The sequence below is a fragment of the Acinonyx jubatus genome, chromosome C1 (assembly GCF_027475565.1).
Source record: "Acinonyx jubatus isolate Ajub_Pintada_27869175 chromosome C1, VMU_Ajub_asm_v1.0, whole genome shotgun sequence".
Lineage (NCBI taxonomy): Eukaryota > Metazoa > Chordata > Mammalia > Carnivora > Felidae > Acinonyx > Acinonyx jubatus.
Window position 1 is genome coordinate 89,645,492 of NC_069381.1, and position 121,896 is coordinate 89,767,387.

The 121,896-nt window shown below is 37.9% G+C and overlaps 1 protein-coding gene and 1 long non-coding RNA gene across 4 annotated transcripts; one reads left to right on the plus strand and one right to left on the minus strand.

The window, feature by feature from the left end:
* Positions 1-25,807: 25,807 nt before the first annotated feature.
* LOC113599221 (uncharacterized) lies at positions 25,808-110,359 on the minus strand. 2 transcript variants are annotated; one of them, XR_008295105.1, is made up of 7 exons: positions 109,196-110,359; positions 101,439-108,317; positions 37,011-37,148; positions 35,227-35,306; positions 33,058-33,153; positions 31,785-32,047; positions 25,808-26,005 (listed from the first exon to the last, which is right to left on the minus strand). It is a non-coding gene; the product is annotated as an uncharacterized LOC113599221 (long non-coding RNA). The 2 variants fall into 2 exon arrangements; XR_008295104.1 differs by lacking the exons at positions 101,439-108,317; positions 109,196-110,359 and adding an exon at positions 92,619-93,146.
* Positions 110,360-115,344: 4,985 nt separating this feature from the next.
* On the plus strand, positions 115,345-121,421 carry PRMT6 (protein arginine methyltransferase 6). Of its 2 annotated transcripts, XR_008295103.1 has the most exons (2): positions 115,345-116,618; positions 118,902-121,421. XR_008295103.1 is itself a non-coding variant. In XM_053214549.1 (1 exon), the coding sequence occupies exon 1, from the start codon at positions 115,395-115,397 to the stop codon at positions 116,520-116,522; it is 1,128 nt and encodes a 375-aa protein (XP_053070524.1). In that variant the 5' UTR covers positions 115,345-115,394; the 3' UTR covers positions 116,523-117,734. The 2 variants fall into 2 exon arrangements, 1 of the variants encoding a protein (XP_053070524.1); XM_053214549.1 differs by lacking the exon at positions 118,902-121,421 and having other exon boundaries at positions 115,345-117,734.
* The last annotated feature ends 475 nt before the right edge of the window (positions 121,422-121,896 follow it).

Genomic DNA, 121,896 nt, shown 5'->3' on the forward strand with positions numbered 1-121,896 from the left:
AAGCACTTTTACCTATATTATCCTGTGGAAACCAGGAGCTGACTTTTATAAATGGAAAGGACATACATTAAGCGATCCTAGGGTGCTTCTAGAAGTTCCAAGTCAAAAAAAAACTATCAGGTTTAATGAAAGGAAAAGTGCCCAGAGGAGAATCAAACCAGTGTTAATCAAGCAGCATGCAGGTTATCAACAGAAGACAAAGGCTGTCTATTTAAATGGCTGAGAATTCAACAGTTTAAGTAATGTAATAGCAATTCTAAGCAGGACTAAATGTACAGGGATCAGCTGGAACCACTTTTAGCCAAGATTGATTGATTCAGTTTTCACAACAGCAGCCAGCCAAACAAGTAAACAAAGGTTTTTCAACTCCAACTGGTTATATTGACTTTAAAGTCATTGTCTGTATCTTACCAGATTTTGAAAGTTATGAGCCCAGGAGATAGACAATCTGGGACCACATTGGGTGTGGGGGATTTTAAAACACACACACAAAAAAATAGGCTACATACACAGCATAAAATAGTTAAGTAGAAAATAAAATTAGTACAGATAGTGAGCAAACCACCTATTATATTAGGTTCATTTTTTTAAGAATTGCAAGCGTATGATTTAGAAAAGAAATAGCTTAAGTCATTGGACAAGGTTTTTCTATAAGATCCCTTGCAGCATTAATAGATTATGATTCAGTAAAGAACACCTTGAAAACATGGTTTATCGGCATGTTTATCACCATCTAGAGTAGCATGTAGTTTACTTTGTCAATTATTAACAGAAAATAGAATGACCAGTGAAAGAAAGAAAGAAAAGAAAAGAAAAGAAAAGAAAAGAAAAGAAAAGAAAAGAAAAGAAAAGAAATGAGGGAGGGAGGAAGGAAGGAAAGGAGGAAGGAAGAAAAGAAAGAAAGAAAGAAAGAAAGAAAGAAAGAAAGAAAGAAAGAAAGAAAGAAAGAAAGAAAGAAAGAAAGAAAGAGAAAGAAAGAAAGAAAGAAAGAAAGAAAGAAAGAAAGAAAGAAAGAAAGAAAGAAAGAAAGAAAGAAAGAAACTTCCGAGGGGCCATCAAATCCACTTCTATACTTTGTTTGGATATAAACTCTCAGAATTTTCCATGAGCTTACAGACACAGTCCCAATACACTCTGGTGGCTAGCCCTTGTTAGCTGCCAACTTAATCCATCAACTGCTTTAACTGGAAGCCCTGGAGAGCTGAGGCAGCCAAAGGTATTGGACTCTCCCAGCACGGCTGAGGAGACATCCCCTCAATAGCTATGGAGACATGGCCCAGGATTGCTTTTTCACTAAAAGGATGTAATTGCTAATGTAGTTATTGACTTGATGGATCTCTCCCAGCTTAGCTTATTTCATTAGGGCTGTTTCCTCAGCCATTTTAGGATGAAATTTCCTACGTATCTTACTACAAAGAAGATGTCTGTCTTCCTTTTCTCCATTTTTTCAACATGTCATTACAATTGATTCATGTTTTTTAATGGCTCACGATGTACCATGCGATGTAATACAACCATGCGATGTAATACATGGTTGTAATCCCTTAGCAGTTTATATTCTAAATGTGCCTTCCTGGTGAATTAAAAACAACCAACCAAACAAACAGAAAACAAACAAACAAACAAACAAACAAACACCCAGCCTCCATATTCGAGATCTGTAAGATGCCTGCAAAAAGCTTTACTGCTTTCATGAGTCAGTTATTTCAGGCCACTTGTGGTTCATTGATCCTCTTAAACAGTTGCTTGGTCATTTCCTTCTTCATCAAAATATAGACATCACCAAAGAAACAATTGTGGTCAAAAGCTTTGGATTTTCCTTGTGTAGGGCATGAGTTTTTGAAGTCATTTCTCAGTTGCAGATTAGAAGACCGAACTCCTTATTCCTCATTTGTTAGCCAAAGAAAGACCCCAGTGATAAGAGTCCAAAAGCAGCTCATAAATCGAAGTCTGATATTTGCTACCACAGCCTAGGAAGGTTGGTTAACTCAGAGATGGCAGATTTCTTTGATCCAAATCTGAGGAATGAAACTATTCATTATAACTCTAAAGATAGTATTTCTTGGTAGAGGCAAAGAAACTGAAATAAAACGGAACAAACTCAATGTACAAACTCAATGACTTCGAAAGACACGTTTTCACGATTGAATCACGTAGCCCACGTACATCTGAAGGCGAGTGTGAGTGGCATTAATGCCAGACTTCTCGCCCTGGCCCTTGCCACGTTGTAATTAAAGTGGTGTCAGCCTTCCACTATAAACCAGTGGCATTATTTTCAGGGGTTTATGACTCAGCTGTAAAAATTCACTCTAGGCTGAAAACTAGCACAAGGCAATGAAACTTGAGAACACAATTTTTGTAGAGAAAATTATTTCAGCTCTTAAGGTTATAGAAACTGTTTTGTTTTTTTTTTTTAGTCTTCGTTCTCATATAATGAAAATAAATCTGCTTTATATATACACATTTTCTATGGGTTTATTGAATTTCAATAATCTATGATGTTTAAGGCTCTAAAATATTTATTTTTATGCTCTTCTTACCCCTGAATAAAAGCTTCTGATGCAAGCAAGTCTCAGTCGGTTAAGCGCCTGACTTCAGCTCAGGTCATGATCTCAGTTTATCGGTTTGAGCCCTGAGTCGGGCTCTGTGCTGACAGCTCAGATCCTGGAGCCTACTTCAGATTCTGTGTCTCCCGCTGTCTCCCCTTCTCCCACTCGCACTCTGTCTCTGTCTCTCTCTCAAAAATAAATAAACATTAAAAAACTTTAAAAAACACACACACACACAGTTACTTTGGCTGTTCTGGATGGTAAAAAAAAGTTTTCCTTTGGAAGGAAAGAGTCCATCCTAAAACAATGGAATCAGAAGGATGGATGTATTTTTCAGATAGAAGAGTTACAAACTATTGTTAACAGCAGTTTCTTCAGATAAAGCCCTTATAAAGTCTCCAATCATTAGATGGCATTTGCTTTACATGAGCTCTCACTTGAAGAAGATTTTAAAATGTATGAAGATCCATTTATGAATTAAAAAACTTCTCCCTTGAAATTGCAAACAAATATGATTAACAACAAAAAAGAGAAATTCTTTAAATATGTTGGTTTCTCTATTTCTGTAAACACTGTAAACAAGGAAATCCAGTCCTAAATCTTTTCTCTGATGAACTGTACATCTTTCCCTATTAAGCATGCTATTTTATTTCCATTAATTTAAAACAATTTGAAAGGTAAAGGATGTATTATGGAAATCCTTCAGAGAAAAAGAGAAAAGTTATTATTTTAGTTATTTTAAAAGATGAGCAAACTGGAAGAAATGAAATAACGTTACCATTTAATCAGCATCTATTATGTGTCAGGCAGTTTGGCATTTTACATTTACATATTACACTTGTTTACATAACAAAGGCAAAAGAGTTCCAGTTGAAGCAGATGCTTTCTCTAAGGGGTTAAGATCTGGTGAAAGCTCCAGATCAGAGTAAAATTCAACATTGCCATTGAAGAATGCTTTTATATACTTTTGTATAACATAATGTATGCACCAACTCCACAGGCAGAAGGCATAGACTGTCCTTGGAAAGTACATGGGAAAAATTAACCCCTGTTCCAAATCCATCAAGCCATAGGCTTGCGGTGACTTACACTCTCCAGATAGTGTGAGGGCAATGAAGGAAAGCGCTCTGACATTCTGGCTCCCTTTGCAAAAGCCTTGTCTCCAAATGGCGGAGTTCCATCCTGACTCATTCTTTTAAAGTTGAACTTCCTCTCCCAGGAAAAGGATGGAATACTCCAAGGGATCAGAAGAATAACTAGAGGAATCTGAAGGAGTTTTCGCTGGTGTGCAGCAGGCAAGAAAAATGTTTCCAATGACCCAATTTAAAAGACTATAACCTTGGAGGGCACAGAGAAGACACAACAGCCTGCAGGACAAGTGAAAGTTCCTTGATCAGAGGTGAAACAATTCAGTTTGACATCACTCTGACTTTGAGGCCAAGACCACCAACAGAGCGCTCTTGGCAAGCTGCACTTAGAATCCTTGCTCAAAGGACAGGGTGGACTGGAATCTGGAGTGTGCAAACATTGCTGATTGGCCACTGGGATTTTCAGCCACATCAGCACACGCAGGAAAGAACACTGTCAACCTGTCCTTCTCTAAATGTAATGGACAGAGATGGAAAATGAACATAGCTTTTAAAAACAGGGGCAGATCCTCTGAGTAGTGTTTGAATACCAAAACTATTTTTCTCCCAGGTGGGACTCGGGCTTTTCTGTGTTTGTTGCTGTTGCTCTTTGTTTTCTGTTTGTTTGTTTGTTTGTTTGTTTTTTAATGTATTCCCATCAATTTGCCAAATGAAAGCATGGACTTTACACTTTTGTTCTAATAGTATTTTTCTGAAGGTTTGTTCAATACAAAAAGGCATTTGTTCAAAGGCTGTATTTTAAGCACTTTCTGCCTTCATTTCAATCTAAAAATTTCGACAAAACAGGATTGAGCTTATATAGACATGGCCTCCTTACATTCTGAATTTTCTCATCATCCCTGAACTTCTATAAGGTTTTCAAGTAAACTATTTGTGAGATCATTATGCACAAATAGATCAAAAATAGTTTGATATCTTTTAAGGTCTTTTTATTCACAAATCAATTTAGATTTTGGCTCATGATTTATATTTTGATATTTGATAATTAGGGCAGTTGTCGATTTGTAGATGAGTTCTGAACAGATCTTTCACTTTTAATGGATACCAGCAAGGAGAAATTATCATTTCATTGTTTGTTCCTGAATCTGTTCAGTTCTCCTTGACTGCAGAAGCTGCCCAAACTCCTAAACTGTCGACTCACCCAACTTTCCTCAGTCTAATTCCTCCTCACCATTTATGTCCACAACATCTTGGAAGCAGGAAAGGAAAAGTGTGAAGTTTTAAGCATGATACTTCCCTCTGCCCTCTGTGACACTGACAATGTCCATGATCGGTGCTGAGCATCAAACTTGCATGCTTCCTCTTTCCCATCATGGATCACATACCCCCACAACTCATCACTCTGGATCCCTGGCATTGGATTTCTCCTCTCCGTTTCCATTTCTTGGTTTCTCCTTCTGATCCTTATAAAAAAAAATTATTTTCTGTAAGCTGTCACCTTGGCAAAGACGAGATCAAGTAAATCATCAACAGGCTAGCACTCAACCTTCAGGTCTCTAATTAAATTCCATTCCAGGAAACTTTCCTAAAATTTCAGATTATATGAGCTCTTACTATCACGTGCTCTGAAGACCTTGTCCTTTGCAGGACTCACCCCAAGTATGACCATGTAAATATTTATGTAATTATTTGTGTAATGTCTGTCTTTCCTACTGTCCTATAAACTGACTGATAAAGGGAACTTGGTTTGTCTTGTTTCCTGCTGTGCATGCCTTCAGCACCTAGCACAGTGCCTGGAATAGTAGCCCCTCACAAAATTCGCATCACTGCTGTCAAGTCATTAGTCACTGGTGATTCATATATTATTCTTCACATGGAGTATTTTTCCCTTAAAGAAAGAGAAGGGAAGCATGTGTATTGGCTTCTTCATGTGTCAACACTATGATAGGATCAAGCCTTACCTCATTGGTCCTCTCCATAAACCTCTGACGAATAGATTTTTCTCATGTGAGTTCCTTATTTGAAGTCATATAGCTAGGCTAGGGCTTAAACCCAAATCTGGCTGATTCCTAAGTATTTTTGCTACATCTTACTTCTTTTGTTCCCAAAGAAAATAATCACCATGGGGCTCCTGGGTGGCTCAGTTGGTTAAGTGCTGGACTTCAGCTCTGGTCATGATCTCTCAGTTCGTGGGTTCAAGCCCCACATTGGGCTCTGTGCTGACAGCTCAGAGCCTAGAGCCTACTTCAGGTTCTGTGTGTGTGTGTCTCTCTCTCTGCCCCTTCTCGGCTCCCTCTCTCTCTCTCCCTCTCTCTCAAAAATAAATAAATGTTAAAAATTTTTTAATTATATTAAAGAAAAGAAAATAATCACCATGACAGACTACAAGACATTCCTTTTTGACTTTTCTTTCACATTACAGAGATCATTTATGTTATTTATGAGCTTTTAATTGGTGTCTCTTTGCATACCCTCCCACCTCCTAAAATCCTTTGTCTATACTACAGCCAGAGTAATCTTCTTAAAATATAAATCAAGCCTGTCACTCTCCTGCCTGGTATCACCCAGGTTTTTTTAATGTCTAGAATGAAGTTCAAATTCCAATGGCCAAAAAGGCCTTCTGTGATCTGGCCTCCACCTACTTCTCAGACCTCAACTCCTACCACAATCCCTTTTGATCACTATGCCTCAGGCATGCTCATCCTCTTAATTCTCCTAGGCTATGCCAAGCTCCTTCTCTTTGGAAACTCTGCTGTCCTTGCTTTCATATACGTGGCTGCATCCTTCTTGCTGGTCAGGTCTCAACTCAACTTCTACTTCTTCTGACCCCCGGTCAGAAACAGCCCTCCTACCTAGATCCCTGTCATTCCCACTGTACTATCCTCACATGTTTTCTCAGCTAACCAAATCAGATCTTCACTTAGCTAATTCTTTGCACCCAGGTCTTAGCCTAATTGTCACTTCCTTAGGGAAGCCATCCCTAAAACTACAGAGAAGGGAGGTCCTCCAAGTGTAGACTGTAGAGAATCATTCTTTTTCATGGAATTTTGAGTGTAGGAAATAAGTTTGAAATAGCTATTTAGAGTAATTATTATTTTAAGTAATTATTTATTATTATTTATTATATATAAAATATATAATTTATGCTTATATGAGTATAATTATTTCAAGTATTTCATACTTAAAATAATTGTTTTAAATAGTTATTAAAAAACTTTCAGTAATTTAAAGTATGATGAGTATTACAAAAGAGAAATCACAAAATTGAGAAATTACAAAAGAAAACTCTAGGGACATGAGAATAGGAAGGCACCTATTCTAGTCTGGATAGAGGAGAGGTCACAAAAAGCCTTCCAATCAAGTGATAACTAAGTTAAGACCCAAAATATGAGTACAAGTTAGTCAGGCATGGGGTAGAAAGTGGGATGGGATAGTGAGGGAAGAATGTGAGAATATTCCAGGCATCTATAAACGCGTGTATATCCTACCCTCTACCCCAGACATCCACTCACTCTCTGTCCCATTGTCCCATTCTCTTCATATAACTGACAACCATCTGAAAATACATAATTTTCTTTGTTTATGATCGGTCTCTCTAAACCATTAAAAGAAAAATTTCATGAGAGCAGGACTTGGTCTGTCTTGCTTACTACTATACTTGAGAGCTTAGAAGAGTGGCTATTATTTAGGAAGTGATTGATTACTGACTTCTAAATGAATGTGTGAAGGTCTTGAAGCAAAAAATACAAAAGCAGGACACTACAAGAAAGGCACTATGTCTGTGACATAAGATGGAAAGAGATAATGGCATAAGGTAATTTGGGGTTAGGGGCAAATGAGTAAGCAAGAGAGCAGAACCGGTTAAGGAAATTGGGCTTTACCCAAAAGTAATGAAAAGACGTAAATTTTAAGCAGCTGTGTTATAGGATCAAATATGTGATTTTGAAACATTGCTCTAGCTAAAGTATAGAGAATGGATAGAAGAAGAGCAAAACTCAAAGAAGAGTAGCGAGTATTAGAAAAAGTTACAGTTGTCCACATGAGAAATGACAGTCTCTTGGACCAGGGTGGAGGCCATGGCAATAGAGAAAAGCAATTGGATTTAGAAAGTATTTGAGTAATAGAATTGAATTGATGTAATAGATAATTGGGTGTAGCAAGTGAAGAGAGAGAAGGCCGCATTGATTCTTAGCCTTGAGCCGTAGATGAATGATGGAGCCATTGCCTAAGGAGGAAAATCACTGGAGACTGAGCACATTTGGTGCACAGGGTGAGAGTTCAGTGACTCTGGGAGTTGGGGTGGGGGGAGCACTCTGAGACTTTCTAGTAGATAAGTCTAATAGGAAGATGGACATACAGGCCTAGATCTCAAGGTAAAGGTAAACACATTTAGGAGTGATCTGTATTATTGTTGGTTAGTTGGCTGGATTTGTTTTCACTGTGTATTGATAAGGGTCTGGAGTCAAATGGTCTGAATTGGAATCTTAGGTCAGCACCACTGTTGCTGAATGGTCTCAGCCAAGTTACTTATTACCTGCAAATATCAGTTTTCTCATCTGAAAAATAAATTTAAAAAAGGATCCACCTCACTGGATTGTTTTAAAAGTGAAATGAGATAAAATGAGTCATGAGCATAAAAGATAGCCTCATATAGAGTGAACTCAATAATGTTAACAATTCTTAGCCATTATTAGCCCTTTGGCATTCAGAGATTTTTGTTAAATGTTACTGAGATAATGCAAAGCCAACAGAATCTCACAGGTTAAGTTTTTATAGACTTCATCCAAATATAAATCACATAGTTCAAATCTTCAACAATAGTGATACCTAAATTCTTCTTTACAGGCTGATGTCTTTAATTGTAACAGCATGTACTGATTCCATTTTTGATATATCCTATTTTATATTTATTCTGTTCATCAGATTATGCTCTTGTCATCTTTAGTAATTAGTTACTGGAATATGAATATGCATTTCTTTAGTAAGAAATTAAATCTACATATCCTAAATTCCTGTCATAATTATTTTCCTGACCAATCAATAAAAAAAGCATTCAAAATGTAATATTATGCTTCCCAGAGGTATACACTGAAATCTGCCACTGAATAAGTGATTCCCTTTTTAACTATAATAGATAATATGTATCTAAAAGGATAAGTAGCTTTATCAACTGTCATTATCTTGCTCCTTTCCTTCATCAAAAAGACACTATGGAATAGAGCAAAATGCTAAGTGTAAGTAAAGATATGGATAGAAGTGTGTGTATGGATGTGTACATACACACACATACATATTCTCATACACATACCCATATACATATGGATAGAGTAAATTAAAATGGAATGTGAATGATAAAAACAAAATAGTTTTTAAAAGGTAATGAATCTCTGCCCTGGAAGGGACCCTAAAAGTCACACAGTCCAGGGACCCCATCATGCAGATGTAGTATCTGAAGTCCAAAAGAGGGGATACATTGCTTGAGATCATGCAATAATACATGTCAGGGTCACAATAGGATATTGGTCTCCCAGCCCAGGGTTTCTGCACTATACTATGATTGACATATTTACTATTAGATTTTACTTAAAATTGATTCTGATGGAGTCATAAATATGTTTTTTGTGTTCAACCTTCCATGTCTCTACTATAGTAGCTAAACAGACTCAAACTAAAGTGAAACTCATTATCTATATCTTCTTTGTTTAACCATATATTACAGTGCTAAAAAAATAAATAACCCAAGATACACAATTAAAGGATTCATACAGCAAGTCATTGTCTACAAAAGATTTGAAAATAAGGTTGACATCTGTTACAAAAAAAGGATTAATTAGGTATTACTTTAAATGATGAGTTCTGGCTCCATTTCCCATGAGAACAGTTGGTAAATGTACTGTTCTAATTAGGGATTTGGATCAAAATATCATTTTATTCTAATCATGAAGCCTATTAAGATTTTTATTAATACTATCAGTTTTACTAACTATGTACATCACACATGTTTATAGGACAAGCACAAATACTTTTCCCCTGGTAAAAAAAAAAAAAAAAAACAACATATAAATGATGTAACATTTACAGTTGAGGGTTATTAACTTAGGGCTAAACTGCTACATTATAATACTCTTTCATCATAACATGCTCTCTTCATGATATGTTAGTAAAGATATTATGCTCCTAAAATCTTGTAAGATACTGTAAAATGAGTGACAGACAAAGCAAGGCTATACCAAGAGGTTTAAATCATACGTGTATTTGCTGTGTTTACTTCCTCCAAAAGTATTTTCAAAACAAAGCACGTGCACAGGCCACAACTCTCATCTACTATATTCCCACTGCAACCAAATCTTGTCACATGACTTGTCCCGGCTCCTACAATACAGCATTCAGAAGGGGAGTGCAGATAATAAAAAGAACAAAGAAATTTGAATGTGGAGTTCTGGGCTTCACTCCTGCCTTTACTACTTAGCACCTCTGTCACTTGAGGTTTGTGACTCAAGCCCCTAAACTCTTCCTATCTTCATTTGATGATAACACACCCATTTCTCAGGGATTATTGTGAAAACTACATAAGAAAATTTATGGGTATGCCATACAGTGTTATTCATTTATTCAATCATTATCAAGTACTTCTCCCAGAATTTGTGAACAGCTCTTATACATATTCCAAAATTGAACTAAGCCACCAATAGGTGAGGGGAAGAATGGGAGAAGCTAAAATACAGACATATGTATGTGTATAAATAAATATTAAACTGCTTGCTTATTTCCACTGATAACATGCTTATTTTTTAATGAATATATGATTATTTATTTATGGAAAAGAATTATCTTAATCTTACTTAGAGCAACCACAGAAAATTACCTCTCTTTTAAATTTTTCATTGTAATGGGAAGGAGGGTAAAACACCAAATCACACCATTAAATAATAGACATCTGGAAATGCTAGTTACATGAGGAGACCCGCTCTGTTGTACGTACATCCTCACTATCTCCACTGCATGCTGTCACCTCAAAGGAGGTAATGGTGGCTGAGATAGAGGTCAGTCAGGGCTGGATGGGAGAGGGATATTTGCTGGATGGATTTTCACAGACAGAATGGAGGGAGACTTGCAGGAGGGACGTGTATGTAAGAGGGAAATTAGTGTATCTTACAAAAAAAAAAAATCTATCAAATGTACTTCTTAAGGGAGAGTAGGTTGTGAGCAGGAAAATATCCAAAAACGTTAAAAATCCATTCCTTTATGTGTGCCCTCTAACTGATATTCATATTTAGACTTATATTTTTAAATTTCTTGAAGCTGATTTGTAACATTTGTCACGTAGTAGGCAAAATAAGCATTTGTGATATCCAGTGACAAGAAGTTTCTGGAAGCAGCCCTTTCAGAAATGTGTTCTAAGTGAAAGTGGATTCCCCAAAGTCATTGCCCACTTGTCCTCTGAGCCTGTGGTTGTCTTTAACAGCGACCATGCCCTCAGTCTCAGTAGTAAGTTAAATTTTTGCATGAAGACCAATTCAGAATAATGTTTACACCTATTCATTTAAAGAGAGAGAGAGAGAGAGCAAGCACCTGTGTGCACAAGTGGGGGAGGAGCAGAGAAAGAGAGAACCCTGAGCAGGCCCCATGTTGACAGCATGGAGCTATCACTGTCGGGGGGCTCAATCCCATGAACCCATTGAGATCAAGACCTGGTCTGAAATCAAGAGCTGGACACTTAACCAACTGAGCCACCCAGGGACCCCTCAGAATAAAAATTTTAAAGGATTTTTACAAGACCCACTTTTAGAATTCAAAGTGAAAATAATGTTTATATAGATCCATAAAAACACGTATTCTTACAACTTAAAGTACTTACTTTGCTGAAGAGAAGAATGGCAAGGAGAAAACGTGGCACAACTTTTTACCTACTAAAATGTTCATATCTAGGTGTTTCTCAGAAATAGCAATAAAGAAACAGGTATTAGCCTTCAAATTGAATACACATCACAGGGCACATCTCAAAAGTAGTTAGGCCACATGCTGCTTACTGCTACAGACACAAAGTCTGTAGCAGTCTATTATCGAAAGTCCCAAGTTCAACCAGCCATAAGAACTCCCTTGTAAATTGCCATTGTTGGTCCCTCTCCATCTCTTGAACCTGCTCTGGCAAAACTCTACATTGGAGTTCGTTACCTGCCTCTAAGCTGTCCTTGAGGCTGGGCATCAATGAAGAGATTTATACAGCTGGGTAAATTTATATCCCCATATTTTTATGATTATTAACCTCTTCGGCTAACAGAGTCCTCTGCTTCTATTCTGAATCCTAGGCTTTCTTGCCTTCTTAAAGAATTTACTTCTTTGGTTATTCTTTCCCCTTCATCTCAAACTTCTCTCAATTGGATTATTTCTATAAACATATAAGTAAGTGTCTTCTATTATTTTTGGATCGTTAAAAAAAATTTCAAGCATCTCATCTCCCCATAATTACTGCTCTAAATTTCTCTGTTTGTATCCAAATCTTTAAAAAACTTTCTTCTTGCCTTGGCTTTACTTCTGCACCTTCTGTTTACCTTTCAACTCACTTGAATCTGTCATCTGCCTGCAACACTCCAACTCACTCTGCTAAAGTTGACACTGACCTCCATAATGGATTTTTAAGATCTAACCGAAATGGCCACTATTTCTCAAAAACATGGGTTTCGTCGACTCCTTGATACCACAGTTCCTCCTACATCTCTGTCAATGCTCAGTCTCCTTTGCTAGTTACTCTTTTTTTCAACATCTCAATGTTGAAGTTCCCTGGGTTCTTTTCTTAGACTCTCTACCTAGGCGGTCTCATTCATTCTCATGATTTTAAAAATGCTATCTGTGCTAATGATGCCCAAATTGATATGCCAGTCCTAACCCCCCAGAATGATAGACTCATACCCAATTAACTACTTGACTCAGCCATTTAAATGCCTCAGGGTCATTGCAAAACAACTTGTCCAATATGAACAAGTTCCCCTCCTCTATCCCTTTCAATGGGATTTCCATTTCAGTTAGAATAAAATCCAGTCTCTTTAACATGGCCCTCAAAGATATTCAGGATTTGGCCTCTGTCCAGATCTTAAAACTCCATGTCATGTCTTCCTCTGGCAATTTCACTGAGCCAATTTTAGAAAGGTTTCTGGAAAACACCAAACTTTCTGCCTGCCTCAGGTTTTGCATATGTTATTTCCTCCATTCAGGCAGCTCCTTCACTTCTTCTCACCCACCCATTAACAGTCTTCACTTGGCTAACATCAATTCATCTATTGAGATTCAGTTAAAATATTATACACATTAACTCTCCAATCCAACTTAGCTCCCACTCCCCAGCTGTTACTCTGTCTCTTGGAAACCAGTTAATTTGCTTCATAGAAGTTATCACAAGGTTTAATTATATAATTATGTGTTTGTTTATGTCCAACTTTTCTAGTAGATGGCAAATACCATAAAGCAGGGACATTTTCTGTTTATTTACCAAAGTAACATAATTGTCTGGTTCAATATATGTGAGTTCCTGAACCCAATGAATAAAAGTTCATTATTAGCTACTTAGATTAAGCCGTTTCATCTTTGTAATGATTGTACATAATGATGTACATAATGGTGGTCATGTATTAGAAATATAAAACATTTAGTATTTGTATCTCATATAATATCCAAATTTACACAAGGTGTGTGACATGGCATAACTACCTCACTACATTCTCCAGCCTAGAGAGAGTCTCCATTTGAATTATTGCATTTGAACTCCCAAACATCATTTCTGTTAGCCGATAATGCAGCTGGGGCTTAGAAAACTGAGATGAGGAGGGGGAGGAGCAAAGATGGTGGAACAGCATGGAAGTTTTTTTGGGTCTCACGTCCATGAAATACAGCCAGATCAACACTAAACCATCCTGCATACCCAGAAAACTGATTTGAGGATTAACACAACAATCTGCACAACCTGAACCACAGAACTCATCAGGTACACGGCGCAGAAAGGTGAACTGGGGAAGAGAGAAGCCGCAGAGGACAGGGAGCTATTTTTGTGAGCATAGAGAGAACAGAGTCGGGCAGCGGTTGGGGGGGGAAGTTTGGGAAAAGCACCCCTCCCCCTTAAAGTAGCTGGAGAGAAAGTGGAAACAGCTACAGGACTGAAATAAAAAGGGAGAAAGGAGAAAGTAGAGGATTTAAATTCCACTAAGACTCTATACATAGGGAGCACAGAGTTTGAAACTCTGCAGCTTGATACCTGGCGATGCTCTGGTGAGAAGGGTGAATCCTCAGGAGCAGAGTGAGTCCATGGGGGTCCTCAGGCCACACGGGAGAGGCAGTTCCCCTGATGGGAGGACATCTGGTAGAGGCTGTGTGACACTGCCCCAGGCAAAGGCCCCAGTGGACCCTGGAGAACAACCACATTTGCTGGTGTTGGAACAAGGTCCTTAAGGATGAATCCTGGTGCCAGATGTGTGTTGTGATTTTCCATAATCGCTGAAACGCTGCTACTACACCCTTGTGTGAACTTTTTCTGGGGCAGGATAGCACCCAGCAACAGCCTCTGGGCGTGAACGTTCCTGGGTGCAGTCGGCACCCGGCAGTGCTCGGTGAGACCCTCCTGCAGAGGAGCAGAACCGGTCAAAGCCACAGTCCCTCAGAAATAAGGGGTCGGGAAAAACAGCCACATCTGAGATGAAACTCAGGAGGGAGGTACTGCCTAGGGCCTGGTCACGGACAGGGTAAAAATGGGGGCGTGGACAGAAGCCAGAGACAAAAGACTGGTGTGCCAATGTAGATCCGAGAGAACAGAGTTCTGAGACCTGGTATCTGGGTGACGGCATTTTCACCCCTCCCACGCATGCGCATACACACCTACAAGCACCACAACAATCTACCCCAGTGGGCTAAGCAGCGCCATCTAGTGGAAAACGGAGCCGTTACACTAAGCCCTGCCCAACTGGCCCAACCTCAATCTGATCTTCAGGAACAGAAGTCTCCCCACCTGCTCAGTTTACAGACTGTGCTGTAAGTGCTACGTAGTTTGACTTCCTGGGGAAAACGAAATAATTTCAATCATGTTTCAGGCTGTTCGCTGGTCCCTCTAGTCAAGGTTCATTTTTGTTTGTTTGTTTCTTTTCTTTTTCTTCAATACAGAAGGAGAAAACATTTTATTTTTATTTCCAATTTTTATTAAAAATATTTTCTTTAATTTTTTCTACTATATTTTTTCCTTTTTTTGTAATTTTTTTCAAATTCTATTTCACTTCCATCACTTCATTTTATCCTATTTCAGTGTATTCATTTTTTCAAATTTTCAAATGATTTCCTTCCCCCCTTTTTTTATCTAATATGTCAAGCCATTTCAACACCCAGACCAAAACACACCTAGGATCTAGCATCATTTATTTGATTTGTGTGTGTGTGTGTGTGTGTGTGTTCTTTATAATTTTTTTATTTTAATTTTTTTGACCTCATTAATTCCTTTTCTCCCTTCAAAATGATGAAACAAAGAAATTCACCCCAAAAGAAAGAGCAGGAAGAAACAACAGCCAGGGAATTAACCAACACAGATACAAGTGAGATGTCTGAACCAGAATTTGGAATCACAATAATAATAATACTTGCTGTGGTTGAAAATGGATTAGAATCCCTTTATGCAGAGATAAAAGAAGTAAAAGCTAGTCAGGATGAAATAAAAAATGCTATGACTGAGCTACAATCTCGAATGGATTGCATTCGAAGGATGAGGCAAAACAGCAAATTAGCATATATAGAGGATTATAGCATATATATAAACTTATGGAGAATAATGATGCAGAAAAAAAAAGAGGGAGATTAAGGCAAAAGAGCATGATTTAAGAATTAGAGAAATCAGTGACTCATTATAAAGGAACATCAGAATCATACGGGTCCCAGAAGATAAAGAGAGTTTTAAAGGGGTAGAAGGGTTATGTGAGCAAATCATAGTGGAAAACTTTCCTAACCTAGGGAAAGACACAGACATCAAAATACAGGGAGCACAGAGGACTCCCATTAGATTCAACAAAAACTGACCATCAACAAGGCATGTCATAGTTAAATTCACAAAATACTCAGGCAAGGATAGAATCATGAAAGCAGAAAGGGGAAAAGAAAAGTCCTTAACCTACAAGGGAAGAGAGATCAGATTCGCAGCAGACCTATCCACAGAAACTTAGCAGGCCAGGAAGGAGTGGCAGGATACATGCAATGTGCTAAATCAGAAAAATATGCAGCCAAGAATTCTTTATCCAGCAAGGCTGTCATTCAAAATAAAAGGAGAGATTAAAAGTTTCCCAGACAAACAAAAAGTAAAGGAGTTGGTGACCACTAAACCAGGCCTGTAAGAAATTTTAAGGGGGACTCTCTGAAGGGAGAAAAGATGGAAAAAAAAAAAAAACAAACAAATAAAGACCTAAAGCAAAAAGACCAGAAAGGACCAGAGAACACCACCAGAAACTCCAACTCTACAAGCAACATAATGGCAATAAATTCATATCTTTCAGTACTCACTCTAAGTGTCAACGGACTAAATTCTCCAATCAAAAGACATAGGGTAACAGATGGATAGGAAAACAAGATCCACCTAGATGCTGTTTACAAGAGACACACTTTAGACCTAAAGACACCTTCAGATTGAAAGTAAGGGGATGGAGAAGCATCTATCATGCTAATGGTCAAAAAAAGAAAGAAGGAGTAGCCTTCTTTGGAATCACAATAATACTTATATCAGACAATCTAGACTTTAAAATGAAGACTGTATCAAGAGATGAAGAAGGGCATTATATCATAATCAAGGGGTCTATCCACCAAGAAGACCTAACAATTGTAAACATTTATGTGCCAAATGTGGGAGAACCCAAATACGTAAATCGATTAAACACAAATATAAAGAAACTCATTGATAGTAATACCCTAATAGTAGGAAACATCAACATCCCACTTACAACAATGGACAGATCATCTAATCAAAATATCAACAAGGAAACCATGGCTTTGAATGACACACTGGACCAGATGGACCTAACAGATATATTCAGAACATTTCATCCTAAAGCAGCAGAATATACATTCTTCTCCAGTGCACATGGAACATTCTCCAGAATAGATCACATACTGGGACACAAATCAGCCCTCAGCAAGTACAAAAAATGGAGATCATACCATGCATATTTTCAGACCACAATGCTATGAAACTCCAAATGAACCAAAGGAAAAATTTGGAAAGATAACACTTGGAGACTAAAGAACATCCTACTAAAGAATGAATGGGCTAACCAAGAAGTCAAAGAGGAAATTAAAAAGCACATGGAAGGCAATGAAAATGATAACACCACAGCCCAAAACCTCTGGGATGCAGCAGAGGCGGTCATGAAAGGGAAGTATATAGCAATCCAAGCCTTCCTAAAGAAGGAAGATCTCAGATACACAACCTAACCTTACACCTTAAAGAGCTGGAAAAAGACCAGCAAATAAAACCCAAAACCAGCAGAGACAGGAAATCATAAAGATTAGAGCAGAAATTAGTGCTATCGAAACCAAAAAAACAGTAGAACAGATCAATGAAATCAGAAGCTGGTTCTTTGAAGAATTAACAAAATTGATAAACCACTAGCCAGTTTGATCAAAAAGAAAAAGGAAAGGCCCAAATAAATACAATCAAGAATTAAAGAGGAGAGATCACAACCAACACAGCAGAAATAAAAACAATAATAAGAGAATATTATGAGCAATTATGCACCAATAAAATGGGCAATCTGAAGAAATGGACAAATTCCTAGAAACATATAAACTACCAAAACTGAAGCAGGAAGAAATAGAAAATTTGAACAGACCCATAACCAGTAAATAAATTGAATTAGTAATCAAAAATCTCCCCAAAAACAAGAGTCCAGGGTCAGATGGCTTTCCAGGGGAATTATACCAAACATTTAAGGAAGAGTTAACACCTATTCTCTTGAAGCTGTTCCAAAAAATAGAAATGAAAGGAAAACTTCCAAACTCTTTCTATGAAGCCAACATTACCTTGATTCCAAAACCCGACAGAGACCCTACTAAAAAGGAGAACTATAGACCAATTTCCCTGATGAACATGGCTGTAAAAATCCTCAACAAGATATTAGCCAACTGGATCCAACAATACATTAAAAAAATTATTCACCACGACCAAGTAGGATTTATACCTGGGATGTGAGGCTGGTTCAATATCTGCAAAACAATCAATATGATCCATCACATCAATAAAAGAAAGGACAAGAACCACATGATCCTCTCAATAAATGCAGAGAAAGCATTTAACAAAACACAGCATCCTTTCTTGATAAAAACCCTCAACAAAGTAGGGATAGAAGGATCATACCTCAAGATCATAAAAGCCATATGTGAAAGACCCACCGCTAATATCATCCTCAATGGGGAAAATCTAAGAGCTTTCTCCCTAAGGTCAGGTACATGACAGGGAGGTCCACTCTCACCACTGTTATTCAGCATAGTATTGGAAGTCTTAGTCAGCAATCAGACAACACAAAGGAATAAAAGTCCTCCAAGTCAGCCAGGATGAAGTCAAACTTAAACTCTTTGCAGATGACATGATACTCTACATGGAAAACCCAAAAGATTCTGACAAAAAACTGCTAGAACTGATCCATGAATTCAGCAAAGTTACATGATTTAAATCAATGCACAGAAATTGGTTGCATCCCTATACACCAATAATGAAGCAACAGAAAGAGAAATCAAGGAATTGGTCCCATTTTCAATTGCACCAAAACCCATAAAATACCTAAGAATAAATCTAACCAAAGAGGTGAAAAATCTATACACTGTAAACTATTGAAAGCTAATGAAAGAAATTGAAGATACAAAAAAAAAATGGAAAAAGATTCCATGTTCCTGGATAGAAAGAAAAAATTTTGTTAAAATATCAATACTACCGAAAGCAATCTACATATTCATTGCAATACCTATCAAAATAATGCCAGCATTCTTCACAGAACTAGAACAAACAATCCTGAAACTTGTATGGAACCAGCAAAGACCCCGAATAGCCAGAGCAATCTTGAAAAAGGAAACCAAAGTAGGAGACATCACAATCCCAGACTTCAAGCTGTTGTCACAAAGCTGTAGTCATCAAGACAGTATAGTACTCACACAAAAACAGACACTCAGATCAATGGAACAGAATAGAGAATCCAGAAATGGACCCACGAATGTATGGCCAACTAATCTTGGACAAAGCAGGAAAGAATATCCAATGGAATAAAGATAGTCTCTTCAGCAAGTGGTGCTGGGAAAACTGGACAGCGACATGCAGAAAAATGTACTTGGACCACTTTCTGACACCATCCACACAAATAAACTCAAAATGGATGAAAGACCTCAATGTAAGACAGGAAGCCATCAAAATCCTAGAGGAGAAACCAGGCAGAAACCTGTTTGACCTCAGCTGCAGCAACTTCTTACTCAACATGTCTCCGGAGGCAAAGGAAACTTAAGCAAAAGTGACCATTGGGACCTCATCAAAATAAAAAGCTTCTGCACAGCAAAGGGAACAATCAGCAAAACTAAAAGGCAACTGACAGAATGGGAGAAGATATTTACAAACGACATATCAGATAAAGGGTTAGTATCCAAAATCTATAAAGAACTGATCAAACTCAACATCCAAAAAACAAAGAATCCGATGAAGAAATGGGCAAAAGACATGAATAGACACTTCTCCAAAGAAGACATACAGATGGCCAACCAACACATGAAAAAATGCTCAACATCACTGATCATCAGGGAAACACAAATCAAAGCCACACTGAGATACCACTTTACACCGGTCAGAGTGGCTAAAATGAACAAATCAGAAAACAACAAATGTTGGCAAGGATGCAGAGAAAGAGAATCTCTTTTGCATTGCTGATGGGAATGCAAACTGGTGCAGCACTCTGAAAAACAGTATGGAGGTTCCTCAAAAAATTAAAAATAGAATACCCTATGACCCAGCAATTGCTCTTCTAGGTATTTATCCAAGGGATACAGGTATGCTGTTTTGAAGGGACCCATGCACTCCCATGTTTATAGCAGCACTATCAACAATAGCCAAAGTTGGGAAAGAGCCCAAATGTTCATCGATGGATAAATGGATATTGAAGAAATACAATGGAGTATTACTCGGCAATCAAAAAGAATGAAATCTTGTCATTTGCAACTACGTGGATGGAACTAGAGGGTATTATGCTAAGGGAATTTAGTCAGTCAGAGAAAGACAAAAATCATATGACTTAACTCATATGAGGACTTTAGGACACAAAACAGGTGAACATAAGGGAAGGGAAACAAAAATAATATAAAAACAGGGAGGGGGAGAAAACATAAGAGACTCTTAAATATGGAGAACAAACAGAGGGTTACTGGAGGGGTTGTGGGGGGGGGGGGGATGGGCTAAATGGCTAAGGGGCATTAAGGAATCTACTCCTGAAACCATTGTTGCACTATATGCTAACTAACTTGGATGTAAATCAAAAAACAAATAAAAATTAAAATTAAAAAATAAAAAAAGAAACCTAAGAAATGAATAAAATTCGTATTTCTAATAAGATACAGATACTCAGATTCTCATGCCTAGTGTTCCTTGCATTGTATTACATTGCTTCAAGAATAAATTTTTGGGGTGCCTGGGTGGCTTAGTTGCTTAAGCATCTGACTTCAGCTCAGGTCACGATCTCATGGTTCATGAGTTCAAGCCTCACATTGGGTTCTGTGCTGATAGCTAGGAGCCTGGAGCCTGCTTCAGATTCTGTGTCTACCTCTCTCTCTACCCCTCTCCTGTTTGTGCTCTGTCTCTCTCTGTCTCAAAAATAAATAAACAAAAAAAGATTTTAATATTAAAAAAATAAACTTTAAACCTTTAGAGAAATAGAGCAGAAGCACAACTTTGCCATTTATTCCCTTGAAAGACAATCACAAGAAACATTAACTTTCATACCAGTAATAAGATCACATTTTCAAATTTGCCCCCAAGCCCCCCTCCCACCACCAAATAACTTGGCATCAGAATAAAAACATTTAAAACTATTCTATCTAGGGACAAAGTATACCATCTTGATTCTCTGCTTCCATTCACTCATTAAAATAGGATAATCTGCTATAGGAGGAATCCCCTTAATTTTTAGGGGGAAGTATGATAAGCATTGTAGCTGGTTTGGCCTATCTATTAAAACACCGTCTTCTACATACTTCTCCACTCTTCAGGTAAACCACATATTTATTTTGATAGTTATTTTCCAAGTGTACACATACAGGCAGCAAAGTCTTATTTATACAGTGATGCAGACAGGTTTTGTGGTATTAGCAAATGGGTTCACATGGAGTAATCTCTCAAAGAATTACTGCTTTACCTTATTGTTAATGTGAACAATAATAGTAATAGATAACATTTACTGAATACTTACAATGGTCGAAGCACTATTCTAGATTTCTTAAAGTGCTACCTTATTTTATTCTCTAAACCCTGTTTTATTTTATTCTCAAATGACTCTTTAAGATAGACATTATTTTTGCCATTTTGTTTATAAAGAGACTGAAAGTCATGGATCATGAAAATGGGTTTCAAAATTGCTCAGCTGGTATGTTGTAGAGCTGAAATGTTAACTCATGTTTATCTACTTAAGACTCATTTTCTTTACATGCTGGCAACACAGAAGTCTGTCCTTAGCCATGGGGATATGTTCCAAGGCCCTCAGTGGGTGCCTGAAACTGCATACAGTATCAAACCCAATGTACACTGGTTTTTTTCCCATATAGACATACCTATGATAAAGCTTAATTTATTAATTAAACTTACTGTGCCTAATTAGCAGAGCAAGAGATGATAATAAAATACAATAATTATAACAATATTCTGTAAATAAAAGTTATGTGACCTTGGTCTCTCTCTCAAAATAACTTTATACTATACTCACCCTTCTTCTTGTGATGATGTGAGATGATAAAATACCTACGAGATGAGATGAAGTGAGATGAATGCAATAGACATTGTGACGTAGCATTAGGGGACTACTGACTTTCTGACCATTCAAGGGGAGGATCATCTGCTTCTGGACACCACTGTTGGTGCTGAATGTGAGTAACTGTAGCCACAAAGTGTGAAACAGAGATAAGGAGGGGGAGGGTTACTATGTTGGCCACCCTTTGTCCTTTTTGATTAGCTAACCTTAGTTTCTTTACTTTTAAGGTAATGATTTTGTTTGTTTGTTTATCATTTATTATTATTGTTCTTTTCCTGTGCATCTCATGTTTTCTTAAGAATCTTTTAAAACTTCCATTAAGAATGAGTGTAGTCCAGTATCATTCTTCTGCATGTTGCCTTCCAACACCATTTGTTGAAGAGACTTTTTCCACTGATATTCTTTCTTGCTTTGTCAAAGATTAGTTTACCATATAGTTGGGAATGGGGAACAAAAGAGAATAGAGGGAAACAAACTGCAAGAGACTCTTAATGATAGAGAACAAACTTAGGGTTGATGGAGGGAGGTGGGTGAGAGATGGGCTAGACAGTTGATGGGCACGAAGGAGGGCACTTGTTGTGATGAGCACTAGGTGTTGTATGTAAGTGATGACTCACCGAATTCTACTCCTGAAACCAATATTGCCCTGTATGTTTAACTAACAACAGCAACAACAAGATGGTAATTATATGAGGTAAATGATGTGCTAACTAACTTTATTGTGGTAAACACCTTGCATTACATGCATATATCATATCATCACACTGTACAACTTAAAATTCCATAATGTTATATGTCAATTATATCTCAATAAAGCTTGGGAAGAAAAAAAAAAAAGGAAATGAGTGAGTTATGAGCATGTGGTCAGATAGAAGCATGAAATCCAATTTCTTCACTTACCAGCTGTTGATCTCAGGCACATTATCTTACTTCAATAAGCCTCAATTTCCTTGTCCATAAAACAAGAATAACAATAATTATAAGCCACTTTATGGCTTCCTTTGAGAAATAAGTAGTGCATATCATGTACCAAATATGGTCCCCAGTCCATAGGAGATGCCCAATAGAGGCAATAGTTGTTATTACACTTAAAAAAAAATTTTTTACTATCACTTTGGCACTTGTTAGCTGTAGAATTTGAGGTTACTTAACCTCTCCAGGCTCCATTTCCATTTATCTAAAATAGCAATTATAATATTATTATCTGCCTAATCATTTTGTCCAAATTAATTTTTGTTCAAATTGGGATAGTTTTGAGAATGAAAAAAGGCATCAAAATAACTCACATAATAAGAGTTATGAAATATTCACTAAAATTGGTTTCATTTATAATGGTAGACCTAGAAAATAGTTCAGTACAAAAATAGTATAAAAATAAATTATTTCTAAAACCAAATAATATATATTTGTGTTTTTAAACCAAAGTAAAATGTTTTTTTCATAGTATCTCCTAGAAGCATCCTCAAAATTACATTTTTTGGCCAATAAATTTGAAATTGTTGATACCTCTAATTGATTGTTCTATGTAGAACATAATATTTGAGAAAATATTCTGTCTATAAGCACTAAGAGATATGGTCTGTTTAGAGCAAATTCTGCTAAATGTGGATGGTCTGAATTTTATTTTTTCATATTCAAGTGTGGAAATATTTCATCCCAAATATCTCTTGCCTCCATTCAAAGTAACAAGTTCAGGGGCACTGGGGTGACTCAGCTGGTTAAGCATCTGACTTCAGCTCAGGTCATGATCTCATGGTTTGTGAGTTTGAACTCCACATTGGGCTCTGTGCTGACAGCTCAGAGCCTGGAGCCTGTCTTCGGATTCTGTGTCTCCCTCTCTCTCTGCCCCTTCCCTGCTCATGCTCTGTCTCGCTCTCTCTAAAAAATAAATAAACATTAAAAAAAGTTTTTTTTTTAAACAACAAAATAAACAAAGTAACAAGTTCAACAAATAGTTGAAAATAGTCAATAAGTTGACTCTTTTTATTATTCATTTGAATGTTTCACCAAACTTGGATTCTCTAAAATCACTGATCCTCTCAATCTCATTTTATTGTGATACAGAATATAAATTTAAACAAACTAGAAGCTCCGTCAAAAGATTCTTCCCACCAGATGAGATATTCTAAAATACAATTATAGGATTTTAAAACAAAATCATGTACAACATTTACATTCTCATCACTTAATCTTTCCAATTGTTTCCTTTGTAGGAATAAAATGCAATTACTACCTGTTTTCATGTTTTGTCTTCAAAAATTGCAGTTCCCTTCAAAGCTTCAAAAGTTGCAATCCCACTCTAATGCTGTAATTAACTACTTCTAATTGTTTTTTAACAACATGAAATATTAGGAAAATTGGTTACAAGAAAAGCAATATAACTAAAGGACAATTAGAATGATTTACAAAATTATTCCATTTAAGCTCAAACATACCTGAAATTGAATTTGTGATGTGTCATAGGAAGAGAAAATATAGACTGTCATGATGATGATGTGTGTGTTCAGTATCAAGTCTTTCAAAAAATTTTTGTGTTTTTTTTTTATTTAATGTTTATTTATTTTTGAGAAAGAGAGAGAGAGCATGAGCAGGGGAGGGGCAGAGAGAGGGAGGCACAGAATCCTAAGCAGGTTCCAAACTCTGAGCTGTAGCACAGAGTCCAACGCAGGGCTCAAACTCACAAACCATGAGATCATGACCTGAGCCGAAGTCAGATGCCTAACCGACTGAGCCACCCAGGAGCCCCATTCAAAAAATTTTTGTAATTCAGTTCCCTGTGTATGTATAGAATATTTGTAAATTTGGATAATTATTGCTTTATTTCAAAGAATAGAATGCTATATAGCTTATTTGAATTATAAATTATGAATGTACCATAACAAATTTCCTGTATATAGCTCCTCCATAAATTTCTTAATTAATTGGGAAACATTTTTTTACCATATAATTATACTACACAAAATTTGTAATCGTATTATCTCCATGAAAAAATACCTCTTCAGTGTTCACCTTTACAAATAAATTAACAAAGATATGGGCTGCCTGGGTGGCTCAGTCGGTTAAGCATCTGACTTCCACTCAGGTCATGAACTCTGTGAGTTCAAGCCCTTGTCAGGACCCATGCTGACAGCTGAGAGCCTGGAGCCTGCTTTGGATTCTGTGTCTTACTCTCTCTGCCCCTCCCCTGCTCGCTCTCTCTCTTTCCCTCACTCTCTCTCTCTCTCTCTCTCTCTCTCTCAAAAATAAATGGACATCAAAACAATTTTTGTTAAATAAATTAACAAAGATGTTCGAAATAATGCTATTTCACTTTCAATATAATGAACTTCCAGAAGTTTTACTTAAATTCTGTGAATTGGATTGAAAAAGAATCAATCCATTCCCGGAATATAGCTGATTTCTAAATTTGAAATTTCATGACTGATATAAATGTATATGAGCTTATTCTACTATAGAAATGACATCTGTGTCTGTTTAAATGGGAATGAAATTCTACTATGAAAGCAACATGGGAACAGCTATCACTGCACATTTCATAGGCATACAGGAAATCTTAGAATTTCCACAGCAAAGTTTTTTTTTAAGTTTATTTATTCATTTTTGAGAGCAAGAGAGAGGGGGGCAGAGAGAGAGGGAGACAGAGAATCCCAAGCAGGCTCTGCACCATCAGCACAGAGCCCAACATGGGGCTCGAACTTATGAACCATGAGATCATGACCTGAGGTTAAACCAAGAAACAAACGCTTAATGGACTGAGCCACCCAGAGTCCCCAACAGCAAACTTAATTTACAAGAATCATGTGATCTAGATGAAAACTCATGTGTCTCAAAGTGACACATAAGTGTACCTTCTATAGCTATATGTGTTAAATCATATTTTGGCCCAGCATTTGTAAACTAATAATATGGGAGGTTATTCTTATTGTGGCATAATGTACACAACATAGGATTTACCATTTAACTATTTTTAACCATCAATTTAGTGACATTAAGTACATTCACAATGTTCTGCAACCATAACTATTATCCAATACTTTTTCATCATTCCAAACAGAAATTCTGTGCCCATTAAACAATAACTACCATTTTCCCTCTTCTGGACCCTTAATACCCTCTATTCTGCTCTTTGTCCTTATGGCTAGGTCCTTATGGCCATAGGTATGGCTATATATCTCATATAACAGAGATAATTTTACTTCTTCCTTTCCAGTTTGGATGTTGTTTATTTCTTTGTCTTGTCTGACTGTTCTCGCCAGGACTTCCAGTGATGGGTTGAATGGAGATGGTGATAGCGGGCACCCTTGTCTTAGTCTTGATCTTAGAAGGAACACTTTCAACTACTCACTGTTGAGTCTGATGTTAGCTGTGGGTTTATAATACAGGGCCCTTACTGTGTTGAAGTATGTTCCATCTGTACTCAATTTGTTGGGAATTTTTATCATCAAAGCGTGTTCAATTTTGTCAAAAGCTTGTCAGTTGTAACAATATGGACAAAACTTCAGGGCATTATGCTAACTGAAATAAGTCAGAGAAAAGCAAATACTGTATGACCTCACATATGGTCATTTAAAAAATAAAATTCATAGAAACATTGTAGATTGGTGGTTGCTGGGGCAAAAGTGTGTGGGAAACAGGTGAAGGTGGTCAAAGTACGATGTTCTGTTATATGACCAGTAAGTTCTGGGAGTCTAATATACAGTATGGTGACTATATTTAACAATAGTGTATTGTATTTTGGAAGTTGCTAAGAGAATAAATTTTAAAATTTCTCATCACACATACAAAAATATAACTGAGATATGACCTTGTTGTAGTAATCATTTCACAAAATATATGCATGTCAAATAATTTTCTGGTACATGTTAAACTTAATGTTATATGTCAATTATATCTAAATAAAATTGGAAAAAATAATAAATTTTAATTTTAAATATTTCTGGCACTATGTTTCAACATCTAAATAATTTATTTTTTTAAATTTTTTAATGTTTACTCATTTTTTGATAGACAGAGACAGAGTGTGAGTAGGGGAGGGGCAGAGAGAGAGAGGGAGACACAGAATCTGAAACAGGCTCCAGGCTCTGAGCTGTCAGCACAGAGCCCAACGCGGGGCTCGAACTCACAGACCGTGAAATCATGACCTGAGCCAAAGTCAGACGCCTAACTGACTGAGCCACCCAGGCACCCTTCTAAATAACTGTTTAAATTAATATTGCTTTAATTTAAGGTTTTCTGTTCTCAAATGTCTATATGGTAGAGACCATTTTTACATGGGATTGAATTATATAAACTTATCATAACTTATTGCTTTATAATAATAATAAACATGTATTTATTATAACAGTTTCTTACCACAGAAAATCTATGAAAATTTTAGTATAATCCTATCACAGAAAACTGATTTACCATTATGGTCACTTATTATTACTTAAAAACACAAAATAACGTGTTATGAAAAATACAGAATAATTTAGGATTTTTGTTAAAATTACCATGAATTATTATTTCTAGTTCCTTAATCCCAAAGATTAATATCACTTTGGGACTTGGAAACATTATTAGAGAGTGGTCTTTTGTGTATCTACTACAGGTTTTTCTTCTGTGGTTACCATGAGGTTTATATTAAATATCTTATAGTTATAACAACCCATTTCAACCTGATAACAACTTAACTTCTATAGCATATGAAAACTAGATACTTTTACTTCTTTCCCTTTCATCACATTTTAGGCTATTAATGTTACAGTTTACATCCTTTGTATACAATAATGAATTATTGCAGTTGTAGCTATTTTTAGTGTTTATTTTTCTTTAACTTTTAAACTAGAGTTGTGATTTACACACCACCATTACCATGTTAGGGAATCTGATTTAACTATATTTACCTTTACTGATGATTTGTATACATTTGTTTTTCCAATGTTAATTAACATCACTTCAATTTAACTAGCAGAACACTGCTCAGTATTTCTTATATGGCAAGTCTAATGGTGATAAACTCCCTCAGTTTTATTTGTCTGGGAAAGTATTTTTCTCTCTTTCATTTCTGAAGGATAACTTTGCTGGACATAGCATTCTTGGTTGATAGGATTTCTTTTCTTTCAATATTTTGAATAAATCATCTCACCCACCCTGGCCTGCAAAGTTTATGCTGATAAATCCTCTCATGGCCTATTGGGTGTGCCCACATAGGTGATGAGTTGTTTTCCTGTGGCTGCTTTCAAATTTTCCTTTTTATCTGACTTTTGACAATTTAATTATAATGTGTCTCAGTTTAGCCCTTTTAGGATTGAAACTTTTGGGGGTGTTTTGAGCCTCATGAATCTGGATGTACATTTATTTTCCTAAGTTTCAGAGTGTTTCAATAGAAAGCCCAGTTTTCAATAGTTGAAATACATTCACTTCCTCTTTTTCTCTCTCTTCTCTTTCCAGGATTCCTATAATGCATAAATTTTATTTTATTTTGCTGATGTCCCATAAATTCTATAAATTCTCTTCACAGTGTGTCATTCTTTTTTCCTTTTGCTCCCCTGACTGGATAATTGCCAATAGAAATTGGAAATTGAACTTCCTTCTGCTTTTTGAAGTCTGCTGTCAAAGCTCTCTGTTGAATTCTTTAGTTTAGTCATTGTATTCTTCAGCTTTGGTATTTCCACTTAGTTTGCCTGATGATTTCTATTTCTTTGTTAAAATTCTCATTTTGTTCATAAATCCTTTCCCTAATTTCATTTAGTTGTCTGTTTCTATATTCTTGTAGTTCACTGAATTTCTTTAAGAGGATTATTCTAATGTTTTTGATAGTTCAATGATCTCCACTTTTCAGGGTCATTTAGGGGAGCTTTATTAGTTCTCATTGGTGGCGTCATATTTACTTGACTCTTACCTCATATCCTTGTGTTGGCATCTGTGTTGCATCCACGCGACTCGTGAAACAGAATGCTACAGGCACCAGTGACAGTTGCAACAAAGTTTATTACAATAAGAGGCAAGGCCGACCGATCGGGACCAACACTCTTGATAAGAGTGTGGCCCCAAACAGCCGGGGTACAGAGTTTTTAAAGTCGATCACATCGTTTTATCATTATCTGGGAACAGAACAGGGCAACAGTTCCCAGATGAGTTAGAAACAGTTGCCAGATGAGTCAGAAACAGTTATCGAATGAGGTGATTATTTTAGATTTTCTGCCGCTAAATTGCAACCAGTGGATCTCCTTGACCTTGTCTCTGATGCTCTTTTTTGAGGTTTTGTTTCCTTCATTGGTAAAGCCTGATTCACAAGAGTATGAAGTATGATTTACAAGAGTAAAAGCAAGGTTGTTATCTTTTGACCTTCAGTGTCAGAACAAAGTTGTTATCTTTCAAGCTAAGCGTTAGCCCTACAGTACAATTTAACCCTTACAATCTGCATATTAGTAAACAGTCTCCTCATCCAGATTTTGTAGGTTTTGTTTCATCCAGGAAAGGCCTTCACCAACCAGCTCAGCTTAGGGTACTGAATCAGCTCGTAGCATCTGTGAGCAAATGGAGCTTGCCACGTCTAGTTGAGTGAGGCCACTGCCCTTGCCCTTGCCCTTGGCGGGATAGAGTTTGTCGCTGGTTGAGTTGGCCTTCAGGCTGGACTCTGTATTCAAGTAGTGCTGCTATGTGTACTACCTGGTTGGGCAAGACTTCTGGGTTGTTTTCCATGTTTAGATGATGCCATTCTCTGGGGTCTGCAGTCACCTCTGGTTGGATATGGTTGTAGGCTGTGTTCCCCACAGGACAGTGCCACTGGTGAGATTTTGCAATGGGATAGGGTTTTGGGCTACACTCTGCAATCCTCCCTGTTCAGGTAATGCACCTCAGGCTGTCCTCACCAACCTGGATGTTATAGCTGCCTAGACTCTGCATTTAGGCACAGCCACAGGTCTGGACTTCATGGTCAGATGGGCCTCAGTTTGTGTTCTGCAATTAGGGCAGCAGACTGTGTCTCTAATACTGAGTAGGCTTGTAGGTTGGGCCTGGCAGCTGGGTGGTTACCATAAGCTGGGCTCCAAAGCTCCTCAGGGAATTTCAGGCTCCCTGCCTGTGTGGGGTTAGAGGCTATGTTCAACAGTTGGGCAGGGCTGTTGGCATGGCTCCCTGCCAGGCAGAGCCCTAAGATATCTTCTGCTGATTTAGGGTGTTGTGGCCACTATCCCCAGAGCAGTGGGTCTGGATGCTATGCTCAGCAGTTGAACAGAACTTTGAATTTATTCTTCTGTTCAGGCAAGGCCATAAAATGTGCTTCACAGCCAATGTGGCCCTGTGGCTGGAAAACCAAATTAGGCTGAAATGCCAACCAACCTTCCTGGCCTGACAGGGTCACTGGCTTGAGTCTGCTGATCCACAGAGCTGCTGGCTAGGATCTCTGTTCACGTGCTGCTGCAAGCAGGAATGAAACCTGCCAAGATGTAAATGCTGGATGCTTTATGCCACATTCTGCTTATCTGCCTCTACCTTAACCCCAGTAGCTGAGCTTCACAGATTTCTCCTCATGATCCCTGTGAGGAAGGACCCAAGTGGGCCTCCTAGGAAGCATCCCACAATGCTGGGGAAGTTGGATGTCCACCTTAGTTCCTCTTTTTCCCACTGGAGATACTGTAGGGCCAAGGAGGCCCTCCCAGTATGGCACTGTGCCCTTCCGGGGAGGGGCAATGTGATTAAAGTGAAACCATTTCTCTTACCTTTCAAATGCAGTCCGGCTCAGGCTCTATTGTACAGGGGTACAGGCGAGTGCTACAGCCCCATCCCTGGATGCTGCAGTTTCACAATGGTGCCCTTTCTATGCATACTGGCTAGTTGGTCTTCATATTAAAAGGACTGAAGTTAGGAACTAGTATAATGACCTATATTACATCTTGATGATGTCATCCTTTAAGCTCCTTTAAGCTATTATTCTTAAAATGAAATTTTAAAATACACAAAGCAGGGGCATCTGGGTGACTCAGTCGGTGAAGCATTCAACTCTTGATTTCAGCTCAGGTCATGAGCTCATGGTTTTGTGAGTTCCAGCCCCGTGTCAAACTCTGTGCTGACAGCATGGAGTCTTCTTGGGATTCTCTCTCTCTCTCTCTCTCTCTCTCTCTCTCTCTCTCTGTCTCTGTCTCTCTCTGTCTCTCTGTCTCTCTCTCTCTCTCTCTCTCTCTCTCTCTGCCCCTCCCCCACTCATGTTCCCTCTCCCTCTCTCTCTGTCTCTCAAAATAAACTTTAAAAAAATAAGATAGAATAAAATAAAATACACAAAGCAGTAATTCCTTGATAATCTTGACCTTTGTTTTATTAAAAATATTCCAGACATAAAACATGTTTCATTTTGCATTTTTCTTGATTGGATTTTTAAGAGTGGCTCTAAAAGTATCTTCAAGTTAGACATTGTAGTATATATTCTTTCATAGAAGTTTATTTCCTTTTGTAAAAGTGAAAATCTCTTTTCTCCTTGCTCTGATTTTGGTTTTGTCATTGAAGTTAATACTGCTTTTGCTAATTCAGAGTTTAAATCAATTTCTGATTTCATTTAGAGAATTCCACACAATGTTCGCAACTTTTTCTCTTCACCTGTCCTCCTTTAAAGTATTTAAGGTGCACCTGGGTGGCTCAGTCGGTTGGGCATCCAACTTTGGCTCAGGTCATGATCTCGTGGTTTGTGGGTTCAAGCCCCACATCGGGCTCTGTGCTGACAGCTCAGAGCCTGGAGCCTGCTTCGGATTCTGTCTCTCCCTCTCTCTCTGCCTCTCTCTCTCTCTCTCTCTCTCTCTCTCTCTCTCTCTCTCTCTCTCAAAAATAAGTAAACATTTAAAAAAAGGGTTTTTTTTAATAATAAAGTATTTAAAAGAACTGTGGCCTACAGAGAACATTCAAACCCTGTAAACAGTCTGTATTCAAGTACCAGAAGATTATTGAGCTGTATTCAAGTACCAGATTATTCAGATGGCCTAGCAAGGCGACAGCACTACACAGAATATCACACGTCAAAATTGCTAATTTAATAACTTATTTTGTTTTCAGAATTTGCTGTTTCTTGGAATGCCACTTAACTGTCTTGGAACTCCACACATAAGTTTTGTGTATTGTGTGTTGTTAAGTATAAACTTATGCCTTTTTTTTTTGCAAGAATGACTCACCATTAGTGGCAGACAGGGTCAAGACCATACACTTATGAAATGGCAGTAACTCCAAGCATGACTGACTGATGAGATCATGACCACCTTTCTCCATCACGTTCCTGTCCCTCCTCCCTCAGGTTAGATGACTGCTGTTCAAGTGTCCAGAATAGTTGCTCTCTACCTTCCCTGGTTCTCAGACTCCACGATTCTCCGGTGACCCATGCCAGTTAACACATTACACAAATGCACAAAAGTGGGCATGAGCCGACTTGTCAGCCTTCCTGAAACAGAGGACAAAATTATACATTTAATTATATATTTATTCCACTTTCAGAGTAGTTGAACCCCAGAAAAAAATTGCCCAGGGAGACACATTACACTGGAGGTTTGAAATATTGGATTGGGGAACTATGTGAATGCTTGTATATCACGTCAGGAAAGGAAATCAAATGACCTTGAAGCCACTTAGAGCCTTAAAATACTGCTAAGGTTTTGATGCCAGGGATTAGCCTGTTAAGCCACTGCCACTGGCTGTAAGCATTATGATATTCTGAGGCTGATATGAGCCTCTGTACTGTTCAGAGCTTAGTTACTATGGAAAAAAGAAAAGTCAGATTAAGCTGTCAGACCCACAAAATTAACATGTGCACCTAATTGGCTTAGTTTATTATTATTATTATTCATACAATTACAATTTGTGTCTATAGAAAATATGGCCATTATTTTTAAATTGCTATTTTGGAAAGGCAAGTTATCAATATTAGCATTGTGACAGAAGTAAAGAAAATTCATAAAATGTACAGAAATACAGCTAAATCCAAAATGGGCATATCAGTACATAAGTAGGAACACATTTTCAAGTTTCTTGATATGCTTGGCCTCTATCCCATACCACTAATTACTTCTTAGCTCAAATGGGCAAAATCGTTAGCAATTTGCTTGGCAATAGGTGAAAAGATATGTTTCTTTTTTTCTTTCCCTGTGGAAAATTGTCTGCATTGTACTGCAATGCTGAGCAAGTTATTCTTAGCAGCACGTCTCCTCAGACATTTTATGGCAGCTTGGGGAATATTAAATGTATGATTAATAAATAATTACAACTATGTGTCCAATCTTTAGCTCCATATTCAAAAGGAGCTTTGACTGTGTGAGGCATTTGAGAGGGTTTCTGAAAACAATATATTTATACATTTTAATTTAGATTTATTCCAGCGTTAAAGTACAAATATTTACATATTCTGAGCATATTTTACATATAGAATTATTTTAACCATTATCAGTATACAACTACCTCCAGGGAGAAATGCAGTAAGGAATTTAGCAGCAGGAAAACATAGTAAACAACAATTTAGGACAGAAGGTAAAGAGCATCGTAAACATGGAGAATCTGAAATTAGAGAAAGAATTTTTAATTAGGTGGAATGTAATCACTCAGCTGGAATTTGTCTATGTTACCAAAACAGGAGCATTTCGTTATTGTTGCGGAAAGTGCTTTCAAGATATTTCATTAACAAACCAAGCAGAAAATCTTATTTCAGTCTTTCAGTCTTATTCACTGCCCCTCTCTCTCTCTCTCTCTCTCTCTCTCTCTCTCTCTCTCTCTCTCTCTCTCTCTCTCCACCTAAGAATACAGTGCAATATGAGCTTAGCTTATCTGTTATTGTGCAGTGATATGATATTGGAATGATTATATCATTTGCAGCATGCTATAATCATGGTGAGCTTAGTTCCTGCATTTTCTGGAAAACTCCCAAATTCCTACTTGATCAATTCTATATGTTATCTTTAGGTTCCAAAGTTAAGGTCACTACTTGACTATAAAACAAAAAGCTGTCCCTGGATAAGACAACACTTCTAGTTCCAGCTATCCCACTCAGTTTGTGCTCAAAAATGTTTCTTAAGCACTTTGGGTTGCAGTCCCTACCCCCCTTTTTATGCAAAGGCATGAATGCTAGAATACCAAACAGCCTCATTCCATGGCTTAACTAGTATTAAGCAGCATGGCATAGCAGTTAAAAACAGACTGGCATTTGTGTGCTTGAACATGAATCCCAGCTCTGCTAATCCCAGCTCTGTGTGACCCTGGGCAAAGGATTTAACCACTCTGTGCTTCACCTTCCTCTGTAAAACAGGCTTGATGATAATGGTAATTTCTCATGGAGTTATTATACGAGGCTTTGATCAGTGGATACAAATGAAGCAGAAGAGTAAAGGTGATACATGTACTGGTGAAATAAACACATGTGAGAAAGGACAACATATGAACTCAAATTCTCTATTAATTCAGTTATTCAGCTGATGTGCTCTCTTTGTACTCCAGCTCATACACCCCTAACAAATGGGTTTGTTCTGTATAACTATGAGGAAAAGAAGTAGTGAAGTTAAGAAACTTGCCCACAGTCTCAGCTAATCAGTAACACTCACTATTTAAATCCTTATGTGTCCGATTTCAAATCTGTGCTATCTCAACTCTGCTTCCCCAAGGTACCTAGAGATTTTGCAAGCTGATTATTAACCCTATTATAATATGTCTTGGCTCTAAATTCATTGTAACAAGCATAATTTTTGCGCATGAGGTAACTGAAAAGCAAATGTTTGCCTTCTCACAATAAAGAATATGGACGGCAGAACCAGATTCTAGAGCAAGACTGCCTATGTTCACAATATCAGCACTACCACTGTCTGCATGACCGTGGGGAAGGTTATTTAAATATTAAATTAATTAATAAAAATAAAGCATTAGAGGAGTGCCTGGGTGGTTCAATCAGTTAAGCATCCAACTCTTGATTTCAGCTCAGATCAGGATCTCATGGTTTATGGGATGGAGCCCCCCACTGGGCTATGTGCTGACAGCATGGATCCTGCTCAGGATTCTCTCTCTCCCCCTCTTTCCCTGTCCCTCCCCAATTTGTGTGCATGCACATGCTCTCTCTCTCTCTCTCTCTCAAAATAAACTAAATAAATAAATAAATAAATAAATAAATAAATAAATAAAGCATTAGAATAGTGCCTGGCACATAGGAAGCACTGTAGAAATGTTTCTTGTTAACACACTTATCATAACTACTACTATTCAGGAGGCCTGGGATGGCCATGTTAGAGAAGAGATGTTTAATGGTACTTCATTAATATAATTATGGTCCCACAGAAATAAGTAAATGTGTTTCCAGCTTTCATTCAAATAGAAAGTCATTCTTCTTGTCAAAGGGATTTAATCTTCCTTCTTTACAAACACTTGCTCTAGTGTTAAGGACATTGATGCCTGAAGAAAGACACTTACAATGTTCAGCTTAGAGATACACACAGCTGGAGATTATACAGGCCCAACTAAAAATAAAAATGTTAAAAGGAGGCAACGCTTTCCACAGAAACTAGCTGTTAAAGAGTCATTATCTAATAACTAGTCTTGATCAAGTACATAAACAAAAAACTAAAACTGAATGGCAGAGGTCTGACTGACCTGGATGGATGAGAAAAATGTCATGTGCAGGAGGTGAAGACTGGAACAGAGGCATCCCCTTGGCCACACCTGGTCAAAGCCTATGGAAAGCAATGAGCAAAGAAGAAGAGAAACCTGATTTCAGAAATCTTATATAGTCTTAAAAGTTTGTCATCTGGGACCGCCTGGGTGGCTCAGTCAGTAAAGCTTCCGACTTCCACTCAGGTCATGATCTCTCAAGCCCCTCATCGGGCTCTGTGCTGACAGCTCAGAGGCTGGAGCCTGCTTCGGATTCTGTGTCTCCCTCTCTCTCTGCCCCTCCCCTGCTCACACTCTGTCTCTCTCTCAAAAATAAGCATTAAAAAAATTTTTGGGGGGGTGCCTGGGTGGCTTAGTCAGTTAAGCATCCGACTTCAGCTCAGGTCATGATCTCACAGTTCGTGAGTTCAAGCCTCATGTCGGGCTCTATGTTGACAGCGTGGAGCCTGGAACCTGCTTCAGATTCTGTGTCTCCCTCTCTCTCCGCCCCTCTCCCACTTGCTCTCTCTCTCTCAAAAATATAAATGTAAAAAAACCTTTTTTAAGTTTATCATCTGTTTATAAACAGTATATAGCTCTTAGTACAGAATGTAGCCTTAGTTATTGTCCATATTCACAGAATCCTAAATCTAAAAGTCCTTTCAGCTGTTGTAAAAGAAAGTGGCCCAAATAGGTTGGACCTCACTCAGCTGTTAAATTGAGATTCTGGTGTTCATACTGTACAAAAAGCTAGCACTTGCAATATTGTCTCTTAATAAGGCTTATTTCTGAGTGGGCTTTTCTTAGATTTGTCTTGGTCGAGTTTTAGTTTCCCATTTGCTTTTTCTTTTGTTTTCAGAAGAGGAAAAAACTTGAACAGATTTGTTGAGAGACTCAGTGAATGGGTCACTAAGAGGATTGTATATTTTAATAGACTCTTCTCTTGCCTTCCCACGCAGCTAGCTATTTCCTAAAACCCTAAGTTTGAAGGATTTGAAATAGAACTTTAAATATTATAGAGCTGAATCATCAAAGAGTTTTAAACCTGCCACTGGATGAAGGACAGAAAAAGGACCATCTGATCTAATGCCATGAATTCTTAGCACTGAGGATGGTTCCCTGGAGCAGAACAGTGAAAAACAGGAAAGGAAATGCTTAATTGAACCAAAATAGGCTACTATGATACACATGGAAAGCAAAGCTTTAAAATGACAAATTAAAATAAAGGGCAAAGAAAGTAAAGGTGACGTTAACTTTCTTTCCTGGAGGCTGCTAATTTATCTAGGGCAATGGCTCTCTGATGCTAGAATAAGCACTGGTACATAATGATGTTTTCGATGGTTCCCCACAAAGTGAGGACAAAGTGGTGAGTTTCTTCATTATGTGTATTTTTTTTTAATTTAAAGAATTATTCCTTATTCTGGGAGTGTGTTCTATTAGCTTTGTTTTGTATTAAAATATCCTTTAATTGGAAGAGATGGTGATATCATATGAGAGTTTATTTTTTCATTCCAAAGCCCTTACTGCTCAAAATTAAGGCTCCACAACACCATGTTCTCCCCCAATATATATATATATATATATATATACACACACACACACACACACACACACACACACACACACATACAGCAACTAAATCAGTCCTTTTCCAGAGGTGAATCAGAATTCCCTTAGAAGTAGTTTCAAAATAGACACTGCTACTCCCCTTCTGTTGTGAGCTCTCAAAAGGAAAGTGGAAGGAAGAGGAAGGGAGATACGTATTTTTATATGATTCTGATACAGACCCTAATTGACATCCACAGTTCTCAGGAGAGTATGATCAACTATCATCCTTGGAAGACCCATATCTTCTTTGCTTTTGTCTTTTTCTTGAATGCATTCACCTCTGTGGACAGGAGACAAATATTTTGCAATGCAGTTTCCTAAATAAGAGGAATAATATTTCAGGAAACAAGTTTCTATGCTGCACATAAAAAAGATCTTTGAAGGGGAAGCTTCAAGCAAACGACAGTTCTTTTCATAAAGAAATCATAATATGAAAACTCTAGGGATATAACAAATACATTCTCAACTGTGGTGGCAAGCTAAATAAAGTCCTTGAGCTAATTTTAATGGAAAAAGTTTCCACGTACACAGTGAGTAAGTAGACATACTCTATAAATATATATTTCTTGAGCTCTAAAAAAGCTACATGGGGGAATGCTAGAACAAATATTCAAATTGTGTGAGATGGGTGAAAGTGTAAAAGTAAACCCAGATTTCTTTAACACTGTGAAGCAAAATAATATGTTTAGGAGACTGAGTTCCTATCTGTCCTTGAATAGATCAGTCTAACATCATTTTTTGCTCTAATCTAGCTGATTTCTTCACTGGTCTATATACAACTTTTTTCCTTATTTATTAATTGATTTGCATGATAGGCTTTGCTTCCTTATACATATTATTGCAACTAAAGCTGTATACCCTGTCCCACCCTTCCCCCAACTCCAATGCTACCATAAACTGTGTCTTAACTCATCCAGTGCAAATCCTGATCATTCTCTAATGCCTATCTTGTTTACACAAACACTGAACACTTAGTATGTGCCAGGCACTTGCTAGGTTCCATAGGGCAATGAACGGCAAATATAACCTTTAAGCGAATTGTATTACAGGTGTGAAATATAGCCTGAAATAAGTCTTGAATAGAAACATGGAGCTTCATTAGAGGTTGTTGCAATAATCTAGGACAATGATTGTCAAAGTGTGGTCTCCAAATCAGCAAAATCAGAATCACCTAGCAACTTGTTAGAAATGCAAATTTCCTGCCCCATTTCAGACCTACCACATCACAAAACACAGGCCCCATCCCAGAAGTCTACACTGTAGCAAGCCTTCCAGGAGATGGTGGTGCAATTGATGCACACTAAAGTTTGTGACCCACTGACTTAGCAGAAGAATAGTAGGAGACAAGATTAGTGGCTGTGGATTTGGAGAGCAGAAAACACATTTTCCAGATGTTACTGACCTGAAGATGACAAGGAAAAAGTGAAATAACATTTGAGGTTTATGATTTGTGTGATTAATGCCTAGTGGAGCCTTTCACAGACATAGAAATATAAGAAAATATCAGGTTTGGGGTGGTCAGTATATAAAATTGATGGTTGCTTTATGTTGAGATGTGTCAAATCTGACATATTGGACATTTAAGTGGAGATGTCCAGAATAGCAGAACAATGGAGAGATCTGAGCAGAAGTAAAGGGATTAAGAGAAAGGTGATCTTAGGAGTGATTAAAGTTGAAGAGCTAATAAAAAAAGGGAGGAAGAAAGATATGATTTCACTTATACGTGGAATATTAGTAAGCTAAACAAGTGGAAAAACAATAAACACAAACCATAATGAGGTACCACCTTACACCTGGCAGAATGGCTAAAATCAAAAACACAAGAAATAACAACTGTTGGCGAGGATGTAGACAAAAGGAAACCTTATGTTCATGGGAATGAAAATTGGTGTAGCTACTGTGGAAACCAGTATAGAGGTTCCTCAAAAAATTAAAAATAGAAATACTATATGATCCAATAATTCCACTACTGGATATTTACCCAAAGAAAACAGAAACACTAATTCAAAAAGATATATACACTCCGATGTTTGTTGCAGCATTATTTATAATAGCCAAGATATGGAAGCAACCTAAGTGCCCATTGGTGGATAAATAAAGAACACATGGTATAGATATACAATGGAATATTATGCATCCATAAAAAAGGGATGAGATCTTGTCACTTGGGACAGCATGGATGGACCTAGAGGGTATTATGCAAAGTGAAATAAATCAGACTGAGAAAGACAAATATCATGTGATTTCACTCATATGTGGAATCTTAAAAGCAAAACAAGTGAATACACAAACAACATGCAGAATCAAATCTATAAATGTAGAGAACAAACTATTGCCAGTGGGAAGAGGGGTAGAGGGATGGACAAAATGGGAGAAGGGGAGTGGGAGATAAGGCTTCCATTTATGGAATGAATATGTCATGGGAATAAAAGGTGGACATTTACATGGAAATGTTTAGAATAGCAGGACAATAGAGAGATCTGAGCAGAAGTAAAGGTCTGTCTGATAGGGAATACAGTCAATGATATTGTAATAGCATTGTGCGGTGATAGATGGTAGCGAGACTTGTGGTGAGCATAGCATAACACATAGAGATGTTGGATCACTATGTTGTACACCTGAAATTAATGTAACAATGTATGTCATCTATACTCAAATAAACATTAAAAAAAAAAACAGACTCATAAATACAGAGAGCAAACTGGTGATTGCTAGAGAGAAAGTAGGCAGGGTGGGGGGAGGGGGGGGAATGAGAAAAATAAAGGGGATTAAGAAGTAAAAACTTCCAGTTATAAAATAAATAAGTCACAGGCATGAAAAGTACAACATAGAGAATATAGTCAATAATATTATAATAATATTATATGGTGACAAATGGTGACTACACCTGTCACTGGGGCAGTTTGTAATATATAGAACTGTCAAATCACTATGTCATACACTCAAAACTAACATTCTATATTAATTATACTTCAGTAAAAAAAGAAAAACGGGTGGATGTCACCCAAGGAGAATATGAGAAGTAACAGAAACTGAAGATGGAATCTGGAAAACACTCAACATTTAAAGAACAGATAATGGCAGAACCTGGAAGAGGAAAAACATAATCATGGTATTTTAAAAATTCAGCCAGGCAATCATTACAAGAAGGAAGAATTAATCAACAATTATGTCACAAAGATGGGCACCTGGCTGGCTTAGTCAGAAGACTCTTCATCTAAAGGTCATGGGTTCAAGCCCCACATTGGAGGTAGAGATTACTTAAATAAACAAAAAACTTAAAAGAAATAATAAATGTCACAAAGAGATTAATATAAGGAGAGAAATATGCCCATTACATTTAAAAATGAAGATAGTTATATAATTTTGCTAAGAGAAATTTCATTGGCAAACAAATGAGATTATAGTAGGAGAAAAAAATGAATGGATTAGGACTTCTGGTTTCAGCTCCAACATGTAAAAGCTTACAATTCATCACTCTTATTCTTACAACCAAAAAATTGGACAAACTAAAAATAAATAACTTTTGTTGAACTTACCAGAGAACTGAGGTTTCAGGGAAAATCATTACCTCAAAATTGGGAGAGAAGGATCATTTAGGAAGAGAGATACCAGATATATTTATCTGAAGTAGAAGCCACTGGAGACATAAACTGATAGGAACACTTAAAAAGTAATTTTGGAAAATTGCTGGAAGATGACAATGGACTAGCATGAGTGTGAGAAACCCCTGGGAACGTCCATAATGAGAGGGCGGGCCTACGCCGGCTGACTCCATCTTGTTCTGTGTCCTTCACCTTGACCACGCCTCCTCCCCTTGAGTAACCTCCGGCTCACCTGCCTAACAGGACTCGGACCCTTCCCAGCCAATCAGCTGAGACCACAGCCATTACCTCACCAACTGCCCCTGGGCCCCAGTAAAACCTTTGTCCTTTTGAAACTTGTTCTCTCTCCCCAGCATCTCACCGCTGCGTAGGTGCAGGTAGGGGATTGAGCTCCAGCTAGCTCCAATAAAGGCTCTTTTGCTTTTGCATCGGACTCGGCTCCCTGGTGGTCTTTGGGGATCACGAATTCTGGGCATAACACATAATATCGTGGGCACTCCTTCCAGGTGATGGTCCAGTAAAGATTTCTACCTGAGGAGTGGCTACATGGCTCAGTCGGTTGAGCGCCCGACTTCAGCTCAGGTCGTGATCTCACGATTTGTGAGTTCGAGCCCCATGTAGGGTTCTGTGCTGACAGCTCAGAGCCTGGAGCCTGCTTTGGATTCTGTGTCTCCCTTTCTCTCTGTCCCTGTCCCGCTTGCGCTCTGTCTCTCTCTCAAAAATAAATAAATGTTAAAAAAAAGATTTCTCCCTGAACCAGTCATGGTGAGGGAGAGATTCCACTCTAGGATTATGGGGATAGCCAAACACGCAACAGCTGACACTTGACATATGAATTTTACTGCAATTTATTAGTCACATATTCTCACAATCCAAGAGTAGAGAACACCACATGCAATGTAGGAATTCATGGGAGTTTCACTTGGGAAAAGAGTGAAAAATCAAGGGCTGTAGGAGGCAGCTTTGTAGGAGTAAAAGGGTGCAGTGACCCTGAGTTTCTACATAAGGATGTAATTGGCTTGTTTCATTAAGTCTGTGAGCTGTCAGGGAACTGAAACCCACTACTCCAGATAAACAGGAACAGCATGTGATCCGTTTGATAGGGAGGGTTGTTGGGTAGGGGATTTTATCCAAGGGAGCAGAGTGAGGAGGATATAATCAGGTTTTCTAGTTTCTGTACTGGATGCTTTGACACCTGGGCCCTGCTGATCCTGGAGACACTGTCCCTCCTAGGGCTAGCCAATTCCTACAGATAGTAAAGGACTTGCCTGGGAGTGTACCTTTTATATGCAAACCAACACATTCAAAGCCCACAGCTCTCTGAATTTGTTAAATGCTTATACTTCAGGCCATTATTCCCTAGCTCTAGTCACCCCAGGATCAGGTGCCAGACAACTAAGGATAGGCTCGATACCCCCAAGCCTATTGTAATTATTCCAACTAGTCAAATCTAAGCCTGTTTACCCTGCCCTGCCTGTTTCTCCCTTGTCTACATTCCTCCCCTTGCTCCCTCTGTCTGCTGATCAACCCTAGTGCTTCCACATGAGTGCAGAGTTGTGTGCAGTGCCTCCTGTTTCTAGGGATCTGTGAGTATACAGGCTTCTTCCTGAAGGACACTCATGTTGGTGACAGCATGTCTCACCATGTCTGATTAAAACAAATCCCAGCTACCTTTAAAGAGAGGGCAAATTGGGTTAGGCCATTCAAGGCCCTCCTGGTTTTGCCAGTTGCCAAGAAAGGACATAAATTAGTTTTTGATCTTATACCTCAGGCAGGGGTACTAATAATCTTCATGAACTATGTCCAGAACCTCATCAGAACAAACTCCTCTCCAGAGGAAAATATTTGGCCAAAGCCTATCCCAGTTGGAGGAAGGATACTTTTCTACCCCAGGCCTATTCTAGCCTTTCTCAGAAAAAAAAGAGAAAAAGGTACTCAACAGGAGTCAAGATTTCAAGAGAGTAGATAGCAACAAAAGGAAAAATAAATTAAAAAATACTATACCACTGGAGAAATACTTGGAAACGTCATAAACCTAAGACACAAATCCATTACAACCCTGAGCTTTAATTGGAAGATTATGGAATGCCTCTCTCCCCACACTCCAACATCATACCAGCAGGGATCCAGTATAATGACAGTGAATTACAGCTGGAAGAACTACAAGACACAAACTCTCTAAGGAGGAGATATTAGGAAATCCCAAAGTCAAGAAGGGAGACAAAAGCAGGACACTAGAGAAGGTGAAGCCTATGACATCTATAGTTACAGGAAACATTAACACACCCGCTTCTAGCTAGCCAGACTTCTAGCCAGATGTCTTCATATGAAAGACCTAGTTGCTTCAATTCCTGTTACCTAATACAAGATGGACAGCTTTTAACAAAAATGTACAAGGCATGGCAAATGCAATAAAAACTACAGAATGAAGAGACAAAGCAGTCATCAGAACCAGGCTTGATATGACACAGATATTGGAATCATCACAAGGAGAACTTAATGAGTAATATGTTAATCTAGTGGTAAAAGAAAACAAACGTCTGGCCAATGTAAGAGATGAAAACTCTTAGGAAAGAACCAAAATAGGGGTGCCTGGGTGGTTCGTTCAGTTAAGTGTTTGACTTCAGCTCAGGTCATGATGTCACAGTTTGTGGGTTGGAGCCCTGCATTGGGCTCTGTGCTGATAGCTCAGAGCCTGGAGCCTGCTTCAGATTCTGTGTCCCCTTCTCTCTCTGCTCCTCCTCCGCTTGTGTTCTGTCTTTCTCTCTCTCAAAAACAAATAAATTAACATTTTTTAAAATTTTTGTTAAAAAATTAGGAAAGGGGCGCCTGGGTGGCGCAGTCGGTGAAGCGTCCGACTTCAGCCAGGTCACGATCTCGCGGTCTGGGAGTTTGAGCCCCGCGTCGGGCTCTGGGCTGATGGCTCAGAGCCTGGAGCCTGTTTCAGATTCTTTGTCTCCTTCTCTCTCTGCCCCTCCCCCGTTCATGCTCTGTCTCTCTCTGTCCCAACAAAAAATAAATAAACGTTGAAAAAAAAATTTTTTTAAATAAATAAATAAAAATTAGGAAAAAAACAAAAGAAAATGTGAGAAATCAGTAACATTTAACAAAAAAGAAGGATGATTTTGATTGTCTCATCAGCAGATGCAACACAAATGAGGAAAGAATCAGTGACTGTGATAAGTCATCAGAAATTTTCCAAACTGAAATGAAAAGAAAATAAAAGAACTTAAAAAAATAGAACAGGCATCTAGGAAATACAAGACAATTTCCAAAAGTGTAACTTGTCCATAATTGGCATATTAAAAGAAGGAAATAAAACAGTAATGGATTGTAACCCAGGGTATAAAATAAATATTCATGAGTCTATAGTGATATAAATGAATGATTAAATAAATTAGTAATGGGGGAAACAGATAAAATGTTCATGCAGAAAAATTCCAAATAATTTTATAGATATTTTACCCTAAAGAAGAGGGAACATAATTTCTCCTTAAGAATTAGCTGTGCACTGAAACTTCCTTTCAAAGTACAGGTGTCAGGGGAAAAAATACAGATTTCTATAAATTGTTTCAAATTAGATATTCTATACAGTAAAATAAATTTTGGTCCATTCCTTACACCATATACAAAAAATAATTCAAAATGGATCATATACTTGAATGTAAAACCTAAAACTAGAAAACTTTTAGAACAAAACAAAGGATAAAATCTTGGTGACATTGGGTTAGGCAAAATTTCATAAACATGACAACAAAAATCACAATCTTTAAAATAAACATTTTATAATTTTTATAAATCCAAATTAAGAACTTATGTTCTTCTAAATATAATGTTGAAAAAATTGAAAAGCAAGCCATAGATTTGGAGAAAGTATTTGCAAATCATAGAAATGTTAAAGCTGTGTTGTGTTCGTGATCCAACAACTTGGTTTGTGAGCATAATTCATTCCAGAAATATGCTTGTAATCCAAAGCACTTGTACATCAAAGCAAATTTCAAGGACCATTGGCTCAGTTGTGATCATGTGATGTTCAGCATCACGTACTAATCATATTGCAAGACATTGCTCATTTATCAAGTTAAAACTTATTAGAAATGTTTGCTTGTCTTGCAGAACAAGTTACTTGCAATCCAAGATTTTACTGTATATAAAAACTTACAACTCAATAGAAAGAAGACAACCCAATAGCAAAAACTGACAAAAGATTTGAATAATTACTTCTCCAAATTAGATATACAAATGACAGATATACACATGAAATAATTCTCAACATTATTAGTAATTAGGAAAATGCAAATTAAAACCACACACTCAAAAAAAATACCTAAACACCCACTAGAATGGATATAATCAAAAGGGCTTTCTAAATGTCAGAAAGAATATGGAGACACTGAAATTCTCATACCCGCTGGTAGGAATGTAAAAATTTTACAAGCACTTTGGAAAAAGTTTGTTAGTTTCTTTAAAAAGTTAGCATACACTTAGCATACAATGCAGCAATTCCTCTCCTAGGTATCTTCCAAAGTAAATGAAAGCATATGACCAGATAAAGACTTGTACATGAATGATTATAGAAGTATTATTTGTCATAGCCAAAACCTGGAAACAATCTAATGTCTATCAATAAATAAACAAACAAACTGTGGTGTATCTGTATAATAAAACACCACCCAGAAATAAAAAGGAACACAAAAGTGATACATGTAAAAACACAAAAGAACCTAACAACACTATGCTATCCAAGGTAACCTAGATACCAAAACTACTTATTATACAAATCCAATTATTTTAAATTTCTAGAAAATACAAAACTATGAAGACAGAATCAGATCAGTGGTGTCTAGGGTTGGGAGTGAGAATGGGGTTAACTCTAAAGGGCATGAGAGAAATTTGTGGGGGTGGGGGATGATGGAAGTGTTCTAAAACTAGAATGTGATAATGGTTGCACATCTCAATATACTTATTAAAACTCACAGAACCATACACTTAAAATAGGTAAATTTTCTGGCATGTAAATTATATCTTAATAAAGTTATTTTAAAACACAGTGACTATTTGCTAAGGATGCAGAGTTTGTAACTTGAAAATTGACTATGGAAGGAAAGAGCTCAGCATTAGATAGAAAGCAAACAGGCTTGATGGAGATTTATTTTCCCTTATAAAACTGAGAAAGCATTGAGCAAATGTAGTACAAAGAAGCCAGTAAAGAATAAGAAATTAAAAACATAGGAAAGAGAGAAAATAATTAATGGGTCTGGATCCTTGAAGCAGCTTTCAAAAGCAAGTAGATGGATTCACTTTAGACAAAAAGGATTACTTCATCCTCTGCAATGAGAGAGGAGGTGTAAGAGACAGATGAAGTTAAAGAAAACAAATGGTAGTGATGGGGCAAAAAGGCAGCAAGTGAAGAGTTCTGTCCTGGCGGTGTCACCTACTTGGGATTAAATGAAAGGAATATATTCCTTCTTAGTCCTTCAGATTCTTCCTAATGCTTATGAACGCTTCAATTAGCTAGTGTGAATACAGTGTTGTTCTTTCTAGCTGAAGTGCATTTACACCTGTAGTTATAACAATCCAAACCGCAAAACTAACCTTCAGCATCAATCAACTGTGAGAGGTGTGTAAAATTGGGGGTCTGAGTGTAGAAAAGTTTGGAAAAGCACTCGATTGCACCTGCAGAAAAAAGTTGATTGGAATCTAAGAGATTGCTGGGAACTTGATCTACAGCTGAGCTTAGAGTCAAAGAGTAAATAATTACCTCATTTCTCCTATTTGGTGTTTTCCTCCAGCTCTATTCCATAGCACCAGGAGGATAAGAAAAAGGCTGGTGGTTAGATGCATCCATTAATATTCAAACTTTTTCCCAAAGGTTTCTCTAACAACTGCTTTAATTTAAGTTGATTGCTCTATCATCCTCACCTTTCTCTACAACTAATCCTCACTTCAACCTACCACATCCCAGTTCCATCTGCCACTATATTTTACCTCAAAGTCCTTCTTAATTATTTTACTTGTACATCTCTCTTCCCTGTTAAGAGTATTATGTGTAGGGAAACAATTTCTTAGGCTTTCTTGGAGTACCCCTTTAAGGCTGAGGAATTAGTAGTACTTAAGATTCATTAACTTGAAAATAATTTAAAATTATTATGGAATAGCTACAAACAAGCTATTTGAAAACAAAATCTTCTCTAAAATATTAGTGATAACTGTATGTGTCAAATCTAATTTCTGATTTATGTTCTGCTTCCAAAGAGCTGGATGGCATTGGACAAGTGATGTAACTCCTGTGAGCCTCCATTTTTTTCATCTGTAAAATGAATGGATTGGCTTAGATAATTTAAAAAATTTGCAATGATTTTTTTCCAACTCCAAGTGAACAAAGAGACTAATACTAATTGTTTAAAAACCAAAATAGGTAGATGCTATAAGAAATAAGAGAATCAAATTGGTTTATTCCTAGATCTACTATTATAATTTCATGGCACCGAGTATAAGACATATAACATTATCTGTATCTAAATATTCTAAAATTGACTTTTTGTAGATATTCACAGAAACTTTATTTATAAGAGTCAAAAACTGGAAGCAATCCAAACATGTAGTTACTGGTTAACGGATAAACAAATTGTGATATATACAATGGAATGCCTTTCAGCACTAATTCCTAACAAGGAATTAGTCACTGACACATGCAGCAATATGAATGAATCTCAAACGTTTGTGCTAAGTAAATGAAGCCATACACAAAGGTTACATTCCACTTATATGGAATTATAAGGAATTTTATGTAGAAAAAGGAAAATATAGTATCTCACAGGACAGAAAGAAGATTTTTAAGCGCCAAGCATAGATGATGGAGACTGACCAGAAAGGAGCACAATGGAACATTGTAGGTACTGGTATTATCTTGTATCTGCATTGTAGTGGTAGATTTTTGCATGTAAATAATGTCAAATATATGACTGGCAATTGGCATACCCTTTCAATGTCATGTCCCACTCCTCCTGGGTAGGAGATAAAGCATATGAAAAAAATGATATGTCCTTCATCTCATTGCTGAGATTGAGAGTAAAAATATAAGTACATATTACACTCAAAAAAACAAAAACAAAAACAAAAACAAAAACCTCTCAACATTCATTGTCTGACCAAATGGGATTAGGGATAAAGAAAATGAATGTGGGGTTTATTACTTAATAGGAAAGTCCTGAAGGTAGATGGTTGAGGAGGTTAGAATACATTTACTATGGCTGATTATGGAATTCAGATGGTACAGAGCAAAATATGAACAGAGATATAGTAGATGCAATGAAAACCAAAAAAAAAAAAAAAAGGTCTAATGGAAAAGAGGAAATAGGTGAGCCATAGGTGTAGGTTAAAGAAAGGTGCAGAAATGTAAGTGATGACAAGGTTCCAAGTTTGTAGAAATGAAATTGAGATGTTCAGAGTAAGTATGTTGAGTCCATAAAAAGTAGAAGTTGAAGAGGCTAACATTTATTATAAAAGATGTGTGGGAAAAGAACCTTGAAGTCAAGTAATTAAATATTTGAAAAAAGATTAAAGAATAGGAGGGAAGTGAGTCTCTTGTAGGCAGCCTATAGCTGGGTCTTTCTTCTATATCCATTCAGTCACCCTCTGTCTTTTGATTAGAGCATTTAGTCCATTTACATTTAAAGTAATTATTGATAGGTATGTAATTATTACTATCTTGTTACTTGTTTTATGGTTGTTTTTGTGGGTTTTTTTCTCTGTTCTGTTCTTCGCTTGCTCTCTTCTCTTGTGGTTTGATGGCTTTCTTTAGTGTTATGCTTGGATTCATTTCTCTTTATTTTTTGTGTATCTATAATAGGTTTTTGATTTGTGGATACCATTAGGTTCATATATAACATCTTGTGTGTGTAGCAAGAATTTGATTTTTAAAGAAATTTTTTGTTCCAGTATTTTATGTTGTTGAAAGAAAAAACAATTTCCAAGAAACAAAATTCAGTTTTTAAAATAGATTTAGTGATAAAATATATCACTATGGAATTGAAAATGACTATTCAAAAATACAAATGCATGAATATTAACTAATTATACCCATGATAAGTCTCTATTTCACTTACATGAAGAATATATAATTTTAATAGAATGTCTCTTTAATAGATCAATTTTAAGCCTTCTGTAGCTAAATTTAAGTTTTCTGTCATTTTTACTTGATGATGAAGCTAAAAACTATCTATGGAGTTAGGTTGCTTTTCTCAGGGAAAAGTTGATCCAGATGGTGGTAATAGATAAGGAAATCTTATCCATATTAGAAAAGGATTAAGTAAATCTAACGAATTGCTTGGAGAGTGTAAACTAAGCTATAGTGTAGATAAAAGTTGAGGTTATTGATTTGCTCAAAGTGGAACCTAAAGGCCAAAGTAGAGATTAGGGATATATAGCATGAACAACATTTTGTTCTAATCTACACGGCCCCACAATGAAGCATACCATCAAGAAGGAACTCAGCTTTCATTCTCAGATGAGAGTGGTGAGATCAGCTGTCAGAGATACTTTAAAAGGGATTCTCACTGTAGACAGGAAATTACAATTTCCCATATAGAAGTCTTTGATTCATAATAAAGTCTATGACAAGGAGACTAAGTAAAATCTAAGGATTTTATAAGATTATAATATATACTCTCTTTTTTATAGTACTAGAAAATAATCAGTTGCTTCATCCATATAGATTTCACAATTATTTACTAAAGAAAAGTGAATTATTTATAAAAGTATTACAAAGGATGGATACTAATAATATCTACTAAATCTTAAGTCTTCACTACTTGCCAAGCAGTGTTCTGAGTGCTATACATTTAGAACATCTAATTGACAAAAAAAAAAGTAAAATCCTAAAAACCATTTGAGGTACTACACTACCCCCATTTTACAGAAACAAAAACTGAGACCCAAAAAGATTAATAAGTTGGCATAACTAATAAATGAAAAGGCCAGAATTTGAATACCGATGGTGTGATCATAAATCATAACTCCATTCATTATAGACACACAAGTCTTTTAATATGTATTTTTTGCTGAAGTCATCTCTTTTCCACTGATGTACTTATTCTAATATGGTGAAAGTAGAAAAGGAAGCAGGACAAATTATCTCAGCATCTGGATCACTGTCTGCTAGCTGCTTTGACAACCTTCATTAATCTTTCAGAATCTTCCTCCTGGTTATAGGATTTTTCAATTAACTAGCATGAATACGGAGAAGTGTCTTGACTAAATGAAGTTTATTTATACCTATAGTGTTACAATGCAGTATGGCAAAATGATCTTTAGCATCAATCAACTCCAACCCCACAAGATAAAATATTCCATCTACTAAGGTGAGGCAGAAGTAACTTTTACAAACAAAAGTTATCAGTTTCCTTTCTTTCTAACAAAAACTGAATTGGTAATTATCTATCTAAAAATAATTTTTAAAGAAATAATCAGAATTATGAACAAAAATGTATGTAAAATATGTTATTTATAATAACAAAATTTCAAAATTCTCCAAATAACCCCACAAAAGTATAATGGTTACATAAAGAATTGTGGATCTATAAATAGATTTTCATCAACCCATTGAAAATCATGTTTTGAAAAATAGTTCATATCACCAAAAGAAATATCATTACATAATTATGGGGAGAAGGATCCCGATATATACAAAATATACATTAGAAGCATACATTGCAAAATATCACCAGTGATTATACCTTGGGTGGTATGATTATAGGTGATTTTAATATTTCTTTTTGTGCTTCTATTTTCCAAATAATCTACAATATGTATATTGTGGGTTTTATAATAAAAAACTATATTAAAATAGAATTTCATACTTGCTTTTTGAGTAATAACATGATATTTACACTTTATACATTGTTCTATATATAATGAGTATATGTAGAGAATTTTATATTCAAACATATTTTAACATGCTATTTCATTTAGTTATTAAAAGAACCTATGAAGCTTCTGCTTCCAGCCAAGTTCAAATAACATATTGGATTTATCCTACTGCCTGAAGCAATAAGACAACTGAATAAAATACATAAAATAATGGTTTTGAAGACAATGGGCATCAGACAATGAAGGATATAAATTCCTGAAGAATAGAACTTAAATGAGATGATCCTGAAGATTGTCCCAGCTTACTGTCTTGAGAAGTTTCCAAGGCATGACAAGGGGTGGTGGGGAGGAGCCCAGGCAGAAGACAATGTTTCCCTAAGGTAAAATCATGGATTTGTGAGTCCAGGGCACCAAAAAAGCTAAAATTCACGGGACGGAACACTGTAAAAAGAGCCACAGAGAGCAGAAACTCCAGAGATCCACAATGTGTGAGGAAACTGAGGCCCTAACGCCTAAGAAAGAGCTAGCCTAGAAGGGACAGTACCAAAGCTCACAGAAGGCTGGGAATAGTGCCTGTTCCCACCAGTCAAGCTGGGCAGCATCACATTTAACAGAGTGCTCATAAAGATTTTTTCTCAGTAGTGAAGCAAAATTAGTCCTGTTCTAAATGCTGCTCTGTTTCCATACAACAAATCTTAAAGACAAGACCAAAAGATGAAACTGTTTCAAGTGATTTTACCGCATTCCAGAACACACCTCAAGAATATTTAGAGCAGTACAAAAATATCCAGTGCACAGCAAGGAAAGATCTACAACGTCCGGAGTCTAATTTTTTAAAAAGTAATAATAAGCTTGCAAAGAAGTCAGGGAAAATAACTCACAATGAAGAGAAAAATTGATAAATCAAAACTGATCCAGAACAGACACAAATGTTAGAATTAATGGACAAGGACACTAAAATCGTTATAATAACTGTATTCTATTTGTTCCAAAAATTAAGTACAAAAATAGGAAATATTTAAATGACTCAAAGTAAACATCTAGAGATGAAAATACAGTGTTGAGAAGAAAATACTGGAAGGGATAATTAGCAGATCAGAACATGGAGATAGAGCAATAAAACTATCCAAAATGAAAAACACAGAGGAACGAAAGAAATAAAAAGAATAAGCACAGTGTTAGTAAACTGTGGGGAAAATTCACATGATGTGATATACATATAACAGGAGTCCAAAAGCAGAGGACAGAGACAGAGAGTTATTAAAAAATCCCCTGCAACAAGTCCAAAATTTCGAATTATTTTAAAACTATAAACCCACACATGCATCTGAAACACCAGAAATATGGAAAAAACTACACAAGGTACAAATTCTAAACACAATTTTAGCAAATCAAATATAATAATACATAAAAGGATAATAAATCATAATGGAGTAGAGTAGTCCCAGGAATACAAGGTTAATTTCACTTTTGAGAGCAATCAGTGTAATTCATCACGGTAACTGATTAAAAATAAAATCATCCATATGACCATCTGTGATGAGCAGATTCTAGGATGGTTCCCAATATCCTGACCAGAAGACATTTCACACCTGTGTGTAATTCCCTACCTTTGAGTGTGAACAGAATCTGTGGCTTCATTCTAATGTATAGAATGTCGCACAGATGAAAGGATGTATGTGATTATGTGTATATGATTACATCACATAAAATTGTGATATCAGTTAACAGACACTCTTCGCTGCTGGCTTCAAAGAAGAAACTGTCGTCTTGTTTGTTGCCATTGGGAGAGGGCCACTCAGAGAGATGCTTATGGCAGCTTTCAGCTAACAGCCAGCAAGAAAGTGGGGGCTTCTGTCCTCCAACCTGCAAGCAACTGAATACTTCCAGCAAACATTTGACTTTGGATTTGAATTTGAATACAATCCTTTCTGATTGTAGCCTCACATCAGAGTAGCCCAGGCCGATACTTTGACTGCAGTCTTGTGAGCCTCTGAAGCAAAAGACTAAACTAAGTCAGCAGGGTCCATACTCCTGATTCACCCAAATTGTGAGATAATAAATATGTGTTGTTCTAAGCTGCTAAGTTTGTGATGTTATTGTTAGACAGCAATAGATAAATAAAACATCATCTCAATAGATGCAGAAAAAGCATTTGACAAAAATCCATCTATTTCTGATTTTTAAAATGACAGCAAATTGAGAATAGAAGGAAACTTCCTCAGCCTGATAAAGAACACCTACAAAACACCTACAGATAACATCACAGTTAATGGTGAAACACTGAAAGGCAAGAATGTCCACTCTCATCCCTTTTATTCAAGATTGTATCAGAAGTTCTATCCACTGCATTAAGATAAGAAAAAGAAATAAATGTCATCTAGATAAGAAAGGAAGAAGTAAAACTGTTTATTAGCAATCAACATGATCATCAACATAGACACAATACTATTTACATTAACATCCCAAAATGAAACAGATTTCAAAGTAAATCTAACAAACTATGCACAAAATCTATATGAGGAAAACTATAAAACTCTGATTAAATAAATCAAAGAAGAACTAAGTAGATGGAGAGATATTCCACTTTCGTAGGTAAGAAGACAATACTGTCAAGATGTCTTCCCACAGAATCTACAAATTAAATGTAATCTCAGAATCACAGCAAGTTATTTTGTGGACATCAACAAACTGATTCCAAAGTTTATATGGAGAGACAAAAGAGCCAGAATACTCAACACAATTTTGAAAGAGAAGAACAAAGTTGGAAGACTGACACTACCCAACTTCAATATTTACTATAAAACCCCAGTAACCAAGATAAGACTGTTAGCAAAAGAATTAGCAAAAGAATTGCCAACATAGATCAATGGAACAGAATAGAGAGCACAGAAATTGACCCACACAAATAGAGTCTTAATATCTGTCAGCTTTGACAAAGGAACAAAGGCAATATATTGGAGCAAAGACAGTCTTTTCAATAAATGGTGCTGAAACAACAGGACCTCCATATGCAAAACAAAACAAACAAACAAATAAAAAAAGCTTAGGCACAGAACTTCTATTCTTTGTTAAAATTAAGTCAAAATGGATCTTATACCTAAATGTGAAATATAAAACTATAAAACTTCAAAATGATAAGAAAACCTGGGTATGGCGATGACTTTTTTGAAAAATGAAGGAAAAATGTTAGATGCATGAAAGAAAAAATAAATAAGCTGGACTTCATTAATATCAAAAACTTCTGCTATGCAAAACACACTGTCAGAAGAATGAGAAGGCAAGCTACATATTGGTAGAAAATATTTGTTCAAGACACATCCGATAAAGGACTATTATCCAAAATATACCAAGAACTCTTAAAACTTAACAATAAGAAAATAAACAACCCAACTAAAAAAATGGGCCAAAGTTCCAAGCAGTGCCTCACCAAGGAAGAGCATACAAAAATATGCTCAACATAATATGTCCTTAGGGAATTGAAAATTAAGACAATAATGATATACCACAGTCCACCTATTAGAATGGCCAAAATCAAAAACACTGACAACACCAATGCTGGTGAGGATGTGGAGGAACAGGATCTCTCACTCATTGCTGGTGGGAATACAAAATGGTATAGCCACTTTGAAAGACAGCTTGACAATTTCTTACAAAATTAAACATACTCTTAACATACTGTGCAACAAGTGTGATTCTTGGTATTTATCTACAGGAGTTAAAAACTTATCCATAAAAATTTGCAATGGAGGTTTATAGCAGCTTTATTCATAATTGCCAAAACTTGGAAGCCATCAAGATGTCCTTCAGTAGGTGAGAAGGTAAATAAATTGTGGTAGATCCAAACAACAGAATATTACTTAGTGATAAAAATGAACTATTAAGCCATGAAAAGACATAGAGAAATCTTAAGTGCATATTATTAAGTGAAAGAAGCCAGTCTGATAAGGCTGACATGCTGTATGATTCCAACTATAAGACCTTCTGGAAAAGGCAAAAATATGGAAACGTTTTAAAGGTTAGTGGTTGCCAGGAGTTGGGTGGTGAGTAGGAAAGGACTGACAGAGCACAGATAATTTTTAGGGTAGTAAAACTAGTCTGTATGATACTATAATAGCAGTACATGTCATTAGACATTTGCCAAAGCCCATAGAATATACAACATTAAACATAAACTACGGACTTTGAATGATAAAGATGTATCAATATAGGTTCATCATTTAACATATGCACCACTCTGGTAGGGGATATTGATAATGGGGGAGGCTATGCATGTGTTGGGGGAGGAGAAGTAGGAAATCTTGTGGCTTATGTTTAATTCTGCTTTAAAAAATAAAGCTTAAGGGGTGCCTGGGTGGCTCAGTCAGTTAAGCCTTGGACTTCAGCTAAGATGATGATCTCATGGTTTGTGAGTTGGAGCCCTGCATTGGGCTCTGTGCTGACAGCTCAGAGCCTGGAGCCTGCTTCAGATTCTGTGTCTCTGTCTCTCTCTGCCCCTCCCCTGCTCATGCCCTGTCTCTCTTTCTCTCAAACATAAATAAATGTTAAAAAATTTTAAAATAAAGTTTATATAGGGGCTCCTGGGTGGTTCAGTGAGTTAAGCGTCCATCTCTTGATTTTGGCTCAAGTCATGATCTCACAGTCATAAGATCAAGCCTCATGTTGGGCTCCACAGTAAGTATGGAGCTTACTTAATACTCTCTCTGTCTCTCCCTCTGCCCCTCTCCCCCACTTGCATGCATTCTCTCTCTCTCTCTCTCTCTCTCTCTCTCTCTCTCTCTCTCTCTCTCCCATCTCTCAAATAAATAGATAAAGTTCATTTTTAAAAAATCCTCCTCCTCCCAATATAAAAGCATGTTGATTGGCTTTTGTGTCTTCATAGCATAGGTTCTGGGTTAATTGTAACATATGATGAAATTTACAAGTTGACAAATCTTCATACCTTAATTTATACTGGGATTCAAATTATAGTTACACCTGAGAACCCAATAAGTTTCAATAATGTATACTGTATACAGTCAGGGTAGTCACCATACATAGAATACAGGACAAACAGGTAAGATTCACCTTGGCCATCAGAAGTATTGCATGCCTAAATTCTCTATAGCCATAGCACCCATTGTCCTAAAATATTTCAGGATGGGCATGGGCACTCAGATCCAGCAAGTGATAAATTTAAATAAAATTAATCTTTAGAACTTACAATCAGCTTGATAAAATTGGATTCTATGTACCCCCTGGTCAAAAATAATTAATGTGGTCCAATGTAAATTAAAACAGAGCCTTCAAGGATTGAAATGTATTATACAAGACCTATTTAGAAAAGAAGTAAAGACACTCATTTCACTTCTCAGAATATACAATATTGGGTTCTTGAATAAGGCATTCAGTAGAAATTTCACCTCCCTTAGCAGTCTCAGGTTTCAGACCTCATAAATGCCAGACCTGGCTGGAATAAGTTCAAATGTAATTAAATAAAACATGATATATTTCAATTGTCAGTCAAATATCAAAGGTGAATGGTAGTAAAGAGTCTGATTCTATTCTTTTAGTTTTGATTATTCACAGTTTTCAAATCCTACTCTTCCCCCCACACATGCCTTCTTCTTTTGTCCCGCTTCTGAGCAAGCCCAGGTGTCCCTTCCTGCAACGCTTACACCAGGCAAGCCCCAGCCTCTTTACTCACTCTTTACCTCACTTCAGCCCCACTCCCAAACCGCAACAGAACTCAAAGCCAGTCACGCCCTCCTTGCTCTCCCTAAAGCTATTTTCAGACCTGCTTGAGAGCTTGCTCTGCTCTCCTCAGAAAGACTGAATAACAAACTCTTCATACCCTCTTGACACATTTGTGGCATTATCAGTCTCAACATTAAATCAAATTATGAGTAGGGAGTTGAGCCCATTTCCCATGGGATGACCATGATATGCACCAAGCCAATATTCTTAAAATCAGTAAATGAAGAGAAAGAATCAAACATTCATGCTCATTTCCCTATATCAGTTATATTCCAGAATAACAAAAATGCAGAAAAAATGAAAGAATGAGAAGCAACATCATACTGCAGCTCTCATGGCATACTGGGTTTAGACAATAATCATCAATGACTGTGAAAACCATTGGATGAAAGGTTGGTGGGAAACTTTGTAAAAGATATATGGGGCTGGAGCCATCTGAACTGCATTGATAACCTTAATAGCCCTGAAAGAGAGACAACCAATTAATACATGGATCCTGATGAACTCAAAAGGAAATGCACAGCACAATCTGTTCAATATTCTTACCAACATCATAATGGGAATCTAATCAAGCTTTTAGATTTAACTACTAGCTAATAGAAAATGTGGTGGGTAGAGAAACTTGTTAAATGTCACCCTGAGACAAATTAGTGAAATATAGTATATGAAAATTCCATCAGAAAAATCAACGGGTTTCTTCCAAAAAAAAAATGGCATTAAAATGAGAAAGGGAACTATTATAGTTAAGATATACTAGCCTATTATAACATGTAGACTTTGTTTCATCCTAATTCAAGCAAATCAGCTATACACTATCTTGAGTTAATCAGGGAAATTTGTACACAGACTGGACATTAGATGATATTGAGAAATAATTGTTAAATACAGTAGATGTGATAATGGTGATGATTTTTTAAAGGGCTTATCTATTATAATACAGACTGTGGAAAAGGGAATGTAATGTGAGGAAGGAGGAGAATGTCAGGGATACATGCTACTGAAAATTATTAATGTCTTACCTGAGACCTACTAACTGGGTAGGAAGGGAAAGGAAGCATTCTCCACATGAAAGAAATAGCACATGGGAAGCTGTGAATATCAGAAAGACCACAGTGTAGCCAAGAAACCAAAAGATACAGTATAACTGTATTGCAGAGCTTGAAAGGCAAGAAGTAAGTGGGAACACTGAGAAGTAATTGGAAACTGTGTCATAAAGGGCCTTAAATATTATGATTAGGAGTGATTTTAACCAGGGAGAGGACATAATGGAGGATTTTAACCTCCATTTCACCACTAATATCAGTAACCACTGGAGGATTTTAACCAGGGGGAGGACATAATGATGTTTCTGCTTTAGAAATGACACTTAAACTGTGTTGTGTGGAATGGATAGGTAGGGTAAGATTTAAAACAAGGGGACAATGAGTTAAAAGGCTTTTCAAGAGTACATATGTGAAGAAAATGACAGTACAGTTGACGAGGAAAACTTTAACAATATGAAATAGAAGGAACTGGCAAGATTTAGTGATTGTATGTGAGGGTCTTTGGGGTTCAGGAAAAAATGTAGACAAGGATAATCCCAAAGTTTCTAGTTTATGGTAATAAAGAGTAGCATTTTTCTTAAACTGAGATAAGGAATGGAGAATAAAGAGCTGATCTTGGAACAAAGATCATTTGCAGCCACACTGAATTTGAAATGTCTTCAACACACATAAGTGGAGAGCTACCCAGTAGTCAGCTGGACATACGAGGTGGAAACTCAGGGATATATCTTTGACAATCATCAACACATACAATGTACTTAAAACCATACGAGTGAATGAGAAGGCCTGGAAGAGTGTGCATGGAAAGAAGAAAGTTGATTAAAAAACAAAAAAACAAAAAAAAAAAAACCCTCAAGAATATGTAACTAAGAACTAAGGAGGAGAAAACTCATTTTAAATCATCTGATTCCAAAGTCTTGCACTTAAAAATGGCCACTATCTTGTTAAGTTAACCAAGAACAGATATTATGTCTTGTGTGTTTATGTTTCATTATTATTTTTAGTTTATTATAAAATATGCAAGGGGTTGCATGATTATACTACTTTTTTATCTATTTTCTTGTCAAGTATATTTTGCTTTTATAAACCATGCCACTATGAATATTCTTCCATCATGTCTCCTTGGGCACATACACAACATTTTCCTTATCGAGAAGTTGGGTACATATGCAAAAGTTTCCTTAGGGTATGTATCTAAATGTGGAATTCGTAGGTTGAAGCTATATTGGTCAGTGTTCCATTGTAGGAAACAGAAACAACTCCAATTATTTAAGGAGAGCAGTATGGGATATAGAGTATTAAGTGATTGCAAAATCATTGAAGGAGCAGAAAGACTAGCCCCCAGACCTCTGGGAATGACTCAGAACCATGCCATCAAATGAACCCATCCAAAGAATTTCACCATGGCTACAACCAAGAAGATAGGAAATCAATAGGCCACTACTGGAACCATTAAATTGGAAAACAAACCACTGTCACTGTCCCAGGATCAGGAAACCATAATCTCTGAACTACAGCTATCTCTTAATTCTGATGAACCTAGTGACTTGACATTTGCTGCTGCAACAAAATAAAAAACGAAAACTGAACCAATGTTCTGCATGATTTTGCCTGCCATCTGAAACAGTACTTCAGGAACTGCCCCCCTATCATTTCTACTCTGTATAGATTGTCCAACTATATCAGTTGACAAAACCTAATGTGCTTTTAGATCTCTAACTTCATGAGAGTCTGAGAAATGTTGATTTCAGCTCTCAAACTTTGACAGAACAGAATGGCACAGTGCACCAACGTGGAAATGAATGTTGCGGCCCCTTCATTATTTCCACCACATAGTATCTGTGCATCTTAAACTTGACCACACATTGTGAAACAGATCTCCGTCTTAATCAATGTGAGCTATCATAACAAAATACAATAGCTTGGGTGATTTTAACTACAGAAATTTATTTCTCACCGCTCTGGAGGCTGCCAAGTCAAAGATGAAGGTGCCGGCCTTTTGGTTCTTGGTAAGAACTGTCTTCCTATCTTATAGATGGACACCTTCTTACTGTGATCCCACATGGCAGAGTCCTTGTATCTCTTCCTCTTCTTACAAGGACTCTAATCCCATGGTGTGGGGGTGGGGAGGGCATTGTCAACATCTCATCTAAACCCGAGTACTTCCCAAAGGGCTCACCTCCAAATGCCATCACATTGGGGGTTACAGCTGCAGCATATGAATTGGGAGGAAAACATTCAGTCCATAACAATCCCCTATGTGGTTTATCAATATGTATTTCAACTACTAGTTATGACTGCTCCTGTGGTTCAGCATCCTCTCCAACACATGGTATCTTCGAGGGTTTTTTATCTATCTAATAGGTGCAAAATTACATCTCATTCTGGTTTTAATTTGCATTTTGCAATTACTTGTTAGGCTGAACATATTTTTACATGTTTGGGCATTTTAATTTCTTCTTAAGTTGAGATATCTTATCATGTTTTTCTATTGGGTTGTTAATCTTTATTATAATGATTTATAGGCAGTCTTTGTAAATCCTGCTTCCTAATTCTCTTCTGGTTATATGCATTGAAATTATCTTCTAGTATATGGCTTACACTTTTCCTTTTCTGTTATTATTATTATGATATACTTTTTAACATTTTAATTTGTACATAATAAAACTTAATTTTTTCTTTATAGTGTATTCTTTTGCCTATTTATTATATACCACTCCTAGAATTATTAGAAGAGACTTTTCTAACAGAGTAGTTCTTGATAACATCTAAAAGATCTAAAGACTTAATTTGTACAGTAGGTTTTATTAATCTACTCGTATTAACTCTTGGGTATGATGGCAGGTAGGAATCCAATATATATTTTATTCCTTATGGGTGAATCATTGTTTGAGTACCATTTTTTCTAACCTTTTCTTACTGATAGGAAATGCCACCTTTGTCATAAATCAGGTTTCTGAGTCTGATTCTGAGGTCTCTATTCTATTTGTCTATTCCAGCACCACACATAAATGTCTTAATAGCTTGATAATATTTTACCTTGAAGTCTACTTTGTCTGATTTTAATATAGCAGCCTCATTTTTTTAATATTTGTCTATTGTACATTTTTATTATTTCACCTCCAATATTTGTCTTTCTGTTTAAGTATGTTGTTTTTCTCAATAACATATAACATATAGTTGTTTTTTTTTTCAAATTCAAGTTTGGCTACTTTTTTAACTGGCAGGTTAATCTAGTCACATTTATTGTGATCATAGTTATATTTGGACATTGTCTCATTTTGTTACTTCTATTAGCCTTATTTCTATTCTTTGGTATTTGTCATTTCCTACCTTCTTTTGGATTCATCAATTTTATTTTTTACTACAATTATAGCTATTATTATTCCATTTCCTTCCCCACCTGGTTTGAGAGTTGTTCCCTCCATTTTTATTATTTTCATGTTTATAATCTCCTTTAAGCAGTTTGACATGTGTAACCAATGATTAAATTGGGAGTCTTTCTCTCTTTAGAATTTCAGCTTAGAAAACCCCAAGACCACAGCCAATAGACACAAGTACTTCCATAATAGATTCTGTACATTTCTCAGTGCTTATCAAAATAAGAGTACTCTTAAACTCCTTTATCTATTTCAACTATTCCCCCATCCACCTCCTCACTGACAACCATCAATTTGCTCTCTATAGTTAACAGTCTGTTTTTTGCCTCTTCCTCTGTTCATTTGTTTTGTTTATTAAATTCCACATATGAGTGAAATCATATGGTATTTGTCTCTGACTTATTTCACTTAGTGTTATATCTTCTAGGTCCATTCATATTGTTGCAAATGGTAAGATTTCATTTTTTATGGCTGAGTAATATCCATATATATATGTGTATATATATATGCATATACACATATACATATACACACAGATATGCCACATCTTCTTTATCCATTTATCTATTGATGGACAGTTGGGTTTCTTCCATATTTTGGCTCTTGTAAATAATGCTGCAATAGACATAACGATGCATACATCTTTTTGAATTAGTGTTTTCATTTTCCTTGGGTAAACAGCCAGTAGTGGAATTACTGAATCATATGGTAATTCTATTTTTAATTTTTTGAGGAACCTCCATACTATTTTCCACAGTTGCGGCACCAATTTGCATTCCCACCAATCTGTGCAAGTGCAATAGATGCAAGTACCTCCATATTTAAAAACAGATATGTTATATCATCTATGAAGAATCTGTAAACCTGTTCTGCTACCACATAGGCTACCTCCAGGCCATATGAGAGAAGGCCAGGGATTCATTAGCAGTAGATCAGAATTGGAAAGTTCATTGGAAGATGTTGTCTTTGCAGTGCTGTTCACTTTCCCTTTGCCCCATCTTTACCAAGCCAAGTGAGTTGGAATTAGGGGCCAATTACACAAACACTTGGAAAACTAACTCGTTACACTTGGAGTTTGCAGATCACGAAGCTGCTGGAACCTGACTCTCTCTTGAGAAGTGTGAAGGCGGATGCTACATGGAGCCATCCTGATGTCAGGGCACATAGATTGGGCTTTGGTGCAGCAAGTTGTCACTTGGCCTCATGGATCTGTGGAAAGCCAAACTCGAGTGGTTTTTTAAGCAAAGCCCCCTTACCCTAGAGGCTCAAGAGGGGCAAAGTAACCCAACAGGAAAATCTGTGAAGGATGAACTACCAGAAGACAGAGCCTGAAGAGAGAGAGATAACATCTCTCTGGTGGTAGAAAGAGCATTTCCCATGTTAGGGCATGAGGAGGAAGAGTTCCCTCATGAAGAAGAGTCTCTGAAACCCCACAAAACAGCCACATAAGAGAAGGGACCAATATTTATGTGTCTGCTAAACAGAAGGTCCATCACATTGGAACCTAAAAAACACTGGAATTAAAACCTAAAATGTGATATTAAATGTTTATTACACTGAAGAATAGCAATTTGCTCTAATCAACAGAAAAAAAATGTGGAACATCCATTGGAATCTAATACTCCAACTATTTCTTACTTTTTTTCCTCTGTCCCGGTCACTTTCTTAAAGATGTACCTCATAGGCTACAACCAGCAAATATTTTACAGGTGATAAACAGGAAGTTGTCTGTTTGACAGTGTATTTTTAAGTTTGTTTATTTATTTTGAGAGAGAGCACAAGCTGGGGAGGAGCAGAGAGAGAAAGACAGAGAGGAGAGAGAATCCCAAGCAGGTTCCATGTTGCCAATGCAGAGCCCAACTCAGGGTTCTATCTCGTGAACTGTGAGATCATGACCTGAGCCAAAATCAAGAGTCAGATGCTTAACTGACTGAGCCACCCAGGCACCCCTGCCAGTGTATTTTTAACGGTTCTGCCAAGACACGGGAGTTAAATCTAAAAGCTTTGCTTCTCTCTTTAAAACTTTGGTCCCTCTCTCAGTAGAGGATGTGCTTACTCGCCTGCACTTGACATTTCCCTGCCTATCCCTACTCTTACACACCCAAATTCTTGAATTTAAGACACCTGCTTATTGCCCAGAAAAATTCTTCAAATGGCCAATTTACCTTATGACAATACAGCTGCTGTAGGGAAAGATTTTTATAGCTGATGGCCAAGAGCTGACTGAATCTTTAATTGTTTGTTTGATTGTGGATGGCAAGATATTTTTTTATAAAATAAATGGATAACTAAATAGATGCTTTCTAAAAAGCCTTCAATTTCCTCTATATTTCTTCAATCATTAATGGAGTCTTTGCTTTTTAATATGAAGACCATCCAAAGAGCTAAGAACACATGATGTTCTCTAGTGCTACACACTTTCACAAATTAAACACGGACCCCTGCGCCACTGGACTGACTCAGTGATGAAGGAAGGGTAATGCAATTTTTGTGGCCACCACTTATCTGCAGCCATTACCAGCCAGTCACCATCATTGCCAATGTTCTGTTTTTTCTTTTAGGCTCTTTTCTGAAATCTGAAACTCAATTGACATTTTCTAAAGTATAAGGCTTCCAATAATCCTTGGCTCATTTTGGTGTGAAATTAAACTCTTCAAACTGTGTGTGGATCTAGGCTAGATTCCAGCTTCTTATATTCCCTATCCCTATCCATCCTCAAGAATCCTCCTCACTACCACAGTCTCCTTATGGGGAAATCCCTTTGGCTTGACTTATTCCTTCTTGCCTAATGTACAAATGCCAGGTGGCCTTCTTCCCAGGCTTAATCCATTTGCCAACTCTTTCTGTCAACTTTTGAGAAGGACAAAGTAGGGGAATCCTTCCTTCTTGTAACTTTGGAAATGTTGTAAGATTGTTTTTAAAGAAGATCAAAGTGAAAATATCTGGGATCTCTAAATTATCTGTCAATCTTCTGACTGTCTCTGTAATTAGTTGAAATCAAGTGCTACAATACCAGTAAATCCCTGACAAAACTGTAAAATAACAATGGAGCTAGTCTTGGAGGTTTCACTTATGTGTAAGATATAACAAAGTTGAAAAGAAAGAGCCCAACCAAGTATAAACTAAAAAAAAATTTAAGCTATTTTTTTCTAACTTGTGTGATTTGTAATAAGAGTGAGGATTGATTTGAATTTTGAAAGTAAATCATTGCTTTAAGTTCCCAGCACACAGAAACAGAATCATAACAAAATAGACACAAAAGGTCATCATTGATTATGAGATTGTGATTCTGTTTGAGGACTCTTTCACATAGATATGCTAAACAAAACAAAAAAAATTGTTTAAAATTTAAACAGAAGCATTAAATACCAACACAGTGAAGTTCTTCTCCCAGAAATTTTCTGGGAAATTTTATTTCCATCCACAAACCATAGATTGAGACAAAATCAGTATTTCTGCTTCCAAGGAAAACAATTGTTGCCTAAAACGTTTCTGTAGTTCTCAAACTGAGTCATTGCTGCTCTGCTTTACATCACTTATTTGGCTGTGTCTGAATCATATGTCCTCCTTCTCATTTTCTAATCCTTTAAGGTTGACTGATATCTTATGCTAGGAGAGGCCAGACCGCAATTACAAATAATTTCTTATTCCAGTATTAGGTCAGGATTGGCAGAGTTTTCTTCCATGTGGTAACTCAAAGATCTAGGTTGCTTCCGTCTTTTTTTTAAATTATTTTTTGATGTTTATTTATATTTTGAGAGAGAGAGAGCACAAGCAGGGGAGGGACAGAGAGAGAGTGAGAGAGAATCCAAAGCAGACTCCAGGCTCTGAGCTGTCAGCACAGAGCCCGAGGCAAGGCTCAAACTCACAAGCCATTGAGATCATGACCTGAGCCAAAGTCGGATAATCAACCGACTGAGTCACCCAGGCGCCCCATAGGTTGCTTCCATCTTATAGCCATGTAATCCAGAATATGCAGGCTCTAAGGTTACCACAGCAGGAAATCATAAGGATGAGGTAGCTCACTGGCTCTTTTTCATCCTGCAAGGGGTACACTCACCTCTCACTGGCTAGGATTGTACATGCCAAAGAGGCTGGGAAGGATAGAAGAGTGCATGAGTAGTAGTGGAGAGCTCATCATTTCTTTTTTTTTAAGCTTATTTATTTTGAGAGAGAGAGAGAGAGAGAGAGAGAGAGAGAGAGAGAGAGAGAGAGAGAGAGTTGGGCGGGGAGGGGCAGAGAGAGAGGAAGAGATAGAGAATTCTGAGCAGGCTCTCCACTATCAGTGAGGAACCAGATGTGGGGCTCGAACTTCCAAACTGTGAGATCATGACCTGAGCTGACGTCAAACACTTAACTAACTGAGCCACCCAGGTGCCCCTAAAACTCCTCATATCTGATACAAGAGTGAACTTCTGAAGATATGTTCACACTTTCTCTCTTAACCTGAGATTTCCTAATGTTACAGTTTTGTTCACTGTGAAAGAGCATCGTGTGTGTGTGTGGGGGGGGGGGGGGCTGCATTACAATCTTAGAATCTCTTACTCTTAGAGTATGTTGAATTTCCCAGTAACCTGGTAACACAGTTTTTAGTAAAGTTTACTTTTGTCAAGATAATTTGAGTTAGGCTGAAGACAGGGTGGAGGTGAGTAGCTTGTCAGTTGAAGCCTGGCTGCCTCCTTTTTCATGGACAAAGGAAATGAAATGTGGGGCTCAGGCAGGAGGGGTTCTTTTAATTTATCTAAAGAGTTTGTCATGTAAGTCTAGCTCTACGGACGCAAAAGAGTTAAAAAAGACAAAGTCCTGATGCACATTGTTAGAATGCACCACTGTAAATCTACCACATGTTATTACTTGCCAACATATATTTTTCATGTTTTAATAAACCACAAAACAGCATTCACAGGCTGAGTCTCTTGGAAAAAGTAGAAAATAGTTATCATGCTCTCTCAGAGAATGAATTCTCATCAACCAGCCTAGCGACCAGCTTAAGCAAAACTGAATATGAAATTGCCAATACAGTACAGGAGGAAATGTGTGCTGTTATATTAAAAACATCTTCAATTTCATGTGGGTAGCACCCAGAACCACCAATGGATGATATTCAGCCTGAGTTAAAATGGACGCCAGCCTAGAATGGAGAGAATATGCAGAGAAAAGGAAAAACAATAGCAGTTCAACTAAATTACTCTAGTGTGACACGATGTTCCTTGAGGTTAGTTCAGCTGGCTCACCTATGCAGATCATCATCCTTGCCGACTTAGTTCACATCTAAAATGTGAGGAAACTGATAAAGAATAAACCGTAGGAAGGCCCTCCTGTCACATATGTAAAAGAATGCATGTAATTCACTGGGCCACAGGGGTCCCATTAAGTAAGTCACAGCCCTGAAAAATGTTTCAAAATATACTATGGCATCTAGCTAGTTTGTTTAGTTTGGTTAAATATTGGAATTCTGGTTAAATATTGGAATTCTTGATGCCATTCACACACACACACGGATGAAAGATTATACATTTAACTAGCAGTTCTCAACTTGCGGTGATTTTCTCCCCCAGGGCACATTTGGCAATTTCTTGAGAAATATTTGGTTGCCAAAACTGTATGCGTGCTCCTGGAATCTAGTAAGTAGAGGCCAGGAGTGCTGCTAACCACCCTACAATGCACAGAACAACCTCCATAACAAATAATTATCCAGTTCAAAATTTAAATAGTGCTAATGTTGAGAAACCTTCATCTCTATTGTTAATAATAATGTTTCTGAGTAATAAAATTAATAGTCATTGCTGTCCCTTCTTTGTGATTTTCTGTATTCTGGATTATTTATAGAAACTAGGTGCTTGTTTTGTTTTTTATTAATCAGAGTAAAGGAAATTCCATTTGAAAGAAATAATTATTTAATCTATTTGAATAAATCTAAATCAAAGATATTCAGAAAACCTTGGGAATAGGTAGATAGATGATATTGTTCTATTATGTGACCTTTCAATTCTAGTAAATTTGTGCTGCTCTCTGCTATAACAGCTATTCCCCAACTTCTCAGAATTGCATTGTTGTAATTTTATAACTAAATTTCCTGTTTTCCCAACATCATTTATTGAAGGCTGTCTTTTCCACATTGTACATTCTTACCTCCCTTGTTATAGATTAATTGACCTTATAGGTGTGGGTTTATTTCTGAGCTTTCTATCCTGTTCCATTGATTTATGTGTCTATTTTTGTGCCAGTACCATACTGTTTTGATTACTATGGCTTTGCAATATATCTTGAAACCTGGGATTATGATATTTCCAGCTTTGTTCTTCTTTCTCAAGATGGCTTTGGCTATTTGATGATACATTTATCATGGTAAGCATTGAGTAATGTACAGAACTGTCAAATCAGTACATTGTACACCTGAAAATAATAGAATATCCTGTGTCAATTATGCTTCAACAATATTTTTTTAAAACCTGAATTTCCTATTTATCATTCTTTTTTTAATGTTTATTTTTGAGAGAGAGAAACAGAGAGACAGAGCACGAGCAGGGGAGGGGCAGAGAGAGAGGGAGACACAGAATCTGAAGCAGGCTCTAGGCTCTGAGCTGTCAGCACAGGGCCTGATGCTGAGCTTGAACTCAGGAGCATGAGATCATGACCTGAGCCAAAGTCGGTCGCTTAACCAACTGAGCCACCCAGGTGCCCTTCCTATTTATCATTCTTAAAGTGAGCCCATGATGTAGAAAGAATTCAAGCATCAGGTGGTAACTGGTCTGATCAGAAATTGGAAAGACAATTCCTCATTATCCTGAATTATCCCAAACATTGTGAGATTTCTATCATCTCTGAATCCCTACCTACTAACTGCCTATTGGGCCCCTTCCATTCAGTCATATTAACAATGAAAAATGCCCAAATACATTTCAAATAACCCTGGCTTTGAATCAGTTGACTAAGTGGTTTTAATGGTTTGTTCTAATCTTATGATTCTTTCATCTCCCACATACCAAATGAAAAAACAAACAACAGAACAAAACAAAAACAAAACAAAACAAACAAAAAAATAAAATAAAATAAAAATCCTGTCCTGATTCTTCCATTTCAATAAGACATGCTCCTGAAATAGAATCATCAATATTCTCAGACTTCTCATGTTGAAAAAAAATGTCATTTTATAAATATACTTGGGCTTTGATCAATTAAACCAAACTAAATTGGAGAGACAAAACAATAGATCATAACTAACGTTCTAAGTGCAGCCAGTGGAACTGAATGTTTGTTAATAAATGTTGACATAGTGTGATTGGTAAGAGCATTTTCATAAATTTGACATTTCTTTCTACTGTTATTATCTTGAATTTCTGCCTGATTGCCTCTAATTTCCAAGTCTTAAAGCAACTGCTATAAATAGCCAAAATTTCCTAATCTCCATGACATATTTTAGTCAGGTGCATTATTGTCTAAAGAGTTACTTTTAGCAATACTACTACAGAATATCATAACTACATTTTGGTACTATTCTGAGTAGAATACTAAAACTTCCATATTTTAAAAAATCAAATTTTATAAAATATTAAAGTAAAATTGTATTCCATGATGAGGATTTTTTTTCCTAGACAAATTGTAATTCCACAGATTTTTTTTAAAGTGACATTGAATTTATTTTATTACAGTACAATCAAACCCTTTCCAAGCTCATTTTTTGCATATGTCAGTTGGCATGGAAGGCAAGCAGTGAATGGCAAAAAAATTGATCACCTAAATTGGACTACTAGAAATATATTGGACTGAGTTGAAAAGGAGACTGACTATCTTAAGTTAGAGTTACAAGCAGAAGAGAAGAAAAAGAAATAGTAGTTCTTAAAAAGATGGACTGGTAAGCAATTAACTGTCTACTTAAGCCAATAACAGTGGCACACTAGACTATTAGGAAGTTCATTTATTTCAAAAAGACTGGTGATGTTTTGATTGAAGTCTACAGCCTTCCTAGGGCACATAATTTATTTTTTTTTCAATATATGAAATTTGTTGTCAGATTGGTTTCCATACAACACCCAGTGCTCATCCCAAAAGCCTAGGGCACATAATTTAAATTCTTTTGAATACATAACATATATGACAGGTAAAATTTAGAGAAAAAAAACTACTTGATTCTTGGATTTAGAAACACTTTTACTGAGGACTGTACAATAACCTTTTTTTAACCTTTTATTATGGGAAATTTCAAATAGATACAAGAGTAAAGAGTATGTACAATGAACCCACATATATGTATTACCCAATTTCAACCATTATCATCACAAAGACCATCTTGCTTTTTGAATATGTTTTAATTTTGAGTAATGGCTATCTGACTGGATGTATTTATGAACAGCTCCCTCAGAAAGCCTGAACATGGCCTGGATAATCTCTGGATTTCTAACTTCAGTCTCTAAAGAATAACTCCAGAAAGAGTAAGATCCCAGACAAAAAAAAATATCAAATTGCACACACCTATCTAATTTTTTTTCCTCCAAAACCCACCAAGGCAGCAGTAACTAGATTTTTTTTCCCAAGTATTTTCCCATAGTAACCAGGAGTATGGGAGAGAGGACAATAGCTGTAAGGTTTGGAGGCCAGAAACAGATGGAAGAGTGGCATACAACTGAATCCTAAATGGGAACTGGGCAAAGCTGAAAGCCCACCCCATTTATATCTCTGAATCTCCAGAGAGTTTAGGAATGGAAAACTCCAAATCTCAGAATGCTAACAGCCATCCTTCATCTCCACACAGATGACTAGAGGATCATTTTCTGCAGAATCTGAACAACCTAAGGTAAAAGCCTTAAAGATGGATATATCAGGGTCTTCATAACTAAACTGTCCAGTCAGGTCATCTTACAGCAAAGCTCACAAATGGTAAACTCCCTTCATAGTCTCAAAGCTCCCAATCAGAGTTTCAAGTCACTACTTTTGAATAAGAAACAACAGAGAGCAGGTACCTAAGGAAAATGTCTTACATAAGAAGTTGAGATCAAAATAATCAAACAGGAAAAGCCATTTGAAGGAAAATGGACTACAGAGTGGAAAGAGGATAAAAAAAAAAAAAACACTCTATCATCAATATCCTCAGAGAGATAAAAGAAGGTATTACAACCATGAAACAAGAATAGAATATCATTTTTGGGGAAAAAAAAGGGGGGGGGGAATCACTCACAGAGCAAAAAGAGAATCCTTAGGGATAAAAAAATATATATGATAGGTGATGTACAAAACTTAATAGCTAACACTGAGTACCTATGCCACAAATGGAAGGAAGGAAAAGGAAGGAAGAAGGAAGGAAGGAAGGAAGGGAGGGAGGAAGAAAGAGAAGTGAAAAGAAGGAAGGAAGGAAGGAAGGAAGGAAGGAAGGAAGGAAGGAAGGCAGGCAGAAGGGAGGAAGGAAGGAAGACGAAGGAAGGAAACAGGATAAAAAAGATAAGAAAAATGAGATCAATCTAGATGATCCAAACTTCAAATGATAGAAAAAAAAAACATAGAGAAAAATCATCCAGGAAAGAATAAAAGAAAAATTTTCAGAACTTATTGAGAAGGCCACCAAGTCCCAGAAAAATGGTAAAAATATAGACACACTACAGAACATGACCATGAAATTTCTAAACACCAAGGACTAAGACAAAATCCTAAAAGCTTCCAGAGAGGGGATAAAAAGAAAGAGTTCTTATTCAAAGGAACGGGAATCAGAATAGCCTTGGATTCTCAACAGTAGTGTTCCAGTAACTCACAGTTTACATTACAGTCCAGCTCTGGATAAAATTCCCTAGTCTTAATAATATCTATCTTCTAGACATAAGATGTGAAAGTGACATTTCTGAAAAGGGGAAAATGGACAAGAGAAAGAGGAGGAAGACTAATGCTTTCTATGTCAAATCTAATTTATTGAATTAGTTTGATTCTTAAAGTGATTTAATTATTTGATGAACATTTGAAACATTTCAACATTTGAAATTTGTCTTAAAATTTTAAAACTGCAACATTGACAAAAAAAGGAAGGAAGGAAAGAAGGAAAGAAGTTTCCAAAAAAAGGGAGGAAGGAAGGAAGGGAAGGAGGGAGGGAGGAAGGAAGCCTTGTTCTACCTTTGTGTTACTTGGAAATCGATACTTGGGTTAATTTCATTTGGAGAGACTCCTCCTGTAATCCAACCCCCCATTTTCTCACACTGCTGAGAAAGCTGCTACCAGGCTGATCTGAGATTGAGCTTTGACAAAGGTTATGAAAAGTGAAACAGAAAACAACTGACCCACATAATGTTTAATATGTCCACAGGGCAAATAACACTTAATTAGCTGAAATGTGTTGACAAAGTAAGACCTTCCTGTTGGCTCAACAATTTTACCTCTGAAGAAGATCCTACAAAACACTGACTTGAGATAGTAAATTGTTGGACTGCTTAACCAGTTTCTATCTACATATACTCTGTCTTGGGAGGAGCTTAAAGAGGAATATGGAGCTCTAAAAACCACTAGCAGGCAATCATGAGATGATGATTTTCAGCCACTAGAGACTTAACATTAAAGGAGAATACCAACTTGGCTGCAGCCCCACTCTGAGTTATGTGCTGACGAGAAGCAGATCTCTGAACCCTTTGTGGCTAAATTATTAATTTCCTCTACCTAATTTTTTAAATTACTGACATATTACTGATAGCTCTAACTGCCGCCATGTGCACCAGCACCCATGCCTCATTCTTTCCTATCTCCACCACCACCAGGAAATACTAAAAATACAGACATTTAAAAACTAAAATATAGACATTTAGAGATGAGTAAACTGTGATGGAAGTCATAGGGAAAACAATGTAGCAATGAGAAGCATAGCTGTTTGTACTCCTTCGATCCCCTCTTTTGGAATATGTCTGACAAGATGTGAGAACAGTGTGTTCTTTTAAGTAGATTAATATTTAATATGTATAGAGGGCTCATACGAAATCATAAATATGCACACAGAAACTTCCTTCCACACAGTTCAAAAGAAATGCAAAGATGTCTAAACTAAATGAGTTTAAAACTCAGGGCACAAAAGTAACAGTAGAATACCATTATTTATGATTTCTGTCACCAGACATTCCAGTCACTAATGTTATGTTGGAAAATATTAATCATCATTCTAAGTTGCATCATTATACTAATATTTAAGATAATACAATGAGAATCACTTCAAATAGTTTATTTTATAATTAATGTAGTTCTTTCATTGCTGGGTTAATTTATTTCCTTTGTTCTTTTAGGGTATAACTCTGAGCAATCAACAGGGGAAAAAATGAAATGAAATGAAGTTTCAAAGTGCACTCCTTTTAATTCTTTTGAAGCTTGTTTTGTTTTGTTTTGTTTTAAGTAAGTGACTTATGTCCATCTACTTCAGACCCTTTATACTGCCATTTTTCTGTTAGGTAAAGGTCAGGTCTGTGGTTTAATATATACTTCTAATTTTCTCATCATTTAAAAACTGTAATGGGCTGATAATTGGTGTTACCAAATTTTTGACACTGGATAGGGAGAGTTCTGGTTCTCTTTACTTTCTATAAATCCAGGTAAAATAGAAATTGTCAAATAATCCACATAAATTCCAAAAGATTATAGGTTTATTTGACAAACACTCACAAACCATTCTTTTAATAATTCATTTTAGAATCCTGCTCAGATGCATTAGGGGAAATATAGTTGATCAATAAAATATCTTTACCCTTATGAAAATATACATTATATCTATTTGTACATATTTTTCATGATTCTTGTAAGATATCTGACAGAGATTCAACAATATCGTTTTCAAATTCCTATTTCCTGCAAAATAATTTCTCTGAATTTAGACTGCTAACTCACTCAGAGATTGCACAGAGGGCATTTCAGAGGTGCAAGAAAGCTGGGCCATTATGCACAAACTCTTGTCAATCATTAGTTGAAGGTTTTCCCCAAATAGATTAACTCAAATTTGTCTGGAATGCCCCATTCAGACTGAGAAGTCTACACCTCTCCAAGGAATTTGGGTTTCAATTCCTTTCATTGATATTTGTCCTACATTTGTTTTAATTTTTTTTTTTAGTGCTTATTTATTTTTGAGACAGAGACAGAGCATGAGCGGAGGAGGATAGAGAGAGAGAGGGAGACACAGAATTCCGAGCAGGATCCAGGCTCTGAGCTGTCAGCACAGAGCCTGACACGGGGCTCTAACTCACGAGCTGTGAGATCATGACCTGAGCTAAAGTCGGACACCCAACCAACTGAGCCACCCAGGTGCCCCTGTCCTACATTTTTTATTAAAAATAAAGCTATTTTTTTTTCTTAGAAGTAACATTAGTTGTTTCTTTGACATTGGAACTTATATTTCTCAAATCTTTATCATTCTTCCTTTAGTTCCTAAGACAGCCATTTCAGCTGTCTACAGCAATTTTCATAAGACTTAATTTATTCTAGATTTTACAGTTCTTTGGTTTATTCATATTCATCCTTACATGGCTGTCCCTCACTTTTTGTTTTGTCATGTTCTTCCAAAATCTGACCCAATCTGACAATACCCATCTTAGGCTGGGTTCTGCCAGAAGACCTAAAGAAAGGTTGTGAGGACAAGGTCATCCTGGGAAGCAGCCATGGAAGAGAGTAAATGAGGCAGGGAAAGGATGTAATTCAACGTAAGATGTGTTTAAAAAAAAAAAAAAAAAAAAAAAGCAGGATACCACTGTGGGTGGACAGCAGAGGCTCGATTTTGCTGAGGAGCTTAGGAAACTGCATAGAGGCCACCTCAGAGGGCCAAGGAAGCAGACGTGTGATGCACACTCTTGTCAGCTACCAGTGAAGGCTCTGCCAAAGAAACTGATTGTGAAAACATGTCTAGGCTGCATCTTGTAGGCTAAGAACTCTCCACTTTCCCGAGAAAAGTCCCAAGCAAAGAGTTTCAGGGGTTTATAGTAGAGAGCTCTTGGGTCAGGTCTGCAAGCACAGGACCTATATGTGTCCCATGGACAGGAACAAGGATACTGAATCCATCTACTACAACATGCTAAGATGGATTGATACGTCTCTTTAGAAAACAGCCATTCTTTATTTGGATGAGATCATTTTCTAAATCATTGTTAGAATGTGTTTTCAGAGATTCCAAATCCTTCCAAGACATCCCCTGTTACAGCCTCAGATCACAGAATCCCACTATCTTTCCTTCCATTTTTTGAAACTGATATCTCTAGTGTCCATGGTAAACACTCAGGTGATTCAATCGTCCTTTTCTCCCACTGTTCTAATATGGTAATGTTGCCACTTGCAGCTTCAGGTAGTGGTCAAGGGTTCAGGATCCTCTTCCATTAAATGAGGATAATAGGAATACATATTTACTAGGTTGCAAAGATTAAAGAGGTTACTATGAGTAACATGTATATCATAGTTCCTGTAAAATGGTAAACACACTAGTGTTAGCTATTATAAGTTATTACTATTAATTACTACTTTCTCTAAAGACTTTTTAAACTTCTACTTTTTTCCTTATTAATCAAAATTATGCCTGAAAAACTGGTTCCCTTTATCTCTAAAATATTCTAGGACAGGACTTCTCAACTTCAGCACTATTAACACTTGGGGTTGGATCAATTTTTGTGGGGGGGGCACTGTCCTGTACATTGTAAGGACATTTAACACCGTCCTTGCCTTTTACTCACTATATTCCTGGGGCACTCTTGCTCCAAGTAACAACAGCTAAAAATGTCTTCAGATATAGTCAGATGTCCACTAGGTTCAGGGCTTGAAATTGTTAGGGCAAAAATAATACATGACACATAAATAAGAAGTCAATAAATAGTTTTTGAAAGGATGGAAATTAATTTTTAAAAAGTGAAGGATGAAGGAAGGGAGGGAAGGAGAGAGAAGAGGGAAAATGGGAGAAAAGGATGAAAGAGAGAGGCAGAGACGTAGAAAGATTCCTGTGAATAGCAAGAATTTATCCTATTTACTGCATTTAGCTAAATGATAGTATCAGCAGATGATCTGATAGCTAAAGTCCCCCAATCTGCATGCCAGATTTATAATCAGATTCAAGGATATACAATCCATGTACTTGACCTAGCATCTCAGTCCTCTGTTACTTATATTCTATTTCCCTTTTACTCAGAGCCTCAATACTGTCCATGAGTTTTTATGGTAGGTAAATGTTGTCTTAACATATGACAGTACTTGATATCACTGGCTTAAAGCTCTGTGATTTTTGAATTATCTATAACTTCCCGGTCCAACATGGTAAGCCGGTAGCCAATACACTTAGCTAGTACACTATAGTATATATATGCCAATTAATAATTTTTACTTGATTACCTGTTGAAATGATAATATTTTTGGCATATTGACAAATAAAATATATTGGTGATATTAATTCACCTCTATCTTTTTTACTTTATTAATGTGTACCCAGAATTAGCAAAACTATCAAGTTGAAGGCACAATCCTCCAGACTGACAAATGTGCCCAAGACTTCTGACACCAACTGCAAGGAGTTACAGTCCAACTAAATGTTAGAGGGGAAACAGCCTTCACTTCAGGCATCAACTACAATCTGTAGGGTTTCCAAAACCCAATCCCAGCTTTGGTAATTCACTAAAAGAGTTTGCAGATTCACTGAAAGCTATCATGTTCACAGTTATGGTTTATTATATGGAAAAGATATAAAGTGAAATTAGCAATGGGGATGAGACTCATAGGGCAGAATCTAGGAAGTTCCAAAGATGAAGTTTCCATTCATGTCAGGATGTACTACCACCTCCTGGCATCAGTGTATGACAATACACACCGAGTTTTGCCAACCAGGGGAGCTCACCCATGCTTTGGTGTCCAGAATTTTTTATGGAGGCTTCATTACAAAGGCAAGATTTATTAACTGATGTCCTACATGGTTGAACTCAGGCTTCAGGTAAACAAATACCATGTGACCCAAAGTCCCCACCCTAAATTACCTGGTTGGTCTTTCTGGCAGGGCCAGCCCCCACTCTCAGACTACTGGGTATGGCTGGTCTCACCTTATATCTGTGGTGGCTGACCCCCACCCTAAACAAAGATACTCCTATCAGGTATAACATAGATTAGTCCTAGAAGAAAGGACAAATCTTCTCCTGGAGCCATGCCAAATTCTTTACTATACAATGTGGCTACTAGCAAATGTTAAATTTGATATGTGGCTCATATTATAGTTCTATTAAATAATACTTATCTTTCTATAGCCAGAATTCTAGCAGTCAATCCTATCATACTAAATCTCAGTAATATCTTTAGATTCATATAATCATATTATGCCATTTTCTGTCATCTTAAATATTTCTCTCTCTTCTTCTTTTTTTTCGTTTTCTTCCTTTCCAATATGACCTGTTGGGAAGATTCTCCATATTATTCCTCCTTCTAGGTCAATTTAGGGTAACAATATATTCACATGTTTTAAAATCCCTCATCTAGGCATCACAATCCCAGACTTTAGCCTCTACTACAAAGCTGTCATCATCAAGACAGCATGGTATTGGCACAAAAACAGACACATAGACCAATGGAATCGAATAGAAACCCCAGAACTAGACACACAAACGTATGGCCAACTAATCTTTGACAAAGCAGGAAAGAATATCCAATGGAAAAAAGACAGTCTCTTTAACAAATGGTGCTGGGACAACTGGACAGCAACATGCAGAAGATTGAAACTAGACCACTTTCTCACACCATTCACAAAAATAAACTCAAAATGGATAAAGGACCTGAATGTGAGACAGGAAACCATCAAAACCCTAGAGGAGAAAGCAGGAAAAGACCTCTCTGACCTCAGCCGTAGCAATTTCTTACTTGACACATCCCCAAAGGCAAGGGAATTAAAAGCAAAAATGAACTACTGGGACCTTATGAAGATCAAAAGCTTCTGCACAGCGAAGGAAACAACCAACAAAACTAAAAGGCAACCAACAGAATGGGAAAAGATATTTGCAAATGACATATCGGACAAAGGGCTAGTATCCAAAATCTATAAAGAGCTCACCAAACTCCACACCCGAAAAACAAATAACCCAGTGAAGAAATGGGCAGAAAACATGAATAGACACTTCTCTAAAGAAGACATCCGGATGGCCAACAGGCACATGAAAAGATGCTCAACGTCGCTCCTCATCAGGGAAATACAAATCAAAACCACACTCAGATATCACCTCACGCCAGTCAGAGTGGCCAAAATGAACAAATCAGGAGACTATAGATGCTGGAGACGATGTGGAGAAACGGGAACCCTCTTGCACTGTTGGTCGGAATGCAAATTGGTGCAGCAACTCTGGAAAACAGTGTGAAGGTTCCTCAAAAAATTAGAAATAAACCTACCCTATGACCCAGCAATAGCACTGCTAGGAATTTACCCAAGGGATACAGGAGTACTGATGCATAGGGGCACTTGTACCCCAATGTTTATAGCAGCACTCTCAACAATAGCCAAATTGTGGAAAGAGCCTAAACGTCCATCAACTGATGAATGGATAAAGAAATTGTGGTTTATATACACAATGGAGTACTACGTGGCAATGAGAAAGAATGAAATATGGCCCTTTGTAGCAACATGGATGGAACTGGAGAGTGTGATGCTAAGTGAAATAAGCCATACAGAGAAAGACAGATACCATATGGTTTCACTCTTATGTGGATCCTGAGAAACTTAACAGAAACCCATGGGGGAGGGGAAGAAAAAAAAAAAAAGAGGTTAGAGTGGGAGAGAGCCAAAGCATAAGAGACTCTTAAAAACTGAGAACAAACTGAGGGTTGATGGGGGGTGGAAGGGAGGGGAGGGTGGGTGATGGGTATTGAGGAGGGCACCTGTTGGGATGAGCACTGGGTGTTGTATGGAAACCAATTTGACAATAAACTTCATATATTGAAAAAAAAATAAAATAAATAAAATAATTTCCAACCAGAAAAAAAAAATCCCTCATCTATTTTCAACTGATCCAGCTGGCACATCTCTTAGTAAATGAATTATCTTGGGCATCTGGGTGGGTCAGTCAGTTAGGTATCCAGCTCTTGATTTCACCTCAGGTCATGATCTCATGGTTTGTGAGTTTGAGCCCCATGTCGGACTCTGGGCTGACAGTGCAGGCCCTGCTTGTATTTCTCTCTTTCTCCCTCTCTCTCTGCCCCTCCCCCTGCTCCCTCAAACACATGCTCACTCGCTCTCTCTCTCTCTCCCCCCCGGCCCCAATCTCTCAAAATAAATAAATAAGTGGATTTTCTCAATCTTTGGAGCTCCACCTTTCCATTATGAGCACATAATTTTGATAATCTTAAACCATTCCCTAGCAATAACGTCATCTAGCAATCAAGCTGGATTTATTATTATTATTATTGTTATTATCATTATTTATTCATTTTGAGAGAGAGAGAAAGAGAAAGCACAAGTGAGGGAGGGGTAGAGAGAGAATCCCAAGCAGGCTTCGCAATGTCAGTGCAGGGGTCAATGCAGGGCTCAAATCCATGACCTGAGCTAAAGTCAGCTGCTTAACCAATTGAGCAACCCAGGCGCCCTCGCAATCAAGTTCTTAAATGAACATATCCTCCTTTCTCTTTCATAGCCTATACCTTATATGGAGAAATAAGAACCCAAAGCTTCATAGACTCTAGACAGTCTCCCTAGGTCTTTTTCAGCAGTTTTACTCATCCTTTAAAAATAGTAAAATTAAGGGCACCTGGGTGGCTCAGTTAAGTATCCAACTTCAGCTCAGGTCATGTTCTTGCAGTCTGTGAGTTCTAGCCCAGTGTCAGACTCTGTGCTGACAGCTCAGAGCCTGGAGCCTGCTTCAGATTCTGTGCCTCCCTCTCTCTCTTCCCCTTCCTAGCTCGCACTCTGTCTCTGTCTCTCTCAAAAATAAATAAACATTAAAAAAAAATAGTAAAATCAGAATAATCTTCTACAACTTTCACCATGTCTCCTGTGTAATTGCTCCAAAGACATAGCCCTCTTTCTAGTTAGCCATTTCAGAACTGCATTTAGCACTCTCTTGTTCAATATTTTGACTGTTAATCAATCTGATATAAAGTTGTTTGGTTCATGCACCATTTATTCAATACCTGCGGTGTGATACTAAGCAAGAGTGTTAAAAAGAGGAAATAGAAAGTTTCCGCTTTCAGTGGATTCTCAGCCTAAGTTTCAGTGGAAACTTAGCAAAAATCCTTATATGGCCAGTACATTTTAAGATTATGAACTCTGTGGGACAGGCAATTTGAAGATAGACCAAGAACTGAACTGTTCAGTCCATAGGCTGAGGAATTCATTTTATGATGTTATTAATCTGCATCTTGTTGGAAGAATAAAACAAAGTTGTTAGGTTTCATAAGACCTCAGTTAAGAAATATCCACTCAAGGAATGTGTGCTGCAGCAACTGGGGAAAAGCAATTCAATTAGCTATGTTTTTGCAACGGGGATTCTTAAGTCCTGGATCTTACGAGGTTAAAACAGTCCATTAATTATGTTCAGTTTGGGTTCATCTTCCTATACCACTTTATTCTGTCATGGGGCATATACCAATTAAAATGCATACACATTGTTTTTATGAACACATTAAAAGGAAATGACAATCACTAATGCAAAACCAAAACAACTAAGTTGCTCTGCTGTGATTGGCTGTGGAGGGGGGCATTGTATGAGATTTTGCAGCCTCAAGCAGATCTGCTGATGGACTCCATCCCCTGGCAAAAACACTGAGGAGGACTCTAATAGATATTACATCTGCACATACGCTGTTGGCCGTCCTTCCTTCACGCTTATTCGGCCCTAGCTGACTTTGCACATCTGTTGTAATTTGGTGAATAATAATAAATACACTTCTGCAATGTGTGATGCTTCAAGGCACACTCAACTAAAAAATCATTTAGGCAACTGAGATTGGGGAAACAATCACCTGGTATCAGGGACCACCTCACTGCAGCCATCTTGTGCCAGACTAGGTGTTTGGAAGGCCAGGTCCTGATCTAATATTTCTCTTCCCTTACTGAAAGCTCCTAGGGAACGCTATCTCTTAATTTCTCTGCCTCAATTGTTCATCTGAAGAGTTAAATCCCCTGTGTGAGTTGCTTCAGAGTGCTTATACACATTAACTGAGGTTCTCCTTTTTTTTTTTTAAGTACTCAAAAAGTCTCTCACAAGTCTATAGGGATAAAATTTCCTCTAGAGTTTTATTGACCACAACCTCATTTTTATATTCCTTAAATGAAGTGGTTTTCCATTGCACCACACAAATTATCAGTGCCATCCAAGGAACAGATTTAAAATTCCTATTACTAGTTCATCAGCCTGAAGTTGTCTTCTGAAACAGAGATCATAATGTTTTGATCACCCATCAAAAGATATTAAGGTAGCATTTAACAATCTTCTCAAATGTGCATGCTAGTCAAGGAAACCTCAGAGATTTGGTTGCAACTAAAAACCACAGTTTCAGGAAAATTTTTATATTTCTTCTTTCTTGTCAATAGGTGGTTTTACTTTTCCCTTCATTACTAAAGCATTCTCTGACAAATAGCTGTTTGTTTACCATCAAGTGATAAAAACAAACCATCTTCTACCATTATTCTATGCCCATGGAAATGTCTTCTGCTGTTGACTCATTGCAAATTAACTCAATGGTGCTGAAATTAATCACACTCTTTATCTCTAGAAAAAATAGGAACGCCTTGCCTTTTTGTCATTGGTACCATGAGGAGCCCAACATAACTCTTGCATCATTTATAGTGCTCTGTAGTTGCCATAATAGGTCTAATTAGTATACTGGATTTTGTTTTCCAAGAGCTTCCATACTTTTAATGGATTTGCTCTCTTGTTAAATGCTCTAAATGACTTTGCACAAAGACCAACTCCCAACAGAGACAGACTACCTATCAGTAAAAAAGACTACTAACCTCAGAATGTTTTCCCCCATGATTTTAAGTTCAAATATTTAGAATATATCACCAAAACAAGCAAATAACCTACACAGTGAAATTTCAAATCTCTTAAGAACATACTTTGTATGATTTTAAGTTTAAATATTTAGAAGTGAGCTTTTAGCAGTATAAAGTGTTCTGTTAAAAACAGACATAAAATGCTAATATTGGCTCAAGAGGCATTTTCTAAATTACTACAGCCAAAATGTTAAATAACAATAATATCTTATAACTAAAAAGAACTTCAACTGCTTTCATAAGCATTACTCATCCTAATGAATCTCAAATGTTTCAATAAATAGTGGAATATAGATGCTTTAAAGATTCTTATGCAGAGATAAATATTCTCTTTATTTCTTTTCAATGACATGTTTACAATTCTTTACAAGTTGGGTAGAACATAAGGATTGGTAGAAATTCTGACAATTTGTTTCAGGAAATCATTTGATTCCATATGTCACTGCAGAAGAACCACTGAAGGAAGATACAATATATGAGTACTTTGTTTTAAGGAAAGAAAAAAGAAATCAAAAGCTGCTCTCCATGGATCATATATTTTGGAAATGGAAACAAAAGGAAGAGAACCCACAAGTGCTTGTACATTTCAAAAAGAACACAATTAACTCGTGTTTTGGGAGTGTCCACTGGGTGTCAGACACTGTTTTAGGTCCTATAGACACATTGGTGTACAAACAATAACCTGTGAGAGAAGGTAATTTATATTCTAGTGGAAAAGACATCAACACACAAATAAATACACTAAATAAAGCTGTTCACAAAGAAGAGCAAGATTCGGGGCTGCAGAGTAAGGAGACACTCTTAGAAAGTCCAGTCAAAAAAGACTCTAGGAAGTTAAAAGATTAAAGAAATCCTGACTGAAGTAAGGGAAAGAGAGATGTGGGTATCTGGGGTAGATGGATTCTTGGACCAGGAAACGAATACAAATTCCCTAAAGCCAGAGAGTGATTAACATATTCAAGGAACAGAACTGAGGCACTTGTAACTAGAACACAATGGGGAATCCATCTTCTATTAGAATTCATGTCACCATGACTGTTACATTGCCCCACACTGGGCAAAAATGCCTATTGCCCAACACAATGCAAAAAGAGAAAAGCCTTTGAACAAAATGCATAAGCATACTGAGTAAAAATCAATAATCTGAACAATATGCAGAACACATTCATGTCAAGGAAAAAACAGTACTGTGATTTATAAAACAAAAACAAAGGCACTGCTTTTTTTTTTCTGATGCCTTAGAAAATTAACACATTTTCTCTGTAAAATTAAAATCCCAGTTATATTTAATGTGAAATGAAAAAAAAAATTCTTACAAATCCTCTCATTACTTGTGAGAAATCAGAATACAGACCTCACAATCTGATAAAACTAGACTCATTCTTAAGCTCCCTTAAGCATTAATACAGCTGCTGTCTCTTGAGTGTGTGTTTTATAATAACCAGGTAAAAGACACTCGATTATATATTTTGACATTGGGGTTTCCATCATCTTGGTTTTTACAAGGTCCAAACAAAACACTTTTAAAAACAATTTTTTAGAATACTTTACTTTAGGGTTGCCTGTGTGGCTCAGTCAGTTGAGCATCTGACTCGATTTCAGTTCAGGTCATGATCCTAGGGTCATGGCATCGAGCCCCACGTCAGGCTCCACGCTGAGTATGGAAACTGCTTGGGATTTTCTCTCTCTCTCCCTCTGCCCTTCCCTGCTGCTTGTGTACTCTTTCTCTCTCAAACATTAAAATATAAAAAAATAAAAGAATAATATATTTTACTTCATGTGTTTGCTATCTTTATAATCATTTATACAAATTTATTCTATCATAGGTGATGGATGGACAGATGGATAGACAGATGGACAGGTGATAGATAAATAGATGACAGATGAATTAAAGTATATGTACATTGATTTTATGAACATTAAATGGCAATCATAATTATTTTTGCAAAACTAAAATAAGGTGTGTTTATGTTAATTGCTTTGAAAGTCTTTTATGAGATTTTCTCTATCATTTATCTCATCTAAAGAATATTTAGGGGTTGCCTGAGTGGCTCAGTTCGTTGAGCATCCTACTGTTAATTTTAGCTCAGGTCATGATCTCACAGTTCATGAGATTGAGCCCCGTCTATGTCTCTGTGCTGATGGTGCAGAGCCTGCTTAAGATTCTCTCTCTCCCTCTCTCTGTCCCTCCCCTTCTCTCTCCCTCTCTCTCAAAATAAGTAAATAAACATTTTAAAAAATAAATTAATTAACAATATTTGGTAGTAAAGTGAGAAGAGACAAAAAAAATTCTGCTTCAGAGTAGACTACAGACATTATGTAGTTCTGGCTTGCCACTTACCAGCTACGTGACTTCCACAAGGTACCGAACTTATCAGAGCCTTAGTACTCTTTGGTAAAACCAAAATAACAAGTCCTTATTGTTTTAAACATACGCCATCAACAGCCATGGCACATTAACAAACATCTAATAAGGCACTCAAAAAATGATGCCTATTTAAGTAGTAGTAGTAGTGGTAGTAATTTTTTACTATAGTGAGTTTTTACTACCCTTGTCACTATTACTAATCACTTGTAAGTCTCACTTTGTTGATAGCAGCACAAAAATACCATGCCCCAGGTGAAACTGTAATACTGGCCCCTGCCAGGGTCTACTGGATACTTTAGAGAAAGACCTGCTCAACCTTGCATTATTAACTGACCTTATGGCAGATGGCAATTTGTGATAAGATTAATCCTGGGAATTATGCTGTGTTGCTGTATCATTATTTGATGGTGAAGGCCATGCTAGCACAGAACAAACAGTGACCAACCATCTGCAGATTTATAAACTCAGTGAAGGAAAATAATGAAGAAGGTTATTCTCATAACATTTTGGTATAAGAGTTCTTTTATAACAAAGAAATGTTAATGACTTAACATGTCCCTCCGATAAATAACAGTTGTACCTTTTTATGACTTCCATTTTGAGAAAATCACATTAAGAAAAGGGTTCTATAACTTATGTAAACACTTCTTAAAGGACATTTATTTTATCAATCATAATAACTGTAAATACATTAATACATTGATGCACAAAATCCAGAATACATACAGGAATTTGTATGTTAAAATGCCATCTCAAATCCATGGGGGAATATAGATTATCCAAAAAAGGGTTTTGAGCCAACTTGGTAATTGTCTAGAACAAAATGAAGTTGGTTCCACACTTCACACATTAAAACAGGATTAATTTCCTAATAATCAGAAGTGAAGCAGCCAATATATTGTGTAACACTCTGCTTCCCCAGAAGCCCTCAAGACTATCCACGTGGAGTCAAGACATAGCACATTCTGAATATAAGACCACCTTCAGTCCAATCAAGGTCAAGAGTCTAAAAATATACCTCCTAGGGCCTCTATCCCCTTGATCAGAAACTCACCCACCCCCCTGCTCTCCAGTTTAAACTCTTAAGTCCTGAAGGGGCTCCCTGCCTTAAACATTCTCAACTTACTTCATGAAGCATCTCTATTTATGACTACCACCACACTCAGAATACCCACACTCCAGTCACAGAATCCCTACATTCCCTTCTCTGTCTCATTCTCCCAGGCCATCCAGTGGCCAAAATTCTTCTACTCCACCCTTTGAAATTCCTTGCTCTGTTAACAGCAAAATCCTCTTCCTTCACCTTCTTCACTTAACTGAAACCTGGCTCTGCCCAGTGGACCCTGCATTCTCTACAGCTCTCTCAAGTGATGGCTGGTTTTGACCCATAACTCTAGTGCCACCAGGCTATCAGTGAGCTGAGTGATAGAAGTAACCCTCAGTCCTTATTGCTGCTTTCAGACTGTTCCTTCCTTAAACACCCCAGTTTTCAACCTATTGTCATCAGACTACATCACTAATTACTCCTCATTTTTGCTGACCTATTGTATGAACTGGATTATTTCCCCTAATTTCTCAATAATTACATCCCCTGATGTTATCCTTTTAAAATATGCCCTATTTATCATTCTGCTCAAACCTCTTCAGTGATTCCTCATTTCACTCAAGTAAAAGCTAAAGCCTTTACAAGGGTCTAGAAAGCTCTGATTTCCTCTTCAACTATTCTCTTTCCCATTCATTTCACTCTAGTCCCACTGGCTTCTTGCTCTTTCTCAGGAATGTTCCTGACCTAGAGCCTCAACCTAGCACTGTCATCTCCCTGAGGTCTGCATGAAAGTCACTCCCTTCCTTCCTTTGCTCAGATGTTACCTTCTCAATGAGGTCTGTACCAGTTACCTTATTTGAAATTGCAACTTATACCCACCACTTGGTATTCTGGTTCCTCTCAATGGATTATTCCTATTTTAATTTTAACAGCATTCATCACTTTCTGACATGTTATGTAATTTACTCATTTTGTTGTTGTTGTTGTTGTTGTTGTTGTTGTTTCTAATCTATCTCCTTCCACTAGAAGGTGAACTCTTTATAGGCAAAGATATTTGTCTGTCTTGATCACTGATACATTCCAAGTACTTAAAATAGTTCCTAGTACATGAGAGACACTCAATAAACATCTGTTTAATGAATGAATCAACCAATCAAACACAAATTTAAATGTTAAAAAAATTAAATTATAAAATGGTGGAAGAAAATTGTGCTTTAGGCTGGGGGCAGGAGACAGGGCTTTTGTAGGAAAGGGCTTTCGATTGTATCTCAAAACCCCAAATCCATACAAAGATAAATAAATGTGAATGAATACTAAAAAAAAAAAGCATAGAAAAACACCATAAGCCAAGAAAAATCTCAAATCACCAAAAAGCAATTTTATTTTTATAGTACAGATAAATGTTTATTCTTGTCAAACAAATCTAACAACCCAGTGAAAAAATAGGTAAGGGCTATCAACATATAGTTCATACATAAATGGAAATAATCATGGCTTTAACCATAGGGAAAGATGTCCAACTACTTTCATAATGCAAATTAAATCTGTCCTGAGATACTACATTTACACGTCAGACTGACAAAATCCAAAAGCTTGATAAATTGAGAATTCTAATAGCACTCTCACACATTACTGCTGAAAGTATAAACTGGTAAAACTTCTGTGGAAGGCAATTTACCAAAATCTGACAAAATCACAAATGCATAGACCTTTGGACCTCATTATTATCACTTCTGGGGATTTATAATACACAAATCTGTTTGGATACATATGACATAAGGTCTGTTAGAGGTTTTTTGTTGGGAGGTAGCATGTCCTAGTAAAACACTGGACACAAACCAGATGTTCATCAGTAAGACCTTAGTTACATAAAGGATGGCATCTCCATCAACTGAAATACCGGTCAACTGTACAAAACAATATGGAACTCTGTATTTTGATATGGCAAAAGCTCTAAGATGTAATGTTAAGTGTAAAGTAAAAGAAGTAGAACAATGGTAACTTGTGTTTAAGAAAAGGAGAAATAAGAATATTTATATTTGTATTTACTTACATGTATATAAACATGGCAGGATACATAAAAAAAATAATAAAAGTAGTTACCTGTAGACTTTGGAGGTAGGGATTGGGGAAACAGGAAGAAAAGGTGGGAATAAAGCTTTTCACTGTGTATCTTTTTGCATTTTTATATAATTTTGAACTATGAAAACATATTATGTATCCTAAAAATCAAATGATGGAAAACAGTTGCAGAAAAATAGATCATAAGAAAATCATATCAGCACTACATCATGGAAATGCCAACTAACTTCATTTTATAAACACCCTGATTGAACACTTTGTAGATAACAAATATGAAACCAGAGAGGAAAAAACATTTCTCCATTTTGACTCCAGGAAGATTGTGGTGAGGGAGGAACAGGAACTGGTAAAGAATTCATTATTGTTATTTATTAGCTACTGTAGACCTGCAGACATGTCAGGACTCCAAATAAAACAAGGCAAGAAGCAGTATTAGCATCAAAAACAACCAGTAACAGTGAGCAATACCACTTTCAGAATGAATAAACAGGTGTATAGCCACTTAAAGCTTAATTTCTACATAATAGGAACAAATAGATAAATAAAAGAGAAGCCTTCCCACTGAGAGCGAGAGAAATTGGACCACGGAGCAGTAGCACAGCACTATTGTTGAAATATCAATCAAGATAGTGGGTGATGAAAACAGAAAGAAAATGTAGAACTGGAGAAAACCTTCCTTATATTTAGTATCTGTCAATTCCTTTCTATGTACAATTCAAGGCCCTCGTGTGAAAACAGATCTCCACACCAATGCTCCCACCTTTGGGTCCAAAAGTGTATATATGGTTAAAAAGTGGTGAGTATGGACAATCAGATTTCCCCCACTATGTTTCCAAACAGAAGTTCACCAAAATCTGAAAAATCAAAGGAGAACCAAATGAAATTAAAAAAAAAAAAATTGAAGAAGAATGGAGGAATGCATGTAATTGAGAATAATTTACCTAAAGAAGAAAGTGATCAGAGAAAGAGCAAGTAGATTCAGCATCAACTAGAATATATAGTATTTGATTATCAATCATTTTAGACCTTTGGGAATGATAGAATAAAAATAAGACACAGACACTCCTTTCAAAGATCTTAGGAGATAGGACATACACAATGAAACAAAATTTGTAAACGTGCTGTTTGTGGGTAGACCATTATAGAAATATATTATAGGATAATATTTCTATATTAAAAGTATATACAAAAATCTGGATTTTCAAAACTTCTCCTCAAAATTTGGGACATAGAGGTTTACCAAGTGTTGAGAAGAGGAAGTTTTTCAGGTTCCATGGGATATATTTTACCCTGAGAACAGAGGAAGCTTAGAACAAGACAAAAAGCAATGTTGAGAGGTATATTAGTCAGCTTGGGTTGTCATAACAAAATAGCATGAACTGGATGACTTAAATACAGTAATTTATTTTTTCACAGCTCTGGAGGCTGAAAGTCTGAGATCAGGGTACCAGCACGATAAGGTGTTGGTAAAAGCTCTCTTCTTTGTTCTGTCAACTCACATAAGCAAGAGATGGCAATCTGTCTCTGTCTCTGTCTCACGTCTGTCTTTCCCTTCTTATAAGGCACTAAGCCCAACATAAGACTTTCACCACTCATGAATTAATCTAAACCTAATTACCTCTGAAAGGCCCATCTCCAAACACCATGGCATCATGGGGTACGGCTTCAATAGGTGAATTTGCGAGGACAAAAACATTCTGTCCACACAAGGGGCCAAGGTAAACTGCTTGCTGGCTAAGAAATTTGCATGGAAATTATGGAAAGCTGGTAGGAAGAGATAGGATTTTTCAAGTATCTCTTTTTCCTCTTTCGTATTTTAAATTTGGTGTACAGATCTTCTTTTACTTACAATGGGATTGCAACCTAATAACCTCATCATAAGTAGAAAATATACTTCAAAAATGCATTTGGGGGGCCTGGGTGTCTCAGCTGGTTAAGCGACTGATGTCAGCTCAGGTCATGATCTTATGTTTTGGGAGTCTGAGCCCTGCATTGGGCTCTGTGATGACAGTTGGGAGCCTAGAGCCTGCTTCAGATTCTGTGTCTCCCTTTCTCTCTGCCCTTCCCCCGGTCCTCCCTCCCTCCCTCTCTCTCTCCCTCTCTCTCTCTCCCTCTCTCTCTCCCTCTCTCTCTCTCTCTCAAACAAACATTTAAAAAAACATTTTTAAGAATGCACTTAATACATCTAACCTACCACACATCATAGCTTAATATAGTCTACCTCAATTTTGCTCAGAACATTTACATTAGCCTACACTTGGAAAAAATCATCTAACACAAAGCGTATTTGTTTTAAAAAGCTTATTATTTTAAGAGAGAGGGTGTGTGAGCAGGGGAGGGACAGAGAGAGAGAGAAAGAGAATCCCAAGCAGGCCCCTAGCACATAGCCTGATGTGAGGCTCAATCCCACGAACCTTGAGGTCATGACCTGAGCCGAAATCAAGAGCTGGATACTGAGCTGATGGAGCCACCCAGGTGCCCCTACCACAAAAGTAATGTATATTCCACTCCATACCAGTTATGTGCATAAAACTATGAGGTCAATTTCACAAACTCCATCAGAAAATTGGTCTTATTAATTTATATTTACTTCTCATTAAAAAAAAAAAAACGCAGTGCTTTTAGTGAACAGAGGTTCAGAATCTAGTTGATAATTTGACAGATAAAATTAGTTTATTAATTAATTTAGTGATGCTAATACTGTCAAATGAGGTCACAAGTTTTTCTTTAAAATTAATTACCTGTGCATATTCTTTGGCAAGATGGAAGCATTTCACTTATTTTGTAAAACAGCTGTTAAATTTCTAATTTTTTAAAACATGCTGCTAAAAAATCTGCTTTTGCCCATAAAAGGCACCATATTTACATCTCTATTATTCTCCATTCCAGCACCTTATTTTGAAAGCAGGTGGTCTGTGTTTCATAATTAGCAAAATACTAAAATAGATCATCAAAATGCAACTTTGTCAAGTTCCTAAAAGAAAGAATTTGTATCAGAAAACAGTCCGATCCATACTAATGATAGACTTGATAAAAGTCAGCTCTTTAGGGAACAGGGCCTCTCGCATGGCATACCACGACCAATGTTCTCTTCAAGGCCCTCACTATCATAGTCCCCAAAACTGGGTTTGGGATCAGGGTTAACCCTGATAAGGGACAGGATAAGGAGCTTGTCTGTGAAGCAATGCTAGCCCAAAATCTTATCATCTTTGTGAACCACTCCACAGATTGGAGAGCCACTTATTAGCCATAGCTCTGCCATTTGTCTGTTCTTTGGCCACTTAATCACTCTGAAATTCAGTTCCCCAATCTGCAAAAGTAATATGATAATAATGCCTGTTTTACCTAGAATTATTATTAATTAAATTCTTAGCACAGTATCCTACAAAAACGAGGCACTTAGGTGCAGGTCAAAAGGCAAACAGAATACATGAATTCACTTTCTCCCCTTTCTGAAACCATCTCATAATGGTTGTGTTTTATTTGTTTTGCTTTGCTTTAAGACACAAAGCTACAAAGACAAAGAGAACAGCAGAGTTAGAGAAAAATAACAAACATTTTGAAGCCAGAAAGTAAATACCTGACAAATGGTAACTGACAGCAGGCACAGGAAGGCAAATGCAAAACAGGTAAGGGAACTTTCAGAAGCAGCCTCATTTATACCATGTGACTGCACCACTCCCACCCCTACCTGAGGTGTAGGTGAAAATAAAGTCAAAATATGAAAACTGGTGGAAAATCTTTTTAAGAACCAGTTATCCCACCATTATAAAACCAGATTAGCTGGGTGACCCCTTTTCCCTGGTGAATGTTTACATTGTGAGTGCTGCACCCCCAATGTTCCTACCCCCTGCCCTTCACAGAAGTTGAAAGTCAGGCAGATAGATAATTCATCTGGCAGGAGATTGCAAGAGACTTCTCAGAACTATGTGAACTCTACCGTGAAAGACGGGAACCAAAACAAACAAAACTGAAAATGCTTCTCAGAAGAAACAAACTATGCAAGGAAAAGAAAATTTCAAAATATTATTGAGACCTTTGGAAATACAATAAAAGATAATGCATCTATGAAAAAGAAACCAAAATACTACAAAAAATAATAATAGTATCAGGGAACAAAGAAGAGCTTTCCCAGTAAATAGAGTAAGTGAAGACCCCTTGATGAAGATTTCCAAAATCTCTAAATGGCCATCTGTGTCTTCTACCTCTGATACCCTGCTTTTATGTCCCTTCTTTATATTCATCCCCCTTGACTCTCCATTCTGATTTAGATATATCTTATCTGTGTACTAAACACATCCTATACATATCTTTCACAGCACATAAACAGTCTGTTTGTCTGTCTATATCCTATACTAGAGTCTGAAGTTTCTCCAGAGAAGGGATTGAATATTCCCAACACATAGCATAGTGTCTGGCATATTAGTAGGTGCTCAATAAATATTTGTCAAATAGATAAATGAATGAATGAGTGAACTGCCATCACCAGCTTGGTCTGTCTCCAGAATTGATAATTCCAAAAGCCCATTATTAGCTTTGCTGAACCCCCTTATTAAACTCATATATGCCAATTCCTTGAAGAAGAAAAAAAAAACAGAAAAATATTTGGGTAGAGGAAGAAAGGGTGGATAAGATCTTCCCTTCAGTAAAGAACATCAACCAATACACAAGAACAACAACTCTATGGAGCACCCTTGGATTTCTATTTCTAATTTCAAAGGCAAATGCTCTCTTACTATAATTAAAATCTCAGTGTCCATCTGTATTTTTTAAAAAATTAACTGGTCATATTTGAAACTATTTTGCTCCTTGTGCTTCTGTATTTTCTTATGCTTCTACAGTATACAGGTATACTTGCATAATAAAAATTAATTTATATGCATAAAATATATAAAATAATATAAATTCAAATTAATGTTATAGCGTACTTATTTTTTTTCAATTCCCACCTCTTAATAAAATGTACTTTGAACCAACAATGGTAAGGGTTCTCAATCCTCTTTCTGTATCATAAACTACATCTATCCTGGGTCCTCCCGGATATACAGAATCAATCCTATGGGAAGGAGACCCAGGCATGTGTATTTCTAACCAGCTACATAGGTGATTCTGGTGCCCAGGCAGGTCTGAGAATCACCATTTATAGAACCCATGAAGGCTCATTAAAGATCCGTGATCTTAATCCAAGAACTCCACCCAATAATTGCATTCAGTGACTTCATTCATAACTTGTAGGTGGGAAAGTAATCATTAGCTCAGTAAGAGGAGGAGTGGAAAGAGAATACATAAAGAATAGAATTTCTCAGGGTGACTACTGAGCACAGCTTAATCCAGATCCAAGGTACCTATTAAGTGAAGACAATGAGTAAGATAGGATTTATCAGGCTTATTTCAAGTTTATCTTGCTTTTCTGTATTTCTAACTGCTAAGGAGTAATTTCTTAGAGGATTACCTCCATTAAAACCCACCCTCTTATCCTTTTTGCTAGTAAGTCTTTACAAAGTATATAAAACCTTATTCAGTTTTTAAGAAGCCAGTAAATCAAATGGATATTCAAGTTCATTTGCCTGGTGTCCTTTGCTAAGAGCTGACATTGAAATAAGAGCTTATAGCATATGCATTTGAGCTATTAAACCACGCCCGCTAACCATTTATCTTTTTTTTTCTGAACTCAAAAACTGAAATTCTGTTAGCCTGCCACTTTATTTTTCTTCACTATATTGCATTCAAATAGCATCAGTATTATATTAATGTAATAGATCATCTCTATAATTGACTGTGAATACTATCACTTTGCACCCTTCTAGAGTTATTAATTTCAGTATACTCATTGTGTTTTTGAATGTAGCTGCACAGTAAATAATGCAACACAAAGAAGCTTTAACCTATTCCCAAAGCCTACAACAAGGATATAAAGTCAGTGGTGTATTAGCTTAAAAAATAGATCAATCTTATCTTGTAAAAAGAAGATAAAAGATAGTTCTGTCAGAAAGGACAACCATGCTCGAGGCTGTAAACCATACTTGAGAATATAAAGAGAAGCCTAGAAGCATGTGTTAAATTTTGCTTCCTGTCCTTGGAAAAAGTCTTCAAGTCAATGGACATTTTAAAAACAAAGAATGGATTCAATCATCCAGGTATTTCCTCATGGTGACTATGCTGAGAAAGCATCAGCTCAACAGTTGTTGGGAGTAACAACAATAACAATTATGTTGTCATTTCATAGCACTTTACAAAGGGCTTTAATATACATAAAAGTGAATTCTTAAGTACGGCCATTACACTATCCAATTATATCCTAAGGCATATAAAACTAAGCAGACCCCATAACAGTATTCATCACAAGAGTAGCACAATAGTTCCTCAAAATGGCAACAAGGTTCAATGCCAATTAAATATCTGCAGAGACGTAGGAAAGATATCTGGATAATACAAGAATTATCCTCGCCTTTTTGAAAAGGCACTCAGCATCATTTGCAAACCATAGATGAGCCTGGGTTAAAAAACTGAACAGTGGACAGTGAGTTCCTGGTATTGTTGGTTTGCACCTGTGGCAGCTTCTCAGGGGAAACATGACAATGGCCCCCATTCATAGAGGCCAAGGAAAGACTGAAGAAACAGGCCAGCCACTCCAGATTGGTAGATGGCAGGTTGAATAAGCAAGAGACCTTATAAGGTTTTTCTTGTGTTGCTGTGAAATGAACAGATCTCCTTACCTGCCTTCCAGAATCGTGAAAATTTGTATAGAGGCCTTAACTGGGTTTCTTCATCTGTCCCCTCCAGATGCTTTCAGCAACACATGCTCAAGGCTCTGTCCTTTTAAAATGGCTCTACCTAGAGACGCCTGGGTGGCTCAGTTAGCTTGGCTCAGGTTATGACCTCACAGTTTATGAGGCCACGTAGGGCTCTGCACTGACAGAGCTGAGGCTGCTTGGAATTCTCTCTCTGTCCCCTCTCTCTCTGTCCCTTCCACTCGCACTCTCTCTCTCTCTTTCTCAAAACAAATATATAAACATTTTAAAAAATCATAAAAAAATAAAATAAAATAAAATAAAATAAAATAAAATAAAATAAAATAAAATAGTTCCACCTATGGGAACAGTGAGCAGAGGGAACATTCCAAAGACAGGAGCCTCCCATTGTGGAGGTCCAGCTCCTCAGTCAATCAGTGGTCACATCCTGTCAATGACTTCCTCCAACACTTCACTCCTCTATACTGGCTCTTATAATCTCATAAGCCCCCCTCTTCTATAGTGTGACCTGAGCAGTCTGCAAGGTGTTTCATTAGCATGGAGGTGACTCCTTTGGCAGCTATCTGGCTGCCTGGAGGAAGATACTATACCAATAATACAGTTACATGCAAAAGAAAACACAGATTAAGACAACGATGCTCCAAATCAGTGACAGCTTTTTCCACCAAAAGCCCCGTGATCCGTACCATTGATTTACTAAGTCCCCTAAGCTGGGTGTCAGATCACTCAGAACATTCACTGTGTCTCATATGATTTAATAAAGATGACACATTAGCATACTCATCAGTTATGAACACACAACCTTCTTTTTTGGATAATGACACAGGTACCTCTTGGCAAGGCAGCAGTAATGTTCAAAGCCATTCTTATTTTGGAGGACAGCTTTTCTCATTAAAGACATTTCAGTGTTCAGTAAAGACAGGCTTGCTGGCTACCATTTAAGCCTTGTTGGGTGAATGTAGTAAGGGTTTCTGTGTACTGGTCCTCCAGGTCATTGGAGGGGACAAAGACGGCAGCCAAATGATTATACCAGTGGAAAACAGAATATGCCCATTTGACCTTGCAAAGAGGAAGGTTGGCAATTTTCACTACCATGGGGCAGATTCTCCCCTGTGCCCACCAAAAACCTAGGTTGCAGTGGCCCAACCAACCAGGTGGAAGCCATGGCCAAAGATTTGTGTCACACACCCATGTGGCCCCATTTGGGACTACCCAAGAAATACCTAGGCAGTGTGACCATTTAGTGCCAAACTAGTCACTATCCTGTAATGTGACAGAATGGGCCAGTGACATCCATCCCATACTCCAGTATGTTTAAATTGAGCCAGTTATGTTTAAATTGATTCTTCTGTTTCCAAAATAGGGGTATCCAGGTACTCAAATGTCTATAATCCAAGACTCAAATGTCTATAAGCCAGATGAACCCATCCCAAATCTGACTGTAGCCACCCATGGCTCTACTAGTGGTATTTTTAGGAATGGGTGTATAATTTGAGTGACAGAAGATGACTACCTACACCCAGTGTTATTGATACACAGGCCAGGTGTGTATCACAGGCCAGGTTTCTGCATCAGTACTGGTGGTACCAGTTGAATCGAGAGTACTAGACCTAGCTTGTTCTTTAATGTACTGTGTTAGGCCTTCCAGTCCCTTCCCTGGAGTGGTGATACCCACCATGGTAATCCTGTTAAGCTTGAGGGGCATCTTTCCCATGTAAAGGTTGGACTGATTCATTTGCCAGGCATATGAAGGGACCCAGTGCAGAAAGGTATTTCCATCTTGTACCCAGTCCATGACCAGATACCACTGGAGCAGCAGAAGTCTAAGGTCAAAAAGACAGACATTTAATAGGAACTTGTATGGGAAGATCTTCTCCTTCTCTAAAAATTATACTTGTGGCCTGATCCTTAGATGTTAAGACAGCTACAGTTTTAGGAATTTGACTTAGTTATGCATACCATACATGTTGGCTGAAGCAAGCACCACCGTCAGGCATGAGAAGATAGATAGGGGGTCGAATTTGCCAGACCAGGATCCCCACCTTCTTCCCTTCTTCAGTGGTGCATGTTTCATTCTGGCTTGCAGCCAGACAACAGGATCCCAGTGGAAATTGATTAGTTCCCCCTCACCGAGGGATCCAAAGTAACCCATTCATCCTGAGGGCCATCCCATTGCATATTCCAGTGGACAATGTCTTTCCCAGGCATCTTGGGGCTTGGTGTTCTCAGCAGCATAGCATCTTGATCCTTGGTGAGGATCTGGGCAATGGTCATTTCCATACCTTTACATTTTTGTGTGTCTTGGCAAGGGTCCGCAGTCTGGAAGATGAGGTAACAGGCCATTTTAGATGAGCATTCAAATGTATTAGAGCTTGGGGCAATCCTTTAGTTCCCACAGTTAATGCGTGTTTTTATCTGCTGCTCTAATAATCCATTTTTCCTTTCTACCAACCTTGCTGCTTATAGGTTATAGGGGTGATGGAACCTCTATTCAATGTCATGTTCTTTTGCTCCGTCTTGCATATTATGACCTTTGAAATGTGACCTCCCAATCACTATCTGTTTGCTAAGATTATCCACACATGGTACTCAGGTTCTCTAATCCTCTAATAGTAGCAGCCTGGTTTGCATGGGGACAAGGGAAAACTTGGGTTAGGCTAGACAACACTGTTCACACAAATCAAAGCATGTTTAGAACCCTCACTCAGAGTGAAGGTGTCAGTATAATCAGTTTGCCAATCCCTCACGAGTTAGGATGATGGCCCCAGAATTCTTTGGCAGTTGCCTTGGACATTATTTAGAACACATAAAATAATGCTTTACTGCATTTACCAAGTCACTGTATTTTAAAGGAAATCCAGCATCCCTAGCAATATGCCATTTCATCCAACCACTATGTTAGCCACTCTTTCTATGCACCCAATCTACTACCTAGTGAACGGTCAGTTGCTAGAGCTTATACTGAGCTAGGGCATTGGCTTCCTGATTGCCAGTAGGAGTCAGGACTTTATGAGTCGGGATGTGGCAGATAGTGAAGACCACTTCAGTTTCTTGCAGGCAGACCCAAATGTCTTTCCATATATCCTGACTCCACAAGGGCTGATTCATGGGCATCCATCCCTCAGTTCCCACTGTCCAAGCCATATAGTTAGAACAGCCCAACTCTCAGTGCAAAGCATTAATGGCCAGGGCTCATGAGTGGTATGAGCCAAATGGCTCTGAGTTCAGCCCACTAACTGTTGCAGTTAGTTCCTGTTTCTATCCAGATGCCTGACTAGATCCACCTGTATTCTAGGCATCAGCAGGAATTTCCCCAGCTCCTTTCTACAGGCCACACAGGCTACCAGAGGAAACTGATGGGACATTTGGGTTCAGCAGGACCTGAGTTTCTAGAGACAGTGGTGCACAGGCTGCCTCTATTGAAAATGGGCTTGTCACTTGGTAAACACGGAAGTTTGAGCCATGCCAGAGATGGGTGGATGGAACATATTCTCAACTCATCCCTTGATGGGAAGGGAAGGTCTTACCATGATATGCTGCTCCTTTGTGAGAGGGTCTACCTGGAGGAATGCTGTGTACACCACTAGGAGCTGTTGGGGGTGCATCAGATTTCTGAGCTGGGACCAAAATCCTAGGAGTACTCTCTCCTTCTATTGTCTCTGCCACAGTGCCCAACCCATGCCTTCCAGAGTCACAAACACATCAACTCAAGTGGTAGCCCTGCTTGGGGTATTCCCAGAGTGTTTCATTAGTTCCTTTGCCCTCCCAAAGGTGGCTTGCTGCTTCAATCACCAATCTCACATTTGCTTTTTCTTTACCAAGTGGTACAAGGGATGGAGACACCATGCCAGGTGGGTAATAAAACTCCTCCAAAACCCCCAAATTCCTTCAAAAGCTTGCAACTCTTTTGTGCTTCTAGGGGTTGGGTAGGCTTGTATGTTGTTTGTCAATCATAGCTCCTGGGACAATGCATGTCTTACCTGACCATATGACTTCCAAAAACTTTATGTGGTGTCTCAGCCTTGAACTTTTCGGGATCTCATGACCTATTTTCTCCCTCACATATTTTCCAGCAAAGCCTGCAGAATGCCCTATGGCAAAGGTAAGTCTTCACATGTTAACATTATATCATCAATGTAATGGGCCCATTTTACTGATGTGGGGAAGGAGAACAGGGACAGGCCTCATGACATATGGTGGAACTTTGCAGGTTTACCTGGGAAAGCATTTGAAAAGTCCATTGTTAAACTTCCCATGTGAAGGCAAACTGATCTTGTGATTCATCAGCCAGACTTCCGAGATGGCTCCATTGCTGTGTAGGGCCTCATGGGTCAGTACCCTTGGCTGCCTTCCCACCACTGGACTGTACCTAGCTGGTTGAGAGCCTCATCCTTGCCTACCTGGACCTGGCCTATCAGGTCCACTGACTCCACAACCCTCCAAGAAGACAGGGTGGGGCTGCAAGGGTCAGAGCTCAGAGAGGCTCCATGGCAGCACCCGGAAGCTCCTGGGCTTTTTTTCTCTGCGGGGCACAACTGCCCTTTTCTCCTTTCCTCTCTTCCATGCTTAATAAAACGCCTCTGGTCCGTGTGGGCCCAAGTACTCATCCCAAAAAAAAAAAAAAAAAAAAAGTACTTAATAGTACTTGTTAAGTCCAGCCCAACATAGAACACTCCTAGGATCATAGCCATGTATCTAAGATGGTGGCAATGTTGGGCACAGCTGCAGGGATGGGGGGCACTACCTTCTTCAATTCTCAGTACTTCACAGTCATCCTCCATGAACCATCCAACTTTTCACTGACCATACAGGTCTATCAAAAGTGCTATCGGCAGAGTGCAGAATACCCCTTTGGTGCAGTTTTTGGACAGTTTTTCCTAGGTTCTTAGGCCCTAAGGCAATTTATATTGTTTGACAGTTTCCATTTCTCATGGGGGTAGTAGACTAACTGGTTCCCAGTTGGTGTTTCCCTTTAGCACTGGCTTAATTACTCTAACCCAGAGGCAGAATTCACTGATAGAGTTTTGCAGATCTCATAGAATTTTTTTTTTAATTTTAAGTGTATGTATTTTGAGAGGGGGGAAAGAGAGAAAGAGATCAGGGGAGGGACAGAGAGATGGGGAGAGAAAGAGAGAATCCCAAACAGGCTCCACACTGTCAGTGCAGAGCCTGACATGGGCCTCGAACTCATAAACCTCGAGATTATGTCCTGAGAGGAAACTAAGAGTCAGGTGCTTAACCAACTGAGCCACCCAGACACCCCTCATACAATATTAATGCCCAATGTGTTCTCTGGTATTAGAGAGATTAAAACTCCATATTTTAAAGGGGGGGGGGGGATGCCCAACTTGCAGTGTTAAAGGAAACTTCCTGACCATGGATATTCACCTTCTGTAACCATAGATGGTGAGGAAGGGGCCAGAAAACGTCTAAGGATTACCATGTATTAGAATATATTTGGTCCCCGTGTCAACTAGAGCCATCACCTTTTGTTTATTTCAAGGAGATCAGTGAATAATGAACTCAACTTGAGGCCTCCAGTCACCCCCAATGGCCCTCACCTAGAGGCAATCTTGGCCTGCATCTTATACTTGGGGTGTGGGAGACCCCCACCCCAAATAGGACTGTACCCCTGAGGCCCTGCTGGAGCAGATGGGGGCATCAGGGATGGTAGGAGCAGGTGGGACAGGTTTGAACTGTTGTTCAGGTTTTAAGGCTTTCCGCAGGTTGACCAACACAGCATTGGGTTGTCAGTCTACCTTTATAGGTGGAGTCCGGCAGCCAGGAGGTCAAACCACATTTGTTTCCAAGTTACTTTTACAGGATCCTTCACAGCTGATTGGGAGAGCTTTCTGGTTTTTCAAGTTACATCTCTGTCTCAAGTCTTTCCCATAGCTGGTAATTTCCTGGGATTTTTTAGTGTCCCCCAGATTAGCAATGGATTGCCCAACATCATAAATGTCTTGTCCCATGACAAGGCTCAGCATGGACACCAGTGTGCCATACCAGGTCCTGGGCGCAGACTGAAGTATATTGGCTTCCATTCCTGCAGTGAACGTGACCCAATGAGAGCCTGCAAAAACAGGGGTATAGATGGCCTATCTCATTCCCAACTTCCTGAGAATTTGTTGAACCTCCTCTATAGATTTCCAGCAGTCCATGTGCCCAGAGAGATCCCCTTTATTGGGCCAGGCCTCCTGTGGGTTAGAACAATCCAATCTATAACAGACTGAGTATCTCGAACACCAGAGCACCATGCAGGTCCTGCCAGAGGACAGGGTGTGTGGTGATGTTGTTCCTTTTCTGTGCCTCCTACATAGTCAGAAAAATGTCATCACTGCCCCCCAACCCCCCAGCTCATAGCCACACTTACTACATCGGAGTACTTTCCATGGCCTTTTGCTGGAACTTGGCAGCTAAATCAATAAGCTCAGTGGGAGTATATTCTTTCATCATGATTGTATCCTGAATTGGGGTCTGCCCTGCTGGCTGGGGTTGTTTTGGCTGCACTGTGCTGTTGTGTTTGTATTAGGGGTTGGTCAGCGGGGAACATTTTGTCTGTTTCACTGTCAATCACCACAACATCCTCCTCTTCACTCTCCTGGCTTTCTCGGAGATTCCACCTCTTAGTGCCCCAATCAGGCTTTGTCATAAGAACTTGGACCTTAATCCACAGAGGCTTGCACCCTCCTAGCTTTGCAAAATAGTATGCTAAATTCTCCAACTTACTGTCCTGTTCCCCCACCTTCTCTGCCAGCCCTGAAGCTAGGCACCCACATACCCTTTTTTAACTCAGTTCTTCTTTCAGCTTTCTAAATTGGCTTCAGTCTCTATAATTTGTCGCTGATAGCCAGCCAGAGTACCCACAGTAGAGAACAGCCCACTGCAGCAATCATTCACTTCCCTTCTTTGCCAGTTCCTCAAACCAACACATTTTGAAGGCATTGCTGTACTCATACAGGGTCCACAAGCATCTAACGTACATGCTGCCCCTCCTCACTTACAGATTGATGGCCAACTTGGAAGTTCTGCTCCCATGCCTTTTTCCCAAGATTCATTTCTCTGGCCTCCTGGCTTGCTTGCCAATTGTTGGTTCACAAATCTGAGAGTTTCCTAGATGAAATCTGAAACTTGCCCCCAGTCACAGAGGGCCTGAAGAAAGGAGACTGGTAGCTGGTAGGTTTGATAAGCAAGAAAACTTACATACAAGGCTTGTGTTGGGCTGCCACAGGACTGGTCCATCTCTGCACCCACCTGGCAGGATCTTAACATTTTATAGAGGTCTCGAATGGGTTCTGTTGGATATAGTCCAGATGGTCTCAACAACACATGACACTCTCAAAACTGTACTCTTGAAGTGGCTCCAGCTATGGGAACAGTGGGCAGAATATACATTCTAAGGACAAGGAAGGGTAAGGAGCTTCTGGTTGCCCTGATGTAGCTCAAGCATCAACCAGTGTTCATGTTCTCTCTATGACCTCCTCCAACAATTGGGAGCTCCTTAGGATGGAAACTGAGACTGCTTCCTCCTCCCTTTCTTAAAGCCCATCACACTCCTAGGTTTGTGGGAAGAAACTCAACAATATTAAGTGAACAAACTAAGATTCTTCAATACAGTCTACTACAGCATAACTAACAATTCCCACATCACAACGCTTCTGAGTAAAACACATGTACAGATTAGATAAAAACACAATGTCTGTCATGCTTTTTTTTTTCCTTTGGTGTATAGAAATATAGTAGCCGCAGAACAGAGATGGAAGAAAGGAGAAGCTGAATTACATTCCCTATGCAAAGTCATTCATAGGTTTAGCACAGTGTATACCATAGTCACTGTAGAGATAATAAAGAACCGAATTCTATATGGCAATGGAAATCAAGGAATGACACTTACATGCAACCACATGGATTGATTTCAATACACATAATGTAGAGCAAAGACAAGTCATTTTGCCTCTTTTTGCCTATTTTCTGATTTCTAAATGGGGTTAATGATAATATTCACTGCATAGGTTTGTGAAGATTGAGTTATGTCTGGCATATAGAAAGCATGAAATAAATGTTAATAACCATCAAATAATTAATATTATGATTATACGAATGTTGCTCAACTAGACACTGTGGACATATACAAGGAATTGGTTCCTGCCTATAAGGACTTTACAATCCAGTGCAAAAGATAAATAAGAAACGGAATAGCTGCTAGGTGCCTCAGTTTCCCAAATTGTGAAAACAGGGGTACTAATATTCCATAGATTTTGAGAATTAGAGATTATTCTCTAAAATGTAATCTCGATAAAAACAAGGATTTTTGCCTGTCTTGTTTACCCCTACATTTTTGATACAGAGTATCTGCTGTTCATTAAATATTTGTTGAATGAGAGCATGGAAGTTTTTTGTGTGTCCCGTGTCCATGAAATACAGCCAGACCAACACTAAACCATCCTGCACACCTAGAAAACTGATTTGAGGATTAACACAACAATCTGCACAACCTGAACCAAAGAACTCAGCAGGTACACGGCACGGAAAGGTGAACTGGGGGAGACAGAAGCCACAGAGGGCAGGGCACCACTTTTGCGTGTGGAGAGAGGACAGAAAAGGGGGAAGCAGGTAGAATACGGAAAAAGCACTCACCCCAAAAGCAGCTGGAGAGAAAGTGGAAAAGTGGAAACAGCCACAGGTAATGAACTTAAAAGGGAGAAAGGAGAAAGGAGAGGGTTTAAATTCCATTAAGACTATAAACAAGGGGAGCACAGAGTCTGAAACTCCGTAGCACAATACCTGACGGTGCTCTGGTGGGAAGGGCGAATCCTCAGGAGCAGAGTGGAGTCCGGGGTTCTTCAGGCCACACAGGGAGAGGTGGTTCCCCTGCTGGGAGGACACCTGGTAAAGGCTGTGCGGGTCCCCCAAAGGCAGGGCCCCCGTGGACCCAGGAGAACAACCACATTTGCTGGTGCTGGAACAAGGTCCTTAAGGGTAAAGCCTGGTGCCAGATATGTGTTGTGATTTTTCCATAGTCCCTGAAACACTGCTGCTACACTGTCTCCCGCACTTTTTCTGGGGCGGGCTGGCACCTGGATGCAGTCTCTGGGCATCGGCTGCAGCACCAATAACATGAACTTTCCTGGCTGCATCAGGCACCCGGCCATTGGTTGGTAACACCCTCCTGCAGAGGGGCAGAACGTGTCATAGCCGCAGTCCCTCAGAAGTAAGAGGTTGGGAAAAACAGCTGCATCTGAGACAAAACTCAGGAGGAAGGTGCCGCATGGGGCTTGGTCACGGACTGTGTAAAAGCAAGCAGTGGATGGAAGCCAAAAACAAAGGATGGGTGTGCCATTGCTGATCGGGGAGAACAGAGTTCCTATACTGGAGACTGGGTAGCTGGGTGACGCCATTTTCACCCCTCCCGCGCATGCGCATATGCACCTACAAGCGCAACAATTCACCCCAGTAAGCTAAGCAGCGCCATCTGGTGGAGAACAGAGCCATTACACTAAGCCCCGCCCAACTGGGCCAACCTCACTCTTGACAAACACAAGTCTCTCCACCTTCTTAGTTTATGGATTATAAAGCGCTTCATAGTTTGACTTCTAGGGGAAAACCAAGTAATTTCAGTCGTATTTCAGTCTGTTCACTGGTCCATCTATTCAATTTTCTTTCTTTTTTTTCTTTTTGTTTCTTTTCTTGAATACAGAAAGAGAAAAAATTCATTTTTATTTTCAATTTTTATTAAAAATTATTTTCTTTAATGTTTTTCTACTATATTTTTTACTTTTGTGTAACTTTTTTCAAATTCTATTTTACTTCCATCATTTCATTTCAGTCTACTTCACTGTATTCATTTTTTCAAATTGTCAAATGACTTCCTTTTTCTTTTCCTTTTTCCTTTCCCCTTTTTTCTCTAATCTATCAAGCTCCTTCCAACACCCAGACCAAAATATACCTAGATCTAGCATCATTTATTCAATTTTGTGTGTGTGTGTTTGTTTTTTATTTTTTAATTTTAATTTTTTTTAATTTTAATTTTTTTGCCTCATTAATTCCTTTCTCCCTTCAAAATGAAAAATGAAGGAATTCATCTCAAAAGAAAGAGTAGGAAGAAATGACAGCCAGGAACTTAACCAACACAGATACAAGTAAGATGTCTGAACCAGAATTTAGAATCACGATATACTAGCTGGAGTTGAAAATAGATTAGAAACCCTTTCTGTGGAGATAAAAGAAGTAAAAGCTAGTCAGGATGAAATAAAAAATGCCATAACTGAGCTGCAATCTTGAATGGAGGACAAGGCGGCAAGGATGGATGAGGCAGAACAGAGAATCAGTGATATATAGGACAAACTTACAGAGACTAATGAAGCCGAAAAAAAGAGGGAGATTAAGGCAAAAGAGCAGTATTTAAAAGTTAGAGAAATCAATGAATCATTAAAAAGGAACAACATCAGAATAATAGGGGTACCAGAAGAGGAAGAGAGAGAAAAAGGGGTAGAAGGCTTATGTGAGAAAATCATAGCAGAAAACTTTCCTAACCTGGGGAAAGATACAGACATCAAAATCCAGGAAGCAGAGAGGACTCCATTAGATTTAACAAAAACCAACCATCAACAAGGCATAGCATAGTCAAATTCACAAAACACTCAAGCAAGGAAAGAATCATGAAAGCAGCAAGGGAAAAAAGTCCTTAACCTACAAGGGAAGACAGATCAGGTTTGCAGCTGACCCATCCACAGAAACTTGGCAGGCCGGAAAGGAATGGCAGGATATATTCCATATGCTGAATCAGAAAAATATATAGCCAAGAATTCTTTATCCAGCAAGGCTGTCATTCAAAATAAAAGGAGAGATTAAAATTTTTCCAGACAAACAAAAATTAAAGGAGTTGGTGACCACCAAACCAGCCCTGCAAGAAATTTTAAGGGGGACTCTCTGAGGGGAGAAAAAATGAAAACAACAACACCACCAACAACAACAAATAAATAAACACCTAAAGCAATAAAGACTAGAAAGTACCAGAGAATACCACCAGAAACTCCAACTCTACAAGCAACATAATGGCAATAAATTCATATCTTTCAGTACTCACTCCAAATGTCAGTGGACTCAGTGCCCCAATCAAAAGACACAGAGTAACAGATGGATAGGAAAAGAAGATCCATCTAGATGCTGTTTACAAGAGACCCACTTTAAACCTAAAGACACCTTCAGATTGAAAAAAAGGGGATGGAGAAGCATCCATCATGCTAATGGTCAACAAAAGAAAGTCGGAGTAGCCATACTTATAACAATCTAGTCTTTAAAATAAAGACTGTATCAAGAGATGCAGAAGGGCATTATATCATAATCAAGGGGTCTATCCACCAAGAAGGCATAACAATTGTAAACATTTATGTGCCAAATGTGAAAGCACCCAAATATATAAATCAATTAATCACAAACATAAAGAAACTCATCCATAGTAATACCATAATAGTAGGAGACTTCAACACCCCACTTACAACAATGGACATATCATCTAATCAAAATATCAACAAGGAAACCATGGCTTTGAATGACACACTGGACCAGATGGACCTAACAGATATATTCAGAACATTTCATCCTAAAGCAGCAGAATATACATTCTTCTCCAGTGTACATGGACATCCTCCAGAATAGACCACATACTGGGACACAAATCAGCTCTCAGCAAGCACAAAAAGATTGAGATCATACTGTGCATATTTTCATACCACAACGCTATGAAACTCGAAATCAACCACAAGAAAAAATTTGGAAAGGTAACGAATACTTGGAGACTAAAGAACATCCTACTAAAGAATGAATGGGCTAACCAAAAAGTTGAAGAGGAAATTAAAAAGTATTGGAAGCCAATGAAAATGAAAGCACCATAACCCAAAACCTCTGGGACACAAGAAAGGCGGTCATAAAAGGAAAATATACAGCAATCCAGGCCTTCCTAAAGAAGGAAGAAAGATCTCAGATACACAACCTAACCTTACACCTTAAAGAACAGCAAATAAAACCCCAAACCAGCAGAAGACTGGAAATAATAAAGATTAGAGCAGAAATTAATGCTATCAAAACAAACAACAACAAAAAAAAACAGAACAGATCAATGAAACCAGAAGGTGTTTCTTTGAAAGAATTAACAAAATTGATAAGCCACTAGCTAATTTGATCAAAAAGAAAAAGAAAAGGACCCAAATAAATAAAATCAAGAATGAAAGAAGAGGGTGGGAGGGAGGGGAGAGTGGGTGATGGGCATTGAGGAGGGCACCTTTTGGGATAAGCACTGGGTGTTGTATGGAAACCAATTTGACAATAAATTTCATATATTGAAAAAAAAAAAAGAATGAAAGAAGAGAGATCACAACCAAAACAGCATAAATAAAAAGAAATAATAGGAGAATATTATGAGCAATTATATGCCAACAAAATGGGAAATCTGGAAGAAATGGATAAATTCCTAGAAACATACACTACCAAAACTGAAACAGGAAGAAATAGAAAATTTGAACAGACCCATAACCAGTAAAGAAATCGAATTCATAATAAAAAATATCCCCAAAAACAAGAGTCCAGGGCCAGATGGCTTTCCAGGGGAATTCTACCAAACATTTAAGGAAAAGTTAACACCTATTCTCTTGAAGCTGTTCCAAAAAATAGAAATGGAAGGAAAACTTCCAAACTCTTTCTATGAAGCCAGCATTTCCTTGACTCCAAAACCAGACACAGACCCCACTAAAAAAGGAGAACTATAGACCAATTTCCCTGATGAACACGGATGCAAAAATCCTCAACAAGATATTATCCAAATAGATCCAACATACATTAAAAAAATTATCTCAATGACCAACTGGGATTTATACCTGGCAAGCAAGGCTGGTTCAATATCCGAAAAACAATCAATGTGACGCATCACATCAATAAAAGAAAGGACAAGAACCATATGATCCTCTCAATAGATGCGGAGAAAGCATTTGACAAAATACAGCATCCTTTCTTGATAAAAACCCTCAACAAAGTAGGGATAGAAGGATGATACCTCAAGATCATAAAAGCCATATATGAAAGACCCAATGCTAATATCATACTCAACGGGGAAAAACTGAGAGCTTTCCCCCCAATATCAGGAACAAGACAGGGATATCCACTCTCGCCACTGTTATTCAACATAATATTGGAAGTCTTAGCCTCTGCAATCAGACAACACAAAGAAATAAAAGGCATCCAAATCGGCCAGGAGGAGGTCAAACTTTCACTCTTCATAGATGACATGATACTCTATATGGAAAACCCAAAAGATTGCACCAAAAAACTGCTAGAACTGATTCATGAATTCAGCAAAGTTGCAGGATACAAAATCAATGCACAGAAATCAGTTGCATTCCTATACACCAACAATGAAGCAACAGAAAGAGAAATCAAGGAATCGATCCCATTTACCATTGCATCAAAAACCATAAAATACCTAGGAATAAATCTAAGCAAAGAGGTGAAAAATCTATACACTGACAACTATAGAAAGCCTATGAAAGAAATTGAAGAAGACACAAAAAAATGGAAAAAGATTCCATGTTCCTGGATAAGAAGAACAAATATTATGAAAATTTCAATACTACCCAAAGCAATCTACATATTCAATGCAATCCCTATCAAAATAACACCAGCATTCCTCACAAAGCTAGAACAAATAATCCTAAAATATGTATGGAACCAGAAAAGACCCCGAATAGCCAAAGCAATCTTGAAAAAGGAAACCAAAGCAGGAGGCATCACAATCCCAGACTTCAAGCTATACTACAAAGCTGTAATCATCAAGACAGTATGGTACTGGCACAAGAACAGACACTCAGATCAATGGAACAGAATAGAGAACCAAGAAATGGACCCACAAACGTATGGCCACCTAATCTTTGACAAAGCAGGAAAGAATATCCAATGGAATAAAGACAGTCTCTTCAGCAAGTGGTGCTGGGAAAACTGGACAGCGACATGCAGAAGAATGAACCTGGACCACTTTCTTACACCATACACAAAAATAAACTCAAAATGGATGAAAGACCTCAATGTAAGAAAGGAAGCCATCAAAATCCTCAAGGAGAAAGCAGGCAAAAACCTCTTTGATCTTGGCCGCAGCAACTTCTTACTCAACACATTTCCAGAGGCAAGGGAAACAAAAGCAAAAATGAACTACTGGGACCTCATCAAAATAAAAAGCTTCTGCACAGCAAAGGGAACAATCAGCAAAACTAAAAGGCAACCGACAGAATGGGAGAAGACATACCAGATAAAGGGTTAGTATCCAAAATCTATAAAGAACTGATCAAACTCAACACCCAAAAAACAAAGAATCCAGTGAAGAAATGGGCAAAAGACATGAATAGACACTTCTCCAAAGAAGACATCCAGATAGCCAACTGACACATGAAAAAATGCTCAACATCACTCATCATCAGGGAAATACAAATCTAAACCACAATGAGATACCACCTTACACCTGTCAGAATGACTAACATTAACAACTCAGGCAACAACAAATGTTGGCCAGGATGCAGAGAAAGAGGATCTCTTTTGCATTGCTGGTGGGAATGCAAGCTGGTGCAGCCACTCTGGAAAACAGTATGGAGGTTCCTCAAAAAATTAAAAATAGAACTATCCTACCACCCAGCAATTGCACTACTAGGTATTTATCCAAATGATGGAGGTGTGCTGTTTCAAAGGGGCACGTGTACCCCAATGTTTATAGCAGCACTATCAACAATAGCCAAAGTATGGCAAGAGCCCCAATGTCCATGGATGGATGAATGGATAAAGAAGATGTGGTATACATATACAATAGAGTATTATTCAGAAATCAAAAAGAATGAAATCTTGCCATTTGCAATTACATGGATGGAACTAGAGCATATTATGGTAAGTGAAATTAGTCAGAGAAAGACAAATACCATATGATTTCATTCGTATGAGGGCTTTAAGACACAGAACAGATTAACATAAGGGAAGGGAAGCAAAAATAATATAAAAATAGGGAGGGGGACAAAACATAAGAGACTCAAATGTGGAGAACAAACAGAGGGGGTTACTAGAAGGGTTGTGGGAGGGTAGATGGGCTAAATGGGTAAGGGGCATTAAGGAATCTACTTCTGAAATCATTGTTGCACTATATGCTAACTAATTTGCATGCAAATTAAAAAAATAAAATTAAAAAAATATTTGTCGAATGAATTAATTAATTAATAATGCATATAAAACATTTACACAATGCTAAACACAATAAGTTTTAACTATTATTAGGGACTTAATATATAATAGGATAATAAAAATAAGTTATTTATATAAAGTAGAAAACTTTAAGGGTCAAAAGAACTGTACAAGAAAAAATAACACTACAAAATTCCTTGTAGGAATGATTATTTCCACCTCAGAGGATCTGTACAATAGCAAAAACAGTTAAATAAATTATGGTATATTCATACAATGGAATACTATAAAACAAAGCAATGAAAGTGAAGAGAATACTTCTACACATAGTCACAGGGATGAATCTCACAACCATAATGGTGAGCAAAAGAAATTAGGCACAAGGGAACACATACTGTGTGATCAGATGTACAGGAAGTTCACTGAATCTTTTTATGGTATTATCAGGATATATGCCTGTGGAGAAGAGGAAAAGTACAGAATTGGAGGGACACAGGGACACTTCTGTCACTGGTGGTGTTTTAAATGTCCTGACCTGGGTGGTGGTTCTCTAACAATCTCATTCTGTACATATATTGTATAAGTCAGCTTTGTTTTTGCTGCAGCAACAACCCCAATATCTCAGTGGCTCACTGTAACAAAAGAATTTGTTCCTTGCTTCCACCACATGGGAGTTGCAATCTAGTCGGCTCTCCTGGGTTTACTTAGGCCCAGCTCCACCTGGCTTTATTCTGAAAGTATTCACTTCTTGGACCCAGACTAGAAAAGTGGTCACTATTTGGAGTGTGCTTCCTCACCTAGCAGGATTCAGAAACTCAACAGTAGTAGGCAATGTGTGCAGCTAGTGGCATTAAAATTTTCTGCTCAGATATGGTCACAGCTTGTTCAAAACTTTGTTTCTGATCTATTTGATACAGTCATCTCCACATGCTGTGAGCTACACCCATAGTTCTCTGAGACACACTTATTTACAGATATTTCACAATCTTTATGAAGCTTCAGTAGGAACACACCCTTTGTCTCTTTACCCAGAACCATTTTCTGCAGCTGAAAAATATTATTTTCAGATGGAATTGAAGTTCCCAGTTGATTTTTAGTTAAAAGGGAGATGGGGGTGGGTGGGAACAAGAGAATGATTTTTGCTAGAGCCCTCCCCAAGGTCAGAAAGCTTCTTCTGCTGCCCTTGAAGAAGTAAGCTGTCATGTTGTGAGAAAGACTGGGCATGGCATGGAATTGCCAGAAGCCTCTAAAAGCTGAAAGTAGCCCCTATCAGATAATCAGGAAGAGGAAGGAACCTTCATTCCTACAACTGCAAGAAACTGCATTCTGCCAACCATGTGAACTTGATAGAGAATCCCAAGCTCCAAAAAGGAATGTGGCTGGGCTGACATCTTGAGTACAGCCTTGCAGTGCCTGAACTCATGACTCATGGACACTAGGAAATAAAAGAAAAAAAAAAAAAGTTTGTTTTAAGTTGCTAAATTTGTAATAATTTGTTTCATAGCAATAGGGGGAAAAAATAGACCTTCCATTCCATAAACTCCACCTGGCCTCACACTGGTCCTGGCACTCTTCAAATTGGTGTGGTTGTTCTCAAATTTTGATGTACCAGAACTACCTAAAGGGATATTAGAAGAAAGATTGCAGAACCCTAACCCCAGAGATTCTAATTCATTAGATATAGAGCGGGGTCCACCCCTGTGTGATTTTCCAGGTGATACTATTACTGTTGATCTCGAGGAGAGCCTGGATGGCTTAGTCGGTTAAGCATCTGACTCCTGATTTTGGCTTAGGTCATGATCTTATGGTTCGTGAGATCAAACCCTGCATCCAGCTCCACGCTGACAGTGTGGTGCCTGCTTGGGATTCTCTCTCTCTCCCTCTCTCTCTGCCCCTCCCTTGCTCATGCTCACTGTCTCTCTCGAAATAAATAAATAAGCTTAAAAAAAAAAAAAACCTGTTGATCTAGAAACCATACTTTGAGAATCACAGGTCTACTGTGACTACATTTACTTCTATGCATTTTAAATGTCCTCAATAGCAAAATACTATGAGATCATAAGCATCTGGTTGAAGAAAATGGTTGACTTTCTTTATACTGGTTTTCATAAAAGAAAAAAGATAGAGAGGAAGAGCTTATTAAATAATATTCGTTAAGTTTAATATCTAATTTTCTTCAAGCTACCTGATTCTTATTACTCCTGTGGCAGATGAGCAAATTTCCATAGATGCACTGATATATTACTTTTCCCCATATTATAACGAACATTCCTGGGGGTTTTTGTACTATTTCCATTATAGTGGCATGATTTGTAGTAGAAATAGTTAAAATGTCATAGCCAATATTTGTACTTGAAATTGTTAAAATGATGCATTCAATATTTTAAGAGGGCTCAATAAACCAAATTTTAAACCAAATTGATAATTATGGATTACATTCATAATATCTTTGTTGTGACTACCTAAATAATTTAACACAAACATTTTTTAAAAGAATTACAACTATTAATAATATCATCAGGGAGGGGTGCCTGGGTGGCTCAGTTTGTTGGGCATCCGACTTCGCCCCAGGTCATGATCTCACGGTTTATGGGTTTGGGCCCCACATAGGGATCTGTGCTGACAGCTCAGAGCCTGGACCCTGCTTCAGATTCTGTGTCTCCCTCTCTCTCTGTTCCTCCCCCATTCATGCGCTGTTTCTCTCTGTCTCAAAAATAAATAAACATTAAAAAAAATTGTTTTTAAATAATAACATCATCAGGGAGCTATGAATTTACTATTCATCTGTTTTAGTATTTGGTTTAATAGCTGGGCCAATACACCATGGAAAGACACTATGTACATCAAGAGAATTACATATACCTATGCTTTTTATGTTTGATGTTCCAATTTGTTTCAATAGAAAAATCATCATCTTTTACCTTCATTTTCTTTTTTTGTTTTAATGTTTATTTACTTACTTTTAATCTTTATTTTTGAGAGACAGAGAGAGACAGAGTGTGAATGCGGGAGGGGCAGAGAGAAAGAAAGACACAGAATCTGAAGAGGCTCCAGGCTCTGAGCTGTCAGCACAGAGCCCCATGCGGGGCTCAAACTCACAAGCCATGAGATCATGACCTGAGCTGAAATCGGACGCTTAACCAACTGAGCCACCCAGGTGCCCCATCTTTTACCTTCATTTTCTACAAAGGTTTGTTTTGGGGTTTTTGGGTTTTTTTGTTTGTTTGTTTAGATAGAAGTGACTTTTTCAATGCTGACAGCTTCCAAGCAACTATGGAATGGTAAGAACTACATCATTTAATGAATATTCATATCAAAGAGATATTTATAACATTTTTCATGTCATTGCTCCTTTACCCTTTCCCAACACACACTTTGAGAACTACAATGAAATCTTGAAATCCTGAAGGAACTGCCTTCAATTCTAATTCCAGGCTTTAAAATACATTTTTAAACAGACCTTGAAATTAAAGAGCAAAAATTTTTAAATATTTGTGAGAGGCAATCACACCAGCAAATTCCACAAATAAATTAATATAGGAAAAAATGTGAGAATTAAAAGTGGTATAATAATTTGCTTAAGTAAGGCAATGTAAGAATGGTAAATAAAATAATATTAATACAGAAATATAAGCTCTGTGGAGGTAGAGATTTTTGTCTTTTGTTTCTTGATATGTTCTTTGTTTCTAGAATCTTTTTTTAATGTTTATTTATTTTGAGAGAGAGGGAGAGAGCGAGAGAGGGACATGGGGAGGGCAGAGAGAGAGGGGGAGAGAAAATCCCAAGCAGGCTCCATGCTATCAGCACCAAGCCTGATGTGGGGCTCAATCTTGATCTCACAACCTCAAGATCATGACCCAAGCCAGTATCAAGAGTCAGATGCTTAATCAACTGAGCCACCCAGGAGCCCCTGTTTCTAGAATATTTAATGCAGAGGAGAAGTCCAAATGTTTATTGAATAATGGATAAATACATCAATGCGTGTGATACAGAAAATCAATCATTTTTCTCCTAGTCATACAAAACACATCTATGATGCCATGTGCACTCAGGAACAACAATTGAGAATGTCAAAATGGTTCAGATTCCAGCACAATACACTAGATTCTCAATATCAAAGTGAAAAATATAAACTCTTGGTGTTCAAATATACACCATCTAACATGGAAAAGCCAGATATGTAAGTAGCTGTGGTCCAATGGGATAAGTGAAAAAATAATTATATGTAAGTATTATCAGTCACAGACTGGTTGAAAAAAGCTACAAATAAATGATAACATTTGAACATTATCTAAATAGATGAGTGAGTGGACAAACCCAAAGGAAAGGTACAGAAATGTAAAATTAACAGCACCTTTGGAGAACAAGCTGTGGATTTCAAACTTTCAAACCATAATCTGGAGCAAGAAATACATATATAGTATACTTAAGTGAAACCAGTGAGTATTGAAATAAAACTCACCTTTACTCATTTCATGTACTTGAGATTTTCTATTTCTTCTTCTTTTTTTTTTTTTTTTTTTAATGCTGGTAAAGATGTATTAAATCAATTTGAAGATCCATTCATTTGAAAGACATTGGGATTGAGCATCAAATGGATGTGGTGAGTAGACCACTGAAATAAAAACACAAAGAATGCTCTATCAGCTGAGCTCCAACTCTCCTCCCATCCAGGTGGTTTGCTAGAGCTACACGACTTAGAGAAGAACGATGATCTATGCCCCTTTCCTACTTAAAACAACTCAGTGTGGTAGAAAAGATGAGTAAAGAAATCCCTCTCTATATCAAGCCAATGTGCAGGAGGGGAGAGAGCCACAGGCCATTTCTTCTCTAGTCTGGGCATAAAATGTAGAGCTTAACATTATTCTGTCTAGAAGGGTTAAGAGTGTTTGAAAATAAAGCAACTCTCACACTTGGGAGCATCCTAGATTCAATCTATATCTGGATTTATCTCAGCATTTATCAGAGTCAAATTGTCATACTACGAACTACAAAAAAAGCAAAACTCTTCTGCTTCCCTTATGAATAATTAACTATTTAACTATTTCCTATCTATTTCCACAATACTCTTCATTGAAGACTATTTCCTGAGCACTCTATATGCCAGGACCTGTGCTAGGAACTACAATAGGGGGGAAACAAAAGTCCAAGCCTCTTGGAGTTTATGTTTTACAAAAAAACAAATACAGAAATAAACTAATACATACAAATAATAAAAGCAGTAAACAATGGAAAATAAAGCAATAATCAGTATTAGAAAATAACATTTAAGGTAGCCAAAGAGGGCCTTTATCAGAAGGCAATATGTAAGCTGAGACCTAATGGAGGAGAAGAAGCCACTGAGGTTAAGTACTAACATGAAAAACAACGTTCCAAGCCTAGAAGAGCAGAAGTGAAGACCTGAGCCAGGAAAGAGAACATCTGGAGCCCAGTGAGTTCGGAAGGGTATCATGAGATGAGATTGGAAGTTATCTGAAGTTACTGGATTGTTTCAGGACCTAGAATGGGAAGTTACTGGAGAGTGACATGGTCTAATTTGGGTTTTGTAAAGCTCATTCTTATAGCTACGTGGACAATGGATTGGATACTGGTATGTTTAGAAGCTGAGCCATCTTTTAGGAGACTGATTTCCAGCAAAGCAAAGATGGAAGATTAGACTAGGGTGCTGGCAAGGGAGAAGGAAAAAAAGATGGGCTCAAGATATATTTTGGAGGGAGAACCAATGAAAGTTATATTCAGAATTTTCTTAAAAGAGACTATAAGTATGTGCATTGAAAATTGGTTGGAGGAGTCAGTGCATTTAAAAGGGGAAGGGAAGGATTTGGAGGAAGGAAAGGAGAGGTATGCACTAAGTAACAACCTAGAAGTCATACATTAAAGTGGTCACATTTAAAACTCTAATCCCCTGGCTTGCTCTGTGCCTCTATTTAAAACAACAAACAAGCTATCAAACTGGGCAGAAATATAGAAGAGCTGCTTTGAGGACTTGTGGTCTTAAGTGGTTGAGCCCAGGCCATTGAAAAAAAGATAATTTTACCCAATGAAAATAATGAAGCAAGATTTAACTAAGATCATCTTAGAAACAGTGGCTGCACATTCAAATTCCCTGGGAAGCTTTTAAAACTATATGCCCAGGCTCCACTGAAATGGTTCTGTTTTGGTAACTTTGAGGTGGGACACAGGGATAGGTAATTCTTAAATGCTACACAGATGATTCTACTGAGCAGCAAGAAGTGAGAGCCCTGAGTTAGAAGTAGAGCCGAGGTTTGTATGGTCAACAAACCTATTCCGTTAAATAAGAGATTAGTAGAAGGAAGTAAAGGTAAAGGAACTTTTTCCCCAGATGAGGCATATAGGCCCATTGTTTAGATAGACATGGCTTGAGACTACAAGAAAATAAAAGTCAATTTTCCTCAATGTGATTTTTTTGAAGCTGGGAGAAAATTTTATTCTACCAGTGTTAAAAATACAGACACTCATACAGAAATCACATTTTAAAGCTATTTTATTGCTACTATGAACAACACAGAGGGAAGAAATTAATAGCTGATAGGTGACTGAAAGAAAAACAGAAGAGGGAGAGTATCAATCTTGTCCAGACAAAATATCACACAGAAAAAAACTGAGTTGCAGTGTTAAAGTGAGCATAAGGGAGGAAGGACTCAGTTATTTCTGAGGGAAAAAGTTTTAATTGGTTACCAGAATACAAATGGCAATGGGTTTCACTGTATCAAATCACCCTTGCTTTTCAACTGTTCTTCAGTCTGAACCCTTCCAAGATTTAAATTTTCAATGAGCCACTGAATTACCAGAGCGAGACTGAGTTAAATAAATATTCTCCTCAAATAGAGACCAGCAACATAATTCTCAGACTGCAATGAAGATTCCTTGTTGCTGGTGTGGGTGGGTAATTGAAGGCAAGAGCGGTCATACAATCCGTCTTAATCTTTTTAGTTAAGTTGTGCTCTCACCGGAATCAGAACCAAAGTTTTACACCGTGAGAGGTTTTCTTTGTTGTATTTACACCTTCTTTGCACCCTAACGCCATTGAAAACAGAAAAGAAAACGTGAGTGCAATTTTTAAATATCCACCTGGAGAACTTTAAGAGTAGTAATGGTCCAGGTGAGGTGGCAGTGTCTGAAGGGCGTCGCCCGGATGATTCGGTGGAATAAAATCAGACACTTGAGCAGACAAGACAAAGTTGAGCAGACAAGACAAACATGGATGTTTAGTCTTGTGCGCGTGTGGGCTTCAGGAAGGGAGTGAAAGCAAAAGGGAATTGAGCTAAGGAAAAGAGGCGTAGGTACAGGTTCATAAAATCTGGGTATGGTGGGTGGGAAAGGGATTCCTGTACCTCCAAGGAGCAATTAAAAGAGTTGAGTAGAGCTCTGAGGCTTCTAGCTGGCACCTGTGCTGCGAACCCCCAGGAAGTGGGAGGCGCGGGCGCGCACTACAAGTCCCAGAAGCCCCCGCTTCCTGGAGGCCGCGAGGAGCGGCGCAACGCCCGCTGGGAGTCGGTCGGAGCCGCCAAGATGTCGCAGCCCAAGAAAAGAAAGCTTGAGTCGGGGGGCGGCGGCGAAGGAGGGGAGGGAGCTGAGGAGGAAGATGGCGGAGAGCAGGAGGCGGCCCTGCCGCGACCCCGGAGGGCTAGGCGGGAGCGGGACCAGCTGTACTACGAGTGCTACTCGGACATATCCGTCCACGAGGAGATGATTGCGGACCGCGTCCGCACGGATGCCTATCGCCTGGGCATCCTGCGGAACTGGTCAGCACTGCGGGGCAAGACTGTGCTGGACGTGGGCGCGGGCACCGGCATTCTTAGCATCTTCTGTGTGCAGGCCGGGGCCCGGCGCGTGTACGCGGTGGAGGCCAGCGCCATCTGGCAACAGGCCCGGGAGGTGGTGCGGCTCAACGGCCTGGAGGACCGGGTGCACGTCTTGCCGGGGCCAGTGGAGACGGTGGAGTTGCCGGAGCAGGTGGATGCCATCGTGAGCGAGTGGATGGGCTACGGACTCTTGCACGAGTCCATGCTGAGCTCTGTGCTCTACGCGCGGACCAAGTGGCTGAAGGAGGGCGGTCTTCTCCTGCCGGCTTCCGCCGAGCTCTTCGTGGCGCCCATCAGCGACCAGATGCTGGAGTTGCGCCTAGGCTTCTGGAGCCAGGTGAAGCAGCTCTATGGTGTGGACATGAGCTGCCTGGAGAGCTTCGCCACGCGCTGCCTTATGGGCCACTCGGAGATCGTGGTGCAGGGTTTGTCTGGGGAGGATGTACTGGCCCGGCCGCAGCGCTTTGCTCAGCTGGAGCTGGCCCGCGCCGGCCTGGAGCAGGAGCTGGAGGCTGGGGTGGGCGGACGCTTCCGCTTCAGTTGCTACGGCTCGGCGCCCATGCACGGCTTTGCCATCTGGTTCCAGGTGACCTTCCCCGGAGGGGACTCGGAGAAACCGCTGGTGCTGTCCACTTCGCCTTTTCATCCGGTCACGCACTGGAAGCAGGCACTCCTCTACCTGAACGAACCTGTGCAAGTGGAACAAGATACGGACATTTCCGGAGAGATCACGCTACTGCCCTCCCGGGATAACCACCGTCTCCTGCGCGTGCTGCTGCGCTACAAAGTAGGCGACCAGGAGGAGAAGACCAAAGACTTTGCCATGGAGGACTGATCGTTGCCTTTTCTCCCAACTACCTCCCGAATCTGCAGGACCCGCGTGGTAGAGGCGGAGGGGGGTTCGGAGGAGAAAGGGAGATTCCACGTGCAAGTAGGGGGCAATACCTTCTGTCTCCTTTTTCCCCCTTGGCTTCTGGGGAGGGAGAGTGACTTGACTCTCTTCGAGGAGATTCTTCTGCCAATATTTATTTAAAAAGCAAATCCCGAGGCCCCCAACTTTGGAAACAGCTTGTTTATCAATGGGCTTTGTTGAGCCTTAAAAGCATGTGGTACCAAGCACTTGCATTTCTATTTCTTTTGTTACACGGGAAGAAAGCAAAAACACAGAAGAAAATATAAGTTTATGAAGGCTCCATGCACATCCCTGACACCTCACATTTAAATCTGTAGCCAGGGAGAACAGTAAAGGGTTTTGTTAGAGTACATAAATTTCCAATATGACTTAAATAGCTCTCCAGAGCCATATTCTATCATTCTCTGAATTCCCTCCTTTCCTAGGTGCCTCTAGGCTTCAGTACTTCTCCCTCATTGTTTTTTAAATAAACTTTGCTGCTGGTAATGAGAGGGAGGAGAAAGAGGAAGCAGTTTGAATAACCCTGTTCTTACACTTACTACTTCCATAGGGTGCTAAAAAGTTGAACACTTTTCTCCACTGAGTAAAATTGGCTGTATACAGTTGTGTGGCATACCCAAGACACCTAGAAGGTAGATGTAGGAGAAAAGATCTGAAAGATGGTGAAGTTAGTATGGATTTTTTAATTCTTACCTTTTAAGACTTAAACAAGGAAATGTTTTATTTCATATTTGTTACATAATAAAGTTTTGTGTGATTCTTACTAAACAGGCTGATAGAAGGTTTTTCTGAACCTGACCCAAGGGTTTATTCATCATTTGGGGTAAATTATTTAGCCTCTCTAAATGAAGGAAAATATTTTCCCAGCTGGAGAAGTGCACTCATTTAAACTCTCATCTAAAGAGATCATGTGATCCGGCCTACTTACATCAAGTGAAATTTCCTTTTTTAGAGGTTTTTTTTTTTTCTTTCTTCTTTTTAGCTCAGCCAAATGTGAAAGTTGTGAATTTAGGAAAATCATTTGTAATGAAGTGTGAGTCATGTTATCAAATTTATTTCACGGATGTTTCCCTCCTTATCCCTGTGGCAAATAAAACATTGGCATTCATTCTATTTTTATAGATGAAGTAAGAAGTCTTGTGTACTGTGACTTATAATGCTTTTTGCCTTTTTAATATTGTCAATTCTTAAGAGTGTTACAGCCCCTTCAGAATATAGTTTAAGGGTAATTTATGCTTGATGTATGTTTTTTCTTCATACTGGTAGCTTGTATGCTAATAGAAAACAGGTGTGAAAAAGTGGTCTTCTGAAATAATCTAACATAGTTTTTTGTTCATTGTAACCAAGTTTTCTCTTTTATTCATCGCATATTAAGGTACTAAAGTATTTAATTTGCTCAAATTTAGTGTTAACACATGAGATCTTCAGTTATGAAGGGAAACATACAAAATCATGACTTTATTAGATCCTTGAATAGCAAGCAACAGTAGTGATAGTTGTCACCATTTTGATAGTTAACAGTCTATATAAATGGAACAGTCATAGCAAGCTGGGCCTGATTTAAGCTGGAGATCTAATCTAGGTCCTTTTTTTTTTAGGGTGAACAGCTTTTTTTAACTTGAACATGTATTTAGAATTTTATTGTATGGTTTTGAATAAATTTCTAATATTTTTTAACTTCCTATAACAATCCCGTTACTGTTTGGGCAAACAAAAGCATTCTCTCCGAATTCCATTTTTTTTAAATACAGTATATCTTTTATAAATCTATGTATACTATAGAGTTCTCATCACCAGTGTAAGCATGCAAAGAACACCAATTAAAACTTAGGGTAACCATAGAAGTGGAAATGATTTCATACTTAGGCAAAGTAAGCTGTAATATTCTTGTAACTGTTTCCCAAAAGAAAAATGAATTGTAATAAAAAAAATATAGCTACTAAAGCAATTAGTGGAAAGGCAGCATAGCATAGGATTAAAAGCTAGGACTTGAACCAGACATATCCTGCTGGTATCTAGGCTCCACCACTCTTTAACCCTGTGAACTTGGGCAAAATACTTAACTTCTGTTCCTCTCCAGTGTTCTCCTGCAAAATGTAAAACAATCATGCATGCTCCATAAAAATGTGACACATGTGATACATGTGGTTAATACATGTAAGGATATGCCTGGTACACAATAAGATCTTAGTGAATCCTAGCTGTTGTAATTACAGAAAAGTGCTATGCAAACCTGAAGCATTTGGACACCTATAAAATGTACCACAGAATAAATATTCAACATTTTGATTTTTTTTACAGGTGTTTGGCAGTATCAGCATGGCTTTGTATGATGAGCGATGTGTGACTGGACACCAGATGATCCAAAGGAAGTCCAAGCCCTTTGGAGTGACAACATTTCCAGAAGGATGAGAATGTGACCTGCTCCAATACCCAGGCACTGTTCAGTCTCTGTGTGAACTGGCACTGATTGCCTAGGGTCATTTGGGCCACAGGAAGAACTGTCAGCCCTAAGAAGAGAAAGAAACGGTGAAGTTCTACCTGCTTTTTTCAGACAGCTTACATTTATTTAGCACTGTGAAACTTTCCAAATATTTACATTCACTGGACCAATGGACATTTTATTGAGAATACCAAGTAACAGTCATTGTGAGAAGCACTTAGGATACAAACCAATAAAACATAGCTTTTGCTTCCAAATAGATGTGTTCATAGGATAAACCAGAAAGAAAAATACATAAATGATAACAGGCTAAAGACTTGGGATGGTGTAAGTGTTAGGAAAGGCAGGTCACTTTACATAGTAGGAAAAAGACTTTGTTACTGAAGGATGCCTATGGTTACATAGCTAATTCTTGACAGTTGAACACAAGTATTTCAGTTCCTACCCCCAAACAACCTCTTAATTTAAGAAGGTTCCATTGGGATATAAGTCATAGGTCCCAAAGAGCCACCATAGGATCTCAAGGTTGACAATTACTAATTACTAGGGACTTGTGAAACATACCATGTACTCATTACCCTAAGAGGGCTAATCAAGTGTGGCATTCTTTCTGAAGCCTCCAGGAGAAAATTCTCAATGCAGTAGCAAAGAAAAGTAGATACATTCTGCCATTCTGGTTATAGGTACTTTGTGCTTGAGATCAGAGAGGCATCCAATGAGGTGTTCACTAATTTAATGATTTCATAAACACCAACTATCTAACAAGTTCTATGATAAATAAGCAAATGGTACCCTCAACTGGAATACAAGAGGGGAATAAAATCACCTAGACCAGTGATTTGCATACATTATTTAACCTGGAAGAATTCAATCCAGCTAAATCTTAACCTCTGCTGAAGCAAGAATGAGAAGCCAGCCCTTTTGTCAACTGTAACCTTAAAATTCCTCTCAAGTGCAGAATTCCTCTCTATGTTACTTATCACATAGATTATGAGGACCTCACAGAAAGATGTGATGTAAAGAGGAAGATGATATAATGAGACTATTCCTCAAAACATTGCATATGCATGTAGGATGAGACATTTGAAACAAAAAATCTGGATCTACCTAAGCACAAAATTGTAATAAAAACTAAGACATGACCAGTAACATTGGAATTGTGCTCCTCTGGGAGCTTTGATGATTAAGTTCATTATTTGTAATAACTTGGAATAAAGACTGATGAATTTTTTAGTTGATTGGGTAACTTTTTAACTTACAACAAATACAGAAAGCTGTAAGGAAGGAAAAAAATTCCTCCTTTGTTCATGCTGCCCCCTGCACAAAAAGGAAGGTGGGGTGGAGGTAAATCTTCCCCACACTTTTTTAAAGTGCTTTACCAGTGTTCTTGCAATCAGATGAAAGAGGTACTTGTGAAAACCTTCCCAGTCTGTAATATTTTGCACTAAAAATGGCGAACTTCAGGGAAAATTAGTTTGGGTGGACAATTAAAACTTATGTAACTTTGTAACCAAGAGTACTAAGAATTCCAATAAAGATAGCAGCAGTTAAAAAAAAAAAAGATGCTAGTCCTAATAATACTGCAGTAAATAAGATAGTGTGATGGAAGAAAAAAAGGAAGAGTTACTGAGAAAGCAGAATGCACAAAAATGGATTGAAGGTGTAATAAACATTTCAGGATACAGCATGTGGCCAAACAGTGCCAAGAGGAAGAATATAGGGTGTGACAGGTTTTTGACTCGCATCAACTGTGTCCATATACCTTATGTCAGGTGGTTGTTGCCTGGTGAGAGGAGTCAACCGACTAACCAATGTCCGTCCACATTATGTTCTGACGTTGTTCCTCTACTTACCAATACCATTTGAGTTTATTCATTTATAGAAACATGCATGACAGTAGAACATTCTGTCCTTTGTTCTATTTCCAGAAATTAAACCAATTTGAAATTCCATTGGGTTTGTAGATCTTTTTTTTAACTTTTTTTTTTTTTAGTGTTTATTTTTGAGAGAGAGATAGAGTGTGAGCAGGCTCCAGCCTCCAGCTGTCCGCACAGAGCCCCATTGGATGTGGGGCTCATCTCAGGAACCCCACCCACCCAAGCTCTTGACCTGAGATGCTTAACAGACCCAGCCACCCAGATGCCCCATAGAGCTTTTCTTTTTAATGCAAATTGTCTTAAAAGGAAAATGGAAAGGAGGTGGGGAGGCTTACAGGTCACAAAACTATCCTTTAGTATGAATCTATGTATTTTATTATTTTGGTCACTGGAAAAGTTCAACAGGAAAGGGGACTAGAAATGCTGACCTGTGTAGAGTGGAAGGAAGAGTTGAGTATTCAGAAGATGGTTAGATAATGTGATTGAGGACAGTAAGTGTTTCTCCAGAGTCAGAGGACAACATAAAAGATATCTTGGGGTCAAGGAGGCATGAGGTTAGTGAGAGAAGCTCATAAATGAAGATCAGGATCCCAATGCATACATTTTGCCCACATCACCATATCCTTAGGGTAAGGTTTTGCTGAAGTCATGGGCTCAGAACATAAGCAAGAGTGTTTTGATAGATTACAAACTATTGCTTATTTTGATAGTTGTCTTTAACCTCTCATTTCAGCTTAATTTCTAAACAGATTCAAGGATTGTTCTATTTAAGAACTCAAACCTTTCAAATTTGTGAACAAAACCACCAACCTCCATTATCTCAAGCTATGTGCAGTTTAGTAATGGGTTGTATGGAATGAGATGACATTAGGCCTTAAAAAAAATAAAACAAAATAAAATAAAACAACCCACTTACAGCTTTGCTCTTGGTAAAATTATCATATTTAAACTTGGGTTCTTTAAAAAAAAAAGGTAC

Coding starts and splice junctions, on each gene's coding strand:
- PRMT6 (XM_053214549.1), top strand. CDS start 115,395: ATGTCGCAGCCCAAGAAAAGAAAGCTTGAGTCGGGGGGCGGCGGCGAA.